Source organism: Rhinoraja longicauda, chromosome 27 (assembly GCF_053455715.1).
Source record: "Rhinoraja longicauda isolate Sanriku21f chromosome 27, sRhiLon1.1, whole genome shotgun sequence".
Classification (NCBI taxonomy): Eukaryota; Metazoa; Chordata; class Chondrichthyes; order Rajiformes; family Arhynchobatidae; genus Rhinoraja; species Rhinoraja longicauda.
In genome coordinates, this window is record NC_135979.1 from 8,175,642 (window position 1) to 8,311,656 (window position 136,015).

The 136,015-nt window shown below is 46.7% G+C and overlaps 2 protein-coding genes across 4 annotated transcripts; one reads left to right on the plus strand and one right to left on the minus strand.

The window, feature by feature from the left end:
* Window positions 1-47,781: 47,781 nt before the first annotated feature.
* Window positions 47,782-62,952, plus strand: LOC144606606 (regulator of G-protein signaling 20-like). The gene is made up of 4 exons (XM_078422878.1): window positions 47,782-47,906; window positions 50,932-51,024; window positions 56,834-57,068; window positions 62,752-62,952. Exons 1-4 carry the CDS (start codon window positions 47,782-47,784, stop codon window positions 62,950-62,952), a joined length of 654 nt encoding a protein of 217 aa, XP_078279004.1.
* A 12,088-nt stretch (window positions 62,953-75,040) lies between these two features.
* On the minus strand, window positions 75,041-116,824 carry LOC144606585 (transcription elongation factor A protein 1-like). 3 transcript variants are annotated; one of them, XM_078422829.1, is made up of 12 exons: window positions 116,668-116,824; window positions 113,243-113,305; window positions 106,632-106,737; window positions 103,446-103,566; window positions 98,327-98,410; window positions 96,128-96,205; window positions 91,710-91,855; window positions 87,677-87,733; window positions 85,442-85,596; window positions 78,600-78,746; window positions 76,958-77,029; window positions 75,041-76,105 (listed from the first exon to the last, which is right to left on the minus strand). In XM_078422829.1, the coding sequence occupies exons 1-12, from the start codon at window positions 116,734-116,736 to the stop codon at window positions 76,097-76,099; spliced, it is 1,107 nt and encodes a 368-aa protein (XP_078278955.1). In that variant the 5' UTR covers window positions 116,737-116,824; the 3' UTR covers window positions 75,041-76,096. The 3 variants fall into 3 exon arrangements, with proteins under 3 accessions (XP_078278955.1, XP_078278956.1, XP_078278957.1); XM_078422830.1 differs by lacking the exon at window positions 96,128-96,205; XM_078422831.1 differs by lacking the exons at window positions 96,128-96,205; window positions 98,327-98,410.
* Between the last annotated feature and the right edge of the window lie 19,191 nt (window positions 116,825-136,015).

Genomic DNA, 136,015 nt, shown 5'->3' on the forward strand with positions numbered 1-136,015 from the left:
AACTGCCAAGTGTTGGGGATAGCTAACCAGTTATACAGTAGAGTCATAGAGTCTTACAACATAGAAACAGGCCCTCTAGCCCCACTTGCCCACACCGACCAACGAGAGTCCCATCTATACTCGGCCCACCTGCCTGCGTTTGGCCCATATCCCTCTAAGCCTGTCCGATCCATGTAGCTGTCTAAATATTTCTTAAGGAGTGTAGGAAAATAACTGCAGATGCTGGTTCAAATTGAAGGTAGACACAAAATGCTGGAGTAACTCAGCGGGTCGGGCAGCATCTCAAGAGAGAAGGAATGGGTGACGTTTCGGGTCGAGACCCTTCTTCAGACTGAAAGTGTGTTAGTGTGTGTGTATATCAGTCTGAAACGTCATCCATTCCTTCTCTCCTGTGATGCTGCCCGTCCCGCTGAGTTACTCCAGCATTTTGTGGCTACCTTAAATATTTCTTAAAATTAGTTGCGATAGTACCTGCTTAAACGTTGTAATTGTACCTGTACCAGAAGACACAAAGATGCGATTGAAAAAAGAACAAGAAGCAATGTGAGAACTAGCTACTGATTCTGTAAGATGCTGTGATTCGGAATGGACTGTGTGAAATGATAGTGGGTGGACTACCATGGCAACTCTCAAAATTTGAAGGCATAACGTTTCTAGAAATACATTGGAAAAGGCTGTAGTGTGGGGCTAATTGGATAGCTCATGCCAAGGGTTAGCACAGGTACAATGGGCTAAAAGGCCATTCCATGCCCTACATTGCTCTAATGACTTTGTGTGGAATCTAATGAGACAGATCATTCATATCGTTCCGTGAGATTTTCAATTTCTACTCCCTTGGTTATTACAAAGTTTCAAACATATCAATGCAGAAGCCTTTGCTCCCAATTGCTGAAATATCACGTCTACAGAAAAATCTTTGAAGTGATTTACTTTTTGAGATCAAAAAGCCCAATAAAGATATATCACGGTTTTCAGATTTTTCTCTTCAACATCATTTGCAGGATTAGATCCAAAGATATATATATATCTTCGGATCCAATCCTACGTGTGTGTGTGTGTGTGTGTGTGTGTGTGTGTGTGTGTGTGTGTGTGTGTGTGTGTGTGTGTGTGTGTGTGTGTGTGTGTGTGTGTGTGTGTGTGTGTGTGTGTGTGTGTGTGTGTGTGTGTGTGTGTGTGTTGTGTGTGTGTGTGTGTGTATATATATGTGTGTATATACATATATATATACATATATATATGTGTGTATATATACATATGTGTGTGTGTGTGCGTATATACACATGTGTGTGTGTGTGTGTGTGTGTGTGTGTGTGTGTGTGTGTGTATGTGTATGTGTGTGTGTGTGTGTGCGTATATACATGTGTGTGAGTGTGCGTATATATATATGTATATGTGTGTGTGTCTATGTGTGTATATATGTGTGTGTGCATATATATATATGTGTGTGTGTGCATATATATATGTGTGTGTGTGTGCATATATATATATATATATATGTGTGTGTGTGTGTGTGTGTGTGTGCGTATATATATGTGTGTGTGCATATATATATGTGTGTGTGTGTGTGTGTGTGTGTGTGTGTGTGTGTGTGTGTGTGTGTGTGTGTGTGTGTGTGTGTGTGTTCATAAGTTCATAAGTCGTAGGAGAAGCAGAATTACACCATTGGTTTATTCCAGCACTTTGTGCTTTTAAAAATTAACTAGCATCTGCAGGTCCTTGTGTCAACATGCCATGGAATCCACTTCTGGAATTTTTAAGCATATAGAGTCGACTCCGCAATAAATCATGGCTGATCCATCTCTCCCTCTCAACCCCATTCTCCTGCATTCTCCCCGTAACCTTTGACACCCTTACTAATCAAAACCTGTCAGTTTCTGCTTTAAAAATATCTATATATTAGATTGGGTGTTACTATTGTGATTAGGAATAGGAAAGCCATTAATTACATTAAGGGATTCAATCCATCACAGATTCCCAGCACCAGTCTCCATGGACTGGGGCCTCGGTGGTTAGGTACTGATTAAGACCTGCTGATGCTGGGCTCACTAGCATCTTGAAGAGCCTCTTTTGCGCACATAGCTGGGGATTCTGCAAGGGCCATGAGCGTGCTTAAAAATTCCAGAAGTGGATTCCATGGCATGTTGACACAAGGACCTGCAGATGCTAGTTAATTTTTAAAAGCACAAAGTGCTGGAATAAATCAATGGGTCAGGCAGCATCTCTGGAGGACATGGATTGGAGACATCTTGGGTTTAGTTTAGTTTGGAGATACAGCGTGGAAACAGGATCTTCGGCCCACCCAGTCCGCACTGACTGACGATCACAGGTGCACTGGTTCGATATGAGACCTGTACACACCAGGAGGAATTTACAGAAGCCAATTAACCTACAAATCCGCACGTCTTTGGAAATGGATGGAAGGCTGGCATCCTTCGACATTGTAGTGGGGGGAGGAGAAAGCTCCCCCCATTGTAGTGGGGGGAGAAGAAAGTGGGGGCGGAACAAAACCTAGCAAGTGCCAGGAGGGTACAGGTGATGAGGGATTTCAATAAGAAGATGGGTGGACTAAGTCTAGTGATAAAAACGGAGACAAACGGGTGCACGATGAGTGCTGGCCCGTCAATGGCCACACTTAATTTGTCCAAACTCCTCGCTACCTTCAAGATAAAAAGCATGGACTGCCACTTTTGGTAAGTTTTCCACAGCAGTTTTGTTTCATTGTAACAAAAAAAAAAAAAAAAAAGCTAATTGATCACATTTCCAAGTCATTGCAGTCCTTTTAAGCCAAAAATACAAGAGAAATATTTTGACCTGTAAGGGTTTTTGACTTGATATCAGCCTGGATCATCAATATAGCCAAGGGGAAGAATAATGATTTTTTTTTAAAAATGGTGTCCTTACCATATTAAATCGATTGGCAAAGAATCAAACAAATCAAAGCACTCTTTGGAAAAATAACCCTTGGCTTCAATTCTCCGCATATTTTCTCAGCATCCTGTTGGATACCTGTCTTACTCTTTTTCCATTTTACAGATGATCAGATCAGTTCTTCTCTGCAGTTTCTCCCTTGGTACTCATCAGCTCCAAAACTCTCCCTCCCACTCACATCTCCACTCGCTTTCTTTTCCTGTGGGTTGGAATCAATGGTGATATCAAAGACATTTTATTCCAAGCCCAATTGAACGTGGGGTTTTTTTCATGAAACCTTAGGTCTTTTTTAGTTGCTCCTGGATTTTCTTTTTCTCTTTGTCCTCGTTCTCTCGAAACTGCTGTTCGACTGAGTTAAAGGATAACCGAAGGTATCACAAAATGCTGGTGTAACTCAGCGGGTCAGGCAGCATCTCAGGAGAGAAGGAATGGGTGACCCGAAACGTCACCCATTCCTTCTCTCCTGAGATGCTGCCTGACCCGCTGAGTTACACCAGCATTTTGTGATACCTTCGACTTATACCAGCATCTGCAGTTATTTTCCTACCAATAGGATAACCAATAGCTCTGGTCTTTAAGGATGTGGGATTGGTCCAATAAAAGAATCACGAGGACAACATCTGGATTGAGGTTGCAACTGGAGCATAGAGTCATAGAGTCCTACAGCGCAGAAAGAGGCCCTTCGGCCCATCGTGTCCGTGCCGCCCGTTACCAAACACAGTCTAATTTTAATCCCATTTTCCCGCATTTGGACCATAGCCCTGAATGTTGTAGCATTTCAAGTGCCCATCCAAATGCCTCTTAAACGTTGTGAGTGTTCCCGCCTCCACCACCATCCCAGGCAGTGAGTTCCAGACTCCAACCACCCTCTGGGTGAAAAAGTTCTTTCTCACATCCCCCCGAAACCTCCCTCCCCTTACCCTGTATCTATGTCCATATTGGAGGTGTTATGATATTGATACGTATAAATGGGCTATGGATTTTTTCTCTCAAAAATGGAAAACTAAAACATGACAGATTATGAGAGAGTGGATAGGATAAAGATAAAGAAGGTGTTGCAAAGCCCAACAGCTGAGATCCAGCTGTTATCAGGCAATTGAACCATCCGACCACAACTAAAGAGCAGTCCTGAACTACTATCGACCTCAATGGAGACACTGAGGGGGGGGGGGAATGAGGTGGGGGGGGGGGGGGGAAATGGGAGAATAAAACTTCCAGATAACACAAAAACCAATGGCGTTGGGGATAGCAAGAACTCAGAGTCCCTTGCCTAGAATTGGGGAATCAAGAACTGGAGGGCATAAGTTTAAGGTGAGAGGGGAAAGATTTAATGGGAACACAAGGACTAACCTTTTTCACACGGAGGGTGGTGTGTGTATGAAACGAGCTGCCGGAGGAGGTAGTTGAGGCAGGTCATATCGCAACATTTAAGAAAAATCTGGACAGGTACATGGATAGGACAGGTTTAGAGGGATATGGATCAAATGCAGGCAGGTGGGACTAGTGTAGATGGGGCTTGTTGGCTGGCGTGGGCCAGTTGGACCGAAGGGCCTGTTTCCTCAATGTAAGACTCTATGATCTGATTATTTGATCATTAGCGCCATGAACAAGCTTTAATGGAAGAAGAGTCTGAGCTGAGAAGTTGGTGAATTGATTTTACTTTAGTCCCCGTTCTGATTTTTACCGGTTTAAGGCAAAGCAGAGATGTTGCCAGCACCTTTGGTTTTGTACGGATTAGGTTGTAAATCCGTGTCGATCCCACTACAGCGATCCCCTGTTTATGTTTGTACGAAAATCTTCTTCAGCATTTCTCCTCACCTCACGGCCTGTTTGAAAGGTCCACAGAAGATCCATTGGGCTCCTCAAGGCTGGCTCGGAAATGAATTTTGGGCAAGTTTCGTTTTAGTTAAGTTCAGAGATACAGCGTGGAAACAGGCTCGTCGGCCCTCCGAGTCCCCATCGTCCAGCGATCCCCGCGAACTATCCAACACACACTAGGGACAACTTGCACTTGTACCAAGCCAACTAACCTACAAACCTGCACGTCTTTGGAGTGTGGGAGGAACCCGAAGATCTCGGAGAAAACCCACGCAGGTCACGGGGAGAACGTACAAACCCCGTACAGACGGCGCCCGTAGTCGGGATCGAACCCGGGTCTCCGGCGCTGCAAGCGCTTAAGGCAGCAACGCTACCGCTGCGCCAACCGTGCTGAGACAAGCTTTAGTCCACTTTGTTTTAGCGTCAGCTCAGAGTGGACGTGCTGACGATTAATTACATACTTCAGCTTGTTCCTTCCCCACTTTGACAGCACTGGAAGAGTTCACTTATTCCACAGTGACTGTGCTGGATCTCTGCCAGAGCAATTTATAACTACTCTCTCCTCTCCTTGCCCTCCATGTTGGCCTGAATTAAATATACAACTTTTCATTAAAAGAATAAATAATCTCAGTCTTCACCGAATCATTTCAAGCACCAATATCCAATAATACTGATGCTCCAGACTCCAGCATCTGTGCTCGCTTGTATCTTCAATAACCATTTTGTGGAATGATAATTTTTTCTACTGCCAATCCTTATTCTCTCCATTCCCAAGCATCGGAACCACTTTGTAATTCTATCATTTTGCCCTTTAATCTTTCAAATTGCCATGAAATCCTCTCGCCTTCTCTGCTTCAATAGAAATTGCTATTAGAGTCACAGAGTCAAGTCAAGTCAAGTCAAGTCAATTTTATTTGTATAGCACATTTAAAAACAACCCACGTTGACCAAAGTGCTGTACATTTGATTAGGTTCCAATAGAAAAAAAAAAAATGAAAACATACAGTAGCACGCAAACAGTTCACAGCGCCTCCTCAATGAGCCTCAAACGCTAGGGAGTAGAAATATGTTTTGAGCCTGGACTTAAAGGAGTCGATGGAGGGGGCAGTTCTGATCGGGAGAGGGATGCTGTTCCACAGTCTAGGAGCTGCAACCGCAAAAGCGCGGTCACCCCTGAGTTTAAGCCTAGACCGTGGGATAGTGAATAGCCCCAAGTCGGCCGATCTGAGGGACCTGGAGTTAGAGAGGGGGGTTAGAAGATTTTTGATGTAGGGGGGGGAGTGTCCATTTATGGCTTTATACGTGAATAGGAGGAGCTTGAAGTTGATTCTGTACCGTACAGGGAGCCAGTGGAGAGAGGCCAGAATCGGGGTGATGTGGTCCCTTTTACGGGTACCCGTCAGGAGTCTCGCTGCGGCGTTTTGGACCAGTTGCAGGCGGGACAGGGAAGATTGGCTGATCCCAGTGTATAGGGAGTTGCAGTAGTCTAGGCGGGAGGAAATGAAAGCGTGAATGATTTTTTCTGTGTCGTCGAATTTGAGGAAAGGTTTGATTTTAGCTATGGTTCGAAGTTGGAAGAAGCTGGCTTTTACCACAGCGTTGACTTGCTTATCAAATTTTAATGCAGAGTCAAATATCATGCCGAGGTTTTTGACATGCGGTTTGACTAGGCAGGATAGGCTTCCAAGACTGCCTGTTATCAATTTGATGGAGTCAATAGACAATAGACAATAGACAATAGGTGCAGGAGTAGGCCATTCAGCCCTTCGAGCCAGCACCGCCATTCAATGCGATCATGGCTGATCACTCTCAATCAGTACCCCGTTCCTGCCTTCTCCCCATACCCCCTCACTCCGCTATCCTTAAGAGCTCTGTCCAGCTCTCTCTTGAAAGCATCCAACGAACTGGCCTCCACTGCCTTCTGAGGCAGAGAATTCCACACCTTCACCACCCTCTGACTGAAAAAGTTCTTCCTCATCTCCGTTCTAAATGGCCTACCCCTTATTCTCAAACTGTGGCCCCTTGTTCTGGACTCCCCCAACATTGGGAACATGTTATCTGCCTCTAATGTGTCCAATCCCCTAATTATCTTATATGTTTCAATAAGATCCCCCCTCATCCTTCTAAATTCCAGTGTATACAAGCCCAATCGCTCCAGCCTTTCAACATACGACAGTCCCGCCATTCCGGGAATTAACCTAGTGAACCTACGCTGCACGCCCTCCATAGCAAGAATATCCTTCCTCAAATTTGGAGACCAAAACTGCACACAGTACTCCAGGTGCGGTCTCACCAGGGCCCGGTACAACTGTAGAAGGACCTCTTTGCTCCTATACTCAACTCCTCTTGTTACGAAGGCCAACATTCCATTGGCTTTCTTCACTGCCTGCTGAACCTGCATGCTTCCTTTCATTGACTGATGCACTAGGACACCCAGATCTCGTTGAACTCCCCCTCCTCCTAACTTGACACCATTCAGATAATAATCTGCCTTTCTATTCTTACTTCCAAAGTGAATAACCTCACACTTACCTACATTAAACTGCATCTGCCATGTATCCGCCCACTCACACAACCTGTCCAAGTCACCCTGCAGCCTTATTGCATCTTCCTCACAATTCACACTACCTCCCAACTTAGTATCATCTGCAAATTTGCTAATGGTACTTTTAATCCCTTCGTCTAAGTCATTAATGTATATCGTAAATAGCTGGGGTCCCAGCACCGAACCTTGCGGTACCCCACTGGTCACTGCCTGCCATTCCGAAAGGGACCCATTTATCCCCACTCTTTGCTTTCTGTCTGTCAACCAATTTTCTATCCATGTCAGTACCCTACCCCCAATACCATGTGCCCTAATTTTGCCCACTAATCTCCTATGTGGGACCTTGTCGAAGGCTTTCTGGGGGGCCGAATAGGATGACCTCAGACTTGCTCTCATTTAATTGGAGGAAGTTCTGTGCCATCCAACATTTTATGTCCTCAAGGCAGTGTGAGAGGCTGTTTAAATTTGACTGGTTGTTGGGTTTCAGGGGGAGGTAAAGCTGAGTGTCATCGGCATAGCAGTGGAAAGAAATGCCGTGCCTTTGAATGATTTGGCCAAGGGGGAGCATGTATAGAGAAAAGAGAATGGGGCCTAGGATTGAGCCTTGTGGAACTCCGCAGGAGAGGCTAGCTGGAGCAGAGGAATAACTGCCTATGTTGATGGCGAAACTCCTATCTTTGAGGTACGAAGCGAACCAGCTCAGGGCAGTGCCATCAATGCCAACCGCGTACCGGAGACGGTCAATAAGGATGGTGTGGTCCACTGTATCGAATGCTGCGCTGAGGTCGAGAAGGAGCAGGATTGCACAGTCGCCGGTGTCGATGGCGAGAAGCAGGTCGTTGTGTACCTTCAACAAGGCAGACTCTGTGCTGTGGTGGGCTCTGAAACCTGACTGGAAACTTTCCAGGATGGTGTTTTGGTGCAGGTAGGGCACTAATTGGTTAAGGATTGCCTTTTCAAGGACTTTTGACAGGAATGGCAGTTTGGAAATGGGTCTGTAGTTGCTAGGCAAGGTGGGGTCTAGGTTAGGTTTTTTCAGTAGGGGCTGGACCACCGCGTGCTTGAAACTGGTTGGAACAGTGCCAGTGCCAGTGGCCAGAGAACTGTTGATAATAGAGAGGATGCTGGGACCAGCTGGGACCAGCTATTGCAATGACATCCTTCAGAAGTCATCAAGTGACACAGCGTGGAAACCGGCCCTTCGGCCCAACTTGCCCACACCGGCCAACATGTTCCATCTACACTAGTCCCACCTGCCCGCGTTTGGCCCATATCCCTCCAAACCTGTCCTATCCATGTATTATCTGAATGGTGTCAAGTTAGGAAAAGGGGACGTAGAGCGAGATCTTGGTGTCCTAGTGCATCAGTCACTGAAAGGAAGCATGCAGGTACAGCAGGCAGTGAAGAAAGCCAATGGAATGTTGACCTTCATAACAAGAGGAGTTGAGTATAAGGGCAAAGAGGTCCTTCTGCAGTTGTACAGGGCCCTAGTGAGACCGCACCTGGAGTACTGTGTGCAGTTTTGGTCTCCAAATTTGAGGAAGGATATTCTTGCTATTGAGGGCGTGAGGCATAGGTTTACTAGGTTAATTCCCGGAATGGCGGAACTGTCATATGTTGAAAGACTGGAGCGATTAGGCTTGAATACACTGGAATTTAGAAGGATGAGAGGGGATCTTTTCAAAACGTATAAGATTATTAAGGGGTTGGACACGTTAGAGGCAGGAAACATGTTCCCAATGTTGGGGGAGTCCAGAACAAGGGGCCACTGTTTAAGAATAAGGGGTAGGCCATTTAGAACTGTGATGAGGAAAAACTTTTTCAGGCAGAGAGTTGTGAATCTGTGGAATTCTCTGCCTCAGAAGGCAGTGGAGGCCAATTCTCTGAATGCATTCAAGAGAGAGCTAGATAGAGCTCTTAAGGATAGCGGAGTCAGGGGGTATGGGGAGAAGGCAGGAATGGGGTACTGATTGAGAATGATCAGCCATGATCACTTTGAATGGCGGTGCTGGCTCCAAGGGCCAAATGGCCTCCTCCTGCACCTATTGTCTATTGTCTATTGTCTATTGTCTATTGTCCAACTGTTTTTTAAACGTTGGGATAGTCTCTGCCTCAATTACCTCCTCTGGCAGCTTGTCCATACACCCACCACCCTTTGTGTGAAAAAATTACCGCTCAGATTCCTATTAAATCTTTTCCCCTTCACTTCAAACCTAAGTCCTCTGGTCCTCGATTCACAGACTCTGGGCAAGAGATTCTGTGCATTAATGTCATAACCACAGAAGGAAGTTCTATTATCCATTAAGCCCTGTTACGTAATGTATTTAATGAAATACTGAATTTTGAGTTCCCAACAAATGTTTCTCCCCGCGGGCTTTAGAGTGGTTTCTATAGCAAATATAATTACATTTTATCATTGAAATCGCAGTATTATTCTGAAACAATCTCAGAAGAAACAGAATTTAACAGAGGATCTCAATTTTAATCAAACGTAATTAGGACATCACAAATTGAAGAATGGGGTGCAATGCCTCTTTGGTGCAAGACATATCCTCAAGTGGCAATGTGTGAAACAGAAGAGTGAGGGCTCGCAGGCAATCTTTGGGAAACATTGGTTGGTCTTCATTTGCCATTGGCTCGAAACGGCGCTGGTAAGGCCGCATTTGGAGCATTGCGAGCAGTTTTGGGCTCCATATCTGAGGAAGGATGTACTGTCTCTGGAGAGGATCCAGAGGAGGTTTGCAAGAATGATCCCAGGAATGGGAGGGTTAACATATGACGAGCATCGTTCAACGGCACTGGGCCTGTACTCGCTGGAGTTTCGAAGGATGAGGGGGGGGGACGACCTCATTGAAACTCACCGAATAGTGAAAGGTTTGGTTAGAGTGGATGTGGAGAGAGAGGATGTTTCCACAAGTGGGAGAGTCTAGAACCAGAGGTCATAGCCTCAGAATTAAAGGACGTTCCTTTAGGAAGGAGATAAAGAGGAATTTCTTTAGTCAGAGGGTGGTGAATGTGTGGAATTCATTGCCACAGGCGGCTGTGGAGGCTAAGTGAATGGATATTCTTTTAAGGCAGAGATAGGTAGTTTCTTGATTAGTCAGGGATTATGGAGAGAAGGCAGGAGAATGGGGTTAGGAGGGAGAGATAGATCAGCCATGACTGAATGGCAGGGTAGATTTGATGGGCCAAATGGCCCAATTCTGCTCCTGTCACATGACCTGATGACCTTATGATTGGGGATCATTCTGCAATAATGAGAAGGGGGTGTCTGGCAGATCCCCCCCCCCCCACTTGCCCAGCAACCAAAGCAAATTCAGCACTCCCATTATCCCAGCTGGGATTACCATGTCACTGAGATTGTTTTGTTCCCATGGTAACATTTCAGAGACGAGCAGAGAGTTCTCCCACGGATCTGGTCACTATTTATCCCTCAACTTCTATCATTGGAAGTGGGACACAATGTTACAGTTGTACAAGACATTGGTGAGGCCATGATTAGAGTGGGTGTTCAGCTCTGATCACTCTGCTACAGGGAAGATGTTGTTAAAATGGGTATCTGGACATACTGAATATAATCTCAGATTTTACAGACAAGGTTAATATCATTACAAGAGCAAACAAAACACTAAGGTTCACTTCTGGAGGGATAAGATTGAATAGAGGTAAGAAGGAACTGCAGATGCTGGTTTAAATCAAAGGTAGACACAAGAAAATGCTGGAGTAACTCAACGGGGACAGGCAGCATCTCTGGAGAGAAGGAATGGATGATGTTTCGGATCGAGACCCTTCAATAGTGGGATGATGTTTCAGATCGAGACCCTTCTATGTTAGACACAAAATGCTGGAGTAACTTCAGTCTGAAGAAAGGTCTCGACCCTTCCAGAGATGCTGCCTGTCCCAGTTACTCCAGCATTTTGTGTCTATCTTTGATTTAAACCAGCATCTGCAGTTATTTCCTACACCCATAGCTGTGTTAGATATGGATAAAGCTGTTAGACCACGAAAGTGCACAAAATGCTAGCATAACTCAATGGGTCATGCATTCAAGAAAGAGCTAGAGGCAGGAAACATGTTCCCAATGTTGGGGGAATCCAGAACCAGGGGCCACAGTTTAAGAATAAGGGGTAGGCCATTTAGAACGGAGATGAGGAAAAACCTTTTCAGTCAGAGAGTTGTAAATCTGTGGAATTCTCTGCCTCAGAAGGCAGTGGAGGCCAATTCTCTGAATGCATTCAAGAGAGAGCTAGATAGAGCTCTTAAGGATAGCGGAGTCAGGGGGTATGGGGAGAAGGCAGGAACGGGGTACTGATTGAGAATGATCAGCCATGATCATATTGAATGGTGGTGCTGGCTCGAGGGGCCAAATGGCCTACTCCTGTACCTATTGTCCATTGTCTATTGGGTCGGGCAGCACCCCTTAAAAACATGGATAGGTGACAGTTTCTTCAGACTGATTGTGTATGGGAAAGTGGGAGGAGAGTGGTTAGACCACAGTTGTGCTACCAACAGTACACATCTCACATCTCCATATTACCAAAGGGATATTGCTACACTGGTGAAGGTTTATGAGGATGGTACCAAGACTCCAAGACTCACGGGGCAGCACTGTGGCACAGCTGGTAGAGCTGCTGCCTCGCAGCGGCAGATACCCAGGTTTGATTCTGACTTCTGGTGCTGTCTGTGTGGAGTTTGCACGTTCTCCCCGTGACCGCGTGGGTTTCCTCCAGGTGTTCCTGCTACCTCCCACATCCCAAGGACGTGCGGGTCTGTAGGTTAATTGGCGTCTGTAAACTGTAAATTGCCCACAGTGTGCAGGGAGTGGATGCGAAAGTGGGATAACATAGAACTCAGCGTGTATAGGCGATTGATGGTCAGCGTGGGACTTGGCGGCTCAAGGGGCCTGTTTCCATGCTCGAAGCTAAACTGAGGTTATAAATGGTGGGGAACCTTTTCTGTCATACTTTGAGAATCTAAAAGAACTACCCACTGACTGAGGGCACTTGATTGTAGTTGGGGGTCTGCCTTTAATTATGTTTACTTTTATTTATTTACTTATTTTTGTTTACACAATTGGCGATTAGCTCACAGGATGGCTGATGCATAATGAGTGAGAGAATCATGAACCATCTGACATGTTGTAGAAATGTATGGGCCTGCACCTTGGAAGAATGTAGACGTTTTGCTGTCAAATTGTGCATTTGTATTTGTGATATGATGTATTGTGAACACATCAGCTGCAAAGGGGTGTCCAGGGAGGGTGGGTGAGGGTTATTTTTGTTGTTATATATAAAGAACAAAATGGAGGGGAATGTAATGCACTACGTTTTTCGTATTGTATCTTTCCTTCAATAAAAAAAAATATATTTATTTTTTTAAATGGTGAACAGTTTGGGATCCCATTATTGAGAAAAAGACATGGAAAGGCTAACCTAATAAAGGTGTTCAAAATCATCGGAAAGTCCGATTGAGAATGAAGGAGCCTAGAATTAGGAGCCTTCATTGTAATACAAAGAGTTAAGAACAAATCCAATTGAAAGTTCAGGCAAAAATTCTGTACTGGAGAATGGATGAGTTTGTCGAACTCCCTGCAGTGGGAGGGTAATAATACAGCTGCATTAAAGGTGACGCTGTGCTAATGTAGAGAAAGCAATGCAAGGATATGTAGCAAGGAATTGCAGTTCTGGTTTATACTGACGACAGACACAAAGTGCTGGAGTAAATCAGCGGGTCAGGCAGCATCTTTGGAGGAAATGGATGGGTGACGTTTCGGGTCGGGTCGTGCTCCATCCCCCTCCACTTTCAGTCTGCAGAAGGGTCTCGACCCAAAACGTCACCCATCCTTTTTCTCCTGAGGTGCTGCCTGACCCGCTGAGTTACTCCAGCGCTTTGTGTCGCTCTTCGAAATGCAAGGATATATGTTCCCTCTGGTTGAGGAGCAGTAGGGAAAAGGATTCTGTGGTGTGTTTCTGGGGTGGATTTGAACGAACTGAGGGGACACACCATACACTCGATGCAAAGTCCTTCCCCGGAAAGATGTGCCTTGCTCGCACCAGCAGTGGTGACCGAGACTGGGAACTAATCGCACGGAAATTAAAACCAACACACTAGCACGCTCCTACCGAACAGCTCAACAAATACCAGCTCCATCGAGCTGTGTTACAGTTAAAGTGCTCTGTCCGAGCTTGTTGATTTGGAACCACTTTACGGATCATCTGTCTACATTTGTTTTGATCTTATTCTGTCTCTGCTTCCGCATCTGCATCACAATCAGCTGCAGGGGCCAAAGAGTGTTCTAACCAGACTCCCTGGAATGGCAGGAGAATCGATAACATAGCCAAAGAGAAGATGCTTCTTCGGGCAATGGTTTGGAGTGCTCTGAAACAATCTCAAAAATCAATGTTCAGAACCGTGCCACTTCGAAGCGTAATCAGGAGTGGAGTGGAAATGTGGATTGCCTCCCATTAAAGGCTGCGGATTAAAACCTTCAAAGCTGAGACGGCGGGGGAAAGGAGAAAGAGATCAAGAGAAACAACCGGTCAAGGGACGGCTCAGAGGTGCAGTGGGGATCTTTAGATTTTAGAGCTACAACGCGGAAACAGGCCCTTCGGCCCACCGAGTCCGCGCCGCCCAGCGATCCCCGCACACTAACACTATCCTACACACACTAGGGACAATTTTTACATTTACCCAGTCAATTAACCTACAAACCTGTACGTCTTTGGAGTGTGGGAGGAAACCGAAGATCTCGGAGAAAACCCACGCAGGTCAAGGGGAGAACGTACAAACTCCGTACAGACGGCGCCTGTAGTCAGGATCGAACCTGAGTCTCCGGCGCTGCATTCGCTGTAAGGCAGCAACTCTACCGCTGCGCCACCGTGCTGCCTCACAGCGTCAGAGGCAACGGATTAATCCTGACCTCAGGTGCTGTCCAGACGACATGGAGAGTACCTGTGGTTAGCACGCACGTCTTCCCGCAAAAACGGGGTCCCAAGCTGTTCACCTGCGAGGATGGTAGCCAGGACCAGAGGGTCTGAGCTACAGGGAGAGGAATTGATCGGGTAGATGCATAGAGTCTCTTGCCCAGAGTAGATGAATCGAGGACCAGGAGACATTGGTGCAAGGTGAAGGGGAAAAGACAATGGGAATCTGAGGGGTAACATTTTCACACAAAGGGTGGAGGGTGTGTGGAGCGAGCTGCCAGAGGTGGTAGTTGAGGCAGTGTTTAAGAAACAGTTAGACAGTCAAGTCAAGTCAAGTCAATTTTATTTGTATAGCACATTTAAAAACAACCCACGTTGACCAAAGTGCTGTACATCAGTTCAGGTACTGAGAAACGAACATACAATGGCACACAAACATAACAGCACATACATAAACAGTTCACAGCGCCCCCTCAGAGGCTAGGGAGTAGACAGGAACATGGATAGGACAGGTTTGGAAGGATAGTGGGCCAAATGCTGGCAGATGGGACTCGTGTAGCTGGGACCTGTTAGTCGGTGTGGGCAAGTTGGGCCGAAGGGCCTGTTTCCACACTGTATCACTCTACGACCTCTCAGTTCCACTGTCATTCTCATAAATCCTCTTCACACCCGTGAACAGTTTGTACTATCTACCTGCATTCACGTGGGTTTCCTCTGGGTGCTCCGGTTTCCTCCCACATCCCAGAAAATGTGCAGTATAAGAAGATAACTGCAGATGCTGGTACAAATCGATTTATTCACAAAATGCTGGAGTAACTCAGCAGGTCAGGCAGCATCTCGGGAGAGAAGGAATGGGTGACGTTTCGGGTCGAGACCCTTCTTCAGACAGAAAATGTGCAGATCTGTAGGTTAATTGGCTTCAGTAAACTACGCCTCGTGTGTAGTGGGTGGGTGTGAAAGTGGGCATGGATGTGAAAGATTACCTGGATCTCTGCTTAAAACATTTCCAAATTAAAAAATGTAGATATTGGATTTTCGACAGTCATCTGTCCACAAAATGACCATTGTTTTGTGAAGAGAATGTAACAAGTGTTTAGTTTAGTGATGCAGCGCAGAAACAGGCCCTTCATCCCACCGAGTCCGCACCGACCACCGATCGCCACCCTACACACACTGGGGACAATTTACAATTATACCAAGCCAATTAACCTACAATCTGGGGTAGACACTGAGTGCTGGAGTAACTCAGCGGGTCAGGCAGCATCTCAGGAGAGAAGGAATGGGTGACGTTTCGGGTCGAGACCCTTCTTCAGAGGAGAACTTCTTCAAAGTAGACATACCTCGAGGAGAATACGCAGTGGAGCGGCACGATACAACCTACAAACCTGCACGTCTTTGGAGTGTGAGAGTTTAGTTTAGTTTAGAGATACAGCGCGGAAACAGGCCCTTCGGCCCACCGAGTCCGCGCCGCCCAGCGATCCCCGCACATTAACACTATCCTACACACACTAGGGACAATTTTTACATATTACCCAGTCAATTAACCTATATACCTGTACCTCTTTGGAGTGTGGGAGGAAACCGAAGATCTCAGAGAAAACCCATGCAGGTCACGGGGAGAACGTACGAACTCCGTAAAAAACAAGCACCCGTGGTCGGGATCGAACCGGGGTCTCTGGCGCTGTAAGACAGCAGCTCTACCACTGCGCCCCCATGTTGCCCTATTCCTTTTATCCAGTGATGCTGCCTGACCCGCCGAGTTGCTCCAGTGTTCTGTGTCTATCTTTCTTTGTCTATAGCTGATAAACCTGAATAACTACACTTGTTTCTGAAATGTTTTTTTAACCTTCCACCCCCCCCCCGCCCCCCATGAATCTACACTCCAACTCATTTGCATTTTAGCAACCATAAATCCTGCCATGATCCAATCTTATTAAGCAGCAGTTTCAGACATATTATTTTTCCTGTAAAATATTTTCCCTGATATATTCAAGATTGGTAACCTGGTAATGTTTGATAAATCCAGCTGAGAAACAGCTTTGTCACATAAAGGGCCTTTCCCACTTTAGGCGATTTTAAGGCGACTGCCAGTGACTACTAGGCTGTCGTCGACAGTTCGCCAGGTGTTGCGGGCATGATCGTGAGGAGTCTTCAAAGAATCGTAGTGGATCTCGGCGCGTCGCTGAGAAATCAAGCGGTATGAAATTTCTCGGCGACAGCTGGCTTGTCGCCAGGTATCATTGCTTATTGCTGTCGCCTGCTGTCCCCAGGTTTGTTAGATGCATTTAGAACCACGTAATATTAAATTAAGTAAAGTCATTTGAAGATACCATAAAACACTTGTGTTTAACCAATTTATTTACCGTCAGGACATTTGACGGGTAGATTGGAGGCGACGGTTTGACGGTCAGGTAAGCGTGGGAATTTTCGCGATGTTTATGGCCATCAGTGATTACATTTAAAGTAGGCTCCCAACCCAGATATGCAACCCAGAAACCAGATATGCATCTCCCGTACATTTTCAAAGAATGCCATACTCCGCACAAAAATCCATTTAAACTCTGTTAAAATTAAATTTCTTAATACTGCTATTAGTAAACTGGAAGGAAATCCAGTTTATGCCTTGTTACCGTGAAGCTTGGTTTTCAAGTAACCCGGGCAAGATGTTATATTTCAAAACTCTCAAGTACTTACCGACTGGTCAGTGATTTCAGCGAAAATTAGAACGCCGGAGAAGCATTTACAGCGTGGGAATTTCGCGATGTTTCCGAAGACGCTGTAATCTCGACCTGACTCGGCATTGTCGTGGTCATTGTCGTCGGGTAAAAGAAAAGTTTGGCGATCTGCTACGACTTTGACAGTCGCCGGCAGTCGCCTAAAGAATTGCCTAAGTGGGACAGGCCCTTATGATGTGCACTTTAAATCACTGTGTGGGACCACTCTGCACAATAGTATAGTACTAAATGAGTGAAGTCAAGTTTTTTTTCAATTATACAAATGTATTTTCAGGTTAGAATTGGGTAGAGAACTGAGGTATTTAGAAAAAAAAATCCAAATGTATCTATTTGGAGTTAAAGGATCGAGCTGGATTTTTGGAGCCGTCTGAAAAAAACACAAACCTTTCAGGCCTCCAACTTTCTGTGTTCCTCCAACTTGGTTTTAGTTTAGTTTAGTTTCGAGATACAGCGTGGAAACAGGCCCTTCGTCCCACCGAATCCGCAACGACCAGCGATTGCCGCACATTAACACCATCCCACACCCACTAGGGACAATTTACAATTATACCAAGCCAATTAGCCTACAAACCTGCATGTCTTTGGAGTGAGGGAGGAAACTAGAGATCCCGGAGAAAACCCACGCAGGTCACGGGGAGAACGTACAAACTCCGTACAGACAAGCCCCCCGAGTCAGGATTAAACCCGGGTCTCTGGCGCTGTAACGTAGCAACTCTACCGCTGCGCCACCGTGCCGCCCTAGTTGTTGACCTTGTGCCCAACAGAGCAGCCTGAAGATTTAATTTTCTATTCACTGCATTTAGTCATTTGTTTTGGCAGCTTGAATATATGATTCACAATAGTTCACAGTATTCACCGGAGCTACCTGATTGAATGTCATTATCTCATCCTGTAACTGGAGGGGCAGGTGTTGCAATCAGAGGTTGGCAGATTTCCATGAGCAGACGGACACGCTGGTTGAGCTGAACAAGCTGCCTGATCAGTGATCCTAAATCTGTGACAGGGCAGAGAGTTGTCTGCTGGAGAGTGTTGTTTGCATTGTGCGCAGATAACCTTGTGATTAGAAATCCGTGGCCAGAAATAGAACGAGGGAGAGGGAAAGGAAAGGGAGAAAGGATACGGAGACAAGGGAATCCTTTCGATGAAGAATAACAGAATATTTAGACTTGATCTGCAGGCAGCAAACTCCAGACAAACGTCACCACCGCTCTTCCGAGTAAACCATTACAAGGCATCAGTCGCCTGGTGCTTTGGGGAAAGATAAGAGTCAATTGTAAACATAAGGGGCAAAGTTTAAAGGAGATGCGCGGGGCAAGTTATTTACACAGAGGGTGGTTGGTGCCTGGAACGCCACTGGGTGCACTGGATGCCAGTGGTGGTGGTGGAGGCAGGCACGATAGTGGTGTTTAATAGGCTTTTATAAAAGTTCACGGAAATGGAGGGATACAGATGCTGGTTTAAACCGAAGATAGACACAAAAAGCTGGAGTAACTCGGCGGGTCAGACAGCATCTCTGGAGAAAAGGAATGGGTGACGTTTTCGGGTCAAGACCCTTCTTCAGACAGACTCAGTCAGAAGAAGGGGCTCGACCCAAAACCTCACCCATTCCTTTTCTCCAGAGATGCTGTCTGACCCGTTGAGCTACTCCAGATTTTTGTGTCTAACTTAGTCTATCATGTTCAGCACAGACATTGTGGGGCTGAAGAGCCTGTTCACGGGCTGTACTCTTCTATGTTCTCTGTTCCAAATAACTTCCCATTGAGCTATGAATGTTTTGTGCTTAATCAAGCCTACTTGCTGTGGAGTGGAGTGGAGTGAAGCAAAATGACACGAAGAAGATGTTTCTTGCAAAGCCGACCTTTCCTATTGTAGTGTAAGAAAATAACTGCAGGTGCTGGTATTGTAGAATGGATTTCCTATTGTAGAATGGTTTCTAACCCATCATCTTACACCCTTACTTCAGGCTAAAACTTCATTGCGGTTGTACATACTGCTTCAGGTGATGGAGAGACACTTCTAGCAGATGACCCACTTCAGTCTCCTTCAGAGATGCCCGTTATCACGGAAGTCAGCACTCAGTCAAGTTGATTCACTCCTTGTTGAGCCACGAAACAGTGGAGTGCACTTCATGCATCAGGTACTGTGGGACATGGTAATATCTTAACTGGAGCACTGAAGAAACGTTGCTGAACTGTTTGGCCCTCTAACCCAGCTGCAACACTGACATCTACTTGACAACAAGGAAAATTAAGATTACATGTTCAATTCCATTTACAATTCCTCAAATAATAAAACCTGCCACGTCCATCAACATCTAGAGAACATTCAGTCTTGGGCATTCAAGTCTCGACTATTCCTTTTCTCCAGAGATGCTGCCTGACCCTCAGAGTTACTCCAGCATTTCGTGCCCAGCAGGATATTGAGCAGAGTTACATTCAACATCAGGAATGGATTATAAAATCTTGGTCTTTCAATCGGCATCTTGCACCAAGGATCAATGGAAAATGAAATGGAAGAATCAAGTAAAACAATGGACTCAAAGTCCTGGAGTAACTCAGCGGGTCAAGCAGCATCTCTGGAGAACATGAAAAGGTAATGTTTCAGGTCGGGACTCTTCTTCAGTCTTGAGTCTTAGAACCTGAAGAAGGGTCCCAACCCTGAAATATCACATAACCACGTTCTTCAGAGATGCTGCCTGATCCGCTGAGTTACTCCAGTACTTTGTGCCTTTTTTTTTTGTTAACCAGCATCTGCAGTTCCTAGTTTCTAAAACAATGGACTCTTCTGCCCTCTAGTGGATGAGACGCTATTTTAAAAATCAGCAGGGGAGTTATTATTGATGCTGGAAATAAGTACTTATCTCAACCAAGGTTTTTATTCACAAAATGCTGGAGTAACTAAGCAGGTCAGGCAGCATCTCAGGAGAGAAGGAATGGGTGATGTTTCGGGTCGAGACCCTTCTTCAGACTGATGTCAGGGGGGGCAGGACAAAGGAAGGATATAGGTGGAGACAGGAAGATAGAGGGAGAACTGGGAAGGAGGAGGGGAAGAGAGGGACAGAGGAACTATCTAAAGTTGGAGAAGTCAATGTTCATACCGCTGGGCTGCAAGCTGCCCAAGCAAAATATGAGGTCTCAACCAACATCATTAAAACAAAATGAGCTGACCTAACATTATTCCCGCTCTTGGAGCTTGGTAATTGGATGGCATGTTTCTTAAGTTACAACAAAAGATAATCCTTCTTTTAGTTTCACACGAAGGAGAAGAAGCAAAATTTAGGGTTCTGCAATTGATTATCAGAAGGGCAGCACGGTGGCGCAGCGGTAGAGTTGCTGCCTTACAGCGCCAGAGACCTGGGATAGATCCTGAATACGGGTGCGTCCCACTCCACCGACACCTGTACAGCACTTGTACATTCTCCACATGACCTGCATGGGTTTTCTCCAGGATCTCCGGTTTCCCCCCACACTCCAAAGTCATGCAGGTTTGTAAGTCAATAAGGTCATAAGGAATAGGAGTAGAATAAGGCCATTCGGCCCATCGAGTCTACTCTGGCATTCAATCATGGCTGATCTATCTCTCCCTCCTGACCCCATTCTCCTGCTTTCTCCCCATAACCTCTGACACCTGTACTAATCAAGAAATTGGCTTGGTATAACTGTAAAGTGTCCCTAGTGTGTAGGATAGTGTTAGTGTGCGGGGATCGCTGGTCGGCGTGGACTCGGAGAACCAAAGGGCCTGTTTCCATGCTGTATCTCTAAACTAAACTAAAATGGTAGAAAGTTTTGAATTTCAATTCACATGAAAGGTTATTGACACGCAGTACTGACTCTGATTCCCTCTCTTCGAATGCTGCCTGCTCTCCTGAATACTTCCAGCATCTTCTGTTTTCATTTCACTTTTCTGGTATTTGCAGAGTTTTTGTCTTTTCCACTTTACCTATTTCGGACTTCCTTTCAAATATTGATTGATTCACCATGTTGTACTTCATTATAATGCCTGGTCCATCAGCAAGAGATTTCTAAGCACTGCCACGGACTGTAACATCTCCTGTGCCTGTCAACATGTCACATATATCTCACAAGTACTCTCTTCCATCACCCAAAGATCATAGCCTTCCGTCATCATGAGACTGTATGCAAAAAAAAGCGTGACATGATCAATTCGTAAAAGGACACAAAGTGCTGGAGTAACTCAGCAGGTCAAGCAGCATCTCTGGAGAACGTGGATAGATGATGTTTTGGGTCAAGCCCTTTCTTCAGTCTGAAGAAGGGTTCCGACCTGCAACGTCACCTGTTCAATTTCTCCAGAGATGCTGTTTAACCTGCAGAGTTACTTCAGCACTTTGGGGCCTTTTGTGTAAACAAGCATCTGCAGTTTGTTGTTTCTGCACGATAAATTCATGCTGTTTCTCACATATTTTATTCGTCTTGCCTCAAATTTGTCGAGGTGATGTGGGAATTTTTCACCCAGAGGGTAGGCTATATTGAGAGCACGGGTATTACCCACTAGGTTGCAAATTTTCTGCAAACCTTCGATTAACAACGGGTGCATGTAATTATGTATTGTCGTTCGGCTGGCTGTTGAGCACGCAAGAAAAGCTTTTCACTGTACCTCGGTACACTTGACAATAAACTAAAACTGAAACTGAACTGAAACACTACCATTGTGTTTAATTTATTCATGTCAAGTGGATTTGGCTATTGGTCCTCTCATAAGAGTTTGACTCCCACTTAAAATCAAGATAAATTCAGATAAATAATTTGGAATAAAAACCATATCAATAATGAGCTATCAAAACAAGAATTCATTGTAAAAGGCTTCATGGTTCTTTGTTAACCGTATCCTAGGGTTACTTACCATTTCCAGGGAAAATAACCAGTGTAACCAGAAGGTGGCATGGTGGCGCGGGTGGTTGGAGACCCAGGTTCAATCCTGACTTCAGATGCTGCCTGTGTGGAGTTTGCACATTCTCCCTATGATCAGTCTGAAGAAGGGTCTCAACCCGAAACGTTGCCCATTCCTTCTATCCAGAGATGCTGCCTGTCCCACTGAGACAAGCATTTTGTGTCTATCTCCCTATGATCACGGCGTTTTCCTCTGGGTGTTCCGGTTTCCTCCTAAATCACAAAGCCATGTGGGTTTGTAGGTTAATTGGTAGATGGCAGCCTACGGCAGATGCAGGGAAGCAATGTTACGGGTGAAAGGGCTGGGGCCTTATCTCCTGCACCCTCAGAGATGCTCAGGGTGTCCGTGGTCAGCTATGAGAGAAACCCTGGGACGTGGAGGCTGAGGTGTCGGTGGAGAAGGTAGATACAGGCCCTGCAGAAGCCTGGGGCTCAATTAGATCGGCCACCACACCAAAAGGCCGAGTGCATGGATCAGACGTGGCCTGCAGTGGCTCAGAGCAGCGATGGAGGACATCAATATCATCGCCAGGCCAGGCCAATCCCTGCAACTCCAACCCAGTGCCGTCGCCAGGACAACAGGCCTGTTGAGACTCGACATTTTTAACAACTTTGGATGAATTAGGCAAACTGGTGCCGGAAACATGGCGACTCTCCTGCACTTCGCTTAGTTTAGTAATACAGTGCGCAAAATGGCCCTTCGGCAAACCAAGTCTGCGCCGACCATCAATCCTCGCACACTTACACTATCCTACACGCACTAGGGACAACTTGCAATTATACCAAGCCTAAAAACATGTACGTCTTTGGAGTGTAGGAGGAAACCGGAGATCCCGGAGAAAACCCACGCAGGTCACGGGGAGAACGTACAAACTCCGTTCAGACAGCACCCGTAGTCGGGATCGAACCCGGGTCTCCGGCGCTGTAAGGCAGCAACTCTACCGCTGCACCAGCCTTGTGTACTGCCTCGGTATAATTTATTATTCCTGCACTCTTGTACTCAATAGCAAGATTTTCACTGAACTGTACGCAAAAAAAAAGGAGTTTCACTGCACATATGCACATGCGATATCAAAGTACCGTTGAACCTTTAACCATAATCAGCCTGCTTTTGATTAACAAGCAATTTTCGCAGAATTTCCGTCAAAATGCGCATTGCTCAAAACCAATGGTTATTTTACAAATGATACAAAAATTGCTGTCTTTAAAAGCCTCCTGAATATTAGTGCTGCCTTTTTTAATCAAAGAGTGAAGACTTTAGTTTACGCTATTCCCCTGACATATATATTTTACTTGAAGGATGTTATTCATTATTTGTGCTGTTTGCTGTCTATGTAGAATCCCAAAACAGAGGCTTTAAACCTTTCATTCTTGTTTTCAAATCCCCAGCAGACATTCATCATCACTACCTCGGGACTCATATCTAACCACATACATATCCCTTCGGAAAATGACTGCAGATGCCGGTTCAAATCGAAGGTAGACACGTTGCATTTATCACAATGCCTCATTTTTCGTAGTGCCTGTTTGTGGGTCAACTCTGAACGATCCCCAACACTGAACCAACGTGGGTCAGCATTTGTTCTTAGGATCTTCTCTCCCAAAACCTTGACTGTCCTCTTACAGCTCAGCACGTCAACTCCCCCTCCCACTCTGATCTTTCCGTCATGGGCCTCCTCCATTGTCATAGTGAGGCCCAGCGCAAATTGGAGGAACAGCATCTCATATTTCGCTTGGGCAGCTTGCACCCCAGCGGTATGAACGTTGACTTCTCCAACTTCAGATAGTTCCTCTCTTTCCCCTTCCCCTTCCCAGTTCTCCCACTGTCTTCCTGTTTCCAACTACATCCTATCTTTGTCCCGCCACCTCCCCTGACATCAGTCTGAAGAAGGGTCTCGACCCGAAACGTCACCCATTCCTTCTCTCCTGAGATGCTGCCTGACCCGCTGAGTTACTCCAGTATTTCGTGTCTACATACATACCCCTAATTTCCATTACACGCCCACTTGTTAAAGTCCCTTCAACCATCTGGATGAGGGTTATCAATGATCATGGTGAGCACCTTCATTTATCAATAATGCATCAATTCTCGTAGCGCCTGTTTGTGGGTTGCCGCTGAATGATCCCCAAAACTGAACCGACGTGGGTCAGCATTTGTTCTTAGGATCTTCTCTCCCAAAACTTTGCCTGTCCTCTTACAGCAAGTCTTCCTTCCAGTGGCACTCGATAGATCCAGTCACCAGTGGTTGAATATGTATTCCTAATCCTTAAGAACACCGAGGTTTGTACTGTGTTACACTTTCATTGGATGCATAGCCAACCTAAAGATCCACAATGGGAGCAAATAGGAAGAAACTAGGAGAAGGGGTAGCTATCCCCTCAAGCCTGCCCTGCTGTTCAGTACGTTTAAGGCTCATGTTCCACTTCCCTCCAGCTCTCAATTCCCTGATTACTTCATCTCCAGGATCACACCGTCTCTGGCCAACAATCGGCCTATCGGGGAACCTCCTTGCCTAAAGTCATCTGTTGCCCGCCCCAATTTGTCCTGCTTTTGTCTCATTTCCAGGTTCTCCCTATCCCCCCCACTCCCCCTCCCCCCCCCCCCACCTTCCCACTACAATCAGTCTGAAGAAGGGTCACAACCCATTTTCTCCAGAGATGCTGCCTGACTCGCTGAGTTATTCCAGCATTTTGTATATATCTAGGGTGGATAAGAACCTAGTCCAAAGGCTTGCCCCGCCGTGCAATGAAAACGCTACTCAAGGGTACCCAGAAATGGCCTGGGCTTTCAATTGACTGGCTTTGCATCTCATCTGATGTGAATGTCTGTGCATGGTACCGTGTTATAGCAGTACAGTTGCCTTCAAAAACATTGTTAAACCTTCCCAACAATGTGCAAAGCATCATTGCTGAAAACGTTTTTCAATCCAACTTCAGTTGCTTCAGGCAATCTTGTCATTAAAGTTGGCCTGGTTTCATACTTTGTTGCAATGAGGTTTGATGTACTCAGTGCATTCCACTCTGAAGAAGGGTCTCGGCCCGAAAAGTCACCAATTCCTTTTCTCCAGAGATGCTGCCTGACCCGCTGAGTTCCTCCAGCACGTTGTGTCGATCTTCGGTGTAAACCAGCATCTGCAGTTCCTTCCTTCTCACTGTGTAGGTGTTGCATCAAAAGTCCTTTTGCCCTGATCTCTGTGAAACCTCACCAGAGTTGGTTCTTAGCGTGGTTTTGCTAAGCAGTCAATGATGTCCGTTTAAATGTGACTTTGTTTCGTACCTTAAACCTTGCTGCAGCTCTCTGACTGAGCTCCACAGCTGCACTACCTGCTTGTGGTAGACAGAGGTCTCGAGCACTCTCACACATTATTCCCCTTCACATAGCAATTCCATACGCAAGTTTAAATGTCAGGTCCTACTTGCTCAATACTTTGAATGAACTTGTGTAGGAAGGAACTGCAGGCGCTGGTTTAAACCAAAGATAGACCTGAAAAGCTGGAGTAACTCAGCGCAACAGACAGCATCTCTGGAGAGAAGGAATGGGTGACGTTTCTGAAGAAGGGTATCGATAGGGTTGCCAACTTCCTCACTCCCAAATAAGAGGCAAGGTGACATCACCACCCCGCGCCCCACGTGACCTCACCCAGCCAGCGGCCACGTGCTCCCACTGCACCAATGGCGGCCGCCCAGGCCGGGAGGCGAGTTGCTATGCAACCTCCACTAGGTGGCGCCCGGGCCTACACTATCCGGGACTACAGCGGTCCCTGGGCTACGGTGTCTGGGCCGACAGTGTCCGGGCCTACAGTGTCCGGGCCTACAGTGTCCGGGCCTACAGTGTCCGGGCCTACAGTATCCGGGCCTACAATGTCTGGGCCGACAGTGTCCGAGCCTACAGTGTCCGGGCCTACAGCGCCGTCCGGGTCTAATACGGGACAAGGGCGGTCCCGTACGGGACAAACCACTTTAGCCCAAAATACAGATGTCCCGGTGAAGATGGGACAGTTGGCAACCCTAGGTATCGACCCGAAACGTCACCTATTCCCTTTCTCCTGTCTGACCGGCTGAGTTACTCCAGCTTTTTGTGTCTAACTTTGAATGAACTTGTTTCTCTGTCTGACTCAATCTTATTGAGTTATGCAAAATCCAAAAGCAACCAAAATTGCAATTCAATTATATATTTTTTAAAGGAACAATATAATCATTAATTGTTCTTGCTTCTGGCTCATTGCCTAAAATTTATATCTTTCAGCTATTTTGTTTAGTTACAGCGTGGAAACAGGCTCTTCGGCCCATCGAGTCTGCGCCGACCAGCCATCCCACACACTAGTACTATTCTACACACACTAGAGAAAATGTACAATTTTTACAGAAGCCAATTAACCTACAAACCTGTGCGGTACATCTTTGGAGTGTGGGAGGAAACCGGAGCACCTGGAGAAAACCCATGTGGTTACAGGGAGGATGTACAAACTCCGTACAGACAGCACACGTAGTCAGGATCGAACCCGGGTCTCTGGCGCTGTAAAGCAGCAACTCTACCGCTGCGCCACCGTAAACGCCCCAAACGGCTTTCGATTAAAAGTGATCTGCTGATTTCTGCGCAACATTCTTTAAACAAGACTTACATTGCCTTACATATCTGAAGAACATTTGTCAGCGTACCATTTGCTTCGGGTTTAATCTCTGTCAAGAGTGTTACTTATTACTCTTGCGTATCACATCACGTTGAGCTTTTATGATATCTCTTCCTCTTTCAACTTCCATGATATTGTTCACTTTAAAGAACACATCGAAGGAAGGACTAATGGGTTATTTTGGCTCCGTCATAAATATATCAAGGTTCCTAATGCAGCTGATTGGGATGGCCACATTGTTTTGTCCTTTTCAATGGCATTGCAGCCACACTCAATGTATCTGATAGCAATAGACAATAGGTGCAGGAGTAGGCCATTCGGCCCTTCGAGCCAGCACCACCACTCAATGTGATCATGGCTGATCATTCTCAATCAGTACCCCGTTCCTGCCTTCTCCCCATACCTCCTGACTCCACTATCCTTAAGAGCTCTATCTAGCTCAATCTTGAATGCATTCAGAGAATTGGCCTCCACTGCCTTCTGAGGCAGTGAATTCCACAGATTTACAACTCTCTGACTGAAAAGTTTTTTCCTCATCTCCGTTCTAAATGGCCTACCCCTTATTCTTATACTGTGGCCCCTAGTTCTGGACTCCTCCAACATTGGGAACATGTTTCCTGCCTCTAACGTGTCCAACCCCTTAATAATCTTATAAGTTTCGATAAGATCCCCTCTCATCCTTCTACATTCCAGTGTATACAAGTCTAGTCGCTCCAGTCTTTCAACATAAGCACAGTGATGAGTCACGGCTGCTGTCTCATTGCCACTGGGCTGTGCTCATTGTACTGTGTGCTCTCATCAGTGCAAGCAGACACCTGAGACGAGCAAGATTCAAAGTGAGAGACAGCAGGGAAACGACCACAAAACAAAATCAGTTTAATCTAAAAAAACTCAGCAAAAACTTTACACACACGAAAGACCGACCTACTTCAACAATTCCAAAGAAAAACTTATTGCTAGTCACTGGGTGGGGTCACGTGGGGCGCGGGGCGGTGACGTCATCTTGTCCTGTATTTGGGAGTGAGGAAGTTGGCAACCCTATCTGTGCCAAACGTGATACCAAGACCAACTCTTACCTGCCTGCACACAATCCATATCCCTCCGTTCCATACTCATCCTTGTGCCTATCCTAAAGTCTCCGAAATGCCACTAGCTCATCTGCCTCAACCACCATTCCCAATAGTGCACCCCCAAGCACTCACCACCCTCTGTGTAAAACACGCCCTTTAATGGTTGCCATTCTCACCTTAACAATCGACAATAGACAATAGGTGCAGGAGTAGGCCATTCGGCCCTTCGAGCCAGCACCACCACTCAATGTGATCATGGCTGATCATTCTCAATCAGTACCCCGTTCCTGCCATCTCCCCATACTCCCTGACTCCACTATCCTTAAGAGCTCTATCTAGCTCTCTCTTGAATGCATTCAGAGAATTGGCCTCCACTGCCTTCTGAGGCAGAGAATTCCACAGATTTTCAACTCACTGACTGAAAAAGTTTTTCCTCATCTCCGTTCTAAATGGCCTACTCCTTATTCTTAAACTGTGGCCCCTGGTTCTGGACTCCCCCAACATTGGGAACATGTTTCCTGCCTCTAACGTGTCCAACCCCTTAATAATCTTATATGTTTCGATAAGATCGTGAAGATTAAGGCCCCAGTGTTTGATATTTCTTTCCTGTGATAAGGTTTTGGCTGTCTACATTATCCATGCCTCTCTTCTTTAGCACGACAGGACATTGTTTTATTCTGCCATTGATGAGATCTGGCTGTGAACAAATTGTCTGCCACACCACTTACATCACTCCTGTTATTGGACTTTAAACTACTTTAGAGATTCAACGTGGAAACGAGCCCTTTTGCCCACCGAGTCCACGTCAACCAGCGATCACCAGCGTACACTAACACTATCCGACACACGAGGGACAGTTTACAATTTACAGGAACCAATTAAACCTGCAAAACTGCACATCTTCGGAATGTGGATGGAAACCAGAGCACCCGGAGAAAACCCACGCGGTCACGGGGAGAACGTGCAAACTCCGTAGTCAGGATCGAACCCGGGTCGCAGCGGTAGAGTTGCTGCTTTACAGCGAATGCAGCGCCGGAGACTCAGGTTCGATCCTGACTACGGCTGCTGCACTGTAAGGAGTTTGTACGTTCTCCCCGTGACCTGCGTGGGTTTTCTCCGAGATCTTCGGTTTCCTCCCACACTCCAAAAGACGTACAGGTATGTAGGTTAATTGGCTGGGTAAATGTAAAAATTGTCCCTAGTGGGTGTAGGATAGTGTTAATGTACGGGGATCGCTGGGCGGCACGGACTTGGAGGGCCGAAAAGGCCTGTTTCCGGCTGTATATATATGATATGATATGATATTGTAAGGCAGCAACTCTACCACTGCACCACTGCGCCACACTCTCAAAAACACTGTGAATTACTCTCGGAAAACACCATGAATCTGTGAAAAAGACTAAGATGATATATAATGGCCACTTCTTTCTTTCCAGAGAATAAATTCCAGACATTGCTGATCTGCCTCGGGATTAATTTGAAATATGCTCCCTCTTGATTAATTCTCAGACCGTCAGGCTGAAACATCCATGACAGCGCTTTTAAATACTTAATGAGAATAACCAAAATAGAAATTTCAGATAAGATCTGCTCGCATAGTTGGATATCCTCTGCGGGGATGATTCACGCAAGCTTCATCGTTTTCATCTTCTGAGATTTATATGAGCAGGGCGAAGGGTCTCGGCAGCAGCGTGTGATTTAGTGAACCTGGTGCAGCTTTAACAATGCCATGCAGGCAGGCACTTTGGCAAGGTTCACTATCAATCTGCTCTGAACACATTCATGTGCAGGAGAGAACTGCAGATGCTGGATTAAATCGAAGATAGACACAAGAAGCTGGAGTAACTCAGCGGGACAGGCAGCACCTCTGGAGAGAAGGAACGGGTGACGTTGCGGGTCGAGACCCTTCTTCAGACTTCAGCTGCTTCAGTCTGAAGAAGGGTCTCGACCCGAGACGTCGCCCATTCCTTCTCTCCAGCGATGTTGCCCGTCCCGCTGAGTTACTCCAGCATCTTGTGTCTGAACACATTCATCATCTTTCCATTTTGTTTCCTCTCTGAAAAAAGGCAGCGTGCTTGTTTTAATGCATTTTCTGGACATGGCCTCCACTGCCTTTGCTTTGCATTTGTCAGTATACTTGCCAAGCTGGTGGTCCGAGCCTCCCACCTGAACCACTTCAGCCTAGGTGGTGAAGTTGTTCCCACAGTGGTGCTGGGTCGTGATCTCTGGAACATTGACCCAACAACAATAAAAAAAGGAAGGGCAATTCAAATTCAAGGCAGAATGGTTCTAGAGTCATAGAGTCTCACAGAATGGAACCAGCCCCTTTGGCCCAACTTGCCCACTCCGGCCAACATGTCCCATCTACATGAGTCCCACCTGCCTGTGTTTGGCCCATGTCCTTCTAAACCTATTCTATCCACTTACCTGTCTAAATGTTTCTTAAACGTTGCAATAGTACTTGCCTCAATTACCTCCTCTGGCAGCTCGTTCCATACACCTACCACTCTTTCCGTGAAAAAGTTACCCCTCAGGTTCCTTCTTACCCCCCTCACCTTAAACCTATGTTTGGTTCCTGATTGCCCTACAATGAGCAATGGATTCTGTGCGTCTACCCGATCTATTCCTCTCACGATTGTGTATACCGATGTATAACTTGAAAAGAAGCTGGAACCTCTATTGCCCCAATGGACCTGTTGACATGTCCTTCAAAATGGCGGAGTCGTCGGTTTAGTTTAGAGATACAGCATGGAAACAACCCCTTCGGCCCATCAAGTGAATGGCGTCCAACGATCCCTGTCCACTAGTTCTATCCTGCACACTAGGGACAATTTGCAGAAGGCAATTAACCTGCAAACCTGCACGTCTACGGAATGTGGGAGGAAACCAGAACACCCGGAGAAAACCCACGCAGTCACAGGGAGAATGTACAAACTGCCTGCACAGGAAATGACAGCCTAATAAGCAAGAATGGGAAGACTGAGAAAGAAGGGCAGGTGGAGTGGGACTCGTGGAATAGTTCTTCCAGTCAGCTGGCAAGAACAGGATTTGCTAATGCCTTTCCCTGTGTGCTGTCAGACTCTATATTGACAGTTTTCAATCATACTTTATCGGTACAGTGAAATGCTTTGTTTTACATACAAAGTAATAATAATACAGCAGACCTCACTTGGGCAGTACACATTTTACCTGAAGCAAATTTTCATTAAAAAGCTGACATTTCTAAACAACTCACTTTTTTAGCTATCTTTATTAATCCCTCCTGAGTATAGATTAATAACAGTGATCCACAGAACGGTGCTATGAGTAATTGTTTATTCAAGATAGGTTAGGGTGGGTTTAAGAATGCAAGCAGTTTTGACCTTTATTGGAATCGTGTTTATCTTTCCTTTCTCAGTAAGAGTAGTCTTTAACTAGATTGGAAGTTGTGGTCCTTAGCAATCTGCTAAAGCCAATGGTAGTTGTGGCTGGGACTATCCCAACTTTTAAGAAACCGTTAGACAGGTACATGGATAGGACAGGTTTGGAGGGATATGGTCCAAGCGCAGGCAGGTGGGACTAGTGTAGCTGGGACATGTTGGCCGGTGTGGGTAAGTTGGGCCGAAGGGCCTGTCTCCACACTGTATCACTCTATGACTCTAAGACTGAGTGTGATTAGTGCATAGAGTACACGTATCCTTGTGACGAAGGTAGACACAAAATGCTGGAGTTACTCAGCGGGCCAGGGAGGATCTCTGGAGCTAAAGAATAGGTGAACGTTTCGGGTCGGATTTCAAGGAGGGATCCGACCGTCATCTATTTCTTTTTTCCCCGAGATGCTCCTTGACCCGCTGAGTTAGTCCAGCATTTTGTGCCCATTTTCGGGGGAAAACCAGCATCTGCAGTTCCTTCCTGCACATATCCTTGCGATGAGATGGATTGGGTCAGAAGCCCTCATTAACCATGCTGGCTGCAAGAGAGTTGTCACATGTAGGTGATTTGATGTCAAGGCTTTTTCCAGTGAGTTATCTGTTAATTAAGCCTGGCATGTACAATAAAAAGAGTGCTGGCCTTTTAAATCAGAAACAATAGACTTTGAACTACATTAATTTAGATTAAATTGGGGAACTGCTTAACATTTGGAACACACAGGGATCACATTAGTCTTTGGCAAACACTTATAAGAAGTTCATAATGATCCGTTTGACTGCTTGATTATCTGTCCGTAATGAACGATAAAGCATTCTTGCTATTGAGGGCGTGCAGCGTAGGTTTACTAGGTTAATTCCCGGAATGGCGGGACTGTCATATGTTGAAAGACTGGAGCGACTAGGTTTGTATACACTGGAATTTAGAAGGATGAGAGGAGATCTTATCGAAACGTATAAGATTATTAAGGGGTCAGACACGTTAGAGGCAGGAAACATGTTCTCAATGTTGGGGGAGTCCAGAACAAGGGGCCACAGTTTAAGAATAAGGGGTAGGCCATTTAGAACGGAGATGGGGAAGAACCTTTTCAGTCAGAGAGTTGTGAATCTGTGGAATTCTCTGCCTCAGAAGGGCAGTGGAGGCCAATTCTCTGAATGCATTCAAGAGAGAGCTGGATAGAGGATAGCGGAGTCAGGGGGTATGGGGAGAAGGCAGGAACGAGGTACTGATTGAGAATGATCAGCCATGATCACATTGAATGGCGGTGCTGGCTCGAAGGGCCGAATGGCCTCCTCCTGCACCTATTATCTATTGTCTATTGTCTATCATGTATAATGGGAGGGGCCGGCCCTTGGAGATACTTTTGAGTTATTGGTGAAGACTATTTGCACTTCTTACAAACCTAACATAACAAAGATTTAATACAACCATTTGCAAATTATATAGCATGGTTTACAGTGGGAAACCTTCAGGGTGCTCTATGTGTGCCATATATTGGAGGAGATGGGATTTTAAGGAGTGTTTTAAGCTAGGTAGAGGTATAGAAACAAGGAACTGCAGGTGCTGGTTTTGCAAAAAAGACACAAGGCGCTGGAGTAACTCAGGAGGTCAGGCAGCATTTCTGGAGAGAAGGAATGGGTGACGTTTCGGGTCGAGATCCTTCTTCAGTCTGGTGTCAGGGGATGATGTCAGACCTTGACATCAGTCTGAAGAAGGGTCTGGACCCGAAACGTCACCCATTCCTTCTCTCCCGAGATGCTGCCTGACCCGCTGAGTTACTCCAGCATTTTGTGTCTACTTTCGATTCGAACCAGCATCTCCAGTTATTTTCCTACATGTCTTTGGAGTGTGGGAGGAAACTGGAGCACCCGGAGAAAAGCCACGAGGTCACAAGGAGAACGTACAAACTCCATACGGACGGCACCCATGGTCAGGATCGAACCCGGGTCTCTGGCGCTGTGAGGCAGCAACTCTACCGCTGCGCCACCGTGCTGCGCCAATATCTACCTTATCTGGGTGGCGCTGCAAGATGGCGCAGGAGTATGGTGACTCTTCACGTGCTCTTCACAATGATGGATCTACTATCATCTGATCCAATTGTTCTATCCTTTCAAATCTCTTTCCTTACTATACTCTGCACACTGGTATCTACCCATTATACTTGAATTTGACTTGACTGCATTTATGTATTGCATCATCTCAACTGCTAGGTAGCATGCAAAACAATTTTTTTCATTGTACCTCACTACACATTACAACAGTAAACCTGAACCTAAACCTTATCAAGATCTGTATACTATCGTTTGTTTGTTTGTTTGTTCCTGAACTACAGCAAAACGGTACACGACAGCGTGACAATTTTAGGCCCACCTTACTCACCGTCGTCCCTTTGGTGCTAATGGAAGAAGTTTAATTGGCATTGGTGTTATAGTTTTAAAGTTATTCACATTTTAAAGTTTAAATCTATCTCCTAGGGAGGGAGGGAGAGGGAGGGAGGGAGGGGGTGGAAGGAGAGGGGGAGGGAGTGGGGAGAAGGGAGGATAAAGGGGGTTGAGGGGGAATGAGTGGAGTGGAGGGGTAGGGGGAGAGGGGAAGGGAAAGGAGAGGGTGCTGCACCAATGCAGGAGAGGTTTGGGCCCAACGGGTCCACCTGGTCTAGTACCTTATTAATTTAAAGTCTTCAGTGCCATGCAATGACTGAAAACTGGTATAAGCCAGAAATTCAATGCTATATAGTGGTGTTTTAGAAATTCTGATTCATCTTAAGAGCCAGTAGCAAAATCTAAGCATGTTTTGCCAAATCCCAGGATTCAATTAAATATTAAGCACTGAATGTTTAAGATGGACACATTCTTTTCAGTGGGTGGACTGTGTGGCAATAAGCCGGGGATTTTGTGATTCAGCGCAACATTTCAAGATAAATACATTGCCTGTCTCTCACATTTTGGAAAATCCCTTGTTAAATATCAAACTGATAAGTGTTCTGGTCTGGGTGATTTCCCTGTGGAGTTTGCTCATGTTCGTTAGTTTTCAGGCCAGTGAGCACGTCACATTGGCCATTGAATCTTCTTGCATGAAATTGTTTTGTTTACTTTTACAGTTACTTTACTTTAGCATTTACTTTAGACTTCATTTTTCGGAGGTACAGCGTGGAAACAAGCCCTTCGGCCCACCGAGTCCGTGCCGACCAGCGATCACCCCGCACTCCAGCACGACCCCACACACCAGGGACGATTTACAATTTACAGAAGCCAATTAACCCAGTGAAAACCCACATGGTTTCCCTGGAAGGGTCTCGACCCGAAACGTCACCCATTCCTTCTCTCCCGAGATGCTGCCTGCCCCGCTGAGTTACTCCAGCATTTTGTGTCTACCTTCGATTTGAACCAGCATCTGCAGTTTTTTTTCCTACTACAATAGGTGGTATCGTAGACTGTGGAAAGGGTTATCGAGAGTTACAGCGGGTTCTCGATCAGTTGGATAAGTGGGTCGAGGAATGGCACAGTGAACTTAGCGGCAAATAGAGATAATGGCAAATAGAATTTTTTAAGAGCAAGGTGGTGCATTTTGGGAGGTGAAACTGGGCTAGCACTTTCAAAGTGAACAGTAAGGCCCCTGGGAAGCATTATATAACAAAGGGACTTCGGAGTACAAGTACACCGTTTCCTGAAAATGGTGTCACAGGTAGACAGATTGTTGAAGAAGACTTTTGGCATGCTGGCCTAAGTACAGAAGTTGGGACATTATGATACAGTTGTACAAGGACATTAGTAAGGCCACACTTGGAGTATTGTGTTGATGTTTTGATAACCCTGCTACAGGAAAGATGCCATTAAGCTGGAAAGAATGCAGAGAAGAATGACAAGGATGTTGCCAGGACTCGCGAGCCTGAGCTACACGGAGAGGTCGGGTAGGCTAGGACTTTATTCCGTGGAGTGTAGGAGTCTGAGGATTATCTCATAGAGGTGTATAAAATCACGAGGGATATAGATAAGGTGAATGTGGTATTTTACCCAGGGTTGAGGAATGAAGAACTCGAGTGAGAGGGAAAAGATTCAATAGGGACATGAGGGGAAACATTTTCATACAGAGGGTGATACGTATATGGAACGAGCTTCCACAGGAAGTGGTTGAAGCAGAAACAATAACACCATTTGAAAGATATTTGGACAAGTACATGGATAGGAAAGGTTTAAAGCAATATAGGTCAAATGGAGACAAAATGGTGTAGCTTAGATAGGTATCTTGGTCGGCATGGGTGAAGGGCCTGTTTCTGTGCCATATGACTCTACAGCTCCACCAAGTGTTCAGGTCTGTCACAACATCCCAGTCAGACATAACTTGTCTTATTATTATTTCATGTTAAAAGTGATTTATAATTTTGATTATTGTTATTACTGCTCATATTCTACCAATATGTACTTAACATCTTTTCACATCGAGTGCAATGCAAATTTCTTTCTTCCACATTGGGCCTTCAAGCACAGCGCTAGAGTTGCTGCCTTGTAGCGCCATAGAACTGGGTTCGATCCTGACTCCGGATGTTGTCTGAACGGAGTTAGTACGTTTTCCCTGTGATCGCATGGGATTTCTCCGAGTGCTCCGGTTTCCTCCCACATTCCAAAGACGTGCAGGTTTGTTGGTTAAGTGGCTTCTGTAAATTATCCTTAGTTTGTAGGATGGAACTAATGCATGGGTGATCGCTGGTCAATGCGGACTCGGTGGGTCAAAGAGCCTGTTTCCATGCTATATCTCCAAAAAAACGAAGTATAAAGTAGGATTCTCTAGACCAGACACAAAGACGCATCCATCCTTATTGAGAATACATTGCGTGCCTGCAAAGAAGATGAACAAAAACATTTGCAACCATCAGGAAGGTGCAGAGGCATGGGAAGGAAGGGAGAGAACAGCAAATTTAATTGCTTTCACCTCCTAGCAAGCTGGCTGAATGTCATTGAGGGAAAAGCTTTTGTTGCTTTGAAATTAAGAGGCTTTTTGAGAAAGCAAATCTCTCATTTAAAAAGTAAAGAATTATTCAACATTTGCAGTGAAGAAAATTGCAGTTAAAAAGCTTTATATTGCTACTCTTTATGTTTTGCAACACAGAATCAGCACTGTCCCCCGAAGCCCAACAAAGATGGCGCCCAACCCAGGTGACTATTTGCGTGCTGGCCACAGAAGCAGACCTACAATCACGTATTACAATCGCTCCACACTCTTAGATCTCTATTGCTACAGCAACGTTTCTTACTTTAACTATGATACTTTGCTGGCTTTACCTTGCACTAAACGTTATTCCCTTATCATGTATCTACACACTGCAAATGGCTCGATTGCCATCGTGTACTGTCTTTCCACTGACTGGGCAGCGCGCGACAAAAGCTTTCCACTGTACCTCGGTACACGTGACAATAAACAAAACTAAACAAGAAATCTATCTTTCGAAGGTTATGGGGAGAAGGCAGGGAATGGGGTTGAGAGGGAAAGATAGATCGCCCATGATTGAATGGCAGAGTAGACTCGATGGGCCGATCCTAATCCTGCTCCTATGACTTATGAACTTATGAACCGCAAAGATGGTGATAGTTATTACTGTACTGTAACAAATGTAGGAAACACAGCAAACAACTTAAATGTCCTCCAATTCGACGACACAGAAAAAATCATTCACGCTTTCATTTCCTCCCGCCTAGACTACTGCAACTCCCTATACACTGGGATCAGCCAATCTTCCCTGTCCCGCCTGCAACTGGTCCAAAACGCCGCAGCGAGACTCCTGACGGGTACCCGTAAAAGGGACCACATCACCCCGATTCTGGCCTCTCTCCACTGGCTCCCTGTACGGTACAGAATCAACTTCAAGCTCCTCCTATTCACGTATAAAGCCCTAAATGGACATTCCCCCCCCCCTACATCAAAAATCTTCTAACCCCCCTCTCTAACTCCAGGTCCCTCAGGTCGGGGCTACTCACTATCCCGCGGTCTAGGCTTAAGCTCAGGGGTGACCGCGCTTTTGCGGTTGCAGCTCCTAGACTGTGGAACAGCATCCCTCTCCCCATCAGAACTGCCCCCTCCATCGACTCCTTTAAGTCCAGGCTCAAAACCTATTTCTACTCCCTGGCGTTTGAGGCTCATTTAGGAGGCGCTGTGAACTGTTTGCCTGCTACTGTATGTTTCATTTTTTTCCTTAGTACCTAATCAGATGTACAGCACTTTGGTCAACGTGGGTTGTTTTTAAATGTGCTATACAAATAAAATTGACTTGACTTGACTTGACTTGACTTACATGCATCAAGCTGCAGAAGTACCATTGTGTCAATAACCTGATAATCTGTTTTAATGATGTTGATTGAGGTGAAATGATAATTGTCAGGAAAATCTAGACACTATAAAACAATGTGAAAGGGTGAAATCAGAAAGAATTAAAGCATCCTCTCTTAAAATTAAAATGATCATATAATTAAATATCAGTCTCTCAATCTTAAGATCTCTTCCCAGAAAACAAAAAGCTTTAAATATCATGTCTCTCTGGTGTTTGCACCCATTTGTCTTTCATAAAAAGCTGGACATTTTCTTGCGATTTCCCACATTTTGCCAATCTATCTTCAGTGTATGTTCAGTAGAAACCCGAACACTGGTATTTCTTTACTCTTGTCACATAGTCCGAGACAGGGAAATTTTTGTTTTATGTGTTCTCCAGGCAAATCATACCGTACATGAGTACATCAGGTAGTGTAAAAGGAGAAAGAAAATAAGAGTTCTGACTATAGTGCTGCAGTGACAGAGGAAGTGCAGATAAAAGTAAGTGTAGGGACTGCAACGAGGTAGATTGGAAGATCCAGAAATTCATCCCTCAACGAGTGCAAATGGTAATTCTCTGTTGGGAAGGCAGTCACAATTCATTTCCCCCAATTTTGGCACCTTGCACAATCTCAATTTTCATGAAATCAGTCTATGCAGGCCCTAAACTCTGTAATTCCCATCTAAAATGATTTTATACACCTCTAACTAGCAGAAAGGGGGCAGCATGGTTAGCATCATCATATCATATCATATATATACAGCGCGGAAATAGGCCTTTTCGGCCCACCAAGTCCGCGCCGCCCAGCGATCCCCGCACATTAACACTATCCTACACACACTAGGGACAATTTTTACATTTTACCCAGTCAATTAACCTACATACCTGTACGTCTTTGGACAGTTCATAAAGATAAAAAATGTACAAGGGGTAAAATAAATCTGAAGTTCCATCCATCAAAAGACCATGGTTGCCAAGAGAATCCAGGATAGAGATGGACAGTTTATTGTTGGTTAATGATATCTAAGGGATGCAGATCTAAGAAGGTACATGTTAATCAGCTATGACTGAATCAATCCAGCGTGAAGGACTGAATGACCTCCAGTTTCAATCCTCTTTTGTGTAGGAAGGAACTGCAGATGCTGGTTTAAACCGAAGATAGACACTAAAAGCTGGAGTAACTCAGTGGGACAGCCAGCATCTCTGGAGAGAAGGAATGGGCAACATTTCGGGTCGAGACCCTTCTTCAGACTAGTTAGGAAAAATGGAAACGAGAGATATAGACGATGATGTAGAGAGATAAAGAACAATGATTGTTCAATCCTCTTTTGTTCTTTTTTTATCTTCTTTTCGTTCTTTCGTGGTGAGTGGAGAAGATGTATCTTTGAAGACAATGTATGTTTGAAGGCACCATTTTCATTGAGAAACAATTATTGCTTCTTTCCCAGAAACTTGCACGGTGGCTAATGCCAAGAGTACAAGATTATCAGTCTACTGTCTCCAGAGATAGAAGCAGATGTGATCCAAAATCAATCACAATCACAATCATACTTTATCAGCCAAGTATGTTTTGCAACATATGAGGAATTTAATTTGCCATACAGTCATAACCATAGACAATAGACAATAGACAATAGGTGCAGGAGGAGGCCATTCGGCCCTTCGAGCCAGCACCGCCATTCAATGTGATCATGGCTGATCATTCTCAATCAGTACCCCGTTCCTGCCTTCTCCCCACACCCCCTGACTCCGCTATCCTTAAGAGCTCTATCTAGCTCTCTCTTGAATGCATTCAGAGAATTGGCCTCCACTGCCTTCTGAGGCAGAGAATTCCACAGATTCACAACTCTCTGACTGAAAAGGTATTTCCTCATCTCAGTTCTAAATGGCCTACCCCTTATTCTTAAACTGTGGCCCCTTGTTCTGGACTCCCCCAACATTGGGAACATGTTTCCTGCCTCTAACGTGTCCAACCCCTTAATAATCTTATACGTTTCGATAAGATCCCCTCTCATCCTTCTAAATTCCAGTGTATACAAGCCTAGTCGCTCCAGTCTTTCAGTGTATGACAGTCCCGCCATTCCGGGAATTAACCTAGTAAACCTACGCTGCATGCCCTCAATAGCAAGAATATCCTTCCTCAAATTTGGAGACCAAAACTGCACACAGTACTCCAGGTGCGGTCTCACTAGGGCCCTGTACAACTGCAGAAGGACCTGTTTGCTCCTATACTCAACTCCTCTTGTTATGAAGGCCAACATTCCATTGGCTTTCTTCACTGCCTGCTGTACCTGAATGCTTCCTTTCAGTGACTGATGCACTAGGACACCCAGCTACTGTTTGGGGGGGGCTAATAAAAAGCAACAGGACACACAAAATACATTTTGACATGAACATCCACCACAGTGACTCCTCCACATTCCTCATTGTGATGGAAGGCGAAAAAAAGTTCAATCTCTCCCGTTGTCCCCCAGTTGACGGGACGATCTTACTCCTGTAGTGGGCAGCGGGCCTTCCTCGTCGGGGCGGTCAAGCTCCTGCGTCGGTGGTGGGGGGGGGGGATCTCAGCTCCCCCGTGCCATGCGATCTACCCCGGGGTCAGGGCTAGTCGAACGTCGTGCAGAGTGGAGCTCCTGAAGAAATACATACTTGCGAACTGTGAAGTTAGCTGAAGGGCTTTTGATGGAAGGGGTGGTGGTTAACCGGTTTAAGGTTACCGGGAGTGGGGGCACAAAAGGTAAGGAGGAGGATTGCTGGCTGGGGGGAGGAAGAAAGGGGAGGGGGGGGAAGAGAGATGGGTGTTGATGTTACCTAGAATTGACAAACAAAAAAAAAGGAATACTTGCACTTAGGAAGTGCCCTTCATGATGTCCTAATGCGTTTCAAAACCAGTGAATTATGCGTCATCACTTTCATAACGTAGCCAAAAACCACAGCTGATTTTAACAAAGTTAAAAGACACAAAGTGCTGGAGCAACTTAGCAGGTCAGGCAGCATCTCTGGAGAATGCGACGTTTTGGGTCGGGACCCTTCTTCAGACTAAAGTCGATGCGGTAAAGAATAAAGTAGAATCCATTGCAGGTAGACACAAAATGCTGGAGTAACTCCAATTGCAGGTAGACACAAAATGCTGGAGAAACTTGACTTGACTTGACTTGACTTAACTCAGCAGGACTGGCAGCATCTCAGAGACGTTGCCCGTCCCGCTGAGTTACTCCAGCATTTTATGTCTATTTTCAGTGTACAACCAGCATCTGCAGTTCCTTCCTACACTAAATCCAAAGCTTTTCACTGTACCTCGGTACATGTGACAATAAACTACACTGAACTGAGGTCTGGGTGGGTGAGGCCCAGAACTGTGGGAGAGCCAGAACGAGGGTCTACTGGTGCCGGCGCATGGCGGAGAGTGTAGAGCGCAGGGCATGGATGGAGAACCATTGGGAGAAGTGGTTGACTGAGTGTGGGTACCCAAAATCCTGGTTGGGTCCGAACTGGGAGCCTGAATCCAGAGCTGGAAGCCACGTGGCACAAAATAGTGGCGTAGATAAGTGTTAGAGAAACACACGTATGGCGCAGTGGTAGCGTTGCTGTCTTCCAGTGCTTACAGAGCTTACAGCGCCAGAGATCCAGGTTCGATCCAGGCTGCAGGTGCTTGTCTGTACGGAGTTTGTACGTTCTCCCCGTGACCCTGCGTGGGTTTTCTCCGTGATCTTCGGTTTCCTCCCACACTCCAAAGACGTACAGGTTTGCAGGTTAATTGGCTTGGTGTAATTGTAAATTGTCCCTTGTGCAGGATTGTGTTAATGCGCGGGGATTGCTGGTCGGCGCGGACACGGTGGGCCGAAGGGCCTGTTTCCGTGCTGTATCACTAAACTAAACTAAACTGTGGTAGCGAATCCAGGTCAGAACATGGTCAAAGAGCAGGAGCATAGCAGGAATCAGAGAGGGGTAGCAGAGAGAGAGAGAGTCTATCAGATGGCTCGTCAGAGAGAGGAGGAGAACCTCTTCAAAGCAAAGCCTCTCTGTGTTAAAACCTCTTCTCGCACATCTCCTTTCAACTTTCCCCTACCGACCTTAAAGTTATGCTATCTGGTCTTTGACATTTCTACCTTAGGAAGAAGGTTCTGACTGTCTGCCTTATCTACGCCTCTCGTAATTCTATGTATCAATATCAGGTCTCCCCTCAGCCTCCGAAGCTCCAGGCAAAGCAATCCAACCTCTCCTTCTAGCTATCACTCTCTGGTCCAGGCAGCATTCCGATAGGCCTTTTCTGAACCCTCTCCAAAGCCCCCAAATCCTCCCTGTAATGGGTGACCAGAACTGCATTCAATATTCCAAAGATGGACACAAAAAGCCGAAGTAACTCGACGGGTCAGACACGGGTCTCGACAGGTCTCTGGTGAAAAGGAATAGGTGACGTTTCGGGTCGAGACCCAAATGCGGCCTAACAGAAGTCCTTCGTAAGTTGCAACGGAGTTAGAACGGAGATGAGGAAGTCCAGAACCAGGGGCCACAGTTTAAGAATAAGGAGTAGGCCATTTAGAACGGAGATGAGGAAAAACTTTTTCAGTCAGTGAGTTGAAAATCTGTGGAATTCTCTGCCTCAAAAGGCAGTGGAGGCCAATTCTCTGAATGCATTCAAGAGAGAGCTAGATAGAGCTAAAATACATCCCTAAAATACATCTTCGCATCAATGGTGTCACATCAAAACTGTAGTAAATCTGCAGCTCCTTGGGGGACAAAATAAATACAGAGGAAGAGAAAGCAACAACGTAAAAGGCAACCTATGACAAGTGTCGGGTTGTAACTAGTAGCAAGAACCAAGCTGATCACAAATGTGTCAGAGGGGAAGTGAGAATTAAAATGAGAGACAGAGAGAGCATGTGACCGAAGATTAGCTGCCCACATAAACGAGAATACAAAGCAGTAAAAAGGTGGTACATGGATGTAGCGCCAATTAAGGGTATACAATTAGACAAAGGACCAGTGCTACAGGACGAGAGAATTTCAAATAGTCAATAGACAATAGACAATAGACAATAGGTGCAGGAGGAGGCCATTTGGCCCTTCGAGCCAGCACCGCCATTCAATGTGGTCATGGCTGATCATTCTCAATCAGTACCCCATTCCTGCCTTCTCCCCATACTATTCTTCACTTATTAATAAAATAAGATATGGAGGATTACCCAGGATTATCTCTGCAGTCCCACAGTTCTTGCCTTTAATCAATTCTTCACTGTACAACTTCAACTGTTTGGACACCCTGGCCTGGAGTTATCTCCATTATCAGCCTAACTCTCTGTTTTTTTTGAAGGTCATTTGTTAGGGTGGCACACTGGCGCGGTGGTAGAGTTGCTGCCTCACAGCGAACAGAGACCCGGGTTCGATCCTGACCACGGGTGCTGTCAGTGAGGAGTTTGTACGTTCTTCTCGTGACCGGGTGGGATTTCCCCGGGTGCTCCGGTTTCCTCCCACGCTCCAAAGACGTGCAGGTTTGTAGGCTGATTGGCTTCTGGTGTGTCAGATAGTGTTAGTGTAGGGGGTGATCGCTGGTCAGCATGGACTCGATGGGCCAAAGGGCTTTATCTGCAAAGTCTAAAGCAATTATTTTAAATCTATCCCTCTGACCAAGCTTATAGTCATCATATATTATAAGAAAATAACTGCAGATGCTAGTACAAGTCGAAGGTATTTATTCACAAAATGCTGGAGAAACTCAGCAGGTCAGGCAGCATCTCAGGAGAGAAGGAATGGGTGACGTTTCGGGTCGAGACCCTTCTTCAGTCTGACAGAGGGGAGGAGAGGAGAGGAGGGGAGAGGAGAGGAGAAACAGCCATGTAAAGGGATCCTCTCCTCTCCCCTCCTCTCTCCTCTCCTCTCCCCTCCTCTCCTCTCCTCTCCTCCCCTCTCCTCTCCCCTCCTCTCCTCCCCTCTGTCAGTCTGAAGAAGGGTCTCGACCCGAAACGTCACCCATTCCTTCTCTCCTGAGATGCTGCCTGACCTGCTGAGTTACTCCAGCATTTTGTGAATAAAAGCTTACAGTCATCCGTCCCAATTAGTCCAGGATGTGGCTCTGGGATAAATTTGGTCTGAGATGCCCTCCTAAGAAACACCTGGAGACGTGTCTCCACAGTAGAGCTGCTGCTTTTTCCAAATACTGCTTGTGTTTTCATAGAAGTCAGAAGAATGAACTGCCAACTTTAAACAAGGCATTCGCAACTTGACAGAAATGAGTTCTGGTGCCCAGAGAGAATGACGATCATGAGAAAGCTTATGCATATTTTGCAACACAGTAAGAATGTGACCTGTGCAATATCCTGCAGGTACTACATTGCACTGATAACATTTCCTGTTAGGCAAACGGTCTTGAACATGCAACAAGCAGTTCCACAAAACTTCAGGCGGCGTGCAAGAAGAAACGGGGAAGACTTTCAGCTGCCTCACAGTCCAGCAAAGCCTGCTCAAGGCTTGATTTAGACTTGGGTGTGTGAATCTCAGACTGGATTATCTTGGATGTGGAGAAGGATACGGAGTGAAGACGTTGCTGCAGCTTGACCTTGATCTTGTGCCACAGGCTTGTTCTCCTGCTGCTTCCTTTGGGCTTCTGAACATCGAGTTGTAATAATTAGACCCAGTTGACCACAGTGTCCACTGTTGCTCAGTCTAAACGTTACTTGAACAACGAGCAGCTCCGGAGAAACAGAACGCTGCTGCCTTTTGATGTCCTTCAGAAGTTGAGTATTTTCCTCTCGAACCCAACAGCCCTCCAATGTCTTTCTGTTCTGTCTGCTTTCCTGCAAGTCTTTGAATTCCAGGTTCCACTATTGTAGCCATGCTTTCAGCTGCTTAGCCCCTGGTATCGTCCCCCCCCCCCCCCCCCCCCCCCACCAGACCTCTCTCCCTATGTCTCATTTCCTACTCCTTGAAATGCTTTTCCAAACCGTGCCTGTTTGAACAAGTCGTGTTCCCATCTGCTCGGTGCCTGTTTGGACAAGACGTGTTCCCATCTGCTCCAATGCCTCTTTAAAAGAAACAGAAAATTCTCAGCAGGTCAGCTGCACATCAGTGGAAAGCAAGGCAGCGTTAATGTTCCTGGTTGAAAAAGAAGGCTTGTTAACTGTAGTAGAGTCTGAAGAAGGGTCTCCACCCGAAACGTCACCTATTCCTTCTCTTCAGATATGCTGCCTGACCCGCTGAGCTTTTTATGTTTAAACCAACATCTGCAGTTCCTTCCTCCACAAGTTAATTCTGATTCTTTTACTCTATGTACTGCCTGACTGGACATTTGTTCTGGGGTTTTTTTCCTTTCAGAATTTCTTGACTTTTAATGTCTTTCTCATGTGATTCAGAATGAATCTGGTGCTACATTTCGGGATGTTTTACAATATTTTAGATGCAAAGCAGGAAATAGGCCGAGTGTAGGATCTAGATGGCTGAAGCCACAATTGCAGTTGTAGATCCAAGACAGGAGGTTACTGCTGAAGTATCCATTGCACAGTGTCCCTCGTAAACTAACTCTGCAGTTTGCAATCTTGCATTTACAGAAACACTTTATTTCTGTTTAGCCAAGCAGAATACAAGTCTGTTTAGTGACACAACTCTTTCTGCTTTGTGTGTACTCTTCATGTAGTCTAGGCAGTACCTCCTAAGCCCACGACACCCAGGGCAATCAGGGGATCTGAAGTGGCTGCTCCTCAAGTTCTGCCTCCATTTTAGCCCTACGCTTTTAATGTTTGGGCACCCGGTACAGAGGGGGGAGGGTCAGGAGGGAGGAGGGGGTCTCCCTGTCGGTCTGCTCCTGGGCCTGGCCAAGATGGCCATCCGCGGGTCCAGGCAGCAGGCAGTCGACGGCCTCACAGAGGTCGGCTGCCTACCCCTGTTCCGGGCTTACGCCCGTGCCCGCGTGTCCCTGGAGAGGGAACACGCGGTGTCCACGGGGACTCTGGAGGCCTTCCGTGAACGCTGGTCGCCACGGGGGGTCGAACGTATTGTTGACAGAGATGGCGGGATTTTAACGTGAAAATTGTTTATTTTGTAAACCGCCGATACAGGCGGCTTTTGTTTGATCACATTTCGCTTTGTATGTCTGGATGTTTTTCTTTGGAATAAAACTTTTATATATATATATTTTTTTTTAATTAAAAAAAAAGGGCAATCAGGGGAAGGGGACAACATCGCACTTTGCTTTGGACTTTGGAGATACAGCACGGAAACAGGCCCTTCAGCCCCACCAAGTGTGTGCCGACCAGCGATCCTCGCACACTAGCGCCATCCCGCACACACTCGGGGCCATTTACAATTGTACCAAAGCCAATTAACCTTCAAACCTGCACGTCTTTGGGGTGTGGGGGGAAACCGGAGCACCCGGAGAAAACCCGCGCGGTCACAGGGAGAACGTACAAACTCCGTACACAGAGCACCCGTAGCCGGGGTCGAATGGCGCTAGCGCTACAAGGCGGCAACTCTACCGCTGCGCCCCCGTGCCGCCCTTCATTCAGGCTCACTTCTGAAACATCCTCCATTTTGACTTTGACGTACATCGGGATTTCTTCGCCTGTTGCTGTTTAAATCCCGGGACAGCACTGAAGGGCCAGCATCACCACAGGATAGGAGAGGTTTAGAGGGATGTGGGCCAGACATGGGCAAATGGTGCCAGCTTGAAAGGGTTAGCATGGACCAGTGGGGACGAAGGGACTGTTTCCATGCCATATGACTATGTTTCTGTGACTGCAGCAGTTCAAGACAGTGGCTAACTACTATCGCCTTGGGACAACAAAGAATGGGCAACAAATGGTGCCTCACCAAAGAGATATATTTTCAGTATTTTGCACCATTGCTTTCTTAATCATTAATTGAGTTCGCACCGGAGGGTACTTGGCCTATAGTGGATCTGCAAAAGAGCAGACTAATAGTCCAAAATCTTTCTCTTTCCCCATAGACCGCACCTGGAGTACTGTGTGCAGTTTTTGTATCCAAATTTGAGGAAGGATATTCTTGCTATTGAGGACGTGCCGCGTAGGTTCACTAGGTTAATTCCCGGAATGGCGAGACTGTCGTATGTTGAAAGGCTGGAGCAATTAGGCTTGTATACACTGGGATTTAGAAGGATGAGGGGGGATCTTATTGAAACATATAAGATAATTAGGGGATTGGACACATTAGAGGCAGGAAACATGTTCCCAATGTTGGGGGAGTCCAGAACAAGGGGCCACAGTTTAAGAATAAGAGGTAGGCCATTTAGAACGTAGATGAGGAAGAACTTTTTCAGTCAGAGAGTGGTGAAGGTGTGGAATTCTCTGCCTCAGAAGGCAGTGGAGGCCAGTTCGTTGGATGCTTTCAAGAGAGAGCTGGATAGAGCTCTTAAGGATAGCGGAGTGAGGGGGTATGGGGAGAAGGCAGGAACGGGGTACTGATTGAGAGTTGTCAGCCATGATCGCATTGAATGGCGGTGCTGGCTCGAAGGGCTGAATGGCCTACTCCTGCACCTATTGTCTATTGTCTATAAGTCGCAGTTATTTCCTTTTCAAGTATTTATCTAATCCTCTATTGCAAGATACCACCGAACTTGCTTCCTCTACCCTTCTTTAACAATAACCACTAAACCCATGAGAGGCACAAAGTGCTGGAGTAACTCAGCGGGTCAGGCAGCATCTCTGGGGAAAAGGAATGGGTGACGTTTCGGGTCTCACACCCACAAAGTCACCCATTCCTTCTCTCCCGAGATGCTGCCTGACCCGCTGAGTTACTCCAGCGTTTTGTGCCTGTCTTCGGTGTAATCTTGCATCAGCAGTTCCTTCGCACCCACTAAACCCGTGACCTCCGCCATCCTACAGAACGCACACAAGGGCACATTAATGTCTCAAACCAGAAGCTCCTCTCATTTTCATTCTGGTTCCCTTGCTTTAATTCTCTGTCCTCTGATCAGAGTTGTTTTCATTAAATTGATATGAAGTGTTGTTTTTTTGATTGATTGAAAACTACAGCATGGAAACAGGCCCTTCAGCCCATCAGGCCCATGCTGACCACGGATCAGACGTTCACACTAGTTCCATGTTATCACACTTTTTGCATCCGCTTCCTAACTCAGGCCAGTCTACAGAAGTCCGCATGTGTTTGCACATGGCGTTTGCATGTTCACCTTGTGTGACCGAGTGTGTTTCCTCCAGGTGTTTAGTTTAATTATTTTAGAGATACAGCGCAAAAACAGGCCCTTCGGCCCACCGCGTCCGCACTGACCAGCGATCCCCGCACACTAACAACATCCTATGCACTGGGGACATCTATCCTACACCCTGCACATCATTCGGATGTGGTAAGAAACCGGAGCAACCCCACTCAGTCACAAGGAGAACATGCAAACTCCACTCAGAAAGCACCCGAGATCAGGATCGAACCTGGGTCTCCGGTGCTATGAAGCAGCAGCTCGACCAGCTCTGCCACTGTGCCACCTTTTTACTCTGGGCTTTCACTGTCTATAAATGCATTATACGTCTCTTGTCTTATTCATTGCAGGCTATGGATTCTGAACAAATACAGATGAGAAGCCTGACGTCACAGGCAGACACTGTTTCACAATCGTCTTCCCGATACACGACACAACCAAACACCTGCTGCCTCTGCTGGTGCTGCTACTGCTCCTGGTAGGACCCAAACATGCAACGGCAATATATTGTGCAGCAGTGCAGGAGACGTGCATGTGGGCGGCACGGTGGCACAGCGGTAGACCTACCGCCTTACAGCGCCAGAGGCCCGGGTTCGACCCTGACTACGAGTGCTGTTTGTACGGAGTTTGTACGTTCTCCCTCTGACATGGGTGGGTTTTCTCCAAGATCTTCGGTTTCCTCCCACACTCCAAAGACGTGCAGGTTTATAGATTAATTGGCCCGGTAAAGTTGTAAATTGTCCCTCGTGTGTAGGATAGTGTTGATGTGCGGGGATCGCTGGTCGGTACGGTCTCGGTACGGTCTAATTAAGTTGCACCAAAAAGCTCTTAAATGTATGAGTACAAATTATTGCCAGCACCATGGTGTGCATGGTACGTACACTGTCTCACAGCACCAGATTCCCATATTTGATCCTAACCTCAGGTGCTGCATGTGTGGAGTTTATCATGCACCTGTACACTGTGGGCGGCTCAATTATAATCATGTATTGTCTTTCCGTTGTATGGTTAGCGCACAACAAAAGCTTTTCACTGTACCTCGGTACATGTGACAATAAACTAGACTGATAACTGACCATGCAGCTTTCTCAAAAGACGTGCGAGTTTGTTGGTTAACTGTCCTCTGTTTAGTTTAGTTTAGATTAGTTTAGTTTAGTTTAGTTTAGTTTAGTTTAGTCTGGTTTGGTTTGGTTTGGTTTGGTTTGGTTTGGTTTGGTTTAGTTTAGTTTAGTTTAGATTAGTTTAGTTTAGTTTAGTTTAGTTTAGTTTAGATTAGTTTAATTTAGTTTAGTTTAGTTTAGTTTAGTCTGGTTTGGTTTGGTTTGGTTTGGTTTGGTTTGGTTTGGTTTGGTTTGGTTTAGTTTAGTTTAGTTTAGTTTAGATTAGTTTAGTTTAGTTTAGTTTAGTTTAGATTAGTTTAATTTAGTTTAGTTTAGTTTAGTCTGGTTTGGTTTGGTTTGGTTTGGTTTGGTTTGGTTTGGTTTGGTTTGGTTTAGTTTAGTTTATTGTCACGTGTACCGAGGTACAGTGAAAAACCTTTGTTGCGTGCTACCCAGTCAGCAGAAAGACGATACATGATTACAATCATTCCATCCACAGTGTACAGACACATGATAAAGGGAATAAGTTTAGTGCAAGATAAAGGCAGTAAAGTCCGATCAAAGATAGTCCCGGGGTCTCAGTTTGTGTAGAGAGTGGATGCAAAAGTGCAATAGCATAGAACTGGTGTGAATGATGATCAATGGTCTGCATGGGCTCGGTGGGCCGGAGGGACTGTTTCGTTGCTGCATTCTTCAATCAAATCAATCTATTCAAACAGTGAAATTGTGGACTGAAATGCAATTGCCATTTCTGTAGGAACCCTGCAGTGCCAGGGGAGCCATCTTTCTAACGAGCTGTTTACCAGAACTCCATCTGCTCTCCAAAACAGACATACCATGCCGATTCCACCATGGGAGTTCCCTCCGGAACTTTGACCACTAATGTCCCTCAAAGAACATCATTTCTTTCTTTCGCAGCCTTGAGGAGCTTGGTTTGTATAAATTATCCGCTGTGTTTCTTATATTTATTATGAGGCTTTTTATACGTACGTTATAAGTTAGAGGGTAACTAGAGAGAAGGTAGGGAATTTATGGTTGGAGTCGTTAACGTTATCCTACGAGGGACAATTTTGACATTTACCAAGCCAATTAACCTACAAACCTGTACGTCTTTGGAATGTGGGAGGAAACCGAAGATCTCAGAGAAAACCCACACAGGTCACGGGGAGAACGTACAAACTCCGTACAGACGGCGCCCGTGGTCGGGATCGAACCCGGGTCTCCGACGCTGCAAGCGCTGTAAGGCGGCAACTCTACCGCTGCGCCACCCATTGTGTTGCTCTCATAGGAGAGAATGAAAGGGGGTTTAGAACTGGCTAAGATTCCTAACCACCACCCCTAACCCCACTCTAGTGATCCCATTGTGATATTTAGCTACCTCATGCAAGACTACTTTAGAGTTTAGTTTAGTTTAGAAACAGGCCCTGGCTTCACTTACCAGCAATCATCCACACACCAGTTCTATCCTACACACCAGGGACAGTTTACAGAAGCCAATTAACCCAGAGACCCGTACGTCTTTGGAATGTGGGAGGAAACTGGAGCACCTGGAGAAAACCCATTTGGTCACAAGGAGAATGTACAAACTCCAAACAGACAGCAGCCGATTGCAGAATCGAACCCAGGTCTCTTGCACTGTAAGGCAGCACTGTGGATAGATAGTTAATGTGATGTATTAGCTGAGCTCAATGGGTGGCATTCATAATCTCTGAGCCACACGTTTACTCGAACAACACAAAAGTGTTAGATAGACACAAAGTGCTGGAGTAACTCAGCGGGACAGGCAGCATCTCTGGATAGAAGGAATGGGTGATGTTTCAGGTCGAGACCCTTCTTCAGACTTCAGTCTGTCAGCTGCCTGTCCCCGTTGAATTACTCCAAGACTTTGTGCCCATCTTCGGTGAAACCAGCCTCTGCTGCCTCCCTCCATTCACTCCATCCCCCCTGACTTCAGCACCCACCCCCCATCCGCCCAACCACAAGACTCATTACGACCCGCTTGTGAAATTGGATCTTTGATCTTTGGGTTATATCTCCTTTACTGTCAAAGTGACCAACGACTGAATCCAGATATACTAATGCATACCTTAGGCATAAGTTCATGTTCATAAGTGATAGGAGCAGAATTTGGCCATTCGGCCCATCAAGTCTACTCCACCATTCAATCATGGCTGATCTATCTCTCCCTTCTAACCCCATTCTCCTGCCCTCTCCCTGACACCCGTACTAATCAAGTACTAAAATAGTTTTGTGTCCGATAATCCATTTGTGCGACATCTTAAGACTTGCGGTACTTTATAATTATAAGTTGACATTGAATAAGGAACGGCAGAATAAAGTGGGAGAAATACTTGTCTACGAAATTGACTATGCCTAATAGAATTCCCCATCATTTCCCTCCAGCCTAACTGTCAAGAATGAGGATATAGATGATAGCAGTCAAAAGGGTTCCATCATTTCCATGAAGTTGGAAAGTGTTCAGAAGCAAGAAGAAAGGTGAGCATGTCACTTCAGAGACTTTCAACTCTCTTCAACTTGTGAGTAATCTTGACTTCTTTTAAAGAAAGGTGCATATATTATTGATTGTCAGTCTGGCTGAGTTGGCACCATTCACCTGCCCCTCAACCATGATTCACAGCTTCTGCACGCATCCAGAATTCATTGCTCAAGTCCTATGATCTGTTGTCCATGGGAAAAGTTGGGCAGCACAGTGGAGCAGCGGTAGAGTTGCTGCCTTACAGCGCCAGAGACCCGGGATCGATCCTGACCACGGGTGCTGCCTATATACGGAGTTTTGTACATTTCTCCCTGTGATCTACATGGATTTTCCTCGGGAGCACCAGTTTCCTCCCACATTCCAAAGACGTACAGGTTTGTAGGTTAACTGGCTTGGTAAAAATGTAAATTGTCCTTAGTGTGTGTAGTTCAGTGTTAGAGTGCGGGGATCGCTGGTCGGCGCGGACTCGGTGGGCCGAAGGGCCTGTTTCCGCACTGTATTGCTAAACTAAACTAAACTAAAACAAGTAGATGAGGGAAAATCCCACTGTGATACTTATGGAAGAATGAGAGAGTAATTCTTGGAACATTTCTTTGCTCAGTCATCCTGTCACTGGATAAGGGCGTTGACAAATTATTGGTAAATTCAGATTGATCATGGGTGCAAATCAATCCAATTACTCGCCTAAACCTTTAATGATCATTAGGCCAACTGTGTAGCAAACCAACATTCTGTCACAATAAATGATAGGGCTTAGAAACACAACCTACTTGCTCTGCAGGGCATTTTTCACCGGGGAAAGACGGATAAAATAGAAGCTACAAATATTTGACAATATTTATATTGTTCATGCCCACTGGCAAATGGGTTACAAGATGTTCCCCCCGTGACCAGCGTGGGTTTTCTCCGAGATCTTCGGGTTCCTCCCACACTCAAAAGACGTGCATGTTTGTAGGTTAATTGGTGTAAGTGTACAATTCCCCCTAGTGTATGTAGGGTAGTGTTAATGTGCGGGGATCGCTGGTCGGTGCGGACTCGGTGGGCCGAAGGGCCTGTCTCCATGCTGTATCTCCAAACTAAACTAAACTAAAGAGGACCCAAAATTCAGCATTAATACCAGACAAAGAAAGAGGAAATAGTAAGAATGTCTAGCATAGAGAGAGGCCGTTTAATCCAACTGAACTACAGTTGTGGTTTTGTACAACGTCCCCTCGCCAGACGTCAAAATCAGCCCATCAGCGCATCCTTCCATTCCTGTTTCAGTCTGCGTTTACATTAGCTTCCTCTTAAAAACAACTGTGTTGCTGACTTGTTGCTGTATGTGTTCTGTATGTGAATACAAAATGTACACGAAACATACAAAATACAAAATGTATTCACGTTGGTATTGGTTTGTTGGATTTAGCTCTTAGGGCTAACAGAATCAAGGGATGTGGGGAGAAAGCAGGAACGGGGTACTGATTTTGGATGATCAGCCATGATCTCATTGAATGGCAGTGCTGGCTCGAAGGGCCGAATGGCTTCCTCCTGCGCCTATTTTCGATGTTTCTCTGTGTGCTCCACTGCGTTTCCTGAAGTCGATGACGACCTCCTTCCTTTTTGCTCACACTAACGGAGAGGTTGTTATCTTGGCACCATGACACTGAGCTCTCTATCTCCTTCGTGTGCTCTGCATCAATGTGGTTTTGCTGCAGGCACGAGTTCCTCATTCTCTGGACAGAGTGTTTTGTCTCTGACGTGAATGACCGCCTTACACTTCTGGCCATTACCCTTGGATCCACCTGGCAGTGGGCGGGGGGGGGGGGGGATATTGAAATTGTTCATATGTTGACAACATCAGGGGGATGTAGCTCTACGATATCAGAGCCAAATTTTATAACCTGTAACCCGATAGGCAAATGGACAACATTTGTCCAACACTTTAGAAGAAGGTCAACATCCTTTGATTGAACAGGAAGGTGGTTTTGATAGATATCATCCACAGCCACTCCCCTTGCTCAAACCTTTGGTAATCATAGAGGCTTATGGAAGAGAGGAAAGTTTCAATTGAATTTAATTGAAAGTCACAACACGTAACACACCCTTCGGACTAACTGGTCCATGCCGACCATCGTCTACACATTCACACTAGTTGTATGTTATAAGTTCATAAACTCATGTTCATAATCTCACCTGCCAATCTCCTATCCCCCACATCCGGACCAAACTCAGATCCTGGGGGGACAAGGCTTTCTCCATTGCTGCTCCCACCCTATGGAACTCACTACCTCAAACCGTCAAAGACTCCTCCACACTCACCACATTCAAAACATCACTGAAGTCTCACCTGTTCAGCACTGCCTTCAACCACTGAAGGTCACCTCACCTTCTGTCTCCTTTCTCTGTTCGTTTACTTATTTATCTATTTATTCACATCCCTATGTTCTCTAAATCCCTGTAAAGCGTCTTTGAGTATATGAAAAGCGCTATATAAATGTAATGTATTATTATTATTATTATTATTATTATTATAAGTGACAGCAGCAGAATTGGGCCATTCGGTCAATCAAATCTGCTCAGCCATTCAATCGTGGCTGATCGATGCCTACCCCATTCTTCTGCCATCCCCCCATAACCCCTGACTTTTGTATCCATTCCCCCCTTCCCTATGCAATTTACAGAAGAGGCCAGTTAACCCACAACCCCAGGTAATTGGGAGGAAATCGGAGCACTAAGTGAAAACTCAGATAAAGGTGTTGACAAATTATCGGCAAATTCAGATTGATCATGGGTCCAGTTCAGTCCAATTACTCGCCTAAATCTTTAACGATCATTTGGCCAAGTGTGTAAAATGCAAACCACCATTCTGTCAAAATAAATGACAGGGCTGAGTAACACAACCTGCTTGCTATGCAGGGCATTTTCCATTGGGGCAAAGACAGATAAAATAGAAGCCGTGAATATTTGAAAATATTTCTATTGTTCATGCTCATTGGCAAATGGGTTACAACATTCAGCAATAATACCAGACAAACAAAAGAGGAAATAGTAAGAATATCGAGCATAGAAACGGCCCATTTAATAGAACTGTTCCACGGTTGTTGTTTTCTCACAGGGAGAACGTGCAAATTACACACAGACAGCCCCCAAGGTTAGGATCAAACTCAGGCCTCTGGTGCTGTGAGACTTGCATCTCTACCAGTGTGCTGCACAGCACCACCCAGTGCTATCCGGCACAGCCCAGACTTGTTCCACTGTGTAACGCGAGACCTTTATAAGCTGTTCCCTCCATTCTGCCTCCACCCCATGTCTTTGTCCATTTTCTATTTTGAACCTTTATCTGTTTCCCGATTAGAAGCTGCAATGGCTGCCGTGCATACAATCATCTATTAATTCAACAACATCCCATGGAAGAAATGTCTCCCCATTTGCCCTTTTGTTCTCCTGGTGTCATGGCATCATGGAGCACGGACACAGGTCCTTCGGCCTAACTTGTCCATTCCGACCAAGTTGGCCATCAAGCTAGCCCCATAATCTGGGACGTTAATCTGCAACAAATTCCCTCTGTCCGACCCGCGCAAAGAAGTTTTACTATTTGATTTTTATTGAAACCCCTTTTCTAACTTCAACGTCTATTCTTTCACCCCCCAAAGCTTCAACATTTTGAAGTCTCTGTCTCCCAAAGTCCCTTCCATGTTTACTCTAAGATCAAGATCTTTGTGTAAAATGGGGGAGAAAGGGAAAGGAGCTAAAGTTCCTTCAATTTTCACTTCTTACAAGAATTTCAAACTCAATTCAACAGGTCAAAAGTTGCAGTTCTATAAAACGTGGGTTGCATATGGCGTATTATATGGTGTAGGATAGTGTTAGTGTGCGGGGATCGTTGGGCGGCGCGGACCCGGTGGGCCGAAGGGCCTGTTTCTGCGCTGTATCTCTAAATCTAAATCTATTATGTGCTTTGGTTGCCCCCATTACAAGAAGGATGTTTTGGAGAGGTTTACCAGGATGCTGCCTGGATTAAAGGGTATTTACTTTACTAGAACAGGTTGGACAAACTTGGATGGGTTTTCTCTGGAGTATCAGAGCATCATAAAGTTATGAGAGGGTAGGCAGTCAGAACCCTTTTCCCCAGAGTAGAAATGTTAAGGTTAGAGGGGCAAAGATTAACGGAGACGTGCAGGGCACGTTTTTGTTTATACAGAGTGGTCGGTGCGTGCAAAGCACTGCCAGGTGTGTTGGTGGAAGCATATACAATAGTGGTATTTAAGAGACTTTTGCATAAGCACAGGGACACAGAGGGCATGGAGGGATGTGGATCAAGTGCAGATAATAATAATATAATAATAAATGTTATTTGTCATATGTAGGTTGGCACAGGGCCAACGGTACAATGAAATGTATTTGACAAGACAACGGGTCACCTCAGCAGTAATATTCCAAGGATAAATAAGATTTAAAAAATGACATCAGTAAGGTGAAAAGACAATATTAAAAATAGGTAAAAAGACAATATTAAAAATAATCAACATATATGATTTGAAATGGCGTTTATGAGTTCAGAAGCCTGGTGGCCTGATGGTAGAAACTGTTCTTAAGGTCTGGTGGTACGCACAGCCATACTCCTGTATCGTCTGCCTGACGGTAACAAGGAGGACAGCCCGCGTGCTGGGTGGCTGTGGTCCTTGATGATGCTGCGTGCCTTCCGCAGGCACCGCCGGTAGAACATGTCCTGAATGGCCGGGAGACAGTTGCCAGTGATGTGCTGTGTCATCTCCACCACTCTCTGCAGTGATTTGTGGCTGTGGGCAGAACAGTTCCCGTACCAGACTGTAATGCAGCCCGTCAGATAGAAGGGATTGGTTTAATCGTCATATATTTGGCACAGACATGTTGGAAAGAAGGGCCTGGTTTTGTGCTCCGTTGTCTGTCGGGAGATGGAAAAGAGTTACAAGATTCTGGTGAAAAGCTATTCAACTGTAAAGTAACCGAAACTTTATTTCTTCTCAGATGCTGCCTGAGCGGCTTGGCTATCTTTCTCTCCAAGAACGTTTTATTTCTATAAACAGCAGGACATTGAACAGTACATAGAAACATAGAAAATAGGTGCAGGAGTAGGCCATTCGGCCCTTCGAGCCTGCACCGCCATTCAATATGATCATGGCTGATCATCCAACTCAGTATCCCGTACCTGCCTTCTCTCCGTACCCCCTGATCCCTTTAGCCACAAGGGCCACATCTAACTCCCTCTTAAATATAGCCAATGAACTGGCCTCAAATACCCTCTGTGGCAGAGAATTCCACAGATTCACCGCTCTCTCCACCACCCTTTAGATTTAGAGATGCAACGCGGAAACAGGCCCTTCAGCCAACCGAGTCCACACCGACCAGCGATTGCCCCGTACACTAACCTACACACACGAGGAACGGTTTTACAACTTACCGAAGCCAATTAACCCACAGGTCTATACATCTTTGGAGTGTGGGAGGAAACCGGAGGACCCAGTGAAAACCCACGCGGTCACAGTGAGAATGTACAAACTCCACTCAGACAGCACCCATAGTCAGGATCCAGCCTGGGTCTCGAGCTCTGTGAGGCAGCAACTCTGCAGTTACGCCCTCATGTTACACTCTGTTAAAATCTTGTCTGGCACATCTCCTGTAAACTTTGTCCCTCTCACCTTAAAGCTGTGCCCTTTACTCCGACATTTCCACCCTGGGCAAAACCTTCTGACTGGACAGCCTATCCTACCCAAAGTAAATTAGACATAGCTTCCGTCACCTTTCCTAATGAGCTTCTAATGCCTCTATTCTCCCGTTTTTAATTGACAGAGCGAGACCAAGTGTGGAAGAGGTCACCTCCTGGTCACAGTCCTTTGAACTCCTCCTGCAGGATCCCAATGGGAGGAAATTTCTATTGGAATTCCTACAGAGCGAACATAGTGATGAAAACATTCTTTTCTGGCTGGCCTGTGAAGAACTCAAGCAGGAAAGTTGCAAAAGCACCATTATGGAAAAAGCAAAATCAATATATTTTGATTATATCTCAGTCCTGTCTCCAAAGGAGGTGAGAAAAGCATGAGAGCTACTGGCTGAATAAACTCAAAATAAGGAAGGTGCACCATGAAAGACTGTGCATTATGCAGTTCTAAATTGGCCTGGTGTTTTTGAAGCTATTGCAATGTATGAAATATGCCAGCTGATTGCTGTCTAAAATCTTTCCTCAATAATGTAGGTTTAGATAATCTGGTTTGCTGAAGTTTAGACTTTAGACCTTAGAGATACAGCACCGAAACAGGCCCTTCGGCCCACCAACGATCGCTGAACACTAGCACTATTCCACACACTAGGGACAATTTAACATTTTTAACCGAAAGCCAATCAACCTACAAACCTGCACGTCTTTGGAGTGTGGGGGGAAACCGGAGCACCCGGAGAAAACCCACGCGGTCACGGGGAGAACATGCAATATCCGTACAGACAGCACCCGTAGTCAGGATCGAACCCGGGTCTCTGGCGGCGTAAGGCAGCAACTCTACCGCCGCGCCACCGTGCTGCCCTTTCAATGAGGGGTAAATATTAGCCAGGACACCAGAGGGACATGTTTGAACTGTGTCACTGGGTCACCTCTCAGTTAACTGGTAACACCACCAGCAATGTAGTACTTCCTCAATGTTGGGGTATTATTCTGTGATCAAGACCCTTAAATGGGACGTGGATGCACAATGTTATGACTCAGCTGCAAGAGTATGACTCACCGACCCACAACCACTATAATATCATGTGTTTCTTTATTTCCCACCCCACCACTCTTTTTTTTTCCAAATTTACTTCCCCTTTGTACTGAAGACTGGAGCTCCTTTGGCCTTTTGTCTATTCTCCCTGTTTGAGCTGAGCCAGTGAATGTCAAGTGGCAGAAGATGAAACATCTGGCCTTTCACTTCTTCCTTTCCTACCATCTGGAGATCTAAACAGTCGTTCCAAATACTACTGACTCCAATCCCTGCAACCTGGGTTCAGTCCTGTCCTCCGGTGCTGTCTGGGTGGAGTTTGCATGTTTTCCATGAGACTACATGGATTTCTCCTGGCTGTTTCCATTTCCTCTGACAACATGCCGCTTGGTTGCTTATTAAATTCTCAATTTTATAAGTGATCGGAGCAGAATTAGGCCATTCGGCCCATCAAGTCTACTCTACCATTCGATCATGGCTGATCTATCTTTTCCACCAAACCCCATTCTCCTGCTTTTTCCCCCAAACCCTTGACACCTGTGCTAATCGATGAATTTATCTAAGGTAGACACATAATGCTGGAGTAACTCAGCAGGTCAGGCAACATCTCAGGAGAGAAGGAATGGGTGACGTTTCGGGTCGAGACCCTTCTTCAGACTTCAGTGTGAGTCTGAAGAAGGGTCTCAACCCGAAACATCACCCATTCCTTCTCTCCTGAGATGCTGCCTGACCCGCTGAGTTACTCTGGCATTTTATGTCTACCTTCAATTTGAACCAGCATCTGCAGTTATTTTCCTACACATAATGAATTTATCTACCTCCGCGTTAAAAATATCCATTGACGGCCTCCACAGCCTTCTGTGGCAATGAATTCCACAGATTCACCACCCTCTGACTAAAGAAATTCCTCTTCATCTCCTCCCTAAAGGAGTGTCCTTTAATTATGAGGCTGTGACGTCTGGCCCGAGAGTCGTCTACCAGTGGAAACATCCTCTCCACATCCACTCTATCCAGACCTTTCACTATTCGTTAAGCTTCAATGAGGACCCCCTCGTCCTTTTAAACTCCAGTGAGTACAGGCCCAGTGCCGTCAAACGCTCATCATATGCTAACCCACTCATTCCTGGGATCATTCTCGTCCTGTAGACCACTTCCTGCAAGTGGCCGGTCGTGGTATCAGTGGGGAGTCGATGGACACATGAAAGAGTCAGGGTTCAGGGCAATTAATGGAGGAATGGGATTGCTCTGAGCCAGCATCCACTTGATGGGCTGAAAGGCCTCCTCCGTGTTGTAAACAAGACTTTAGAGATACAGCGTGGAAACTGGCCCTTCAGCCCACCGAATCCGTGACAACCAGAGATCCCCCTGCAAACCGATATGCCTTTGAAGTGTGGGAGTGTGGTCAAGTCAATGGATATTTTTGCGGCAGAGATAGATAGATTCTTGATTAGTACAGGTTTGGACAGCTGGAGGCAGCCCGGGACTGGCAGATGCTGGTGGATGTGGACCAACGGCTTACAGTTCCACCAGAGATAGCCATCACCAACTTGAGGCCCGATCTTGTCCTCTGGTCCAACTCTCAGCGCATGGTGTATTTTGTGGAGCTCACAGTCCCTTGGGAGGATGCTGTGCAGGAAGCCTTTGAAAGAAAGAAACTGCGCTACACAGACCTTCCAGCGGAGGCAGAACAGCGGGGCTGGAGAGCAAAGATCTGCCCGGTAGAAGTTGGATGTCGAGGATTTGTGGCAACATCTACCGTAAGACTGATGAAGGACCTGGGGATCAGCGGACAAGCCCTACACCAGGCTACCAAGGAAACATCACAGGTGGCAGAGCGGAGTAGCCAGTGGCTCTGGCTGAAGAGGAAAGACCCAATCTGGTCTCCCAAATAAGCCGGCTAGGCAGATGTAGTGGGGGGTAGTTCTGGGACGCCAGAATGCACTGCTGAGCCTACTGGAGACGTCGTGGGTCCAATCAGCGAAACGTCGATGAAAGTAGGTGCCCACTTGATAACCCCAATGACGTGTCTGCCCAGCCTTTCTCAACATCGGAGGAGCATAGGTGAGTGCATAAGCCTCCCATCACCACCGGGAACAAATTGACATTTGGCACTTTGGATTTCTAACATCTTGTCCTGTGTATTTGGAAACAGGGTGTCAGGGGTTTTGGGAAGAAGGCAGGAGAATGGGGTTAGGAGGGTGCGATCGATCAGCCATGATTGAATGGCGGAGTAGACCCAATGGGCCGAATGGCCTCATTCCGCTCCCTTCACTTCCGACCTTACGAAACCAGAGCATCCGGAGAAAACGCGCGCAGTCACAGGGAGAACGTACAAACTCCGTACAGACAGCACCCGTAGTGAGGATCCAGCCTGGGTCTCTGCTGCTGTAAGGCAGCAACTCTACCGCTGCGCCACCGTGCCGCCCAACAAAGAAAAGTATGGAAAAAAGACTGAAAAGGTCAAGTCTGGGGAAGATTAGCTCAGATATCGCAGGTATTGTGGACAATAACACAAGTACCTGTACCTGAAAAAGAAATGCCATTCACATGGGGGAAAAATGTGATCAATATGAATTATAAAATTATTGCGGTAACTGCACTATGAAGAAGATGCTGAAAGTTCCATGGAATGAACTATGCAAGGAGAGAGGCAGTGTCAGATTGAGAATATTAGTTCAATACAAACCAGGCCAATTCTGCGGAACAAACACTGACTAAAATATAAAAGGATAGACTCAAAGTGCTGGATTAACTCAGCGGGTCAGACAGCATTGTTGGCTAAACGCCAATCTCTCGCTCAGCATCAACAAAACCAAGGGTACTAATTAACGACTTCAAAAAGGAGAAATCGGGAGACCACGCATCATTTTCATTGCTAGGTCGGCAGTGGAGAGAGTTAGCTGCTTCAAACTCCTGGGAGTTAACATCTCGGCAGACCTGCCGTGGCACCAGGAAGAAGGCACACCGCCACATATCCCTTTTTAAGAAACTTAAAGAGATTTGACATTTCCTAGGAAGATTTCGGAAGTTTAGCGGGATATGGGCAGGGTGAACTGAGTGGTCTGAAGAAGGGTTTCCACCCGAAACGTCACCCATTCCTTCTATCCAGAGATGCTGCCTGTCCCGCTGAGTTACTCCAACATTTTGTATCTATTTTGATTTTCCTCATCGTACTTTTTAAAACGTTTAGTTTAGTTAAGTTTAGACATATAGCATAGAAATAGCCCTTCCACCCACCGAGTCCAGGCCGACCAGAGGTCACCCGTACAAAGATCACCCTACACATGATGGGCAATTTACAGAAACTGCACGTCTTTGGGATGTGGCAGGAAACTGGAGCACCCAGAGAAAACCCACATGGTCACAGGGAGAAGGTACAGACAGCACCCGAGGTCAGGATCGAACCCAGGTCTCTGGCGCCGTAAGGCACCAACTTTACCGCTACCCATCTGTGCCGCACACTTGTGCAAATGTCAGTGAACTTGACTCTACTGAACTTGACTTCACCCGCCATAGTGTCCTCTCACATCAACCAGTAATCCTCAGGCAATGCGGTTAAAACCAACAATGGTGTTATTGATAATCAACAACACATTGAAACAGGCTGTGGGAAGCCCTTCTAAGGCAGTGAACGCAGAGTTAAGAGAAACATAACGCGGAGTTCATTGTCATAGACCAGAAAAATGGCATACCCAGGTTGTACTTGGAAACAGTGCAGGTACTGGCAATGATACATTATGATAGGATTGTAAAGGTTACTACAATGTAAGTAATCACTTTGGCTGCATAACTTGCAGGTAATTAAGCATGGGTTCTTAATGGACTAGAAAATCAGACGTGCAAAGGTTTGCACTAAAACCAATGGAAATGGCCACATTGTGAAGTTAAGTTCAGTCAGGTCAAACTTGGGACAGCACGGTGGCACAGTACTAGATTTGCTGTCCTACAGTGCCAGAGACAAAGCTCCTCATTGTGTGCTGGCAATGCTGAATATTCATCCACCTCTCACGGCACGGTGGCGCAGCGGTAGAGTTGGTGTCTTACAGTGCCAGTGACGCGGGTTCGATCCTGACTACAGGTGCTTGTCTGTACGGTGTTTGTACGTTCTCCCCGTGGCTGTGTGGGCTTTCCCCAGGTGCTCTGGTTTCCTCCCACACTCTAGGTTCGTAGGTTAATTGGCTTCGGTAAAGATTGTAAATTGTCCCTGGTGTGTATAGGATAGTTCTATTGTAAGGGGATCACTGGTTGGCTGAAGGACCTATTTCTGCAAGGTATCTCTAAACTAAACTACACTAAATGAAGACAGACACACTCCCTACCACAGAGATACCAAAGACCTGCCTCAGTTAGGGTCGGAGATATACTGAGGACAGAACATCTGTGCTAAAGTAAAGCACATGATAATTGGACTGTCATTTTGGACATGAATATTTATGTGTTTCGCTATTAAAAGCGAGTTGTTAGAAATGTAGAGACAAGGAATTGTAGGGTCTGGGAACAAACCCGGGTCCCTGGTGCTATAAGGCAGCAACTCTACCGTTGTGTTACAGTGCCACCCCAGATTGTAAGATTGGGCGGCACGGTGGCGCAGCGGTAGAGTTGCTGCCTTACAGCGAATGCAGCGCCGGAGACTCAGGTTCGATCCTGACTACGGGCGCCGTCTGTAAGGAGTTTGTACGTTCTCCCCGTGACCTGCGTGGGTTTTCTCCGAGATCTTCGGTTTCCTCCCACACTCCAAAGACGTACAGGTATGTAGGTTAACTGGCTGGGTAAATGTAAAAATTGTCCCGAGTGTGTGTAGGATAGTGTTAATGTGCGGGGATCGCTGGGCGGCGCGGACTCGGTGGGCCGAAGGGCCTGTTTCCGCGCTGTATCTCTAAACAATCTAAAAAAAAAAGTAAGATTCCTTTACCAGCAAGATATTTGCATAAATGTGGACCTCTGATATTAGCCATCTTTTCTAATAGGGAGAGAATGGCAATATTTTTTTTTAACTCACTGATGAATTTCTTTTTCTAGATCAGTATCGATGCTAGTGTGCGAGAAGCAATCAACAAAAAGATGGCAATACCAACAACAGACATCTTTGATGAGGCACAGGTGCAAGTGTACGCACTGATGCACAGGGACTGCTACCCTAGGTTCCTGCATTCACCAGTGTACAAATCACTTCAGGAAGAATTATCTTCCTCAGAGAATGCCCTGGACTCCGACGTGTGACTAGGGTTGCCAACTTCCTCACTTCCAAATACAGGACAAGGTGAAGTCATCACCCCGCACCCCTACGTGACCTCACCCAGCCAGCGGCCACGTGCTCCCGCTCCACCAATGGCGGTGGACATCACCCTTTGTCCCTTATTTGGGAGTGAGGAAGTTGGCAACCCTACTAATACGGGACAAGGGCGGTCCCCTGCGGGACAAACTAATTTAGCCCAAAATACGGGATGTCCCGGCTAATACGGGACAGTTGGCAACCCTACCTGTGACAATCACCTTGACAATGCGTTGAACACCAAACGACAGGGCTAATTTCTGACCTCAACTAAGGAATTTGAGGAATCAAACGTTCAGGCCTCTTGTGTCTGAGATCTCAGGCCTCTCAGATCTGTCTCACTGCCTCTGTTTTAAAAGAGGGTCGGCACTTCATACCAAAATCTTCACCTTTGCCTTGCTGAATTACAGAAAGGGCTTGAATTTTTCATCTTCGATCAATAACCGAAAAAAGTCCCGAGAAAGGGGCTGATAAAATTAATTTCATTATTTTTACATTGAATATTGGGTTATAAGGTCATAAGGAATAGGAGTAGAATTAGGCCATTCAGCCCATCAAGTCTACTCTGCCATTCAATCATGGCTGATCTATCTCTCCCTCCTAATCCCATTCTCCAGCCTTCTCCCCACAACACCTGTACTAATCAATAATCTTATCTATCTCCGCCTTAAAAATATCCATTGATTTGTTTCAATGAGGTCCCCCCTCATTCTTCTGAACTCCAGCAAGTACAGGCTTAGTGCCAACAAATGCTCACCATAGGTTAACCCACTCTTTCCTGGGATTGGTCTGGCAGTGAAATTTGCTACTTCAACCATCTGCTTTGCTGTAGGAATGCGGCTTTCAAAATGCAGGCATTGTGTGTGGACTGCCAATTGGTTCCTTTTGTTTGCAGGCACTTGATGGACAAGAAAGACTTTCACTGCACCTCGGTACACGTGACAATGAACTAAACTCAAACTCAAGAAAGTGACAGGACGGAGATGATAGGGGAAGATCAAAGTCCCAACAATATCCCAGGCACAATGGGTGACTTTGAATGTACAAGATTTATCTGTTGTCAATAGGCAATTGAATTTGCAATTTGAATGTGCGGAGAAGCTTGAAGTTATGTTGTCTATTCTGCATATTCCAATAGACAAGAGACAAGAGACAATAGGTGCAGGAGGAGGCCATTCGGCCCTTCGAGCCAGCACCACCATTCAATGTGATCATGGCTGATCATCCACAATCAGTACCCCGTTCCTGCCTTCTCCCCATATCCCTTGACTCCGCTATCTTTAAGAGCTCTATCTAACTCTCTCTCGAAAGCATCCAGAGAATTGGCCTCCACTGCGTTCTGAGGCAGAGAATTTCACAGATTCGCATCTCCGTGGGTAAAAAGTTTTCCCTCATCTCTCTTTTAACTGGCCTACCTCTTATTCTTAAACTGTGGCCCCTGTGGTTCTGGGCTTCCCTAACATCGGGAACATGTTTCCTGCCTCTAGCGTGTCCAATCCCTTAATAATCTTATATGTTTCAATAAGCTCCCCTCTCATCCTTCTAAATTCCAGTGTATGCCAGCCCAGTTGCTCCATTCTTTCAACATACGACAGTCCCGCCCGAGTCTCTGGCCTAAGTGACAGAGACAGGAGGGAGGTTATATCCGGGTACAGAGATGCTAAATGCAGAGGGTGTCCTCACAGTTCGTGGTCTGAGCACAGTAGTGTCCATGAACACAGGTTTCGACACCCAGTCCTTCCTTTCCCCTCGCCTGTCTCACGTCCCATCCGCTGTTTTATTCTGCAATATGATGGGTTATGATAATGGTATGGGATGGGATGGGATGGGATGGGATGGGATGGTGCTTTATTTGCCACACTTATCGAGATTCATTGTTGGATGCAGTTCAGTGCAAGTATCACTATACATAAGCACTTGGATATATCTTAGATCAGCATCTCAGATAGTGTAGCAGTGCTTCCTCATCAAGCTGCCCACACCCAAAGGGCAGTGAGTCCTTTCCTGGAACATACAATAGACAATAGGTGCAGGAGGAGGCCATTCGGCCCTTCGAGCCAGCACCGCCATTCAATGTGATCATGGCTGATCATTCTTAATCAGTACCCCGTTCCTGCCTTCTCCCCATACCCCCTGACTCCGCTACCCTTAAGAGCTCTATCTAGCTCTCTCTTGAATAACATTTTCAGTCAGAGAGTGGTGAAGGTGTGGAATTCTCTGCCTCAGAAGGCAGTGGAGGCCAGTTCGTTGGATGCTGTCAAGAGAGAGCTGGATAGAGCTCTTAAGGATAGCGGAGTGAGGGGGTATGGGGAGAAGGCAGGAACGGGGTACTGATTGAGAGTGATCAGCCATGATCACATTGAATGGCGGTGCTGGCTCGAAGGGCTGAATGGCCTACTCCTGCACCTATTGTCTATTGTCTATTGTCTATTGAATGCATTCAGGAGGAAGGCAGCAACCATCCAAAGACAATGGTCCTGTGCCAACCTGCCTTCCTGGGGCAAACGTGCACCACCACACCCCTCCCCCTCTGCTCCCCCCCCCCCCCCCCCCCACCCACCCCAACCCTACTTACAACAAGACCCTGGAAACTATGAATCACATATCTCCTATATCTATATCTCCTGACCCATCCTTCAGTTAAGGCAGATGTTGTGGACTAAAATCACCACTGCATCAGCACAGAGTGTGGCTGATTAGAAAACTGAAGATCGAGATCTCAAACATAGCACCAAGCTTAAGGTCTACTCGGCAGTAATGAATTTCACCCTCCTGCGTGGACTGGAGAGTGGAGATGTGGGCAGCTCAAAGCATTGGAAGAGCACCATCATCAATTCCCACCATAACGTCCTCCAAATCCATTGGTAAAGTAGGAAATTCAAAGCCAACACACGTCACCAAAGCAACAGCACTGGTGTAAATGCTCTGTCGGCCCTCAACTAGCAGGCCACATTGTTCCCATACCTGATGGTAGATCCCTGAGGTGGACGCTCAACTCTGAGCTCCATCATGGGCGGAAGGAACGCTTCAAGGACGTTCTTCCCAAAAGTTTCCTTGGAAAAATTGCAACATCCTCATGGGAATCCCTGTCCCACAGCGGCCCAGTCTGAAGAGGTGGATTAAGTATCTGAGCATCTCAAGTATCTGAAATGGGAGAGGAGCCGGTCTGATAGCCGGCTGAGGTAGCACACAACATCCCAAACAATCTGTCCGCCCTCCAACCCCTCCAGGCCCTAACCAACCATGCCTGGTCTGCTGGTCCCACATCGGAGTCTCACGCCTCCACTGAAGCGGCACGGTGGCCCAGCGGTAGAGTCGCTGCCTTACAGCGAATGGAGCGCCGGAGACTCAGGTTCGATCCTGACTACGGGTGCTGTACTGTACGGAGTTTGTACGTTCTCCCCGTGACCTGCGTGGGTTTTCTCCGAGTTCTTCGGTTTCCTCCCACACTCCAAAGACGTACAGGTATGTGGGTTAATTGGCTGGGCAAATGTAAAAAATTGTCCCTAGTGGGTGTAGGATAGTGTTAATGTGCGGGGATCACTTGGCGGCGCGGACTCGGTGGGCCGAAGGGCCTGTTTCCGTGCTGTATATCTAAATCTAAATCTACAGAACTGGGGTGGGAGCAAGGCCGAAGGACCATCTGAGAACAAGAACAATTGCAACTTGCTATGGAAACCAAATATTGAGGTACTTGCTTAAACCTCCTTAATAACCTTTCTTTCTTTGATCAACTATCTTTGAACAGACTTTACTGGCTTTACCTTACACTAAACGTTATTCGCTTATCATGGATCTATACACTGTAAATAGCTCAATCCTAATCATGTATTGTCTTTAGTGGTTAGCATGCAACAAAAACTTTTTACTGTACCTCACAGTACACGTGACAATAAACTATGTTCAACTGAACTGCACAAAAAAATGTCTGATTTTGCCAAAGATGACGACCAAGGAAAGTATCCTGGAGTCGGGTCTCGACCCGAAACGTCACCTATTCCTTTTTTCCAGAGATGCCGTCTGGTCCGCTGAGTTCCTCCAGCATTTTGTGTCTATCTAAAAGTATCTCTGAACTGGATCATAAACAAAAACTACAAAGAATCAACCATTGTATTATGTATTTTGATGTCCCAAAAATTCTTCAAGGTCCATGAATACTTGGATTATATGGAGACTGGTGACTCTAATACCCACATAAGCTCATAACATTTAAATAGTGATTCTCTCAATGTGCAGGTCAAATCTGGGATTGTCAACATTGTAACCCTGCTGAAAGATGGTCTTCTCTTTAAGATGCTTTTAATATTGTCCTATTCTTTGAATTTTATTTTCAATTTTACTTTTCCAGTTTTGGATTATTTTCCTTTTTTGAGCATTGATATGACTTTATTGTCATCCGAAAAAAACAAGTCTTTTGGACGAAATTCCGTTACCCACAGTCCAACAATAAGAGCAATAAAAATAAGCAATAACACACACAATCACAAGCCAACACAAAACTAAAGAAAAGAAACATCCATCACAGTGAGTCTCCTCCAGTCACCTGCTCACTGTGATGGAAGGGCAAAGTGTCTTTTCTCTTCCCCTGCCGTCTTCTCCCGCGGTCAGGCTGTTGAAGTTGCCACGTCGGGGTCAGGGTCAGGGCTCCCGACATTGAAGCCCCCGCCGGGCGGAGACATTGCATTGACTCATCATTGTCCTGCAACAATTCCTGAAAATTTATGAATCAGGAATTTACATTTTCCAGCAGCTAAATGGATTAAAAAATATATATTGTTTAACTTAAACTCTTCTGTAGAATTGTCCAAAAATGAATCATTCAAAAGATGTTTAGAAATAATTTATGGTATGGCACTTTATTTGTCACATGGTACAGTAAAATTCATTTTTGTATACTGTTCAGTACAAGTATTACTATACACAAGCACTTAGGTATGTATTAGATAAGCATCTCATATACAGTACAAGTGTATATAGCAGTGGTACACTGAGACAGTATACAGTAGGGTTGCCAACTTTCTCACTCCCAAATAAGGGACAAGGTGATGTCACTGCCCCGCGCCTCACGTGACCTCACCCAGCCAACGGCCACATGCTCCCGCTCCACCAATGGTGGCTACCCGGGCCGGGAGGCGGGTTGCTACGCAACCTCCGTTAGGGGGAGCCCGGGGCCTCCGGACCTACAATGACCGGACCTACAATGACCGGACCTACAGCAGCCCCCGGGCCTACACTGTCCAGGCCTACTGCTTCTGGGCCTACAGCGCCCCCGGGCCTACAGTGTCCAGGCCTACAGCGCCCCCCCCCCCCCCCCCCCCCCCCCCCCCGGGCCTAATAGTTTGGCGCCATTTTCAAGTCCCAGTTGTTGTAAGTGCAGGGATCTTGAAGGTCCGTTGTCCTGGCAACGTTGCAGGGTTGGCCTGGCCAAGAGGAGCCCTGGTGTCCTCCTACGCTGTTCTTCCGCTGTAGGTCCAACTCATCCTGTTGAATCACTGTATCACTGAAACTATTTGAAAACAACCATTGGCCTCCAATTTATGTTGTTTGGTACAATCAAAGACCTAATTCAAAAACTTGACCTAATCCTTCCAATGGCATTCTGAAAGAGGATTGTACCGTTGGAAAGTAAGTGTTAACATGAAATGTTGAGGAAGGAACTGCAGATGCTGTCTTAATTGTTAACTGTATGTATGTGTTGTCATTTGTGAGCGGAGCACCAAGGCACATTCCTTGTATATGCACATACTTGGCCAATAAACTTATTCATTCATTCATTCAAACCGAAGATAGACACAAAATGCTGGAGTAACTCAGCGGGACAGCCAGCATGGTGAGAAGGAATGGGTGGTGTTTTGGGTCGAGACCCTCCTTCAGAAGAAGTCTCGACCCGAAACGTCACCCATTCCTTCTCTCCAGAGATGCTGCCTGCCCCACTGAGTTACTCCAGCATTTTGTGTCTATCTTCGTGTTAAACTGGAACCCTCTCCATCCTCACAAGTGGAAGGAGATAACAATCTCATTAAGCTATTTTGAGAAAGATCAGAGGAGTTTTCTCCCAGAGGCGAGATTATTGCTCATCCCTCAAACAGCAACAGTAAAGCTGATTAGTTTATCATTATCACATCGCAGTTTGCAAGAGTTTATAGTGTACAGATCAGCTACTGTGCTTCCTGCATTGCAACAGTCTCACGCATGGAAAACCATCGATTGATTAGAAGTCTTCCATATTGCCACGTGGTCATTTTTGGCACCATGCATCAGGCTAAACTATGTGAATTCCACCACAAAGTATGTGAATTCCACCACCCGGTTGGTGAATCTGTGGAATTCATTGCCACAGAGGGCTGTGGAGACCAAGTCAATGGATATTTTTACGGCAGAGATAGGTAGATTCTTGATTAGTACGGGTGTCGGGGTTATGGGGAGAAGGCAGGAGAATGGGGTCAGGAGGGAGAGATAGACCAGCCATGATTGAATGGTGGAGTAGACTTGATGGGCCAAATGGCATAATTCTGCTCTTATCACATGAAATAATCAGTATAGTGTTGTGGCCAACTTTCAGAGCCACTATTTAACAGTCAACCTTAGAAACTTTAGAAACAGTACAAATAGTGTTTTGTTGTAAGCTATGTTGGAGAACTAAGAGATAGCTTAGTGCCCAAAAATTAGACCTCGAAAAGCCAAATATTTAGGTTGACATTTCTCTGTGTAATGAAACAGAATCGCCTACAGTTAAATGCAAGTACATTAATATGTGTGTGTAATGGTACAATATATTTGTAAATAATGTCTTCATAATAAACAAAATATCGCTTCACATTGAAATTTATCATTGGTAATGTAGATTATGCAGCGTTTTGAAAGAGACTCAAAATAGCCAGGTCTACTACCTTAACTGTTCAGTTCAAGAATTAAAGGCTCCAATTGATGCAGCCCTTTGGTTAGGCCGCATTTGGAGTGTTGTGTGCAGTTCTGGTCACCCCATTACACGCAAGATGTGGAGGCTTTGGAGAGGGCACAGAGGAGGTTTATCATAATACTGTCTGGATTAGAGGGTTTTCAGCTACAAGGAGAGGTTGCAAAGACTTGGATTTTTTTCTGAAAGGGAGATGTGACAGAAATATTTAAAATTATGAGAGGCAAAGGAGGGGTAGACAATCAAAACTTTTTTTTTTCCCCCAGGGTGTAAATGTCCAACACTAGAGGGCATAGCTATAAAGTGAAATGCGGGGAGTTTTATGGAGATGTGTCGAGCAAGTTATTTTTGCACAAAGAGTGGTGGGGGCCTGGAACGCATTGCCAGGGATGGTGTTGGAGGCAGATACGTTAGTGGTGTTCAAGAGGCTTTTAGACAGGCACATGGAAATGCAAGGAGTAGAGGGATATGGATCTTGTATAGACAGACGAGATTAGTTTAACTCTGCATCATGTTCGGCGTAAAACATTGTGGGCCGAAGGATCCAAGTCGGTAGAGTTGCTGCCTTACAGCGAATGCAGCGCCGGAGACTCAGGTTCGATCCTGACTACGGGCGCCGTCTGTACGGAGTTTGTACCTTCTCCCCGTGACCTGCGTGGGTTTTCTCCGAGATCTTCGGTTTCCTCCCACACTCCAAAGACGTGCAGGTATGTAGGTTAATTGGCTGGGCAAATGTAAAAAAATTGTCCCTAGTGTGTGTAGGATAGTGTTAATATGCGGGGATCGCTGGGCGGCGCAGACCCGGTGGGCCGAAGGGCCTGTTTCCGCGCTGTATCTCTAAATCTAAGAAAATCTAAGTCTATGCAACCTCATTCACCCTGTAGCTGAAACCTTCTAATCCAGGCAGTATTCTGGTAAACCTCCTCCTCTGTACTGTACTGTTCCATGTACAAGTTTACCGTGACATATTTTGGAGAGTTTTACCACGTCTAATTGTCGCACATGCTCCAGGGTTATGTTCACTAATAGTTACAATGGCGTTGTGAAGATTGCGGTATATTTGTACAGATAGATGTCATGCCACCACACAATCAATGTGCAAAAAAGTTGCGTTAAATATTTTGTGACCGAGTCAAAAAGGTAGAATTATTACATTTGGCAACAACCTAGTTTCATAGCTATCATTGTTGTCAAGTAGTTACCAGGTCTCAAACATTACGAGGGGCGGCACGGTGGCGCAGCCTGTATGGAGTTAGTACGTTCTCCCCGTGACCTGCGTGGGTTTTCTCCGGGCGCTACGGTTTCCTCCCACATTCCAAAGACGTATAAGTTTGTAGGTTAATCGGCTTGGTATAATTGTACATATTCCCAAGTGTATGTACAGTAGTGTGAGTGTGCGGGGATCGATGGTCAGCGTGGACTCGGTGGGCTGGAGGGCCTGTTTCTGTGCTGCATCTCTAAACTAAACTGCAGTTTCCTCATCCCCAGCACTCTCGTTTGTTTGTTCCTGAACTACAGCCAAAACGATACACGATAGCGCAACAATTCTAAGCCCACCTTACTCACCGTCGTCCCTTTGGTGCTAATGGAAGAAGTTTCATTGAAATCGGTGTTATATTTTTTAAGTTATTTACATTTTAAAGTTTAAATCTATCTCCTAGGGAGGGATGGGGGGGGGGAGAGGAGGAAGGGGGAGGTGAGCGGGGGTGAACGGAGGGGGTGGAGGGAGGGGGGGAGCAGGGGGAGGGGAGGCGAGGGAGGGGGGGAGCAGGGGGAGGGGAGGCGAAGGAGGGGGGGGCAGAGTAGAGGGTGCTGCACCAATGCAGGAGAGGTTTGGGACCAACAGGTCCACTTGGTCTGGTGGTTTGCTAAAGCCTTCTACCTGGACCCCAAGCTATAGATTCCTCTTCCTAAAAGATGCATTCTTTATCTATCCAATCCTTTATGAAACTTTTGGGCATCTGCCTAAAGCAGGGTCTGAAGAAGGGTCTCGGCCTGAAAGGTCTTTCTCCGGAGATGCTGCCTGACCCGCTGAGTTACTCCAGCATTTTGTGTCTATCTTCGGTTGTAAACCAGCATCTGCAGTTCCCTCTTGCACATAAAGTAAGGAAGCACTTGGCTTTGTTAGAGGCTTAAAAGAACTTTGAACGAATTTAAGTTTTGGGATAAGAAGGTCGTCCAATGATGTCTCATTGAGTTGTTTTTAAGTTTGAGGAAACAAAAGGCATTTATATGATGGAATGTGCAGTTTCAAGAATTTATCTGCTCAGCCACTGCTTGCCAGTATTTATACTTCATTTAATTCAAAGGAAACATATAGAATTCTTCTCAGGCTTGATGAAGTAGATACCCTCCGGATGTTTTATTCGGGTGAAGACTGTGCAGCCGTTAACACAGAAGGAACAGTCGACAATTTAGGAACGAATTAAGAAAAAGGCTGCAAATTTTTAATTTTCTACCCCGAAGAATTATTGGCAATATGCGTTTCTGTTGGCAAATCTGTATAACGGCATTAAAATGGGAAATTAGAAAAGGGAAAAAAAGTTTTAAGCTGAAAGACGATATGAAGCAGAATGGGAAGAATCTACCAGGCAATTTACATTGGCCATTAACTCCAGGCACCCACACGTTTTTTTAGATGAGCACAGTGGCGCAGCGGTAGAGTTGCTGCCTTACAGCACCAGAGACCCACGTTCGATGCTGACTACGGGTGCTGTCTGTGCGGAGTTTGTTCGTTCGCTATGTGACCGCGTGGGTTTTCTCTGGGTGCCCCGGTTCTCTCCCATAATCCTAAGACGTACAGGTTTGTAGGTGAAATTGTCCCTGGTGTGTAGGATTGTGCTACTGTTCCGGGGATTGCTGGTCGGCGCGGACTCGGTGGGCCGAAGGGCCTGTTTCCGCTCGGTATCTCTAAGGTTAGGGGGGGGGGGGGGGGGGGGGGGGACCAAAGCATCTGGAGGCAACCCATGCACTCGCATGGAGAATGTGCAAACTCCACATAGACTATACCTGAGATCAGGGTTGAACACAGGTCATGTGAGGCAGCAACTCTACCAGCTGCACCTGCGAGCTACCCAGCCAACTGCGATTAATTAACTTGCACCGAATGTTAAAATATCCACAAGGAAAATACTATCTCAAAATAAAATGGAAAAGATATAAGCTGCTTTATTTAATTTGTTGACACTCATATTTCTGAAACAGGTTGAGTGCAAGCAAGTACAAATCACTAATTTACTGGGCACAAACATTTCAAGCCGGCTTGAAGAGGAGAAAAAAAAAATCTACATTTTAAATAAACAAATCAAAGATTCAATTTTTTGCCAACTCATTGCTAAACTATTACCTGGGAATAGTTTTTAAGAAAGAAAACACAGGTTTCATATCAAGCATCTAAAAATTTTACCTGACAAGGACGTGTTAGCTATCTTTTTAGCAGACAATTGTCCACACTGGGATTCTCCAGGGGTCAAACGCGAATCTAAGGAGGTTTCTTTACACAATGTTTAGATGAAAAGAAAAATCGGAGCAAGGTGGGCAGCACAGTGGGGCAGCGGTAGAGTCGGTGCCTTACAGCGCCAGGGACCCGGGTTCGATCCTGACTAGGGGTGCTTGTCTGTATGGAGTTTGTACGTTCTCCCCTTGACCTACGTGGGTTTTCTCCAAGATATTCGGTTTCCTCCCACACTCTAAAGAGGTACAGGTACGTAGGGTTTCGCTTGGGCAGCTTGCAGCCCGGCGGTATGAACATCGACTTCTCCAACTTTATAGTTCCTCTGTCCCTCTCTTCCCCTCCCCATTCCCAGTTTTCCCTCTATCTTCCTGTCTCCACCTATATCCTTCCTTTGTCCCGCCCCCCTGACATCAGTCTGAACAAGGGTCTCGGCCCGAAACATCACCCATTCCTTCTCTCCTGAGATGCTGCCTGACCCGCTGAGTTACTCCAGCATTTTGTGAAATAAATACCTTCGATTTGTACCAGCATCTGCAGTTATTTTCTTACAGGTACGTAGGTTAATTGGCTTGGTCTGAATGTAAAATTGTCCTGAACGTGTGTAGGATAGTGTTAATGCGCGGGGATCGCTGGTTGGTGCGGACTAGGTGGCCCCAAGAAAGGGCCCGTTTCCGCGCTGTTTCTCTACACTAAACTAAACAAGAACAAAATTGATGGTTTGGTTGTAATCTTCTACGAATACCTTTGTTTATTAGTTATAAAAATACAAGAAATGTTGCGGGAGAGGGCCGATTAAATAATGAAAGCATTCAAACTAAATATTGAAAACTCTTCACTCTCTGATTAGCTGAGGGAAAGTGAAGCACCACTTGTGTGGAGTGATAGTGATGGAGAGATAGATAACGAAGGTGGTAGAAATACAACAAAACCTACAGGAATACATCTAGCCAGAGTTGCCCATTCTATGCACAGTAAATTGGTGACCCTTTTTAAAAACTTTTATTATCTGGTTGTAAGAATTAGATTTATTTATGTAACTCAGCGGGTCAGACAGCATCTCTGGAGAAAAGAATAGGTGACGTTTCGGGAAGGTTCCCATCTGAAGAAGGGTCTCAACCCAAAACGTCGCCTATTCCTTTTCTCCAAAGATGCTGTCTGACCCGCTGAGTTACTCCAGCTTTTTGTGTCTAACTCTGGTTTAAACCAGCATCTGCAGAGTTCCTTCCAATACATTAGATTTAGTTCTGACACCTTTGTGACTTCCACAAGCTTGTCACTGAAGAATTGTTTCTCCAGCCAGATAATGGAGGACATAAAGTGCTGGAGTAACTCAATGGGTCAGGCAGCATCCCTGGGGAACGTGGATTAGACTCTTCAGTCTGAAGAAGAGTCCTGACCGAAACGTTGCTTATCCATATTCTCCAGAAATGCTGAGTTCCTCCAGCACCTTGGGTCTTTTTTTGTTAAACCAGCATTTGCAGGTGCCTGTGTCTACAAGATAATGAAGGATAACTGTAGCTCATGAAACCGCAGCTCAACAAAGGTTTACAGCGAAGGTATTTATTCACAAAATGCTGGAGTAACTCAGCAGGTCAGGCAGCATCTCGGGAGAGAAGGAATGGGTGATTTTTCGGGTCGAGACCCTTCTTCAGACTGAAGAAGGGTCTCGACCCAAAACGTCACCCATTCCTTCTCTCCCGATATGCTGCCTGACCTGCTGAGTTACTCCAGCATTTTGTGAATAAATACCTTCGATTTGTACCAGCATCTGCAGTTATTTTCTTATACTAAAGGTTTACAGCGTGTGGATGGAGAAGTTTAGAAATGGGAGGTGATTTGGAAGAGAAGACAAGGACTCTTTAAGGCAAGGACGCCCTCTTTAAAAATAAATACAAATGAACAATGATCTACCAAAAAAAATGATTTGTGATTTGGGCCTAAACTAATGCAGTACTCTCCCGTGAGAATGCAATTAATTTCTTCTTATTGGTGACTCTAAAGAGAGTTAGATCCAAACAGAATTTTAAAACAGATCTATTTCAGTTGAATCTCTGAAGTATTTTTAATTCTGCAAACCTTTAAAAAAAAAAACTGTTAAGAATGAGAAATCTTTCTCATTATAAATTCTTCGTTACTCCAAATAAAAATTAATCTTCAAAGGCCAGCTTAAGCAAAGACCTGGAAAATAATCAACAACGTAACATGTTTCCAAACGTTGAAAACGTCACAAAATTAGGCTCTGTACAACATTTCAAATGATTTGATGCCATTTCACAGCATGGGGCCGTGAAATCTGCATTGAAACCATAAAACAGACACGAGAGATGTGACTAAGTTGAAGATACTCAAAACACTTAACAGCTCAGGTAACGTTTAAGTTAATATTTCAGACCTGAAGCACAAGACCTAATGTTTCAGGTCAGAAAAGATAGTTGCTTCTCCTTCTACAGATGCTGCCTGACCTCCTGAGTGTTTCTGTTTTTAATCTCCAAAATCTACACCTGTTTACACAACAGAAACAACTGCAGCGTGCTAAAGCTGCAGAGGGTGTTCAGTTCTTAAAGCAGAATTGATTAGGAACCGACTTGCTCTTGAATCAGTTGAAAGCAAAAAATGAGAGAAGCACCATAAACGTTTGTGGCTTTGCTAGAATTCATTTTTCCCTCTTCTGAAAAGGTGAGTTTAAATTGTAGTGAAGAATGTTTCAATATTGTCCGGTCAATCAGCAGAACTGAAATAAAAAAATATAGAAATATTTTAGTTTCACCAAAAAAAAACCCCAGAGAAAATAAAGCAGTGGTCCGTCCGCAGAGATAAGGAGAAAAATATAGACTGTGGGAAGAGGAACAAATCTTCAGGAGGAGTTTGCTATTATCTAGCATTCCGTCTGTACAGAGTTTGTATGTTCTCCCCGTGACCTGCGTGGGTTTTCTCAGAGATCTTCGGTTTCCTCCCACACTCCAAAGACATACAGGTATGTAGGTTAATTGGCTGGGTTAATTAAATGTTAAAAAAATTGTCCCTAGTGTGTGTAGGATAGTGTTAATGTGCGGGTATCGCTGGGCGACGCGGACCCGGTGGGCCGAAGGGCCTGTTTCCGCGCTGTATCTAAATCTAATCTAATCTGAAAATGCATTTCACAGAGGATGGGGTAGGGAATGGGCTTGCAGCAATCCTTGTGGTTGGAGGACACATCAACACTCACTCTCCAGAAACTGCCCATCTGTGAAGGATGAGCTAGTACACCTCAGAGAGAACAGGGAGGAGGAATGGGCCAGAAGGCACAAACTGGATGTCAGGGGTTGCGGAGAGAAGGCGGGAGAATGGGGTTGAGGGGGAGAGCTAGATCAGCCATGATTGAATGGCGGAGTAGACTTGATGGGCCGAATGGCCTAATTCTACTCACTTGTGATAAGTTACTCGTAAGTTCAACCTATTCATAAGTTCACTTATGAACTTATGGAATGAAACAGATGGGCTAAGTGAAATGAAGTGAAAGAAAAGGTAGAGGAGCAAATGAAAACGCTAAACAAACGAAATAAACACGGGGAAACGAACGGAGAGAAAGTATCTCAAAACAAACCTTCCAACGGTTTCCGCATTCATTGCAAAAAACAAACGTCGTCATTGGTTCATCAGCACTGCGTGTTTGTACCTGTGCAGAGAATTTACAAAAGAACATCTTCATTAAATCAGTTTAGTTTAGTTATTCAGAGCCGAAACAGGCCCTTCAGTCCACCGAGTCCGCGCCGACCAGCGATCCCCGCACACTAACGCTATCCCGCACACACGAGGGGCAATGTACAATTTTACCAAGCCAATTAACCTACAAACCTGTACATCCTTGAAGTGTGGGGGGGGGACTGGAGCACCCGGAGAAAACCCATGCGGTCATAGGGGTAGACTTAATGTGTCTGAACAGTTCCCTGGTTATTGATGATGCTGAATGTACAGTTGTACTGGAACCGTTTGGTTAAAAGCGTGGTTAACTGCACCTTAGCGCGGCACAATGGTGGGCCAGTAGAGCTGGTTTCGATCCTGACCTTCGGGTGCTGTCCGTGTGGAGTTTCCATGTTCGCCCTGTGGGTTTCCTCCCGCATCCCAGGTGTGGGAGTCACAGGTAGGTAAGGTGGCCAAAAAGGCTTTTGCCACATTGGCCTTCGTCAGTCCAGAGTATTGAGTATAGGAGTTGGGAGCTCATGTTGCAGTTGTATAAGGCGTTGGTGAGACCACATTTAGAGTATTGTGTTCAGTTCTGGACACCATGTTATAGGAAAGATGTTGTCAAGCTGGAAGCGGTACAGAGAAGATTTACGAGGATGGTGCCAGGACTAGAAGGGCTGACCTATAGGGAGAGGTCGAGTAGCACAGGAGGATGAGGGATGATCTTATAGAGGTGTACATCATGGGAGGAATATATCGGATAGATGCACAGAGTTTCTTGACCAGAGAAGGTGAATCAAGGACCAGAGGACATAGGTTTCAGATGAAGGAGGAAAAGATTTAATAGGTGTCTGAGGGGTAACTATTTCGCACAAAGAGTGCTGGGTGTATGGAACAAGCTGCCAGAGGAGGTAGTTGAGGCTGGGACTATCCCAAGGTTTAAGAAACAGTTAGACAGGTACATGGATAGGACAGGTTTGGAGGGATAAAGACCAAATGCTGGCAGGTGGGACTAGTGTAGCTGGGACATGTTGGCCGGTGTGGGCAAGCTGGGCTGAAGGGCCTGTTTCCACACTGTATCACTCTATAGTTCTATCCTGGAGACATGCGGATTCGTAGGTTAATTGGCCTCTGCAGACTGCCGCTAATGTGTAGGGAGTGGATACAAAAGTGGGATATAGAACTAGTGTGAACGGGTGATTCATGGTCAGCATGGACTTGGTGGGCCGAAGGGCTCGTTTCCATGCGGCATCTTTCAATCATCAATTTGTGCAGACAAGCAAGTCTTTAGCACTCTCGCTGACACGTTGTTGAGGACAATTATGTTTGCTGCATCCAATCAACTGTTTCTTGATATCATTGTGACATAAATCAAAATGGCTGAAGAACAGCTTCTATGACGGTGGGGAGATAGGGAGGAGGTTGACATGAATTATCCATTTGAGTTCCCGGCTGAATGTGATTGGAGATACTATAGCTTTATCTTTTGCACTCAATTTTTTCCTTGTACACAATACAGTGACGCTTGGCAGATGAGTTTTATTGCAAAAATGCCTGCATACCTGATTGTAGGTACAGTTTTTCTTTTTGCATTTCCCACATTGCAAGAGACTGGATACGGTACCACCGGTTTTGGCCATCTGATGCTCCCGGATGGCTTCCTTAGTTATCACCTGGCGTAGCTCCTTCAACTCATCGCTGGCCATCTCCTGCAGAGACACAAGTTAACAAGAGTGACAGTCAAACTATTAGTACTTGACACAACTCCACAAATGCCCCCTGTTGGAGAAAGGGTTCTCCAAACTGCCTGAAGGAGGCTTCCGACCCGAGGGGTCACCTGTTCCTTTTCTCCAGAGATGTGGCCTTACCCGCTGAGTTGCCCCACCACTTTGTGTCCACCTTTGGAGAAAGGAAGAGTGGGTTGAGATCTTCACCTCAGCTTGGCTCCACACAACATCAGCACACTGAACTCCAAACGTGGGCTCAGATCAGAGGAGGATTTGTGGGATTGTGTAGTGGATGAGGCATTGTGGGATATGTAGTTCAATGCCAGCATTTCATGAGTTCATAAGTGATAGGAACAGAATTAGGCCATTTGGCTCATCAAGTCTACTCTGCCATTCAATTGTAGCTGATCTATCTCTCCCTCCTAACCCCATTCTCCTGCCTTCTCCCCATAACACCCAGACTAAGCAAGAATCTATCTCTCTCTGCCTTAAAAATATTCACTGACTTGGCCTTTACAGCCTTCTGTGGTAATGAATTCCATTGGATTCACCACCCTCTCATAAAGAAATTCCTCATCTTCCTAAAGGAACGTCCTTTAATTCCTCTGGTCCTAGACACTCCCGCTAGTGGAAATATCCTCTCCACATCCACTCTATCCAGGCCTTTCACATTTACTTATTTTAATGTAATCTTCCTGTCATGCATTGTCAGACTAACCAGCACAAGATGGAAAGTGATGAAACACATCAGTGGGACCGGTTGGCAGCTCATTATTACACGACTACTTGCGGCCCATTGCCGTACACAAAACATATACGCATTGAAACGCAAGGAAAACGTCAAGATTTTACCAATAATGGAAACATCTTGAACAAAGAGGCACAGTTCTAAGGTTAGGAGGTAACTATTTAAAAATGGAGAGGAGTAGGATCGACTCACAGAGGGTGGGTAATCACTGGAATTCTCTACCTCAGAGGATTTAGTTTAGTTTAGTTTTGCGGTACAGCGCCGAAACAGGCCCTTTGGCCCACGGAGTCCGTGCCTGCCCGCGATCCATGTACACTAGGGACAATTTACAATTTTTACCAAAGTCACTTAATCTACAAACCTGTACGCCTTTGGAGAGTGGGAGAAAACTGGAGCAACCGGGAGAAACCTACGCGATCACGGGGAGAAAGTACAAACGCCATACAGACAGCACCCGTAATCAGGTTCGAACCCGGGTCTCTGGCGCTGTAAGGCAGCACCTCTACTGCTGTGCCACAGTGCTGCCCCTGGATTATGGGGCCAGATTACTGGAGCAATTCGAATCTTGCTCTACATCTAATTTATTTTAATGTTCTTAAGCCTATCACGGTAACTAGATTCTCATTCATCGCAGAGCACATCCACACACTGAACTCAAAACATGGGCTCAAATCGCTAACTCCAGGTCAGAAATATAATTGGATAGTTCAACTCAACTCCAAGGGTCGTAAAGAAAGCTTTTGTTAAAAAATATATATAATTACCCACTTGTAAAGAAAAAACCATCATCTTGTATGACGTCTGCTATTTAATCCAAAATGAATCCATCTTAGTGTACCGAAGATCGATAGAAAATGCTGGAGTAACTCAGTGGGTCAGACAGCATCTTTGGAAGCACCTCCTTGCCTTTTTCTATGGGAAGGAGTCCTCACCACCCAGTGATGGCCCCTTCTCCCATGGTCCTTCCCCCTCTTCGACTCCCACCGATGTGTTTGCTTTGCAGTACATCTGTCACTGAGTTTCACTTTGTCAACTCTCTACAATATTCCAGGACTGTCAAAAACCTCCTTAAAAAAAAATAGGGTGGCTGCCATACAGCGTCAGAGACCTAGGTTCAATCCTGACTAGAGGTATTGTCCGCACAGAGTTTGCATATTCTTTCTGTGACCACGTGGGTTTTCTCCGGGTGCTCCGGTTTCCTCCCACATTCCAAATACTTGCAGGTTTGTGGGCTAATTGGCTTCGAGTGTGTGGGATAGAGCTAGTGTCCATGTGATCATTGGTCGGCGTTGAATCGGTCAGCCAAAGGGCCCGTTTTCGCGTTGTATCGCTAAACTAAACAACGGGTAGATTGGGCCCAATTCTCCATGTGAACTTCACATGGAGAATTGGGCCCAATCTACCCTTTGCTCGCCCTGCTACATGTGGCCCAAGGATTCAGCCTGTTAATCTTAACACTGCCAGACTCGCATTTACTGACGAGGAGCACCATGTCCCTCGGCTTGCTCGAAAATTAATGCGTGTTCACAAGATGGTCTAGAGCGGTCCAAAAAGACGGCTCACCACTATCTTTGCATGCGGCCTCTCAGAGCTGCTCCACGTTCAACATGACCAGAGCTGACCCATACGAGTAAACCATACTGATACTAATACCCACACTAACTGCTGTACCCGCACATGCGGGTACTCATCCTGCAACATGTGGGAGATCAGGGATATTGTCGGTGTCCCTGATGACTACGTGTGCAGGAAGTGTGTCCAGCTGCAGCTCCTGGCAAACCGCATTGAACGGTTGGAGCTGCGGTTGGACTCATTCTGGAGCATTCACGATGCTGAGAAGGTCGTGGATAGCACGTATAGTGAGTTGGCCACACCACAGGTAAAAGATAAGCAGACAGAAAGGAAACGGGTGGCCACTAGCCAGCGTAGCAGTAGGCAGGTAGTGCAGGAGTCCCCTGCGGTCATCTCCCTCCTAAACAGATATGCCATTTTGGATACTGTTGGGGGAGATGGCTCATCAGGGGAAGGCAGCAGCAGCCAAGTTCATGGCACTGTGGGTGGCTCTGCGACAAAAGGGGGGAGGAAAAAGAGTGGAAGGGCTATAGTGATAGGGGATTCAATTGTAAGGGGAATAGATAGGCGTTTCTGCAGCCGCAAACGAGACTCCAGGATGGTATGTTGCCTCCCTGGTGCAAGGGTCAGGGATATCTCTGAGCGGCTGCAGGACATTCTGAAGGGGAGGGTGAGCAGCCAGTTGTCGTGGTGCACGTTGGCACCAACGATTTAGGTAAAAAACGGGATGAGGTCCTACAAGGTGAATTTAGAGAGCTAGGAGATAAACTAAAAAGTAGGACCTCAAAGGTAATAATCTCTGGATTACTACCAGTGCCACGTGCTAGTCAGAGTAGGAATAGGATATTTCAGATGAATACGTGGCTTGAAAAATGGTGCAAGGGGGAGGGATTCCAATTTTTAGGACATTGCAACCAGTTCTGGGAGAGGTGGGACAAGTACAAACAGGACGGTCTGCACCTGAGCTGGAATGGAACCAATGTCCTAGGGGGAGTGTTTGCTAGTGCTGTCGGGGAGGATTTAAACTAATGTGGCAGGGGGATGGGAGCAGGAGCAGAGAGACAGAGGGGTGTAAAATGAGGGTAGAAGCAACGGGTAGCAAGGTGAAAAGTAAAAGTGGTAGGCAGACAAATCCAGGGCAAAAATCAAAAAGGGCCACTTTTCAACATAATTGTATAAGGGGTAAGAGAGTTGTAAAAACAAGCCTGAAGGCTTTGTGTCTCAATGCAAGGAGTGTACGTAATAAGGTGGATGAATTAAATGTGGAGATAGTTATTAATGATTATGATATAGTTGGGATTACGGAGACATGGCTCCAGGGTGACCAAGGCTGGGAGCTCAACATCCATGGATATTCTATATTCAGGCGGGATAGACAGAAAGGAAAAGGAGGTGGGGTAGCGTTACTGGTTAGAGAGGAGATTAAAGCAGTGGAAAGGAAGGACATTAGCTTGGGTAGAGCTACGAAACACTAAGGGGCAGAAAACGCTAGTGGGAGTTGTGTACAGGCCACCTAACAGCAGTAGTGAGGTTGGGGATGGCATCAAGCAGGAAATTAGAAATGCATGCACTAAAGGTGCAGCAGTTATAATGGGTGACTTCAATCTACATATAGATTGGGTGAACCAAACTGGCAGGGGTGCTGAGGAAGAGGATTTCTTGGAATGTTTGAGAGATGGTTTTCTAAACCAACATGTCAAGGATCCAACGAGAGAACAGGCCATTCTAGACTGGATATTGAGTAATGAGGAAGGGCTAGTTAGCAGTCTTGTTGTGCGAGGCCCCTTGGGCAAGAGTGATCATAATATGGTAGAGTTCTTCATTAGGATGGAGAGTGACAAAGTCGATACAGAAACAAGTGTTCTGAACTTAAAGAAAGGTAACTTTGAGGGTATGAGGCGTGAATTGTCCAAGATAGACTGGCGATTGATGCTGAGTGTTGACGGTGGACATGCAATGGAAGGCATTTAAAGGTCGCATGGATGAACTACAACAAGTGTTCATCCCAGTTTGGCAAAAGAACAAACCAGGAAAGGTAGTGCATCCATGGCTAACAAGGGAAATCAAGGATAGTATTAAAACAAAAGATGAAGCATACAGATTAGCCAGAAAAAGTAGCATACCAGAGGACTGGGAGAAATTCAGAGTCCAGCAGAGGAGGACAAAGGGCTTAATTAGGAAATGGAAAATAGACTATGAGGGGAAACTGGCAAGGAACATAAAAACAAACTGCAAAAGCTTTTATAGATATGTCAAGAGAAAAAGATTAGTTAAGGCAAATGTAGGTCCCTTGCAGTCGGAAACAGGTGAATTGATCATAGGGAACAAGGAGATGGCAGACCAATTGAACAAATACTTTGGTTCTGTCTTCACTAAGGAAGACATAAACCGTCTGCCGGAAATAGCGGGGGACCGGGGGTCTAATGAGATGGAGGAACTGAGGGAAATCCAGGTTAGTCGGGAAGTGGTGTTAGGTAAATTAAATGGATTAAAGGCAGATAAATCCCCAGGGCCAGATAGGCTGCATCCCAGAGTGCTTAAGGAAGTAGCCTCAGAAATAGTGGATGCATTAGTGATAATTTTTCAAAACTCTTTAGATTCTGGAGTAGATCCTGAGGACTGGAGGGTAGCTAATGTAACCCCACTTTTTAAAAAGGGAGGGAGAGAGAAAACGGGGAATTATAGACCAGTTAGCCTAACATCGGTAGTGGGGAAAATGCTAGTCAGTTATTAAAGATGTGATAGCATCACATTTGGAAAGTGGTGAAATCTTCGGACAAAGTCAGCATGGATTTACCAAAGGAAAATCATGTCTTGACGAATCTTATAGAATTTTTCGAGGATGTAACTAGTAGAGTGGATAAGGGAGAACCAGTCGATGTGTTATATCTGGACTTTCAGAAGGCCTTCGACAAGGTCCCACATAGGAGATTGGTGTACAAACTTAAAGCACACGGTATTGAGGGTTCAGTTTTGAGGTGGATAGAAAATTGGTTGGCGGACAGGAAGCAAAGAGTAGGAATAAACGGGTCCTTTTCGGAATGGCAGGCAGTGACTAGTGGGGTACCGCAAGGCTCAGTGCTGGGACCCCAGTTATTTACAGTGTATATTAATGATTTGGACGAGGGAATTGAATGCAACATCTCTAAGTTTGCGGATGACACGAAGCTGGGTGGCAGTGTTAGCTGCGAGGAGGATGCTAGGAGGCTGCAGAGTGACTTGGATAGATTAGGCGAGTGGGCAAATGCATGGCAGATGCAATATAATGTGGATAAATGTGAGGTTATCCACTTTGGCGGCAAGAACAGGAAAGCAGAGTATTACCTGAATGGTGACCGATTGGGAGAAGGGGAGATGCAACGTGACCTGGGTGTCATGGTGCACCAGTCATTGAAAGCAAGCATGCAGGTGCAGCAGGCAGTGAAGAAAGCGAATGGTACGTTGGCATTCATAGCAAGAGGATTTGAGTTTAGGAGCAGGGAGGTTCTGCTGCAGTTGTACAGGGCCTTGGTGAGACCGCACCTGGAGTGTTGTGTGCAGTTTTGGTCTCCTAACCTGAGGAAAGACGTTCTTGCCTTAGAGGGGGTACAGAGAAGGTTCACCAGATTAATCCCTGGGATGGCGGGACTTGCATATGAGGAAAGACTGGATAGACTGGGCTTGTACTCGCTGGAATTTAGAAGACTGAGGGGGGATCTTATAGAAACATATAAAATTCTTAATGGGTTGGAGAGGCTAGATGCGGGAAGATTGTTCCCGATGTTGGGGGAGTCCAGAACCAGGGGTCACAGCTTAAGGATAAGGGGGAAGTCTTTTAGGACCGAGATGAGAAAACATTTCTTCACAGAGAGTGGTGAGTCTGTGGAATTCTCTGCCACAGAAGGTAGTTGAGGCCAGTTCATTGGCTATATTTAAGAGGGAGTTAGATGTGGCCCTTTTTGCTAAAGGGATCAGGGGGTATGGAGAGAAGGCAGGTACAGGCTACTGAGCTGGATGATCAGCCAAGATCATATTGAATGGCGGTGCAGGCTCGAAGGGCCGAATGGCCTACTCCTGCACCTATTTTCTATGTTTCTATGGAACCATGCTAATCACCCGTACTCTGTTGCTGAATACGACATAGGAGCAAAGACGCAAAGTCTGAAGAAGGGTCCCGACCCAAAACCATGTTCTCCAGGGATGCTATTGAGATACTCGGCACTTTGCACCTCTGTTTGTAAACAAGCATCTGCAGTTCCTTATTTCTACAGGAAATAGAAGCAACTAGGTCAGGATGCCTAGATATACCTTTGATTGGAAGAAAAAAGCATGTTATTATGCATTCCATACATCAACTCATCCCTTGATGCAATCTCACCTCAGCAGACATCCTTGCAAAGTGTAGGAGGTCTATTGCCCCAGCCAACACGTTCTTTCTTAAATTGGGATTCTTTGGGTCTTTCAGGTTACTTATTCTGCTTCGGACTCTGTTTTTGTACTTCATGTCTGTTTTTTGAAACTCCTGGTAGATAGGTAACATAGTTAAGCAACATAGAATGGAATTAGAAGCAACCTGAAAGTGGAAAGTCATTTCCAAAGGTGTGCACTGGTGATGGGTGCATCTAGAAATGTTCTGGATTTGCTCCAGAGTCAAAGGTGAATTGAAAAAGGTGGGAGAGCTCCAGCACAAGACCGGGATTCGATCCTGATCTCGTGTGCTGTCTGTGTGGAGTTTGCATGTCCAGAGAAGAAGCCACACCCGAGGAGCATCTCTTCAAGTGACAGGCCCTTACATTGATTTTAATGGTAAGCACAAAATGCTGGAGTAACTCAACGGGACAGGCAGCATCTCTGGATGGAAGGAATGGTTGACATTTTGGGACGAGACCCTTCTTCAGACTGAGCTGGACGGTAACTTGAGATGTGCCACAACCTTGGCAAAAACAGCCAGGGAGAATCACAGCCGGTGTGTAGTTTAGTTGAGTTTAGTTTATTGTCACGTGTACCGAGGTACAGTGAAAAGTGTTTGTTGCATGCTAACCAGTCAGCAGAAAGACAATATATGATTACAATCGAGTCTTCCACTGTGTACAAATACTTGATGGAGGGAATAATGTGAACAACATTTAGTGCAAAATAAAGTCCAGTGAAATCCGATTAAGGACATTCCGAGGATCTCCAATGAGGTGGAGAGTAGCTCAGGACTGCTCTGGTTGGTGATATTCACAAAATGCTGGAGTAACTCAACAGGTCAGGCAGCATCTCAGGAGAGAAGGAATGGGTGACGTTTCGGGTCGAGACCCTTCTTCAGACTGAAGAAAGTCTGAAGAAGGGTCTCGACCCGAAACGTCACCCATTCCTTCTCTCCTGAGATGCTGCCTGACCTGCTGAGTTACTCCAGCATTTTGTGAATAAATACCTTCGATTTGTACCAGCATCTGCAGTTATTTTCTTACACTCTGGTTGGTGATAGGATGATTCAGTTGCCTGATAACAGCTGGAATCTCCACTAATGATCGCATGCACATCATGTCTTTGTATTCTTAAGATCACAACCAAAGTTCTTCAGTACTTTTTAATCTAACTTGATTTTGTGAGTCCATTTATGAGTCGCGAAGGCCAAGGCAGATGGGGATTTGTCTGGTGAAGCATTGTGGGGTTTGTAGTTTTCCAGGCCAGGGTTTACTCAATGCAAACTTCCTGTCATGCATTGCTGTGCTTAGCTGCATGACATGGAAGGTGAGGAAATGCATCAGTGGAACAGGTTATCTGACCATTATAACACCACTTCATGTGGGCTTTTGCCTTACACAAAACATAAATGCATGGAAACACAAGGAATGCATCAAAATGTTTGCACTTAGGATGGCACAGTGGCGCAGCGGTAGAGTTGCTGCCTTACAGCGCCAGGGACCAGGGTTCGATCCCGACTACGGGTGCCGTCTGTACAGCTTTTGTACGTTCTCCCCGTGACCTGCATGGGATTTCTCCAAGACATTTGTTTTTCTCCCACACTCCAAAGACGTACAAGTTTGGTTTGGTATAAATGGAAACTGTCCTTAGTGTGTGTAGGATAGTGGTAATGTGTGGGGATCGCTGGTCGGTACAGACTCGGTGGGCCAAAGGGCCTGTTTCCGTGCTGTATCTCTAAACTAAACTAAACTAGTGGAAGCACCTTGAATAAGGAAGGGGATGGAGTTGCAAGATGAGGAGAAGGCCATTCAAAACAGAGTTGGAATGCCTTGCAGAAGGTGGTGGATCTCCGGAAGTCTCTGCCCCGGAAGATTGTGAGGTCCAAATTACAGGAGGTATTCAAAGCCAGCTCTATATGCAATTTTCTTACGCTCTTATGAGTCTAAACTAAGTTCCCGACCTGAAACGTCGCCTATCAATGTCCACCAGCGATGCTGCCTGAACTGCAAAGCTACTCCTGCACTTTGTTTTTTCTTACGATCTTATAGCTACTACAGCAACTAGATTCTCGTTCTTTGTAGAGAACTTTGAGAGGTCGCGATGGTGTGAGGAGAACAATGTAATACAATCGTTTAACTTTTCTTTGATTTTCTGAGACCTTTCAGAAACAGCATTATTGCTGATTAACAAGGAAGGATATAATCTTCAATTTCCGCCCCCATCTTCTCACAGTTGTTGCCATAGTCCTTGTAGTCATCTGCAAAAAAATATACACACTAGTTTAGTTTTTTAGTTTAGAGATACACCATGGAAGCAGGCCCTTCGGCCCATTAAATGCACACTGACCATCGATCATCTGCTTATCCCTGTTCCATGTTACTAGGTTAACATAGGTTAAAACATAATTACTAGGTTAATTCCCGGAATGGCGGGACTGTCATATGTTGAAAGACTGGAGCGACTAGGCTTGTATACACTGGAATTTAGAAGGATGAGAGGAGATCTTATTGAAACATATAAGATTATTAAGGGGTTGGACACGTTAGAGGCAGGAAACATGTTCCCAATGTTGGGGGAGTCCAGAACAAGGGGCCACAGTTTAAGAATAAGGGGTAGGCCATTTAGAACTGAGATGAGGAAAAACTTTTTCAGTCAGAGAGTTGTGAATCTGTGGAATTCTCTGCCTCAGAAGGCAGTGGAGGCCAATTCTCTGAATGCATTCAAGAGAGAGCTAGATAGAGCTCTTAAGGATAGCGGAGTCAGGGGGTATGGGGAGAAGGCAGGAACGGGGTACTGATTGAGCATGATCAGCCATTATCACATTGAATGGCGGTGCTGGCTCGAAGGGCTGAATGGCCTCCTCCTGCACCTATTGTCTATGTTGTCCCACTCTCCTGCACTCCCTACACACAGAGCGGCAATTTACACAGGACAATTAAACTACAAACCTGCACATCTTTGGGATGTGGGAGGAAACCAGAGCACCCTAAGAAACTCACGCAGTCACGGGGAGAACCTGCGCGAGGTTTGGATGGAATCGGGTCTCTGGCGCCGTGGGGCAGTAGCTCTACTGCCGTGCCACTGTGTCGCCTCATTGTAAATTGATCCTAAATTAGAAGTTGGAATATCCATGTGTTTCCACGGCCCATGGGCTGACAGCAGGCTACAGCGACCTCAGACCTCAGGAGCGGCACGGTGGCGCAGCGGTAGAGCTGCTGCCTCACAGCACTAGGGACCCGCGTTCGATCCCGACTACGGGTGCTGTCTGTGCGGAGTTTGCACGTTCCCTCCGTCACCCGCATGGGGTTTTTTTTCCCCCAGGATCTCCAGTTCCCTCCCACACGCCAAAGGCGTACAGGTTTGTAGGTTAAGTAGCTTTGTTATAATTGTAAATTGTCCCTAGTGCGTGTAGGATAGTGCTAAGTGTGCAGGGATCGCTGGTCGGCGCGGATCCGGTGGGCCGAAGGGCCTATTGCCGTGCGGCATAACCAAACCAAACCAAACCAAAACAAGCTCTTCATTCAATTATCGTAACCTTTACCGACAAAGTAACATCGATGAAACTGGAGTACTTTACACCAGGTCAGGATTCAGATTTCAGTGACATCTGGAATCGTGGAGATCCTATGGTAGACACAAAATGCTGGAGTAACTCAACTCAGCGGGTCAGGCGGCATCTCGGGAAGGAAGGAATGGGTGACGTTTCGGGTCGAGACCCTAGAAGGGTCTCGACCCAAAACGTCACCCATTCCTTCCCTCCCAAGATGCCGCCTGACCCGCTGAGTTACTCCAGCATTTTGTGCCTACCTTCAGCTTAAGCCAGCATCTGCAGTTTTCTTTTCCTACATGGAGATCCTGTGTTGGTTTTGACTTGACTGCACAAGATCAGGTCAAGAATTCTAACCTCTCTGACATTTACATCATCACTGCACAAGAATGACGGCTTAGGGTGCCACAGAAAGCTCACCGATAAGTCTTTGGTAAATAGACAATAGACAATAGGTGCAGGAGGAGGCCATTCAGCCCTTCGAGCCAGCACCGCCATTCAATGCGATCATGGCTGATCACTCTCAATCAGTACCCCGTTCCTGCCTTCTCCCCATACCCCCTCACTCCGCTATCCTTAAGAGCTCTATCCAGCTCTCTCTTGAAAGCATCCAACGAACTGGCCTCCACTGCCTTCTGAGGCAGAGAATTCCACACCTTCACCACTCTCTGACTAAAAAAGTTCTTCCTCATCTCCGTTCTAAATGGCCTACCCCTTATTCTTAAACTGTGGCCCCTTGTTCTGGACTCCCCCAACATTGGGAACATGTATCCTGCCTCTAATGTGTCCAATCCCCTAATTATCTTATATGTTTCAATAAGATCCCCCCTCATCCTTCTAAATTCCAGTGTATACAAGCCTGAAATAGAAACATCTCCAAGTTCACCCAGTTCTCCGTGCATCCTCCCTCATTTGTCTCGTGTTACAAATAAGCCGCTGAGAGCGAGGGAATTGCCAGCGAGTAATCTTGCTCGATGCATTTTGGCTGCACATATCATTCTTTCTCATTGGAACATCAGTGTAGAAACAAGGAACTGCAGATTTTTTTTTTAGATTTAGAGATACAGCGCGGAAACAGGCCCTTCGGCCCACCGAGTCCGTGCCGCCCAGCGATCCCCACACATTAACACTATCCTACACACACTAGGGACAATTTTTACATATTACCCAGTCAATTAACCTACATACCTGTACGTCTTTGGAGTGTGGGAGGAAACCGAAGATCTCGGAGAAAACCCACGCAGGTCACGGGGAGAACGAACAAACTCCGTGCAGACGGCGCCCGTAGTCAGGATCGAACCCGAGTCTCCGGCGCTGCATTCGCTGTAAGGCAGCAACTCTACCGCTGCGCCACCATGCCGCCCTACTGCAACTCTACCCCTGCGCCCGTGCCGTTTTGTAAACCAGATGCTGATTTACAAAAAAGAACGCAGATTGCTGGGGTAACTCAGTAGATCGGGCAGCTCAATTCTGAAGAATAATCCCGACCCGAAACATCACTGATCCCTGTTCTACAGAGATGCTGTCAGACCCACTGAGTTACTCGAACACTTCATAAGTTCATAAGTTCAATTAGGCCATTTGGCCCATCATGTCTACTCCATCATTCAATCATGACTGATCTATCTTTTCCTCTCAACCCCATTCCCCTACCTGCACATCATAACCTCCGATACCCTTACTAATCAAGAAGCTGTCAAGAATCTTTTTAAAAATCTATTGATTGGCCTCCACAGCTGTTTGTGGCAATAAATCCCTCAGATTCACCACCCTCTGAGTAAAGAAATTCCTTCTTATCTCCTTTCTAAAGGAATATCCTTTTTATGCTGAGGCTGTGGCCTCTGGTTCTAGACTCTCCCACTAGTGGAAACATCCTCTCCACATTCACTCTATCCAGGCCTTTCACTATTCGGTAAGTTCCAATGAAGCCCCCCCCCCTCATCCTTCTAAACTCCAGCAAGTACAGGCCCAGTGCCTTTAAACGCTCATAATCCGTTAACACATTGTGTCCTTCCTTGGCTGTTAAGTGTTTTGGGACATCCCAAAGTTGTCAATGGCACTTTATTTGTGTATGTTTTATTGATTAACAAAACAAATATCTGAATATCATGAAACTATGGGCAGTCCGTTACAACGCCATATTCACTCCCTTACAACGCCAGAGACCGAGGTTCGATCCTGACCACAGGTGCTATCTGTATGGACTTTGTACCTTCTCCCTGTAATCGCGTTTGTTTCCTCCCACACTCCAAAGACGTACAGGTCTGTAGGTTAGTTAACTTGATATAAATGTAATTTGTCCCTAGTGTGTGTAAGATAGTGTTAGTGTGTGGGGATGTGCCGTCGGGCCTGTTTCCGCACTGTACCTCTAAACTAAACTAAAAAAGTACAGAGAAGATTCATGATTTATAAGTTTAGCATATTGTTATCAAGATTGTTCTGGTTCAGTCTTCAACCTTGAGCAAGGTTGATCTTTTCCATTCCTCGTCTCTACTCCCACAACACTGCCACCTTCAGGTGCTGTTCAATTCATACTGGAGCACGCAGGCAAACGACATTATGCGATTGTGTAGGAAGGAACTGCAGATGCTGGTTTAAACCGACGATAGACTCAAAATGCTGGAGTAACTCAGCGGGACAGGCAGCATCTCTGGAGAACATCTTATGACAGGGCAACACATCTTACCATCAGTCTTCAAAGCAGCGATCAGCATCTCGATGCATTTGTCACGGATGTTCTTGCCAGTTGACAGGGAAGGAGGAAGAATAGTTGGCGAGGAGAAGGTGGGGCTGTTGGGGGAAGACGGTGAATCCATCTTTTCTTTACTGCCACTGTTAAAACAGAATCAGAAACCGTGCATCAGAAGACCAAACAATGACATTTCAACCTGCAGCAGATAAGAAAACCTCTCCTGATTTAGCTAATGCCCATTAATGCAGGCAGCATTCTAATAAATCTCTCCTGCACCTTCTCCAAAGTCTCCAAACCCTTCCTGTAACGGGCAACTAGAACTGCACACATCACAGTGATTCAAATGTGGCCGAACTAAAGTCCTGAAAAGCCGCAATATGACTTCCTGACTCTTAGAGTCAATGCCTCAACTGCTGAAGACAAGCACACCATAAGTCTACTTTACCATTCTGTCCACTTGTGTTGCCATAATGCTGGAGTAACTCAGTGAATAGTGAAAGGCTTGGATAGAGTTGATGTGGGGAGGATGTTTCCACTAGTGGGAGCGGCCATACCCTCAGAATTAAAGGACGTTCTTTTAGGAAGGAGATGAGGAGAAATTTATTTAGTCAGAGGGTGGTGAATCTGTGGAATTCGGTGGAATTCTTACCACAGAGGTTTGTGGAGGCCAAGCCACTCAGATATTTTTAAGGCAGAGATAGATAGATTCTTGATTAGTTCAGATGTCAGAGGTTATGGGGAGAAGGCAGGAGAATGGGGTTAGGAGGGAGAGATAGATCAGCCATGAATGAATGGCGGAGCAGACTCGATGGGCCGAGTGGCCTAATTCTACTCCTGCCCTTCATGACCTTAATTGATGAGTTACCACAAAGAAACGCCAGAGAGTCGACACTGGGAAGAATAAATATACTCGTGAGTGGAGAGAATGAAGAAGGAAAATGAAACAATGCCCACTGAAGTCTTTATTGCTATTCTGCTTGAATGGTATAACAATACCTACCTTTCATCTTTCTGAACTGTTGAAGGCTTTCTCGACAAGTCCAAGGTGATCAAAGGTTTGCAGAATAACTCTCTGTGATGCAAAAGAGTTGCACTTTAGCTCTCTTCACTTTTTAACCGTTCCTTCTGGCTTGGGAATTTGACGCCATCGCTGCCTAATGCCATTTTTTCTAAAAGTACATCATGGGATTCAATCTGCATCCAAATCAGCCCCTCTCACTCCTCGTAATCCCCCAATAAAACAGTCCAGTTAACTGGTTCATTACAGCCATGACAAAGCTCAATAAAGCATGACTGAATGATTAGTTTCACTGCTAGCTTCACTGTTCGTATCCCTTATCACCTCCTCCACAGCCAACAATCGACCATTGTGAGCTCCTTGGCCATCGGTGCCAGCTCTGATTTCTTCTGTACCTTTTCCCTCTAGTTATCCCTCTAGTTTCCCTCTTCCCTGACTCTCAGTTTGAAGAAGGGTCTCGACCCAAAAAGTCACCTATTCCTTTTCTGCAGAGATGCTGCCTGCCCTGCTAAGTTACTTACTCCTGCATTTTGTGTCTATCTTCCGTTCCTTCCTACATGTTGGAAGAGTCAATCTCTGTGAATTTTCAGAGCCGACTCATTATTCCTGAGTATTTCCAGATTTTCTGCTTTTATTTTCGATTTCCAGCATCTGCAGTTTTATTTTAGTCTACATCATCACCCAGCGCAGCACGGTGGCACAGCAGTAGAGTTGTTGCCTCACAGCACCAGGGACCCTAGTTCGATCCCGGCTACAGGTGATTATCTGTGGGATGTTTGTACGTTCTCCCCATAACCTGCCTGGGTTTTCTCCGGGTCCTCCGGTTTCCCCCCACAATCCAAAGACATGCAGGTTTGTAGGTTAATTGGCTTGGCATAGTTGTAAATTGTCCCTAGCGTGTGTATGGTAGCGTTAGTGCGCGGAATCGCAGGTCGGCGCGGGCTCTGTGGGCCGAAGGGCCTGTTTCCGAGCTGTATCTCTAAACTGAACTAAATCCTCAATTCCGGTGGCTATATCTTGGCAGACTGAAGACCCAACTGCAGTAATCTCCTCTTTAACAAATGCACCTCCACTTCATGGCCTCTAATGCCTCTGTGTTTATAAGCTGCAAGAGCCTAACTTGTTATTGTATGTGAGGCATTTCAAGATGGTTTAGAGGAACTTAATGGGAAGTTTCATACAACTAAACCTCTTGCATCCTTTATCCGAAGTATTAGACTTGAAATCAAGAGATCACTAGAGGTCAATATTGGTTGCAGCTCAAGTGAGGACAAGACTCAAACACCAGTCCTCAATGTCTAATATGAGAGAGACAGAACAGGCAGGGAGCTGGCAGGCAATCTGGAATATGAGCTCCAATAGTTTAGTGTCATCAGGATGTATTGACAGAGGGCGGCACGGTGGCGCAGTGGTAGAGTTGCTGCCTTACAGCGAATGCTGCGCCGGAGACTCAGATTCGATCCTGACTACGGGCGCCGTCTGTACGGAGTTTGTACGTTCTCCCCGTGACCTGCGTGGGTTTTCTCCGACATCTTCGGTATCCTCCCACACACCAAAGACGTACAGGTATGTAGGTTAATTGGCCGGGCAAATGTAAAAAATTTCCCTAGTGTGTAGGATAGTGTTAGTGTGCGGGGATCGCTGGGCGACGCGGACCCGGTGGGCCGAAGGGCCTGTTTCCGCGCTGTATCTCTAAATCTAAAAAAAATCTAAAAGCACCAACAAATCATGGAAATTAATTTAGTTTAGTTTAGAGATACAGCGTGGAAACAGGCCCCTCGGCTCACCGAGTCTGCACCGACCAGCGACCAGCATACAAACTCTGTACAGACAAGCACCCGTGGTCGGGATCGAACCCTGGTCTCTGGCGCTGTAAGGCAGCAACTCTACCGCTACAGAACAAGGGGTCACATCCAGAACAAGGGGTCACAGTTTAAGGATAAGGGGGAAGTCTTTTAGGACCGAGATGAGAACGTTTTTTTTCACACAGAGAGTGGCGAATCTGTGGAATTCTCTGCCACAGAAGGTAGTTGAGGCCAGTTCATGGCTATATTTAAGAGGGAGTTAGATGTAGCCCTTGTGGCTAAAGGGATCAGGGGGTATGGAGAGAAGGCAGGTACGGGATACTGAGTTGGATGATCAGCCATGATCATATTGAATGGCGGTGCAATCTCGAAGGGCCGAATGGCCTACTCCTGCACCTATTTTCTATGTTTCTATGCTACGAGGCAAGATTCCCACCCCCCCATCCCCCCCACCCCACCACGCTTTACTCCCTTTTACTGCTATTAAGTATTCGGTTTTCCATCTGATTATCTCTGCAAGGCTTTCAGCAATAAAACTTTGCTGAAAGTAAAGAGACTGGAATAATGAGATGGCAGAAGCCTTGAATAAACACACTGTCAATTCCCTTCAAATGGAGAACATATGGCAGAAAAACAAACCCATGCACATCACAAGGAATAACAAAACACTTAATTGTCCAATTATTCATGCATATTTTTAAATGCCTTTTATAAAAATGAATCTTGCATCGGTTTGAAAGGCGACCACCAATTTTACAACAAAGGGTTTGACAACTTGTATTCCTCACAATGGGAAAGAATAGACATCATCCACTACTGTCTTACATAGAAACATAGAAAATAGGTGCAGGAGTAGGCCATTCGGCCCTTCGAGCCTGCACCGCCATTCAATATGATCATGGCTGATCATCCAACTCAGTATCCCGTACCTGCCTTCTCTCCATACCCCCTGATCCCTTTAGCCACAAGGGCCACATCTAACTCCCTCTTAAATATAGCCAATGAACTGGCCTCAACTACCTTCTGTGGCAGAGAATTCCACAGATTCACCACTCTCTGTGTGAAAAAAAACTTTCTCATCTCGGTCCTAAAAGACTTCCCCCTTATCCTTAAACTGTGACCCCTTGTTCTGGATTTCCCCAACATCGGGAACAATCTTCCTGCATCTAGCCTGTCCAACCCCTTAAGAATTTTGTAAGTTTCTATAAGATCCCCCCTCAATCGTCTAAATTCCAGCGAGTACAAGCCGAGTCTATCCAGTCTTTCTTCATATGAAAGTCCTGCCATCCCAGGAATCAATCTGGTGAACCTTCTCTGTACTCCCTCTATGGCAAGAATGTATTTCCTCAGATTAGGAGACCAAAACCGTACGCAATACTCCAGGTGTGGTCTCACCAAGGCCCTGTACAACTTCATTTTAGAGGTCAGACATAATAATTAAAGTCACAGTATAAATGCTTTTGACTGTACACGTGACATTAAACTAAACTAAACTAATAAGTTTTAACAATGTGTCATTGTTTCATTAAAAACTTGGTCAAATAATTTTACCAAGTGCACCCTGCTGTTTTAGTAAAGCTATGTACTACCTCTCCTCTTTGTCTGTGGAGTTCTTTCTTGATGCTGGAGAGAGGGTTGTTGGTGACATAGAGCTTGAGGAATCTTTCCTGTGGATAGATACCATCACATCACATACAAGGCATTGAAAGCAATAGATCAAGTGCCATTAACCGAGTTTAGTGTAAGAAGGAACTGCAGATGCTGGTTTGAACCGAAGATAGACACAAAAAGCTGGAGTAACTTAGCGGGACAGGCAGCATCTCTGGAGAGAAGTAATGGGTGACGTTTTGGGTCGAGACCCTTCCTCAGACTGGTTAGGGATAAGGGAAACGAGAGATATAGACGGTGATGTGGCGAGATAAGGAATGAATGAATGAAAGACGTGCAAAAAAGTAACGGTGATAAAGGAAACAGGCCATTGCAAGTTGTTTGTAGGGGGAAAATGAGAAGCTGGTGCGACTTGGGTGGGAGAGGGATCAGGTAGTCCTGGCAATAGACAATAGACGCAGGAGGAAGCCATTCGGCCCTTCGAGCCAGCACCGCCATTCAATGTGATCATGGCTGATCATTCTCAATCAGTACCCCATTCCTGCCTTCTCCCCGTACCCCCTGACTCTGCTTTCCTTAAGAGCTCTATCTAGCTCTCACTTGAATGCATTCAGAGAATTGGCCTCCACTGCCTTCTGAGGCAGAGAATTCCACAGATTCACAACACTCTGACTGAAAAAGTTTTTCCTCATCTCAGTTTTAAATGGCCTACCCCTTATTCTTAAACTGTGGCCCCTTGTTCTGGACTCCCCCAACATTGGGAACACGTTTCCTGCCTCTAACGTGTCCAACCCCTTAATAACCTTATACGTTTCGATAAGATCTCCGCTCATCCTTCTAAATTCCAGAGTATACAAGCCTTGTCGCCCCAGTCTTTCAACAGGCATTCAACAGGCCTCAGAGAGGCATTCCCTCTCTCTCTCTCTCTCTTTCCCTCCCCCACTGTACCTTGAGATTAGTTTAGAGATGTAGTATAGAAACAGGCCCTTTGGCCCACCGAGTCCACGCCGACCAGCGATCCCCGTGCACTAGCACTATCCTCCACACTAGGGACTATGTGCGGTTTTTTTTTTAAACGGAGCCAATTAACCTGAAAACCTGTACATCTTGGGAGGAAACCAGAGCACCCAGGGAAAAGCATGTGGTCACAGAGAGAACATACAAACTCCGTACAGACAGCACCCGTAGTCAGGATCGAACCTGGGTCTCTGGAGTTAAGGCAGCAACTCTACCGCTGCGCCACCGTGCAGCCCCCATTATACTAACAGAATTAAATGCAACAACATTAAACTCAAAATCTCAAAAATAGTGTTTTCTATCCTGCATTCTGTCTACTATTTATATAGCAAATGGTCCCAATTCCATTTAAAATAACCTTCCAAATTTGTGCTGGTACCTTAAAATCCTTTATGCGCTCACTATCTGTTATCCCTGATCTTGCATTCACTTCAAAATTGTACCATTTAGTTTATATTGCTTTTCCTCATTCTCAACAAAAAATAATAACTTAACATCCCTCTGCTCTATGCTTTCGCTGCCAATATCTTACTGTTTCACCAATCTGTGACATCTGAAGTCTGCACTCAGATGTTTATTGCACTAACATTTTTTCATCCTCTGTAAATTGTTGATCATGAATATTTATTGGTGTAAAAGTCCAGGGTATTAAAATGCATGCTTTGGAATTCTAGGCTCACGAGGACACCATGCACGCTCACATCTAGTCTGAAACCCCAGTGCTCGGCTTTCTATCAAATGCCCTTTGAATATTTTGATTGCCCTTTTAAGGTTCAAAGCTGAAGTCCACCGATTCTGTTATGTTTGGATGTCAAGGCATATAAAGAAAAGATGGGTGAATGTAAATAGGTTTCAGATGAATCTTGGTGTAATTGATCGTGCGAATGGATGGGCCATTCTTTTTATGTACTGAGCAAGTCGGACTTGTGTACTTGATCAGATGTTACCTTGCACTAAACGTTATTCCCTTAATCATGTAAATGGCTCGATTACAATCATGTATTGTCTTTCCGCTGACTGGTTGGCCCGCAACAAAAGCTTTTCACTGTACCTCGGTAAACGTGACAATTAACTAAAGTAAACTGAAGGCACAGAGCTCCAACTGTAGCTGAATGAGACAATTTTCCTGCAGTGTTGAAAATGGCTAACAATGGGTTCCCTACCTGTGCCTGTCCTGGTTCCCATCTGTAGAACTCTTCCTGGATTTGGGAACCCCTGCTGAAGACTTGGAACTGATCAAATCGTGCCTAAAAATCAAAGCCAGAATCAAAACTCTGCCTCATTCCAATAAACTCGGGATAAAGACCTGCGTGGGTTTTCTCCGAGATCTTCGGTTTCCTCCCACACTCCAAACACGTACAGGTTTGTAGGTTAATTGGCTGGGTAAATGTAAAAATTGTCCCTAGTGGGTGTAGGATAGTGTTAATGTACGGGGATCGCTGGGCGGCACGGACTTGGTGGGCCGAAAAGGCCTGTTTCCGGCTGTATATATATATGATATGATATGATAAACTCTGAACACACGGATTCTAAAATAAAACGCGTCAGGGAGGTGCAGTGGTGTAACTGGTAGAGTTGCTGCCTCAGAGTGCCAGAGCCCCAGGTTCAGTCCTGACGCTGGGTGCTGTCCGTGTGGAGTTTGCACGTTCTCCCTGTGACCCCGTGGGTTTCCTCTGGGTGCTACGGTTCCCTCCCACATCCCAAAGACGTGCGGGTTTGTTGGTTAATTGGCTTCTGTAAATTGCCCCCGATGTGTCGGGGGTGGGCTATAAAGTGTGATAACATAGAACTGGTGTGAATGGGTGATAGACGGTCAGCATGGACTCAATGGGTCGATGGGCCTGTTTCCATGCTGCATGAACTAAACTCACTCGGCCGGCTATGGTGGTGCAGCGGTAGAGTTGCTGTCTTACAGCGCCGGCGACCTGGGTTCAATCCCGACTGCGGGTGCTGTCTGTACGGAGTTTGTACGCTCTCCCCGTGACCTGCGTGGGTTTTCTCCGAGATCTTCAATTTCCTCCCACGCTCCAAAGACGTACAGGTTTGTAGGTGAATTGGCTTGGCACAAATGTAAATTGTCCCTAGTGTGTGTAGAATAGTGTTAATGTGCGGACTCGGTGGGCCGAAGGGCCTGTTTCCGCGCCGTATCTCTAAACTAGACTAAAACTAAGTTATGGGAGTGACAGACGAGGCAATTAAGCATGGAACAATCACAACACAAGTAGTTGCCTGGTCATGCAATGATAAACATAAGGAGGGAAAGACAAATAAAACCTGTGTTGCAAAACCACATCTGCCACAAGCTCAATGTCCCGAACCATTTTACAAGCAATTAAACATTTTTGGAGTGCCTTTCCAGGCCTTTCACTATTCGATAAGCTTCAATGAGCCCCCCCCCCATCCTTCTAAACTCCAGCGAGTACAGGCCCAGTGCCGTCAACCCCTCATCACACATTAACCCACTCATCACCGGGATCATTCTCGTAAACCTCCTCTGGACACTCCGAACGCCCGCACATCCTTCCTCAGAAATGGAGCCCAAAACTGCTCACAGGCACAGTACCTTGAAGTACTGTATTGTGTTCCAGATCATAACAATCACAGCAGCAAAAGGTAGGAGGGAGAAAGAGAAAAACTAACCTGAAAGCTTTGTGCCTGAATGCGAGGAGCGTTCAAAATAAGGTGGATGAATTGAATGCGCAGTCAGCAGTTAAGGGATATGATATAGTTGGAATTACAGAGACATGGCTCCAGGGTGACCAAGGCTGGGAGCTAAACATGCAGGGGTATTTGGTATTCAGGAAGGGTGGACAGAAAGGAAGAGGGGGTGGGGTGGCATTGCTGGTTAAAGAGGAGATTAATGCAATAGCAAGGAGAGACATTAGCTTGGATGCTGTAGAATCGATATGGGTAGCACTGTGAAATAGCCAAGGGCAGAAAACGCTTGTTGGAGTTGTATACAGACTACCAAACAGCAGTAGGGAGGTTGGGGGTAGCATCAAGCAGGAAATTAGGGATGCATATAGCAAAGATACATCAGTCATCATGGGTGACTTTAATCTACATATAGATTGGGCCAACAAAATTGGTAGCAGTGCTGAGGAGGAGGATTTCCTGGAATGTATTCGGGATGGGTTTTAAACCAATACTGTATGTAGAGGAACCTACTAAAGGACAGGCCATCCTAGACTGGGTATTGTGTAATGAGGAAGGATTAGTTAGCGATCTTGTTGTGCAAAGCCCCTTGGGCAACAGTGACCGTCATATTGTGGAATTCTGCATTAGGATGGAGAGTGACATGGTTAATTCAGAGACTAGGGTCCTGAACTTAAAGAAAGGAGACTTTGAAGGTATGAGATGGGAATTGGCTAGGGTAGACTGGCAAATTATACTTCAAAGGTTGACAGTGGAGATGCAATGGCAAAGATTTAAAGACCGCATGGATGAACTCCAGAAATTGTTCATCCCTGTCTGGCGAAAAGAAGAAAACTGGGAAGGCGGCTCAACCGTGACGAATGAGGGAAGTCAAGGATAGTGTTAACGCCAAGGAAGAGACATATACATTGGCCAGAAGAAGCGGCAAACCAGAGGACTGGGAGAAATGTAGAACTCAACAGAGGAGGATAAAGGGTAAATTAAGAGGGGGAAAAAAGAGCATGAAAGAAAGCCTGCGGGGAATATAAAAACTGACTGTAAAAGTTTCTTTAGGTGTGTAAAAAAGAAAATACTAGTGAAGACGAATGTCGGTCCCTTACAGTCAGAGACAGGTGAATTTATAATGGGGAACAAGGAAATGGCAGAACAGTTAAACGAGTACTTTGGTTCTGCCTTCACTAAGGAAGACACAAACAATCTCCCAAAAATACTAGGGGACCGAGGATCTAGTGGGAGGGAGGAACAGAAGGGAATCCACATTAGTCAGGAAATGGTGTTAGGTAAACTGTTTGGACTGAAGGCAGATAAATCCCCAGGGCCTGATGGTCTGCATTCCAGAATACTCAAGGAGGTGGCCCTAGAAACCATTGATGCATTGGTGATCATTTTCCAATGTTCCCTTGACTCTGGATCAGTTCCTGTGGACTGGAGGGTAGCCAATGTAACTCCACTTTTTAAGAAAGGAGGGAGAGAGAAAACGGGGAATTATAGACCAGTTAGCCAGACATCGGTAGTGGGGAAGATGTTGGAGTATATTATTAAAGATGTTATAGCAGCGCATTTGGAAAACAGTGATGGGATTGGCCAAAGTCAGCATGGATTTATGAAGGGGAAATCATGCTTGACTAATCTTTTGGAATTTTTTGAGGATGTAACAAGTAGCATAGATAAGGGAGAGCCAGTGGATGTGGTGTATCTGGACTTTCAAAAAGCATTTGACAAGGTCCCACACAAGAGATTAGTGTGCAAAATTAGAGCACATGGTATTGGGGGCAGGGTATTGACATGGATAGAAAACTGGTTGGCAGACAGGAAGCAGAGTAAGAATTAATGGGTCCTTTTCAGAATGGCAGGCAGTGACTAGTGGGGTGCCGCAAAGCTCCGTGCTGGGACCCCAGTTATTTATAATATATATTAACGATTTAGACGAGGGAATTAAATGTAACATCTCCAAGTTTGCGGATGACACAAAGCTAGGTGGCAGTGTGAGCTGCGAGGAGGATGCTATGAGGCTGCAGGGTGACTTGGGTAGGTTGGGTGAGTGGGCAGATGCATGGCAGATGCAGTATAATGTGGATAAATGTGAGGTTATCCACTTTGGTGGCAAGAACAGGAAGGCAGATTATTATCTGAATGGTGTCAGATTAGGGGAAGGGGAAGTGCAATGAGACCTGGGTGTGCTTGTACATCAGTCACTGAAAGTAAGCATGCAGGTACAGCAGGCAGTGAAGAAAGCTAATGGCATGTTAGCCTTCATTGCAAGAGGATTCAGGAGCAAGGAGATCCTACTGGAGTTGTACAGGGCCCTGGTGAGACCGCACCTGGAGTATTGTGTGCAATTTTGGTCTCCTAATTTGAGGAAGGACATTATTGCTATTGAAGGAGTGCAGCGTAGGTTCACCAGGTTAATTCCCGGGATGGCGGGACTGACATATGATGAAAGAATGGGTCAAATGGGCTTGTATTCGCTGGAATTTAGAAGGATGAGAGGGGATCTTATAGAAACATATATAATTCTTAAGAGGATTGGACAGGGAAGATGCAGGAAACATGTTCCCAATGTTGGGGGAGTCCAGAACCAGGGGTCACAGTTTAAGAATAAGGGGAGGCCATTTAGGACTGAGATGAGGAAAAACTTTTTCAGCCAGAGAGTTGTGAATCTGTGGAATTCTCTACCACAGAAGGCAGTGGAGACCAATTCACTGATGTTTTCAAGAGAGAGTTAGATTTAGCTCTTAGGGCTAATGAAATCAAGGGCTATGGGGGAGAAAGCCGGAACGGGCAACTGATTTTAGATGATCAACCATGATCATATTGAATGGCGGTGCTGGCTCGAAGGGCCAAATGGCCTCCTTCTGCACCTATTTTTTAGGTTTCTGTTTGTGTGAGGGGGAAAAAAAGATTGCCTTCTAGTTCTAAGCGTTTCTTACAACTAAGCGTTCTAACTGACTGTTTTAAACTGTAAGAAAATAACTGCAGATGCTGGTACAAATCGAAGGTATTTATTCACAAAATGCTGGAGTAACTCAGCAGGTCAGGCAGCATCTCAGGAGAGAAGGAATGAGTGACGTTTCGGGTCGAGACCCTTCTTCAGACTGATGTCAGGGGGGCGGGACAAAGGAAGGATATAGGTGGAGACAGGAAGATAGAGGGAGAACTGGGAAGGGGGAGGGGAAGAGAGGGACAGAGGAACTATCTAAAGTTGGAGAAGTCAATGTTCATACCGCTGGGCTGCAAGCTGCCCAAGCGAAATATGAGGTGCTGTTCCTCTAATTTCCGGTGGGCCTCACTATGGCACTGGAGGAGTCCCATGACAGAAAGGTCAGACTGGGAGCGGGAGGGGGAGTTGAAGTGCTCAGCCACCGGGAGATCAGGTTGGTTAAGGCAGACTGAGCGAAGGTGTTGAGCGAAACGATCGCCGGGGCCTGCGTTTGGTATCGCCGATGTAAAGAAGTTGACATCTAGAGCAGCGGATACAATAGATGAGGTTGGTGGAGGTGCAGGTGAACCTCTGTCTTAAGTGTTTTACACTAATGTCCAAAGTGTTTTAAACTAATAATTTCTGATTACAAGTTCACTTGCCATCACTGTTAGCATCTGATCAGTGTTCAAAGGTGCTTGCCTTACCGCTGCTTGTATTTTTCCTTCGAGTGTTTCCCGGTTTCTAGCACCACCGCCGATGATCGGTCCCTCTCACCCTCTTTCCCCAAAGGTCTCTCCACCTTGTGATCGACTGAAATTTCTGTGGCTGAAAAAGGAGAGGTAAAAGCATTGTCAATACCCTTGAAGGCTCCTTCTTGGCACAATATACAATACAATACCGCTCCCATCTTTATTGTCATTGTACAGGGGTATAACGAGATTGGGAATGCGCCTCCCATACGATGCAATCATTTAATTAATTTAAACAACAACAACCCAACAAAATAAATTGTAACAGTTTTAAGACAGAATAAAGTGCAAGTGCAAGTAGATCTGTGCCGGATCACTGTGCGATGTGACCATCCAGCTCAGCAGGACCGGTTCATAGCAGCTATGGCCCTGGGGATGAAGCTGTTCCTGAGTCTGGAGGTGCGGGCGTAGAAGGCCTTGTATCGTCTGCCCGATGGAAGGAGTTCGAACAGACTTTTGCAGGGGTGTGAAGAGTCTTTGTGGATGCTGGTGGCTTTTCTGAGGCATCGCAAAGAGGATCGCTTGTACTAATAATCTGGAAATCCAAGATTGACGATAGGCATTCCCAACAACCACTTGAATGTCTAAAAACCTGTGGAGTACACGATGACGGTTGGCAGCAAGAAATAGAGGGGGGAAATTGGAACCAAAAGTCTGGCAACAGGAAGTTAAAAAATTTAAATCGAAGAAGTCTTGATGCTGATTGACTCATTGACTTTATAACTTTTTCAAGAAATTTGGGCGTACATGGATAGAAATGTTTTAGAGGGATCTTGGGCCAAACGCAAGCAGGTGGGACTGGTGTAGATGGACATCTTGGTTAGCATGGGCACGTTGGGCCAAAAGGCCTGTTTCTGCCGTATGACTCTATGAAATGCATGAATTAATTGTTCATACAAGATCAAAAGGATTAGGACAAAGAAACAAGGGAATTACACAGTAAATAGTGAAGGTCATTCATCCCCTGAATACCCATACCAAATTTATTACCTGTAATTCTTAATTTCCTTGCCTAACCTTGGGGTGGCACGGTGGCACAATGGTAGAGTTGTTGTCTTACAGCCCGAGAGACCAGGTTTCTGTCTGTACAGAGTTTTGTACATTCTCCCTGTGACCACGTGGATTTTCTCCGGGTGCTCCGGTTTCCTCCCACACTCAAAAGACGTACGGGCTTGTAGGTCAATTGGCTTCGGTAAAATAGTAAATTGTCCGTAGTGTGTTGGATAGTGCTAGTGGGAGGGATGCTCGCTGGTCGGTGCGGACTCGGTGAGCCAAAGGGCCCGTTTCCGCACAGTATCTCTAAAGACTAAAAAGGTCTAACAAAATAATCCATTTTGAGTTTTAAGATTGACCCTCAACTCAACAGCTTTTGGGGGGTGGTGTGTGGTGGGATTTAATTCATCCCACTGTGTTGAATTGCTTTTCCTTCACATCTGTGCCACCTCTTTTCATCATTTAATACTTAACATGGCAATTTATGCACAAATAATTTGAAGCTGCAATCATTATATTTTTTGTTTAAATGGCAGCAATTTCTCCGCTCGGCAATGCCATACAAACAAGAGTGAAAGCAATAACCGGTGAAACTGCAAGATGATGATTAAGATGTGAATGCTGGCCAAGGGCACTGGGAGAGAGGGATTTATTTACTTGAATAGTGCCACGTCATCTTCAGTTTCCACCTGAACTCACCAGATGGGACTTAGCCATAATGTTTCATTGACCTATTAAACGTTCCCACTATGCTGGCTCAATACCAGTGAAGCAAGATGAATGGTCTTGGCATAGCCATGGAGTAATGCCTATGACCTTTATACGCTGGTCATTGACTGCCGCATTTCCAATGTTAATTTTGACTGCACCTCAAAAGGTACATTGTCGGTTCTGGAAAGTCGACCTCGAGGTTGCATTTGATACCAGATGAAAACGTGTCCGCCAGCCCACACAAAGCACGTTCCCACCATTTGCAATGTGCTAATGGCCAGATAATCCGGTTGCTAAGAATGCTTTCTGCAGTAGAGCCTCGTCGCTTGCTTAAGATTGATTCCCATGTCCTTTGGTTGAGAAAAAAAAAATGTTGTGAAAAAAGGGCGGCACGGTGGCGCAGCGGTAGAGTTGCTGCCGTACAGCGCCAGAGACCCAGGTTCAATCCCGACTAAGGGTGCTGTCTGTATGGAGTTATACACGCTCTCCCCGTGACCGTGTGCGTTTTCCCCGGGTGCTCTGGTCACCTCCCACACTCCAAAGACGTGCAGGTTTGTAGGTTAATTGGCTTTGGTAAAAACTGTAAATTGCCCGACGTGTGTAGGAACCGGCTAGTGTACGGGGATCGCTAGTCGTCGTGGGCTGAAGGGCCTGTTTCCCGCCTGTATCTCTAAACTAAACTTAACTATAACATTCGCAAAACTACTGGATGTGTAGGATTCTCAGTCCAATGCACTCCAAATATTGGCCAGGACAAGACACAACTTTCCTTATCTTTGTAAAAGTTGCATGATATGTTTTACCTCAAAATCCTTGGTGTAAAGTCTCACCAAACATTCGTGCAACATTCGAGTATCGGACTTGATTCGCTGCTCAGGTCTACAGGATGTGACTGAAACCTTTAACTCCAAAGACAAACAGGTTTGAAGGCTAATTGACTTGGTGAAATTGTAAACTTGCCCGAGTTGCCTGGGACAGTGTCAGTGGGCGGGGATCGCTGGTCGGCGCGGCTTCGGTGGGCCAAAGGGCCCGTTTCCACACTGTATCTCTAAACTAAACTACCGTACAAAGGAAGAACAGTGGAGGACCCAGCGAGGGGAACTGCCAGGAAGGAGGGGGAATGAACGGGGGAGGACCCAGGGTGGGGGAGCCACTGGGATGGAGGGGGAGGTGGTGGGGTAGGGGGAGGGGGAGGGGGGGGAGAGCAAGGGAGGACCTGTCGGCGCCCTTTGTCGGACACTCTGTCGGCGCTCTTTATGTGGCGACTCTTTGCATACCGCGGGAATGCAAAACAAAGAATTTCACTGTGACTTATCACATGTGCCAATAAAGTATTCATTCATTCACTGAGTCAGCAGCAACTCGGGCAGGCTTTCAAGGTTCACAGTTCACGCACAACATTTTGATTTTTCTGCACTGAACAACACTCCGTCTTACCGAGAAGTTTCTTCCATTTTTTGATGAGGATTTTAGCAAGACTGATAATCTCCTCATCCGTGCTGTGTTTACGAATCAAGTTTACAGACATGCCGATCCTTGTGGCCTGGTCAAAGAAAAGGAAGTAGAAACATAGACATAGAAACATGGAAAACAGGTGCAGGAGGAGGCCATTTGGCCCTTCGAGCCAGCACCGCCATTCATTGTAAGAAAATAATTGCAGGTGCTGGCACAAATCGAAGGTATTTATTTCACAAAATGCTGGAGTGTCATCCACAATCGGTAACTCGTGCCTGCCTCCTCCCCATATCCCTTAGAGCTCTATCTAACTCTCTATTAAATTCATATACCTTGTGGTAGATGTACATTAAGGTACATCTACCACAAGTCAATGTACCTTCATTCAAAAAACACACACAGCCCAAGTCTAGCACATCAGGTTTTCATTATCGCCTCCATAGTATTGTGCTCATATAGACGACATCGCCTTCAAGAACAAGTGTTCAATCGAAAGCTGCGTATAACGCAGTATTTAGTAAATGCATTAGCACCAACACCATCAGAATGCGTGGAGTTACTTTCAATTACTTCCCATTCAACGGCACCACCAATGGAGCACCAACCCAGCTTAACACCAATCATAGAAGATCCAATTTGCTAAATGTCATGGAAGGAAAGGCAGATGCTGATTTAAACCGAAGACGGACACAAAATGCTGGAGTAACTCAGCGGGACAGGCAGCGTCTCTGGAGAGAAGGAATGGGTGACATTTCAAGTCGAGACCCTCCTTCAGACTAGTCAGGGGAAAGGGAAACGAGAGATATAGACAGTGAAGGTATTTATTCACAAAATGCTGGAGTAACTCAGCAGGTCAGGCAGCATCTCGGGAGAGAAGGAATGGGTGACGTTTCGGGTCGAGACCCTTCTTTAGAGTGAGGTAGAGCGATATAGAACAAATGAAAGAAAGATATGCAAAAAAGTAGCGAACATAAACTTCAAGTAACCCCTGCACTCCCTCTCTCTCCCCATCCCTCCCCCACCCAAGTCACACCAGGTTCCCGTTCTCACCTAGCAAACAATAGCCTTCCAAATCGTTCATTTTTTTGCATATCTTTCTGTCATTTGTTCTGTATCTCCCCACAACATTGTCTATTTCTCTAGTTTCCCTTTCCCCTGAATAGTCTGAAGAAGGGTCACGACTTTAAACGTCACCCATTCCTTCTCTCCAGAGATGCTGCCTGCCCCGCTGAGTTACTCCAGAATTTTGTGTCTACCTTTTGTTTAATGTCACGGCAGTTTCAGACAGATAATGTAATCTCAGCGTACTGCACTGGCTAAAAACATTGAACAGATGCTACTGAAATTTTGGTCACAGTCTTCTGTGGGGTCAAAGAGTAATTCTGTCTAGCAGTCGAGAAATGCTATGGTTCTGAAGAAGGGTCACAATCCAAAACACCCCTTATGAGACCCAAAACATCCCTCTCTCTCCGTCCCTCCCCCACCCCAGCCGTGCTGCTAGTTTCACTGTTCGTATCCCTTCGTTATCACCGCTTCCACAGCCAACAATGGACCATTGTGGGCTCCACCTTTCCTTGGTCATCAGTGCCGGCTCTGATTTGTCCTGCACTTTCTCATGCCTCTAGTTTCCCTCTCTCCCGACTCTCAGTCTGAAGAAGGGTCTCGACCCTAAGCGTCACAAATTATTTTTGTCCAGAGATGCTGCCTGACACACTGTGGTACTCCAGCACTTTGTGTCCATCATGGTCTCCAGGACGGCTGCCTGACCCGCTGTTACTCCAGCACTTTGTCTTTTTTTTTTGTTGGTAAGCCACCATCTGCAGTTCCTTGCTGCATGCTTCCTGCTTTAGATGGATTCCAATATTCTTTCAGTACTTGTTGAAAACAGATGTTGCTGAAGCCATTGCAAAACAGCTGGACGTGTAGGATGTTTGAAGTTCATTGGACTGGCACAAGCCCCAACTTATTCATCTTCCTCAAGTCTTAAAGCCAAAACACACTAAACCGCTTTATATAAGAATTAATTCTTCACCCAGGTCTTAAATCTTATTGAAACATACAAGATTATTATGGGATTGGACACGTTAGAGGCAGGAAACATGTTCCCAATGTTGGGGGAGTCCAGAACCAGGGGCCACAGTTTAAGAATAAGGGGTAGGCCATTTAGAACGGAGATGAGAAAAAAACCTTTTCAGTCAGAGAGTTGTAAATCTGTGAAATTCTCTGCCTCAGAAGGCAGTGGAGGCCAATTCTCTGGATGCTTTCAAGAGAGAGCTAGATAGAGCTCTTATGGATAGCGGAGTCAGGGGGTATGGGGAGAAGGCAGGAACAGGGTACTGATTGAGAATGATCAGCCATGATCACATTGAATGGTGGTGCTGGCTCGAAGGGCCAAATGGCCTCCTCCTGCACCTATTGTCTATTAAGACAGCAGCAGCCTTCATTCATCAACCGTCCATGCGACAGTGAAAGCTAAAGACCTGATGGTGATGATTTGCCTCATCTTTGCTCTCCAATGCCTTTTACTATCACTGATGTTGCACCATCTGATTATACTTTACTTTAGTTTGGTTTAGAGGTGCAACGCGGAAACAGGCCCTTCGGCCCACCGAGTCCGCATCGATCAGCGATCCTCGCACATTAACACTATCCTACACCCACTAGGGATAATTTTTACATTTATACCAAGCCAGTTAACCTACAAACCTGCACGTCTTTGGAGTGTGGGAGGAAACTGGAGCTCCCGGGGAAAACCCATGTAGGTCACAGGGAGAAAGTACAAATTCCGTACAGACGTTACCCGTGGTCAGGATCGAACCCGGGTCTCTGGCGCTGTAAGGCAGCAACTCTATCGCTGATCATGTGGGTTTCCTCCGGGTGCTCCGGTTTCCTCCCACATCCCAAAGACGTGCGGCTTTGTAGGTTATTTTGTCTCTGTAAATTGACACTAGTGTGTAGGGAGTGGATGAGAAAGTGGGATAACATAGAACTGTTGTGAACAGGTGATGGATGGTCGGCCTGGACTCGGTGGGCCGAAGGGTCTGGTGTCCGTGCAATATCTCTAAAACTATAAAAAAAACTTCGTGTGGATCATGCACCCACCAACCTAAAGCTCTAACATTCTCCTTCTGCCCCTCACATATACATAAGATACGTTCTAGGAGTAGAATTAGGCCATTGGGCCCATCAAGTCTACTCCGCCATTCAATCATGGCTGATCTATCTCTCAACACTAACCCCATTCTCCTGCCTTCTCCCCATAACCCCGGACACCCGTACTAATCACCCGTATTGCATATTGTAGCCCTCTTTGGATAATTTAGCGTGGGATTAGCAGCGAAACCTATTTAATTTCAAGAGCATTGCAGCCAAAAATATATATATTTATCAGTGCTGGCAGTATTGAAAGTTCTGCAGCCTCCAAGTTGGGATCAGAACATGTGTTAGCAATCTGAACCGGGATCGGTTCCAAGAGCTCAGTTTAACTGTTTCCACATTAATGGAGCCCTTATTTATAAATACAGCACACTCTAACATGCGTCCTGCCTCTTCAAACTCCCTGTCACCTTTGGCCAGAGACCACATTGATCTTAGTCAATGGGTTACAGAAGTTAGTGTATCAAAACTTTTCACTTACTAGCTAAAATTAGTTTGATCATAAATTCTACTTTTGGCAAAGACAGGAAGCAATGAAACACATGGACACAGCCACAATTACACCACTAATTTCTGCACATTTATACAGTGACTGAATCCAAATTGAGAGCATTTCAGCAGATCCCCAGGGTTTGGAAGGTGTCGAGTGAAAATTAGAATTCAGTAGTCTTGTCCTGTCTAACTTGATAATTACCATGGGCGCAGCGGTAGAGTAGCTGCCTTACAGCGCCAGAGACCCGGGTTCGATCCTGACTCTGTGCTGTCTGTACAAAGTTTGCACGTTCTACCAGTGACCTGCTTGGGTTTTCCCCGGGTGCTCCGGTTTCCTCTCACACTCCAATGGCGTACAGGTTTGTATGTCAGTTGGCTTGTATTTCATCCCTAGTGTGTAGGATAGTGCTAGTGAACAGGGAACGCTGGTCGGTGCGGACTCGGTGGGCCGAAGGGCCTGTTTCCGTGCTGTGTCTCTAAACTAAACTAAACTAAACTGCTGAGCCCAATGGAGGAAAGAAGAGTTCACCAGGGGCCTAGTCAGCCTATAAAACCTCGGCCTACTGTGTCTGCCGGCTCCTTCACCATTAACCTCCGTCCAATATTCAACATGCATTCATCTGCACAAAGGCAGCAGATGATGAGGGGAAAAAAGAAAAATAATTTAAAAGAGCAAACAAATGGAAGCACTGGATGAGCGGATCAGGCAGCATCTGTGAAAGGGGATGGATGGAGGATATTTCAGTTCAGGACCTTTCTCCCGAATAAGAAAAAGACATGTTCATGGACTGCTTTAGAGACATAGAGCAGAAACAGGCCCTTCGGCCCACCATGTCTGCGCTGGCCAGCAATCCCCGTACACTAACACAATCCCACACACGAGGCACAATTTACAATCTTTACCAAGCCAATTAACCTGCAAACCTGTACGTCTTTGGAGTGTGGGTGGGGGGGGGGGGGGGACCGGAGCACCGGGAGAAAACGCAAGCGGTCACGGGGAGAACGTACAAACTCCATACAGACAGCACCCGCAGTCAGGATCGAACCCGGGTCTCTGGCGCTGTAAGGCTGCAACTCTACCGCTGCGCCACCGTGCCGCCCCTAATTAAAGAAAAGGGAGGAGACTTTTGTGGAGCTTGAAAACAAATCAGTTGGACCGAGTGAATTTTTTCCTTCCGACACAAGAGAATTTCTGCGTTGCCTGTTGCTTGCGACCTTTCTAAGAAAGCTGTGGAATCATTTAAGAGCGCTGACTATTCCCTGTTTGCTCTTTGCAGGGCTACAGTGTGGGGAAAGATCCAGCAATGCAATGACGTCCTTGCCAAGATTCAGATCCTGCTTCCCCTGGAGGGCAGATTTACACATTTGCTTCCAACAGGTCGTATAGGAAAATAACTGCAGATGCTGGTACAAATCGAAGGTATTTATTCACAAAATGCTGGAGTAACTCAGCAGGTCAGGCAGCATCTCGGGAGAAATCCAACAGGTCGGTCGGTAACAGCACAAGTCTTTGACTCATCTCAGCCCAGGACTCCAGGAAACTTCCTGGTTCATTTCCACAATCAACATGGTTTTAGTCATTGGAGGTGAGGACAGAGGAAACTACCTCCTCTGTTTATACAGTAGTTTTAACAAGAACCACCTGCCTGTATGTAGTGCTGTCAGTGTACGAGGGGCAATCTAATAGGGGCGGCACGGTAGAGTTGCAGCCTTACAGCGCCAGAGACCCGGGTTCGATCCTGACCATGGGTGCTGTCTGTACGGAGTTTGCACGTTGTCCCTGGGTTTCCCCCCGAGTGCTCTGGTTTCCTCCCACACTCCAAAGTCATGCAAGTTTTCCCTCTCCCCTGACTCTCAGTCTGAAGAAAGGTCTCGACCCAAAACGTCACCTATTCCTTTTCTCCAGAGGTGCTGCCTGACCCGTTGAGTTACTCCAGCACTACCTTCGGTGTAAACCAGAATCTGCAGGTCGCTCCTACGCACGTTTGTAGGTTAATTGGCTTCAGTAAAATTGTAAATTGTCCCTGCTGTTGGATAGTGTTAGTGCACGGGGTGATCGCTGGTCAGCGCGGACTCAGTGGGCCGAAGGGCCTGTTTCCACGTTGTATCGCTAAAGTCTACCAAGATGCCCACTAAAGGTTCAAGGAAGTGTTCAGAGAACATTTCACACCAGATAAAAGATAATAGGTCAAGTGACTGAAATCCTGTTCTTCAGAACAGCTTCAAAAGGAAAGGGTTGGATCTGCTGCAGTTTGAGGAAGGAGTGCCAGAGATACAGGCACAGCCAAACTTGTGGAGCAATGAATATTGACAATGCACATTAGTACACAATCTGAGACCACGGAAAGCTTACACGTCTTTACAGCTACAAGATGCTAATGCAAGGCCACAGAAAGATTTGAAAACAAAGAACTGTCCCTCTCTCTCTCTCTCCCTCCCTCTCCCCATCCATCTCTTTTTCTCTGTCTCTTTCTCCCCTCCCCATCTCTTTCGCCCCCTCCATACCTCTCCCCTGCTCCATATCTCTCCCCTCTCAATCTGCCTCCGTCTCTCTCCCCACACCGTCTCTTTCTCCCCACACCATCTCTCTCCCCCCCCCACCTCTCCCCGTCTCTCTTTCTCCTCTGTCCCCATCTCTCTCCCCCTCCGTCTTTCTCCCCCCCATCTCTTCCTCCCCCTCATCTCTCTCTCCCCCCCCGTCTCTTTCTTCCCCTGTCTCTCTCGCTTTCTCCCCATCTCTCTCTCTTTCCCTCCCTCGTCTCTCTCCCCTGTCCCCCCCCCCCCCCCCCCCCCCTCCCTCTCCCTCTCTCTCTCTCTCTCCCCTCCATCTCGCTCTTTCTGCCCTTCTATCTCCGTCTGTCTCGGTCTCCCTCTGCCCCCATTGTCCTCTTTTATTATCCAACAGAGGAGCTGGACTCCGACAGTTTCACACAAGGGAGACGTACCTGCAGCGACTTCAGGCTCATCTTCATGCCTTGGAGTTCCTGGAGCAGGGCCAGAGCTCCATCCTGCTCAGATGAAGACAAAAACCAGAGCGTGGTTACTTAAAAGACAGCCTTTAATCTTTGGCTTAATGACCAACTATAAAGTCCATCTAAATATGAGCCAACTAAAGCCAATGTCCGCCCAATCTATGTGCAGACCTGCAATCCTTTATCAAAGCCAACCCAAACGATACTCAACGCTCAGTCAGATCCACTGGGATTGGCTCCTGTAGCCCGGCTCAACATTGGCTACCAATACCACAAGATAGTCACAAAATGCTGGAGTAACTCAACGGGACAGGCAGCAACTCTGGAGAGAAGGAATGGGTGACGTTTCGGGTCGAGACCCTTCTTCACACTGAGAGCTAGGGGAGAGGGAAACTAGGGATATGGAAGAGTACAGACATGCAAACAGGACAGATCATTTCACAAGATAATACTCTGGTCAAAGTTGAATAAACTGTTGTTACAGAGTGGATGGAGAGTTGGTTTTGTTACAAGAGGCAGAGCCATTATGAGGGGCATTTTTCAGACTAAAGGGAAGTGCACAGTGTAGATCCCCTGAGGTTACAATCACTGTTTTCCACATTAGTTGTGTGTAACTTGGACTTGGAGTTAGATGTCACAATTTCTGAACTTCCATATGAGACATAGGGCAGCACAGTGGCGCAGCGGTAGAGTTGCTGCCTTACGGTGCCCGAGACCCGGCCTCAATCCTGGCTCTGGGTGCTTTCCGGTAAAAGGGGCATAGAGGTGGCTGGTGGCAGTTAATGCTGGAAATATAGCAAAGATGTTGCATCTCGATAAGAATAAGGAGAGGAATTATGTAATAGATGACACAATTGTAAAATTAATAAATACGAGCACGTAAATCTGGGGCTAATATGCATAGTTCATTGCATGGACCGAGAAGGAGGTTTAACAATAAACATGCAGGACTTTGGTCTGCATAAAGAGACTCGGAGAATACCAAAGAGCAGAGGTCAGGGTGAACATTAGTAAGACACTTGGTCAGCCAAGTAGTGTCCATTTCTGGGATCCATACCTTGAGTAAGATGCAACGGCATTAGGGAGAGTTTAGATTAGAGATACAGTGTGGAAACAGGCCCTTCGGCCCACCGAGTCCACGTCGACCAACGATCATCCTGTACACTAGTAGATAGTAGCTCAAAACATATATAAGAAAATAACTGCAGATGCTGGTACAAATCGAAGGTGTTTATTCACAAAATGGTGGAGTAACTCAGCAGGTCAGGCAGTATCTCAGGAGAGAAGGAATGGGTGACGTTTCGGGTCAAGCCCCTTCTTCAGACTCAAAACATCTCTAGTTGAATGAGATTTTTGCTTTCTCTAAGGGTGAGCACAGTGTCACAGAGGTAGAGTTGCTGCCGTACAGTGCCAGAGACCAGGGTTCGATCTGAACTATGGGGTGCTGTCTGTATGGAGTCTGCACGTTCCCCACCTGTGACCTGTGTGGGTTTTCTAGGGGTGTTCCGGTTTCCTCCCACACTCCAAAGACGTACAGGTTTGTAGGTTAATTGGCTTCGGTAAAAAAAAATTGTAAATTGTCCCTAGTGTGCAGGATAGTGCTAATGTACGGGGTTATCGCTGGTCGGCGGTAATCGGTGGGCCGAAGGGCCTGTTGCCGCACTGTACTCTAAAGTCTACAGAAAACAAAATGTCCTTTTTGTATGTTGCCATCTCCCACTGATTGTGAAGAGATGGGAATGCACATATGGAGCAGAAAGCAAGTCACGGTCGAACCTCCACGCCTTATCGTTCAGTCAACCCCCACAACCCCCCCCCTCCTTCCCCAACCCACACTAGAGCCTATTTGGCCCATCATGCTCATGCTGGCCCCATGAAAAGAGCTAGTGTCAGTCTGTCTCAGTAAGTCTGAAGGGTCTCGACCCGAAACGTCACCCATTCCTTCTCTCCAGAGACGCTGCCTGTCCCGCTGAGTTACTCCAGCATTTTGTGTCGACCTTCCGTGAAAGGAGCGCCAGTTTACTTTCGTTTATTATCATCTCGATTACCAAGGTACAGTGAAAAGTTTAGTTTTGTTTTGTTTTAAGTTCAGTTTGTTACCGGGTACCGTTCTTGTTTGCCTGATACCCAGTCAGAGAAAAGGAAACGCATGCATACAATCAAAGACGGACACAAAATGCTGGAGTAACTCAGCGGGGTCAGGCAGCATCTCTGGAGAACAGAGCTAGCTGCCCAAGCCAAATAATAGGTGGTGTTCCTCTCTTTTTTCCCCGAGATGCTGCCTGACCCGCTGAGTTACTCCAGCATTTTGTGAATAAATACCGGCAACAGTAGTGTTGGACTTGATTGTCTTCATAGATTCACAAGTTCCAGGAGCAGAATTAGGCCATTCGGCCCATCAGGTCTACTCCGCCATTCAGTCATGGCTGATCTATCTCTTCCTCCTGACCCTTCTTCAGTCCTCCTTCTCTCCTGAGATGCTGCCTGACCTGCTGAGTTACTCCAGCATTTTGTGAATAAACACCTTCGATTTGTACCAGCATCTGCAGTTATTTTCTTATATTGCTGTTGCCGGGTCAGGAGGGGCGGTCAGAGGGCATGAAACGTTCACTTTCGTTTTCGTTTCCATATGGGGAAGGGGGGGGAACATCAGGCTGGCCGAGGGGGAGAGACTTTTTGTTTTTTGGGGGGTGGGGGGGGGTTAGAGCCAAACCACCTGCTGGAAACATCAAACGCAGCCTCGTCACACTGCGCTACGTGGGACCTCTCACACACTCACCCCACACAGTTTGTGCAAAATTATTCCAGGGTCACTTACATTATTGGATTGTAACAAAATGTGTCGGCAACGCCCGTCGCCCACACTTACTCACACACACCCACATTCACACACACACACACACTATCACTCACACACACACAATCACTCACACACATTCACCTCACACACTCACTCTCACACTCCACGCCACAGAAACTCCACTCTCTCACATACACACTCACACGCCACACACACACTTCACACGCACACTCACATTCATTCACTCACTCACACACTTACACACTCACTCACCACACACGCTCCACACACACACTCACATTCATTCACTCTCACTTACACACTCACCTCACACACACTCCACACATTCACACACACACACACCACGTACACTCACTCACACCGTGCACACACACCACATACACACTCCACACTCACTCACACCGTACACACACTCACTCACACACACACACACACTCTCACACACACATTCACTCACACTCTCCACACATACACACACACACTCCACACACACACACACACACACACACACAGGACACGAAATCGTGCCAATTTCACGCCAATTCCAGCCCCCCCCTGACCGTGTGTCCCGTCTCACCATGTTTCTCCCGGATACCATTTTGTCCAGTCTCTTCGCGATGTGGACGAGGGTGTCGTCTCTTCCCATGGCAGCCAGGGCTGGGTAAATCCGTAAAGAAACCGTGCAGGCAAAGTCCGAACGACACGTACCCTCTCCCTCTCCCTCTCCCTCTCCCTCTCCCTCTCCCTCTCCCTCTCCCTCTCCCTCTCCCTCTCCCTCTCCCTCTCCCTCTCCCTCTCCCTCTCCCTCTCCCTCTCCCTCTCCCTCTCCCTCTCTAAACCCCCAACTCCCCCGAGGTGAAAGTCGGGGAGTCTCTCGCAGAAAGGAGGCGTGTGTGTCCCGTCCCGACACCGTCCCCACGCCGCGCCAGGCCAAGCCCGAGCCGAGCCGTGCCAAGTGAAGCCGAGGCCTAGCCGAGCCGAGTCAAGCCGAGCCGCGAGCTCCCCCCGGCGCGAGAGACTAACCAGTTGGTGTAAAACCCTCAAGCTTTGCAGACAGCGCCCAGAATAACTGGCCGGGGCCTAAACTGGGACACGGGGTTTAAAGGGAAGCACTCGGGGGTTTAGCTCCGAAATAAAAATAATAATAATAATAATAACAACAAAAACAATAGAAGTCCATCAGTTGGGCGGCGGGAGGAGCGACTGAATCACCAATCAGTCTCGAAATTGAGGTAAAACGTCGGCGTTTTTTAATTCGGAAGGAATTGGACTTGATCCGGATGTGCACTCTATGGTCCCCCCCACTATCCTCTCCCCCTCTCCCACGCTCCCTCCCACTATCCCCCCCCCTCTCTCCCACTTCCCCCCCACTATCCTCTCCCCCTCTCCCACGCTCCCTCCCACTATCCCCCCCCCTCTCTCCCACTTCCCCCCCCACTATCCTCTCCCCCTCTCCCACGCTCCCTCCCACTACCCCCCTCTCCCACTACCCCCCCCTCTCCCACTTCCCCCCCACTATCCTCTCCCCCTCTCCCACGCTCCCTCCCACTACCCCCTCTCCCACTACCCCCCCCTCTCCCACTTCCCCCCCACTATCCTCTCCACGCTCCCACCCACTACCCCCCCCCCTCTCTCCCACTTCCCCCCCCACTATCCTCTCCCCCTCTCCCACGCTCCCTCCCACTACCCCCTCTCCCACTACCCCCCCCCCCCCCTCTCCCCCCCCCCTCTCCCACTTCCCCCCCACTATCCTCTCCCACGCTCCCACCCACTACCCCCCCCCCTCTCTCCCACTTCCCCCCCACTATCCTCTCCCCCTCTCCCACGCTCCCTCCCACTACCCCCTCTCCCACTACCCCCCCCCCCTCTCTCCCACTTCCCCCCCACTATCCTCTCCCCCTCTCCCACGCTCCCTCCCACTACCCCCTCTCCCACTACCCCCCCCCCCCTCTCCCACTTCCCCCCCACTATCCTCTCCCACGCTCCCTCCCACTACCCCCCCCCTCTCCCACTACCCCCCCTCTCCCACTTCCCCCCCACTATCCTCTCCCCCTCTCCCACGCTCCCACCCACTACCCCCCCCCCCTCTCTCCCACTTCCCCCCCACTATCCTCTCCGACGCTCCCACCCACTACCCCCCCCTCTCTCCCACTTCCCCCCCACTATCCTCTCCCCCTCTCCCACGCTCCCTCCCACTACCCCCCCCCCTCTCCCACTACCCCCCCTCTCTCCCACTTCCCCCCCACTATCCTCTCCCCCTCTCCCACGCTCCCTCCCACTACCCCCCCCCTCTCTCCCACTTCCCCCCCACTATCCTCTCCCCCTCTCCCACGCTCCCTCCCACTACCCCCCCCCTCTCCCACTACACCCCCCTCTCTCCCACTTCCCCCCCCCCTCTCTCCCACTTCCCTCCCACTATCCCCCTCCTCTCCCACCACCTCCCCCACTACCCTCTCCCTCCCTCCCCCAATTATCCTCCTCCTCTCCCACTATTCCCTCCCTCACTCTTTGTCCCTAGTCCCTACCGCCCCCCCTCCCTCCCCACCTACTACCCGACTCCATCCCCCCAAGTATCCCCCCCTCTCCCACTCCCTATTCTCCCTCCTTCCCCAATTAATCCCCCCCCCTCTCCCACTATTCCCTCCTTCTCCAATTATCCCCCCCCTCTCCCACTATTCCCTCCTTCCCCAATTTCTCCCCCCTCCCACTATCCCCCCCCCTTCCCACTATCCTCACCCCTTCCCACTATCCACCCCCCTCTCCCACTTCCCCCCTCCCACCCACTATTCCCCAATTATACTCCCCCCTCTCCCACTACCCTCTCCCACTATTCCACCCCCCCCCCATTATTCCACCCCCCTCCCACTATTCCAACCCCCCCCATGATTCCACCACTCCCCACTATTCCACCCCCCCCCCCCAGATCCACCCTCTCCCACTATTCCACCCCCCCCCATTATCCACCCCCCTCCACTATCACCCCCTCCATCTCAATATCCCCACCTCTCCCACCATCCCCCACTTACCCTCTCCCACTCTCCCTCCCTTCCCCAATTATCCCCCCCCCTCCCACTATTCCCTGCTCCCCCCCCCCCCCCCCCCCCCACTACCCTCTCCCTCCCTTCCCCAATTATCCCCCCTCTCTCCCACTACCATCTCCCACTATTCCACCCCCCCTCCCACTATTCTAACCCCCTCCCACTATTCTACCCACCATCCCCCTCCCACCATCCCCCTCCTCCCCCACCCCCCCCACTACCCTCTCCCTCCCTTCCCTAATTATCTCCCACTACCCTCTCCCACTATTCCACCCCCCCTCCCACTATTCCACCCCCCCTCCCACTATTCCACCCCCCTCCCACTATCCCTTCCCCTCTCCCACTCCCCCCCTTTCCCACTTCCCCTCCTCTCCCACTTCCCCTCCTCTTCCCCTCCTCTCCCACTTCCCCCCTCCCACTTCCCCCCTCCCACTATCCCCCCCCCCCACTATCCCCCCCCTCCCACTATCCCTTCCCCTCTCCCCTCTATCCCTCCATCCTACTTCCACCCACCATATCTTCCCCAAACTACCCCCATTTCTCCCACTCTTTCCCTCCCCTTCCCACCACTATCCCTTCTCCCCCCGCTATTCCTCCCCTCCTCTCCCCACTATTCCCACCTCCCCAATAATAATAATAATAATGCATTACATTTATATAGCGCTTTTCTAAACACTCAAAGACGCTTTACAAGGTTTACTAAAACATAAAAGAAAATAAATAGATAAATAAGTAAACGAAGAGAAAAGGAAAAAGAAGGTGAGGTAACGGTCAGTGATTGAAGGCAGTGCTGAACAGGTGAGACTTCAGTGATGTTTTGAATGTGGTGAATGAGGAGGAGTCTGACGGTTTGGGGTAGTGAGTTCCAGAGGGTGGGAGCAGCGATGGAGAAAGCCCTGTCCCCCCAGGATCTGAGTTTGGTCCGGATGGGGGGGGGGGGGACGGATGGACAGGAGGTTTGCAGCAGCAGAGCGGAGGTTACGGGTTGGAGTGTGTCTGTGGAGGAGGTCAGTCAGGTAGGATGGGGCCAGGTTATGGAGGGCTTTGTAGGTCATGAGGAGGATTTTGTACTGGATTCTCTGGGGGATGGGGAGCCAGTGGAGCTTGTAAAGGACAGGGGTGATATGGTCACGGATCGGGGAGTGGGTGAGTAGACGGGCAGCGGAGTTCTGGATGTGTTGGAGTTTGTTGATGATTTTTGAGGGTGAACCATAGAGGAGGCTGTTGCAGTAGTCCAGACGGGAGGTGATGAAGGCGTGGATGAGGGTTTTCAGCAGCTGTGGAGGAGAGGGATGGACGGAGACGGGCAATATTTTTGAGGTGGAAGAAGGCTGTCTTGGTGATGTGTTTGATGTGTTTGTCGAAGGAGAGGGTTTGATCAAGGATGATTCCAAGATTCCGGATGTGAGGGGAGGTGGATACTGGGAAACCATCAATATTGAGGGTGAAGTTGTGGGTGGATTTGGTGAGGGTTTTTGGTCCAATGATGATGATTTCAGATTTGTCGCAGTTGAGTTTGAGAAAATTGAATTGAAGTCAAGATTTTATTTCAGTGATGCAGTTTGTCAGGGTAGAGTGCGTAGTGGTGGAGATTGACTTGGTGGAGATGAGGAGCTGGATATCATCGGCATAGCAGTGGAACTGGAGACCATGACGGCGGATTAATTGACCAAGGGGGAACAGGTACAGGATGAAGAGGAGGGGGCCAAGAACTGAACCTTGGGGGACACCTTGGGGGAGGGGAGCGGTGGGGGATTTGCAGTTATTAATGGAGATGAACTGGTGCCTGTCGGAGAGGTATGATTTGATCCAGGATAGGGCTGTGCCGGTGGTGTTAAAGGTGGTTTCAAGTCGGGTGAGGAGGATGGAGTGATTTATGGTGTCAAAGGCGGCGCTGAGGTCGAGTAGGATGAGAATGTTGAGGTTGCCAGCGTCAGAGGAGAGGAGAAGGTCGTTGGTGATTTTGAGGAGTGCAGTTTCAGTACAGTGGTTGGAGCGGAATCCGGATTGGAATGTTTCATACAGTTTATTGGTAGAGAGGTGATGTTTGAGTTGAGAAGCTACAGTGCGTTCCAAAACTTTGCACAGAAAGGGTAGGTTGGAGATTGGCCTGAAGTTGTTTGGGGTGTCAGGGTTGAGTCCAGGTTTTTTCAGAATAGGGGTGACAGCAGCGATTTTGAGGGATGGCGGGACGATGCCAGTGGACAGGGAGGAGTTTATTGTTGCAGTGATAAGTGGAGAGAGAGTAGGAAGGCAGGCCTTGACAAAGCTGGAGGGGATGGGGTCCAGAGAGCAGGTGGCAGTTTTCATTCCTGTGAAGAGGTCAGAGAGGTCGGTGGTGGAGACTGGGGAGAACTGAGACAGGGGTTGACAGGATAAGGGGGAGCAGGTGGTTTGAGGGGGAGCAGGTGCGTTGGTGGTTAAGGTGCTGTAGATGTTGTCTATTTTGCTTTGGAGGAATGAAAGGAAAGAGGTGCATTTGTCGACTGTGAATGACTGGGAGATAGTGTCCAGGGGGCTGAGAAGTTTGTTTATTGTAGAGAAGAGTGCTTTTGGGTTTCCGGAGCCAGAGTGAATTATTTGAGAGTAGTAGGCGGAGTGGGCGCGGGAGAGGGCATCTTTGTAGTGCTGCAGGTGGTCTTTGTAGGCTTGAGAGTGAATTGTGAGACCTGTTTTGTTGCGGAGTCTTTCAAGTTGGCGGGCATGGGTTTTCATCATGCGGAGTTCGGGGGTAAACCTGGGAGCACTCGCCCTCTCCCCCCTGCCTTCCTCCACTATCCCCCTCCCCTTACCCCCACTCTCCCTTCCCCCCCCCCCACTATCCCCCTCCCCTTACCCCAATCTCCCTTTCTCCCCCACTATTCCCCTCCCCTTACCCCCAATCTCCCTTTCTCCCCCACTATCCCCCTCCCCTTACCCCCAATCTCCCTTTCTCCCCCACTATCCCCCTCCCCTTACCCCCAATCTCCCTTAAGATATCAGAGAATTGTTATTTTTTCCAAATTTAGAAAAAAAATAACAATACAGGGTTTATTGTAACATCCAAGAGGAGTGGTAGAATTCAGTTTAACATGTTATCAATAACACCACACCTCTGATCGTGAAGCTCTTCCCTAGTATGGCACTATTTAGTTTAGACTAGTTCAGAGATACAGCGTGAAAACAGGCCCTTTGGCCCACCGAGTCCATGGCAACCAACAATTACCTTTGATTCTATCCTACACACAAGGGACAATTTGCAGCAGGCAATTAACCAACAAACCTGCACGTCTTGTGGGATGTGGGTGGAAACCAGAGCACCCGGCATAGACCCACGCAGTCACAGGGAGAATGTGAAGAGTGTACGATGTTTACATGTTTACCCATCTGAAGATGGGTCTCGACCCGAAACATCACCCATTCCTTCTCTCCTGAGATGCTGCCTGACCTGCTGAGTTACTCCAGCATTTTGTGAAATAAATACCTACGATGTTTACATCGTTCTGTTGTGCTGCTGCAAGTAAGAATTTGATTGTTCTATCTGGGACATTCTACATACTAAAACTCTCGATTGTTTGTTTGTTTGTTTGTTCCTGAACTACAGCCAAAACGGTACACGATAGCGCGACAATTTTAGGCCCACCTTACTCACCGTCGTCCCTCTGGTGCTCATGGAAGAGGTTTCATTGAAATCGGTGTTATATATTTTTAAGTTATTCACATTATTAAGTTTAAATGTTGGAAGGGCAGGGGGAGGGAGGGAGGGAGGGGGAGGAGGGAGGATAAGGGGGGTTGAGGGGGATGGAGTGGGAGGGGGGGAAGAGGGGAGGGGGTTGGAGGGGGTGGGTCTGATTGACCTAGACGATGACATGTTAGCCTGGCTCGCCTCAACGTTGCAGCAGGTCTAAAAGACATACAACAGAAGAAGAAGAAGAAGAAGAGGGGGAGGGGAGAAGGGAGGGGGAGGAGGGAGGGGGAGGGGGAGGAGGGAGGGGAAGAGGAAGGAGGGGGAGGGGGGGGGAAGAGGGTGCTGCACCAATGCAGGAGAGGTTTGGGCCCAACTTGGTCTAGTATGACAATGAAACACTTGACAACTCCGTACAGGCAGCACCCGTGGTCAGGCTGTAAGGTGGCAACTCTACTGCTGCACCACTGTTTCGCCCCAAAGCACCAGTTTTGATCTGTGCTACAGTCTCTTGGACGAGACTGGAACCAATTGTCATCAAAATACACCTGCAATGAGAGAACAAATAGTTCCTGCATTTATATAATGGCTTGCACAAAGCTAAGTGAACCCAGAGAGCTTCGAAGCCTGTCAATACAGAACATGGAACAGCACAGGAATACACCTTTGGCCCACAACATCAGTGCCAAACAAGATGTTAAGCTAATCTCCTCGGCTAACATGTGATCCATATCCCTCCATATCCAGGTGTCTATCTAAAAGCCTCCACCACCTTCCTTGGCCAGGTGCTCTAGGACCCTGCCACTCTGTGTAAAAAAACATTCCTCCCCCTCCCACATTACCTTTAAACCTTGCCCCTTTCACCTTAAAGCTATGCCGTCTTGCCTTGGACATTTCCACCCTGGAAAAAGAGACTCTGACCTTCTGTCCTACCTATGCCCCTTCTACCTGTATCTACTTCTATCATGTCTCCCCTCAGCCTCTGAAGTGCCAGAGAAAACGGTACTTGTGATTGAAGAAACAAGTCAGTTCTGGTGTGCTCAACAAGTTCCAATGAGATCAAACTATATCAGCAACATGAACTGCCTAGCCCACTGTTGATAGTATCATCCATTCAGCCCGATCTGCTTGCAACACAGCTTGATAGAGCTCCTAAGCTCTGGAGCTTCTGGGAGCTACACCTGCAAGAACTGTGTCCAGGTGCAGCTCCTGAAGGGACGTGTGGTGGAGTTGGAGAGGCAGTTGGATGACCTCAGGGCCATCCGGGAATGCGAGAGTTTCCTCGACAGGACCTATTGTGAGGCTGTCACGCCAAGGGTCCAGGTCGAGCGAAGGTGGGAGACTGTTTCAGGGGGGAGTGGACGAGGACTACAGGAGACCCCAGTGGCTGTGCCTATTGCAAATAGGTATACCCTCTTGGGAACTGTCGGGGCAGAAGACGTTTCCAGTCCGAGTGGCGGACCAGTTGGCAAGGATACTCGACAGGGGAGACCGAAGTCAGGAAGAGCCGTAGTGGTCGGTGACTCCATCGTCCGAGGGACGGACAGAAGATTCTGTGGCAGCAGGAGGGACTTGAGGATGGTCTGTTGCCTCCCTGGTGCCAGGGTTCAACACATCACGGACCGGCTTCAGAAAATCCTAGCGAGGGAAGGCGATCAACCTGAAGTCGTTGTGCATGTGGGCACGAATGACGTCGGGCGGAAGAGGAAGGAGGTGCTACAGCGGGAGTTTAGAGAGTTGGGAAAAACACTGAGAAGTAGGACGTCGAAGGTGGTTATCTCTGGACTGCTACCGGTACCTCGTGCTGGTGAGGCCAGGAACAGAGAGATAGAGGGTATGAATTTATGGCTGAGGGGCTAGTGCAGAGAGCAGGGATTTAGATTTCTGGGCCACTGGGATCTCTTCTGGGCTAGGGGTGACTTGTACAAAAGGGACGGGTTGCATCTTAACAGCAGGGGGACAAACATTCTGGCAGGCAGGTTTGCTAGTGTGACATCTGTGGCTTTAAACTAAGTAGTGGGGGGGAGGGGTTAACAAATTGTGAATATGAAGATGAGGTAAAAGGGAATACAGGAGATATTGCAAAAGACTCTCGGAAGAATGGGAACAGAAGTTCTAGAGGGGAAAAGAAATTAAGGGCAGGGCCAATTGTGACCGATGTGAGAGGGGAGGTGAATACAGAAGTTAAAGTGTTGTACTTAAATGCGCGTAGTATAAAAAATAAAGTGGATGAGCTTGAGGCTCAGTTAGTCATGGGCAAGTATGATGTTGTAGGGATCACTGAGACATGGCTACAAGAGGACCAGGGCTGGGAACTGAATTTTCAGGGGTACACAATGTATAGAAAAGACAGACAGGTGGGCAGAGGGGGTGGGGTTGCTCTGATGGTAAGGAATGATATTCATTCCCTTGCAAGGGGTGACATAGAATCAGGAGATGTTGAATCAGTATGGATAGAAATGAGAAATTGTAAGGGTAAAAAGACCCTAATGGGAGTTATCTATAGGCCCCCAAACAGTAGCCTCGACATAGGGTGCAAGTTGAATCAGGAGATAAAATTGGCATGTCAAAAATGTAATGCTACGGTGGTTATGGGAGATTTCAACATGCAGGTAGACTGGGAAAATCAGGTTGGAAATGGACCCCAGGAAAGAGAGTTTGTAGAGTGCCTTCGAGATGGATTCTTGGAACAGCTTGTACTGGAGCCGACCAGGGAGAAGGCAATTCTGGATTTAGTGTTGTGTAATGATCCTGATCTGATAAGGGGACTAGAGGTAAAAGAGCCATTAGGAGGCAGTGATCACAACATGATAAGTTTTACTCTGCAAATGGAAAGGCAGAAGGGAAAATCGGAAGTGTCGGTATTACAGTATAGCAAAGGGGATTACAGAGGGATGAGGCAGGAGCTGGCCAAAATTGACTGGAAGGAGGCCCTAGCAGGGAAGACGGTAGAACAGCAATGGCAGGTATTCCTGGGAATAATGCAGAGGTTGCAGGATCAATTTATTCCAAAGAGGTGGAAAGACTCTAAGGGGAGTAAGAGACACCTGTGGCTGACAAGGGAAGTCAGGGACAGCATAAAAATTAAGGAGAGGAAGTATAACATAGCAAAGAAGAGTGGGAAGACAGAGGATTGGGACTCTTTTAAAGAGCAACAAAAGTTAACTAAAAAGGCAATACGGGGAGAAAAGATGAGGTACGAGGGTAAACTAGCCAATAATATAAAGGAGGATAGCAAAAGTTTTTTTAGATACGTGAAGAGGAAAAAAATAGTCAAGGCAAATGTGGGTCCCTTGAAGACAGAAACAGGGGAATTTATTATGGGGAACAAAGAAATGGCAGACGAGTTAAACCGCTACTTTGGATCTGTCTTCACTGAGGAAGATACACACAATCTCCCAAATGTTCTAGGGGCCGGAGAACCTAGGGTGACGGAGGAACTGAAGGAAATCCACATTAGGCAGGAAATGGTTTTGGGTAGACTGATGGGACTGAAGGCTGATAAATCCCCAGGGCCTGATGGTCTGCATCCCAGGGTACTTAAGGAGGTGGCTCTAGAAATAGTGGAAGCATTGGAGATCGTTTTTCAATGTTCTATAGATTCAGGATCAGTTCCTGTGGATTGGAGGATAGCTAATGTTATCCCACATTTTAAGAAAGGAGGGAGAGAGAAAACGGGTAATTATAGACCAGTTAGTCTGACATCAGTGGTGGGGAAGATGCTGGAGTCAATTATAAAAGACGAAATTGCTGAGCATTTGGATAGCAGTAACGGGATCATTCCGAGTCAGCGTGGATTTACGAAGGGGAAATCATGCTTGACAAATCTACTGGAATTTTTTGAGGATGTAACTAGGAAAATTGACAGGGGAGAGTCAGTGGATGTGGTGTACCTCGACTTTCAGAAAGCCTTCGACAAGGTCCCACATAGGAGATTAGTGGGCAAAATTAGGGCACATGGTATTGGGGGTAGGGTACTGACATGGATAGAAAATTGGTTGACAGACAGAAAGCAAAGAGTGGGGATAAATGGGGCCCTTTCGGAATGGCAGGCAGTGACCAGTGGGGTACCGCAAGGTTCGGTGCTGGGACCCCAGCTATTTACGATATACATTAATGACTTAGATGAAGGGATTAAAAGTACCATTAGCAAATTTGCAGATGATACTAAGCTGGGGGGTAGTGTGAATTGTGAGGAAGATGCAATAAGGCTGCAGGGTGACTTGGACAGGTTGTGTGAGTGGGCGGATACATGGCAGATGCAGTTTAATGTAGATAAGTGTGAGGTTATTCACTTTGGAAGTAAGAATAGAAAGGCAGATTATTATCTGAATGGTGTCAAGTTAGGAGGAGGGGGAGTTCAACGAGATCTGGGTGTCCTAGTGCATCAGTCAATGAAAGGAAGCATGCAGGTACAGCAGGCAGTGAAGAAAGCCAATGGAATGTTGGCCTTCGTAACAAGAGGAGTTGAGTATAGGAGCAAAGTCAAGTCAAGTCAAGTCAAGTCAAGTCAAGTCAAGTCAATTTTATTTGTATAGCACATTTAAAAACAACCCACGTTGACCAAAGTGCTGTACATTTGATTAGGTTCCAATAGGAAAAAAAATGAAAACATACAGTAGCACGCAAACAGTTCACAGCGCCTCCTCAATGAGCCTCAAACGCTAGGGAGTAGAAATATGTTTTGAGCCTGGACTTAAAGGAGTCGATGGAGGGGGCAGTTCTGATCGGGAGAGGGATGCTGTTCCACAGTCTAGGAGCTGCAACCGCAAAAGCGCGGTCACCCCTGAGTTTAAGCCTAGACCGCGGGATAGTGAATAGCCCCAAGTCGGCCGATCTGAGGGACCTGGAGTTAGAGAGGGGGGTTAGAAGATTTTTGATGTAGGGGGGGGAGTGTCCATTTAGGGCTTTATACGTGAATAGGAGGAGCTTGAAGTTGATTCTGTACCGTACAGGGAGCCAGTGGAGAGAGGCCAGAATCGGGGTGATGTGGTCCCTTTTACGGGTACCCGTCAGGAGTCTCGCTGCGGCGTTTTGGACCAGTTGCAGGCGGGACAGGGAAGATTGGCTGATCCCAGTGTATAGGGAGTTGCAGTAGTCTAGGCGGGAGGAAATGAAAGCGTGAATGATTTTTTCTGTGTCGTCGAATTTGAGGAAAGGTTTGATTTTAGCTATGGTTCGAAGTTGGAAGAAGCTGGCTTTTACCACAGCGTTGACTTGCTTATCAAATTTTAATGCAGAGTCAAATATCATGCCGAGGTTTTTGACATGCGGTTTGACTAGGCAGGATAGGCTTCCAAGACTGCCTGTTATCAATTTGATGGAGTCGGGGGGGCCGAATAGGATGACCTCAGACTTGCTCTCATTTAATTGGAGGAAGTTCTGTGCCATCCAACATTTTATGTCCTCAAGGCAGTGTGAGAGGCTGTTTAAATTTGACTGGTTGTTGGGTTTCAGGGGGAGGTAAAGCTGAGTGTCATCGGCATAGCAGTGGAAAGAAATGCCGTGCCTTTGAATGATTTGGCCAAGGGGGAGCATGTATAGAGAGAAGAGAATGGGGCCTAGGATGGAGCCTTGTGGAACTCCGCAGGAGAGGCTAGCTGGAGCAGAGGAATAACTGCCTATGTTGATGGCGAAACTCCTATCTTTGAGGTACGAAGCGAACCAGCTCAGGGCAGTGCCATCAATGCCAACCGCGTACCGGAGACGGTCAATAAGGATGGTGTGGTCCACTGTATCGAATGCTGCGCTGAGGTCGAGAAGGAGCAGGATTGCACAGTCGCCGGTGTCGATGGCGAGAAGCAGGTCGTTGTGTACCTTCAACAAGGCAGACTCTGTGCTGTGGTGGGCTATGAAACCTGACTGGAAACTTTCCAGGATGGTGTTTTGGTGCAGGTAGGGCACTAATTGGTTAAGGATAGCCTTTTCAAGGACTTTTGACAGGAATGGCAGTTTGGAAATGGGTCTGTAGTTGCTAGGCAAGGTGGGGTCTAGGTTAGGTTTTTTCAGTAGGGGCTGGACCACCGCGTGCTTGAAACTGGTTGGAACAGTGCCAGTGGCCAGAGAACTGTTGATAATAGAGAGGATGCTGGGACCAGCTATTGCAATGACATCCTTCAGAAGGGCAGTGGGGGCAGGATCAAGGGGGCAGGTTGCAGGTTTCATAGTGGAGACAAGCTTTGCAAGGGAGGATAGAGTGACGGGTTGGAAGCAGTCCAATTTAGATGAACAGACTAGTGAGACAGCTAGGTCACGGGTGGGAGGGGAAATGTTCATTCTAATATTCTCAACTTTGTTGGTGAAAAATTTAGCGAATTCTTCGCACTTAGCAAGGGACCCAACTAAGCTGGTACTGGGGGCGGGACATATGACAGAGGTAATTGTTCTAAATAGGACCTTGGAGTTATGAGAGTTTTTCGAAATAAGGTCGGAGAAGTATTGTGCTCTAGCAGACTTTACTGCTTCCTGGTATTTGAGAAGATTGTTTCTCAGAATTTCGAAGGAAATTTGAAGCTTGTCACATTTCCATCTCCTTTCTGATTTTCTGCACTCCCTTCTTAGGGCTTTGGTGGTGTCATTGAGCCACGGCCGACCTTTGGGCTTAGGCTTTTTCATTTTAAGGGGAGCGATAGAATCCAGGATGGAAGAGCAAGTGATATTAAATAAAGAGGCGAGATCCTCAGTGCTGAGATGGGGGGGAGAGGCCTCAATAGTGCAGATGTTGGGGGCAGCTGTGAGAGCCTCGGAGAATTTACTGGCAGTCAATGAATTTATGTCGCGGGAGTAGCGAACAGGGAGATGAGATTTTGCGGGAGATAGAGGCAGAGATGCGTCAAAAATGATAGCGCTGTGGTCCGATAGACAGGCTTCAGTAGTTTCAATGTTGTTGATTGGGAATCCGGACGATAACACTAGGTCGAGAGTATGGCCTAACTTGTGAGTGGGTCCCGTGGTGTGAAGAGTCAGATTGAAGGACTCAACCAGGTGCATAAATTCACTCACAAGAGGCTTAGTGGGACAGCAAACATGAATATTAAAGTCACCAAGAATCATGATCCGGTCAAATTTGGGCAAAATGCTAGAAATCAGATCAGCAAATTGGGTGATGAAGTCCTTATGCATTTTTGGTGGGCGATACACAAGAACAATTAAGAGGGGGTAGGCTAGGCCTACTTTAATTAGTTGCACCTCGAAACTGGAGAAATGATCAGCGTTCAGGAGGCGGCAGTTGAAATGTTTCTTAAACACAGTGGCTAAGCCCCCACCGCGTCCGGAGAGCCTAGGCGAGGTGAAAAAGTGACAGTTATCAGGACAGAGTTCCACGAGTGGAGCAAGCTCACCAGGGTTAAGCCAGGATTCTGTGAGCAGTAGGAAGTCCAATCCACGGGTGATGAAGAAGTCGTTGAGGATGAAAGTCTTGTTTTGGAGGGATCTTACGTTGATCAGGGCCACTTTAGTAGGGACAGTAGGGACAACAGGTGAGCTTCGGTCCGGTAGCGGCTCCCACGCCAGCGGGCGGAGGTTCAGGGAGACCACGCCGCTGCGCTTCACAGATGGCCTTGCTGGGAGCCCACGGGCCGGCAGTCCAGGGACCGGGATGATCGGTCGAAGAGCGGCATACCTGAGCTCGAGGGAGCGCCGGTGGATGGAGCTGTGAGGTCGACCAGGTCCGACTTCGCAGCGCTGGGCGAGGTAGGCCGCTGTTGGATGAGCGCGGGCGAGGTTTTTTAAATTTTCGAAAGTTCCCGCGCGTTTACCCCGCCTCCTAGCGCGGTGCGTGCGGCGGTGGATGTAAGGCTGGGCCCGCACATCTACCGGGAGTTGATCGAGGAGCGATCGCTGGAAGAAACTTTGTCCGGGACCTGGACTGAAGAAGTCGACGACGGAGGGTCGGATCAACAGGAGGGTTCGGCGGTCGTAAACTAAAGTGGCTCGAAGAACACTACGATCTCCAGGTGAGCGACGACAGGCAGCCAAACACAACGGCGCGGCCATCTTGTAGAAGGTCGAAGAGGTCCTTCTACAGTTGTACCGGGCCCTGGTGAGACCGCACCTGGAGTACTGTGTGCAGTTTTGGTCTCCAAATTTGAGGAAGGATATTCTTGCTATGGAGGGCGTGCAGCGTAGGTTCACTAGGTTAATTCCCGGAATGGCGGGACTGTCGTATGTTGAAAGGCTGGAGCGATTGGGCTTGTATACACTGGAATTTAGAAGGATGAGGGGGGATCTTATTGAAACATATAAGATAATTAGGGGATTGGACACATTAGAGGCAGGAAACATGTTCCCAATGTTGGGGGAGTCCAGAACAAGGGGCCACAGTTTAAGAATAAGGGGTAGGCCATTTAGAACGGAGATGAGGAAGAACTTTTTCAGTCAGAGAGTGGTGAAGGTGTGGAATTCTCTGCCTCAGAAGGCAGTGGAGGCCAGTTCGTTGGATGCTTTCAAGAGAGAGCTGGATAGAGCTCTTAAGGATAGCGGAGTGAGGGGGTATGGGGAGAAGGCAGGAACGGGGTACTGATTGAGAGTGATCAGCCATGATCGCATTGAATGGCGCTGCTGGCTCGAAGGGCTGAATGGCCTACTCCTGCACCTATTGTCCAAGGATAGCGGAGTGAGGGGGTATGGGGAGAAGGCAGGAACGGGGTACTGATTGAGAATGATCAGCCATTATCACATTGAATGGTGGTGCTGGCTCGAAGGGCCGAATGGCCTACTCCAGTACCTATTGTCTAACAGCTGTGAATTCCTCCCAGACCGCACCACCTTCAGGGTTTAGCTGACTTTAGTTTAGAGATACAGGGTGGAAACAGGCCCTTCGGCCCACCGAGTCCGTGCCGACCACCGATCCCCACACACCAACACTGCCCTACACGCACCAGGGACAATTTACAATTTTTACCAAAGCCAATTAGCATACAAACCTGTGCGACTTTGGAGTGTGGGAGGAAACCGGAGCACCCGGAGAAAACTGAAGCAGGTCACGGGGAGAACGTACAAACTCCGTACAGACAGCGCGCGTTGTCAGGATCGAACCCGGGTGTCCTCCGCTGTAAGGCAGCAACTCTACCGCTGCGCCACCGTGCCGCCCAGAGATTCAAAAGTTAAATCCACAAGTTACATAACACTAGAACATTCTAGAAATCATTAAATATTCTTAGCCTTACAGCAAAGTCTGTACATTTCCAGACTACAAACTCCATTTGCAGTTGCCACAACTTTTTATTGTGCTTTCAGCTTGATATTTCATGATACTCCCATGCAGTGCCTTTGGGACATTTTGTTACGTTCGAGATGCTATAAAAATTGTAAGATGCTGTCATTATTCCAGCATTTTTGGTTTGATTTTACAGCCAGCTTTCATGGTGTGATTATGGGTTGGAGCCACAGATGGTGAACTACAAGATCATAGAATTGTTCGGCTGCTGAGGGGAGCATCTCAGAACATTACATCTGTGTCAGCTCCCAGTGGAGCAATCCCTTCAGTTCTGCTTCTTCTCAACTGAGAATGACAGTGGCCAGTGCAAATTTAATTTAGTTTATAGTTTAGGGATACAGCGCGGAAACAGGCCCTTCGTTCCCCGCACACGAACACCATCCTACACACACTAGCGACAATTTACAATTTCACCAAGCCAATTCGCCTACAAACCTGTACATCTTGGGAGTGTTGGAAGAATCCGGTCACCCTTGGAGAAAACCCACGCGATTCACGGGGAGAACGTACAAACAGCGCCTGCAATCAGGAACAAACCCGGGTCTCTGGCGCTGTAAGGCAGCAACTCTACTGCTGCATCACCATGCCACCCAGTCCTTGGAGTGCGAGAGGAAACCAGAGCAACCGGAGAAAACCCACACTGTTCACGGGGAGAACGTACAAACTCGGCACAGACAGCACCCGTAGTCAGGATGTGCCACGGTGCTTCTCTTCTTTTAACCAGAAGAGTTTCAGGGAGGTAATATACCAGTTCAATGGTGCTTTATCATCACAGGTGCAAATGCTATTCCACATGGTTCCAGGATTTGCCTCATGGACAGCCATCTATCCCCGTCCCATATATCAGCTGACCTTCTATGCAATGGAAATCAGGGATTTGGGAGATGCAGTCAACGTTATCAAGTTGCCGTAATGCATCTTGTAGTTGGTACGCACTGCAACCAGTCACCACGCAGAGCCTGTGAAAGGAATGCATGTGTAAGGTGATGGGTGGCTGATTCCACACAATGGTGTTAAGTTGGATTTTTGTTGGAACTCCATGTCCGGGCGGACAGCACAGTGGTAGAGCTACTGCCTCGCAACGCTACAGGCCCAGGTTCGATCCTGCCCTCGGGTGCCGCCTGTGTGGAGTTTGCACATTTTCCCCGTGACCACATGGGTTCCCTCCGGTTTCCTCCCATATCCCAAAGCCGAGCGGGTTTGGGGGTCGATTGGCATTTGCAAATTGTCCCCAGTGTGTGAGGAGTGGGTGGGAAAGTGGGATAACAGAGAACTAGTGTGAACAAGGATCAATGGTCACCACCCCCCCCCCCCCCCCCCCAGTGTGTAAGGAGTGGGTGGGAAAGTGGGATAACAGAGAACTAGTGTGAACAAGGATCAATGGTCACCATGAAGTCAGTAGGCCGAAGGGCCCGTTTCCATGCTGTATCTCTAAACTTAAACTGCACCACACCCTCTGGTAACAAGCAGCAAGGATGAAAGAAGGACTGAACATTCACAAACTGTACAGGTATCTGCCCCACAGATCGACACAAAATGCTGGAGTAACTCAGCGGGACGGGCGGTATCTCTGGAGAGAAGGAATGGGTGACGTTTCGGGTCGAGACCCTTCTTCAGACCCGACCCGAAACGTCATCCATTCCTTCTCTCCAGAAATGCTGCCTGTCTCGCTGAGTTACTCCAGCATTGTGTGTCTATCTTCGGTTTAAACCAGCATCTGTGGATCTTTCCTACAGACTGGTATCTTTCCATAGTAGACTGTCATAGTCCCACCAACCTCCCAATATCTCCTGATGTAGTTTAATTATACAACCTTACACTTTCCTACATTAAATTTCATTTGACACGTTTTCAACCAATATCCAGTTACGGTGTGTAAATCTCGTCATCGCAGCATGCCCTCCTCTTTATTTTTGTTATCAGCAACGTTGCATTCTCCCCTTCCTACATGTGATAGGGTAGCCTGCAAGGTTCAATCATATCAAATCCAAAGGGACTCACAGTTAGATTCACAATTGGCTTGGAGGAATGATTCAAATGGGAGAGTAGTGCGTTCGGCTGAACGCACCATGGAAACTACACTCGCCCCCCTGCAGGACCTATACACCAGGAGGTGCAGATCCAGAGCCAGCAACATTATGGGGGACCCCTACCACCCCAGCAACGGACTGTTCCAGCTGCTACGGTCAGGCAAACGCCTCCGTTGCCACGCTGTGAAAACAGAGAGGATGAGACGGACTTTCTTCCCACAGGCCATCAGGACTGTCACCAGGGACTAATTTAATTTTAGATTTTTTTTTAGATTTAGAGATACAGCGCGGAAACAGGCCCTTCGGCCCATCGGGTCCGCGCCGCCCAGCGATCCCCGCACATTAACACTATCTTACACCCACTGGGGACAATTTTTACATTTGCCCAGCCAATTAACCAACAAACCTGTACGTCTTTGGAGTGTGGGAGGAAACCGAAGATCTCGGAGAAAACCCACGCAGGTCACAGGGAGAACGTACAAACTCCGTACAGACGGCACCCATAGTCGGGATGGAACCCGGGTCTCCGGCGCTGCAGTCACTGTAAGGCAGCAACTCTACCGCTGTGCCACCGTGCGGTAATACATTTACTGTATTAATTTATTTTTTGTGTTAAAAAAATATAAATCTATTGTGTTTTGTAGTTTTAGCACAATCCGCAGGCGTTGCCACTTTCATTTCACTGCACATCTTGAATATGTATGTGATAAATAAACTTGACTTGACTTGACTTGACTTGTGGAGGATTGTTTCTCTGATTGGAAGCCCGTGACCAGGGGAGGGCAGCTGGGGACATTGCTGAGTCCACCGTTGCTTGACATCTACATTAACGATTCTGGTGACAATGTGCAGGGAAACAAAAACTGCAGATGCCGGTTTAAATCGAAGGTAGACACAAAATCTGGAGTAACTCAACGGGTCAGGCAGCATCTCGGGAGAGAAGGAATGGGTGACATCTCGGGTCAAGACCCTTCCTCAGACTGACCAGTCACCCATTCCTTCTCTCCCGAGATGCTGCCTGACCCCGCTGAGTTACTCCAGCATTTTGAGTCTATCTTTGATGACAATGTGTTAACTTTGTTACTAAATTGGGAGACGACACCAAAATTGGTGTTAGAAGTGAGCAAGGAATTCTAAATTTACAACTGGATCTAGATCAGATAGGATGATGAGCCAAAACAAAGCCTCAGAATTAAAGGACGTTCTTTTAGGGAGGAGATGAGGAGAAATTTCATGAGTCATAGGGTGGTGAAGCTGTGGAATTCTTTGCCACAGAAGGGTGTGGAGGCCAAGTCAGTGCATATATTTAAGGCAGAGGTAGATTCTTGATTAGGACGGGTGTCAGAGGTTATGGGGAGAAGGCAGGAGAATGGGGTTAGGAGGGAGAGATAGTTCAGCCATGATTGAATGGCGGAGTAGACTTAATGGGCCAATTGGCCTAATTCTACTCCTATCACTTACTACTTTACAACTTAAGTCATTCAAGAGATAGTAAATAATTGAGAGGCAAGAGGTGATTTTTTTTTTGGGGGGGGGAATCCATTAATTTTAACCTTCCAGCCGGAGACATGTATTCTCGCTCAGCACCATTTGGATAACAACCTCTAATCCACGTTGACACACTTCGACAAATCCTGAGAACTCTTACCTTGTGTGCCAGCCTTTTACGTGGCACTTTATCACCTAGTAAACTAAAAGTCTCTGTGTAATAATGTTATTGGGCTATAAAGCACAGACGCAAGCCCTTCAGTCCCATTCAGCCAGGCCCTCTGCAGTGCATTTGTGCGCTAATCTCAAGAATCTTTTATTGTCATATGTCCCAAACAGAACTATGAAATTTTTTACTTACAGCACCACAACAGAATACGCATATACATACATATACACACATATATACATACACACATACTCTGTACTGTAATGCTGTACTGTAAATACAATGAACAAAAAAGGTTCAATATGGAAATACACATACA

Bases quoted from the DNA above. Each gene is read 5' to 3' on its own strand.
- LOC144606606 (XM_078422878.1), top strand. From the start codon at position 47,782: ATGGATTCTGAACAAATACAGATGAGAAGCCTGACGTCACAGGCAGAC. The intron at 47,907-50,931 runs GTAGGACCCAAA...ATTTCCCTCCAG, and splicing joins TGGTGCTGCTACTGCTCCTG to CCTAACTGTCAAGAATGAGG. The intron at 51,025-56,833 runs GTGAGCATGTCA...TTTAATTGACAG, and splicing joins GTTCAGAAGCAAGAAGAAAG to AGCGAGACCAAGTGTGGAAG.
- LOC144606585 (XM_078422829.1), bottom strand. From the start codon at position 116,736: ATGGGAAGAGACGACACCCTCGTCCACATCGCGAAGAGACTGGACAAA. The intron at 113,306-116,667 runs GTGAGACGGGAC...TCATCTGAGCAG, and splicing joins TGGTATCCGGGAGAAACATG to GATGGAGCTCTGGCCCTGCT. The intron at 87,734-91,709 runs GTAAGATGTGTT...ATTTTTTTGCAG, and splicing joins CGCTGCTTTGAAGACTGATG to ATGACTACAAGGACTATGGC.